Genomic DNA, 144179 nt, shown 5'->3' with positions numbered 1-144179 from the left:
AAGAATGAATTCTTTGACACTGTGGTTTTTCAGCTGGCAGTGACTCCCGGCTCTCTCTCGGTCTCGGTTGCATAACGTGCACAGATGCTGCGCGTCAACTGTGTTTCTGTCCATTTATCCAGACTCGCCAGGAACGTCGTAATCAATTTCTGTCCGTCGCACCTGAGTGGCCGCGTGCGATTCTCCCCGCTGCAACAGTTGCTTTGCATGGAGCTGCTCGGCGTGAATAAATAGATCCCCTCCTCCGGTTAATGTGACATTTGTGTCGGTGCCGGAATGAAAGGACGAGCCGAAAACAACACCGAGTTTATTACAGTCTTTTTTTTTTGTTACGCAAGTGATATTTCTTATCAAAAATCTGTTCATAACTGTAAACACATTATTGTATTGTTTTGAACAGTTGGTTTAGACTTGTTTTCCCCCAGCTGCTTTGACTGAAGTGTCTCTTACCTGCTTTGAAATATGGGGAAAAGTTACAAAATGTCAAAAATCGCTGCTTTTTTAAAATTATTTTTTTTATAATTTTTTAACTACACTGCTCAAAAGAAATAAAGGGAACACTAAAATAACACATCCTTGATCTCAATTAATGAAATGTTGCGGTTGAAAGTCTGTATTCAATATATAGTACAGTGCATTGAGAACAAAACAACATAAAAATGATCAATGGGATTTGGCCATGTTTACACATACCCAGTTTATAAAATAAAAACTATTATTTCGCTCTCTACGTTTAAAATAAACAAAAAAAAAAATTCTTAATTTACATGGACCCACAAATACACATGGTTCAGAGCTGCTATGGCCATGCCAAACCTGTAGGGGGCAGTGTAGCATGAAGCCATGATAGCCAATCAGAGTCCTTGAAAACTAAACAGGACGTCGCAAATTGTGCTCGGTGTTGGGCAACTCACATCTGTTTGTCGACACGCCTCTTTTTTTAAATTGATCATAAACGTGGACGTAAATGTCTTTTTATTTGCCGCTGTGCTGGAATGACAACCTGTCGGCTTTGCCTCCTTTGCGCGTTAATTTGATAAAGTGGCATAAAAGATGGATGAATAAAATAACTCATTAGGTTTCACATTAAATCATTCATTACCTTCATTTTACAAAACAAAAATATCATGTAAATTTCAACCCGCGCCGTTTTGGAAGGGAAAACTTGACATGATCACTTTTTAAGGACGGGACCTGGCCTCAAGTGCAAAATCTATCGGTATTTATTATTCTAAAAAATGTAAATCGGAGACTTAAAAAGTCAGCGAGTCCGTTGTTTGACCCGAACTAATTTCATTACGCTATAGTTTCATAATGTGAATAGAAGTATGCAAATGGTTTGCATTAAAAAGACACAACCCAAAAACTTTTCCCAGATATGAATAACCGCATAACCCTTTTAATGCAGCGTTGATCAAATATGTTTTTGCCGGCAAACCTAGGAAAACTTCACTCCTTTTCACCTTTTACTATAAAGAAAATATGACAACAGTATATCTGAGTTTACATGCATTGAGAGCATTCTACCTTTAACTTTCAACCTGATTGGACTTGTTTAATGGATTGTGTGGATCTCTACATATGAATGGCTAAATACAATTTTAAATGATAGAAAAATAGATTAATAAATGTATTAAAAGCATCTTATTTTTGGGGGGGATTTGTAGGAAGTTTGTGGAAAAATGTTTAATTTTGCATAAATGTTTTATAAATATATTACACCAGGCCACAGAAAGTGATTTATTATAAACACACAACTAGTATACTAGTAAAATATAAAACTCATTCAATTCTGTGCCGTTTTAACACAAACAATCACACAAAATCTCAATTACAAGCAATTTCATGGTCACTATCTTCACTTCACTTCCATGTCTTTGGACCGTGGGAATAAAACCGGATAAAACCCACAGGATGATCACACAACAGGCCTGGATTCGAACCACAGACCCACAGGGCAAACCACTGCTACACTTCAACTCAAATATAAATATAAATATATATATAATATTGTCTCCTTGTCTTTACCGAGTCTGTCCACTAGGGGGCAACACACACTGACCTGTGATGGGAGATAACAGGAGTCAGTTCAAGGACAAAAACCCACACATCCAAGGACAAGACTTACTCAGGGTTGAATACAAGATCAGATTTTGCTTTATTTGTGTCTCACTGTATCACAATACAAATGACTATTTTTATGTCTTCATGACTAATACTTGTTTTTTTTTGAAGGCATCTTTACCAAACAAGGTTGTTTATTAATAACTTCATCAGATGCCATTAAAGTCTTGAAATGCTCCATATCAGACAAACAACTGGTAGACTTCATCTTAAACTGCGAGGCATTCTTAAGGCTTTGATAGTTAAAATGTTCCTTTTCCACCGCTGTCGTCTCACCGCTAGTCGTTTGTCGTCTTTATTTAGACAAAGGGAGAAAAGTGAAGGGAACAGCGGAGAGTCTCTGTCGGGTCCGCGATCCTTGAACCAGCTGGTGAACATGTGGTTCTATTTTTAACACAATATGGAGCACTGATTTTAATATTGCAGATGAGAGAACAAACGGGTACAGTTCTCAAGCTGTGGCCTGGTACTATTTATACCAAACATTGTGCAAAATCAACCTGCAACATCTGCTTCTGTACACCTGCTATTTCTTTCTCTTTTTTTTTTTCTTCTCCCTTTTGTGGAAAATCTCTGCCTTCAGCATCAGAGCGGGTCTGACTTCCTACAAGTTGTACACTTAATTTATGAGTCAACGTTCACATTTCTGAACACCGTCCTCCCAAAAAAAGAAAAAGAAAAAGAAAATACCAGCAGAATTCCTCGAGCCGCAGATTAGATTGAAGCAATATTGGATGCTTCTGAGCTGTGTGTCCGCCGAGACAAATAACAGTTGCAATACTTTCAGGAAACCTCAATCTTATATGGCTGCAACCTCTTTATTTCAAGGAGAACATGCTGCACAACTAATAGGCTTTAAACAAAAAAAAAGCATGCACGCTCGAAACACTGTCGCTGGATTGACGTGGTTAAACTCGCATGCAAACACTCCTGAAAACATACATGCCATGAAGCAACATTATCAATATTCAATAACTTTTATCCGTCCCCGAGGGCAAGTCTGATGCAACTCGCTGTCATATAAAGAGGGAGGGGAAAAAAGAAAAGAAAAGGAAGAAAAACGACTGCAATCTGACAAACAATCGGGTCCATGCAATGACGAAAGTACATGTATTCTTTACGTGAGTAGAAATGCTGGTACTTCAGTAAAGAGGATGTCGACCTCCTCCTTACATTTACAAGTTCGGAATTGTAGTGATGATAAAAACAATATTAATAGATTTTATGTATTTATTTATTTATTTATGTATGTATTTTATTTATATATCTATCAAAAGGGATAAACTCTTGAGATGTAATGTCTCGTTTGCGAGGAGGTCCTACAAGGAGCATCTCGGGGGAGGTTTAAGCAATGTCGGTGCTACAGAAGCAAAAAAACTAAAACAAAAACAAAATTGGTTATGTTTGAAAAGTAGTCGAGTACAGCAGTTAAAATTAATTTACAGTTTTACGCTTCAAGAGATGACGTTCGGAAAAACATCAGAAACCCAGAAAGCCGTGTAGTTTTCATGTAGGGCCAATAGAGGGTGCTGCTGTTCGTTTTTGTCAATGAAACACTCGAGTTCACAGACATTTGCATGGACAGACGACGAAGTTGGATTATTATTACAGGGACTGTTAAAATAAAACAAAAAAAAAAGTTCCAGGAGACTAAAGACTGGGAGTTCATTGTTATTGACGGCGTTTGAGAAAACTTGCGTCCCCCTTAAATACTTTGTAAATAAAAAAAGTGTGACTGGACTTTGTATAAAACCCCTTTATATATGAATTCCTTTTAAAATGTTGGAAAGGCGTATAAACAAGACGACTTAACATTTTTGAGGGGCCAGTTTGCAGAATGTACGGAAGAGAAAGTACCGATATTTCGAGAAAAAGAAAAAAAAAACTACTTAATTTCTTGTTTACAATACCAAAGGACAAATACAATGTTATTTGCTGGACAAATCGATTTCAGGAACCAGAGCATCAAAGTGAAAGGCTGAAGGAATTTGTATTTGTTTTTCTCTGGAGGCCAAAGTAAAACCTTTCAGGGCATCAAGAGAAATACTCAGACTTTCACTGAATCAATGATAAAAGTTGCATTTAATATTATTTTAAGCAAATTACAAGAATTCAATTTGTGGGGAATTTTAATCACGTGTTTCCCATCGGACTGTTGTCGCTGTGTAGACAGATGGATGTAGATCATGGGGATCATGTAGACACATGGATGTAGATCGTCTAGGCAGATGGATAGAGATCGTGGGGATCAATGTAGACAGATGGATGTAGATCATGAAAACGGATAGATCTACATCATATAGACAGATGGATGTATGCGTACAGGCAGATGGATAGAGATCATGGGGATCAATGTAGACAGATGGATGTAGATCATGAAAACGGATAGACATAGATCATAACAGATGAATGTAGATTATGGACGTAGACAGATGGAGTTTCATCTTGGAGGTCATGTAGGGAGATGGATGTAGATCATGTAAACCGAGGGATGTAGATCATATAGATAGGTGGATGTAGATTATGTAGATAGAGGAATATAGAAAATGTAGACAGGTGGATGTAGAAAATGTAGACAGGTGGATGTAGATTATGTCAACAGGTGGCTGTAGGTATGTGGATAGATGGGTGTAGATTATGGAGATAGATGTATATAGAAAATATTGAGGGTGGATGTAGAAAATGTAGACAGGTGGATGTAGATTATGTCAACAGGTGGTTGTAGGTATGTGGATAGATGGATGTAGAATATGTAGATAGATGGATGTAGATTATGGAGATAGATGTATATAGAAAATATTGAGGCTGGATGTAGAAACTAGACAGGTGGATGTAGATTATGTGGACAGGTTGCTGTAGGTATGTGGATAGATGGATGCAGAATATGTAGATAGATGTATGTAGATCATGTAAACAGATGGATCAAGATCAGGTAGACAGATGGATGTAGATCATAGCGAGACAGACGTAATCAATATGAATGTACATCACAGATGTATACGATTGGAGATCATGTAGATATGTGGATCTAGATCCTGGTGGAAGATCGTGGATCGCAACATTGTGGGCGAAGTATTTCTTGTGGAGAAATGTGAGAAAAGGACTTGTTCTCAAACACTGGAGGTCGCCACCACTGACACACAAATGAAGTCTAACCATCATATAATATTAATTTTCACCTGTGATAAAGACCAAAATGTCTCGTGTATTATACTTTTAATTGGAAACGTTTGTCCCTTTCGCCACTAATTGTTATTGTTATTGTTGTTGACTGTATCCATGTGCAGCGCAAGCAGGATCAAGTGAACAGTTGAAGTTGGTTTTAAAGTTGAAAATCACTGTGAAGCTGCACAGAGCGCATCGCTGTCGTTTGTTTTCTTTTCCCTTTCGATGATTTTGCTCATTGCTTTCTCAATCAGATCGTTTTGTCTCGTGGTTTCAGGTGTTGGACTCTGAAACCACCTCGTCTTGACCGGTGCAGAAATGTTAAAGAATAAAGAATATCCTAACTTATGCAACAGTATGCATGATAAAGGACAGATTGTCAGTACCATATGACCTATGCATTATTGAACCCCTGCTTGTTGGTAGGAGACTGATCTGAATTGAGTTCAAACCTGTGAGGAAGAAGGCCAGTCGCTCTGTATTATGATATGAACAACATCAATCCTCTCATTTCTGCTCAAATGATCAACTCTTCATTTTCAATGAGGTCAAAAATCCCATTTGTGGAAATATTGTAAAAATGTAAACACCAGAATAAGTTAAAATTTTGAGGCAGGAAACGAAATAGACCAGTTTATTTTTGTTTTGGATTCACTTTCTCACCTCGTAGAGACGAAAGCTTTCGTTTTGTTTTTTTTTTTTTTAAATGGGCCCCAATGTGCTTGTTTTAAAATAACCCGTCCTCTGAGGTTTCTGAACACTGAGGTATGGATCGTCAACTCCTTGATTAGTTTCAGCTCTAATAAGAAGTGAGGACCCCGTTTACACGACGACGTTTCAAGTCAACCGTTTTGCATTTACGCGACAGCATTTTCAAAAAGTTGCGCCCCCCCCCCTTTTCAATGGAGACTAAGTCGGAGCGTTTTCCAAAAGTTACGTTTTCTGCCGTTATCATGCAGTCGGAGCATTTTGGAAGCTGTTTTCAAAAAGTTAGCATTTTCAGTGGCTCCGGGCACCGTTGTCGTGGAAACACAGACTTAAACATTTCCGTGGGCCTCAATATCTGATTGACTCGGGTCACTGTGGATATGGAAAGTGAGAACGTAAAGCAAAAGTGAAAAAGCGAAAGATGTGCACCGAACTCAAAGACCGAGTTCTGAAGGATTGCGTAATCCGAGAGGAGGCGGAGCTTAAAGCAGCTTTGTCAAGCCATTGAACAGGGCAATGTGCGAATTTGGTCTTTTTGATGATACAATGATCTGAATCACACTTTCTCATGAATGCAAACAAATATTAGACATTAAAGGGGGATATATTTTCAAGACTGCACTTCCCCCGATTTACACGCAGAGGTAAAACACAGAAAACGCCACAATCCCAGAATCATCCCGGATGTCTTCTGCATGACTGTCCAACACTTCCCTGAACGAATCAGAACGCCCCATCGGGCCAATTTTATTTTCAGCATTTCCCACATATAGAATATTCTTCCATACAAAGTTGGTGAATATGGAACACAAACGCCACACGCAGCATTTCGGCGTATTTACCATATTGGATTCCTTGATGCTCTTAATCTGAGTTCAGCTGTGCTTTTTCCTGCTCGTCCTCCTCCTCCCGTTGCCGACTAAACCCAACTCGGTGTTCTCTCTCTCTCTCTCTCAACTTGCCGACGGGGACTCGGGAGGAAGGAGGACATCAGGCGGAGGATTACAGCCGCGATCTGTCGGTGTGCACGGGGGCCTCCCTCGCCGTCCCGCTCCTCCAGTCGCTCGTGAGCCTCTTTAATGTTTCTGTGTGTTATCACCTGTTCACACTTCTGTTGTGACTTAACGGGGATGTTGGTGTCCCACTTATAGCTCCTTCTTATTAAGTTTTTCTTTTTCTTCTTCTTTCCCTCCCCTGTTAAAGTCGTCGTTTTGACTGTGTGGATCTTCACCGGAGTACAACTTTTATTCGCCTCATTATTTGTAATACAGCTTGGTGATATTAAAGAAGTGTGCATAACAATATTTTAATTTGTCCTAATAAAAAAAAAAAAGAAGAAGAAAAAGTCTCCAACTTTGGGTGTCCTTCAGACAGTCTTTGGTATTTGATTTAAGGGCTCATTAACCAGATATTCATAGCAAAAGGAGCCCTGTGTATTTCAGAAAAGCTGCATTGGATTGATCAGTGCAGCGGGACTTCTTTTTTTTTATTTTTTTTTTTTTTAACATTTCTTCCCACCTTTTAATTTCTGAGGAGAAATTATGATGCAACTCTACTTATTTCATCAAAATTCCCATTTTTCAAATGGAATTAATCGGGAACACAAAGGTACTACTATGATAATAATACGACGTTATCAAACTGTGACTGCTGCGGCAACAGAAAGACATGCATGTGATGAAACCTCTGGTTTTAAACTCCCGATTCAGTTTAATTCTGTTCTCAACTGCAGATCATATGGGCAGCTTTCAGCGCTTGAATAAATAACATGCTAAGTGACATACCATGGAGCTGGCGGATGTGAGTAATTTAGTAGTTACAGAATGCTTAACGTGTACGATAATGTCATGCTCTCCTTGGTGGGTTTTTGTTTTTTGTGATCTGCCATGTGGGTGGATGCAGAAACTGCACGACAGACGACCTCGGCATGATAGCAAAATTTGAACATGTTAATAAAGGATGCACCGTGTAATTCAGTGTGCTGACGTTCTAACATGTATGTGCAAGTATAATTTATTATTTATTTTTTTTTGCCACGCTTTGGATGTCAGGATTGCGATCTAATTCAACCACATCAACATGATGTGTATGCCTCAATCGAAAATAAGGATTATTATTTACTGGTGTAACTTTCACCATCGTCTTAAACTAATGGCTCCAGAATTTTTTTATTTTTTTAAAGAATCAAATACAGTATATTTGATTAAAAAAAGTCTAATTAAAATGACCTGATTCAGAACTTGCACCACATTCTGTTAGATTATGCGGTAGAAACGGCACAATCTGTACAAGTTGGCCTGTTTCACCAGAGGTGCCCGACATCATTAAAAGTTTAATAAATCCTTTTTGTAAAAAAAATAAATAAAAGATTAAAGCCTTTCATTTAGGGAGGTTTTGATGCGTCGCAACTGGGTAGTGCAGTTTACTTATTCTGAAGAAAGTCTGTCATCTGCTTCACTTTCTTGCGATCGTGTGCTCATACAGGCCAATCGAGAGATTTGGTCCCTTCATGACATCATGTGGGGAAACGACCACGTCGTCCAGTAGTGGACACTCCCTTCCACCCTCCCGCAGGCAGACGAACTGAATTTCAGGACCGAGGTTTGGGGCGGTCCACCTTCAATACAAGTTTGTTGGACGTCTGACACCGACGGTGAAATTGTTGAAAAACTGTACAATACGAGACCTTTAAGACCGAATGCTGTAATTGATATAAAAAAGCAGCTGAATAAGCCGCTGTAACTAAAGAAAGTGTAACTAAAGGGGGCGGGGCTTAGCCACCAAGGTAATCAAGGCCACTGTTCGCGCGCATGTCTGCATTTCCACTCTTTTTTTATCCGTACATGTTAATCTGATCAAACATACACATTTTTGAAAAATATGATTACTGATGTGTACATGATTGTATTTATGTAGCACTTTTATTCAGATTTTATCCGCGTAAAGCAGATTCCAATAACTTTTCCCATCACTCTTGCGTCTCTCGCAATGTATTCTGCCGACGTATTCTGCCACCGACGCCCTAAAACTACGCTAAAAATAATCCGTTTCGCGAGTCTTTAGTGTTCCTTTAATCAGACCGCGGTCTTTTGCGTCATGCACTTTAGAGTCTCTCGCTGCATTTTTGCAAACTCCAGGCTGCTGCCTCCTGCCATCTGGCCACTCTCCCACACAGTCCACATTTGTGAAGCGCGGCTCTGACTGTTGTCTCTCCAGAAAAAGAAAAAAAAACGACAAACAAAAAAAAAAAATCGCTCGTCGCCACAGAGGAACGCTGTAGTTCAGTAAGACAGGTCCTCGGATCCGTGTCACTCCCGTCGACCGCCGCTTGATTTGTGTTCTGAACGCTTTGTCACACTTTTCCGTGTCCTCCTGAACACTCAGCAATTTTTTTTTTTCCCAGGTATTAACTTTTCGACTTTGGAAAAGTAAGATACAGACGCGTGTGTCTTTCGCGGCACATAGAGAATTCCGAAGTGGCGACACAGTTCTGCTGCCACTCCTTCGCGCGGCGTCTCTGAATACGGCGCTGAGTTAAGCAGTACGTTATTCCTGAGGAGCTCCTTGTCATGCTTTGTGTTTAACTGATGGAACGTGTCACAGAGTGTGCGGTGACGGACAGCAGTGATCCGTCCGGGAGCTGTGGGGGAGCTTAGTCCACATGCTTTTCTGATTTCCTGAGCTTTCTGACAGCGTCATGAATATATTTGCCCAAACCGACACCCTTCGCTATTGAAATCTTCTTCTTCTTCCATTTTTGAATGTTTCCCCGACTCTCATTAAATTTTGAAAGCCCACAGGGTGTGTAGCTTTAAAGGGAGGCAATTTTTTTATTATTTTTTTTTTAACCAACAGTGGGAATGCAATTAATAATTTCCCAACAGCCCTCACGGTCTCACTTTGTTCATCAAATCATCTGTTGTATGAACGTACTTGGGGTTGAGGACAATAGTTTATTCAAGGCAACTCAATGACGGAGGATTTGTTAAAAGGTGAAGGCGAGCAATTTCTGGATTTGCACCATTTAAAACATTTTGTTGTCAATGTGGGACACAGGTGTGTATTGGGTCGCGCTCGTTCCTCACAGCGAGAATCGTTTTTGGTTTCTATGCTTTTCTCTGTGGAAATTTGCATATTCAGAATTGCAGAATATTACAGCTCATGGAGGCTTTAATCAGTATCGTCTGGTTTGTGTGTCATCTGCATAAGGATAGAAGTTAATGGAGTGTTTCCTGAAAATTTGCGAGTCGCCCTGTGTTTGAATAAATAAAACAAATCTTTCCTACAGGAAGCATGTATAATGTGAAAAGTGTGAGTCCTAATACAGAACCCTGTGGAACTCCAGGTTTAACTTTAGTTTGCGCTGAAGACTCATTAATAACGTGGAATCTGGCTCCTAATGTCAATTACAATGTTTAAAATGTGGCTGTGTAAACTCTCCATTCTCTATTCTTCAACTGTGTAAATGCAGTGTGGCTCCAGTTCCTAATATCTGCTGAAAGTTGTGCATATAATGTCAAATTGTCTGTAATTTCTACTTAGCCTTATCCTGACTATATAGTTTGGGGTGATTATTGTTTATATATATATATTTTTTTCCCTAAAGTTATAAATTGCATTCGTGACTGTCACATATAACGTTAATGTTTTGCTGGTTTAAAAACAAGCATTTAATAAGCTTTTTTTTCTTTTTTTTTTAAAGGTAAAATAAGATATGTGATTTAGCCACGTTACTGTTGTTGAAGTGGGACATTAAAAATGTCCAAAAGCAGGAATATTTACAAATTGTCTCTACCTGTCATATTTGTAGGAACGATCCTTTACATATAAAAAAAAACACCCAATAATTTCTCAACACTCGTTTTTTTTTTCTTGTTTTACTCTTCCGGGCTCGAGCAGGCTCCCAACTCTGTTCGTTCTCGTCGGTTCATAATCGACGGCTCCAGTTCCGCCGCTCTCTGGCCGCGTTCTCGTCGTCGGTGGCGGCGATACAGGGCGTGATGGCACGGCAGACCTGGTCACAGATGGCACACTTAGGCGTCCCAGAGGCTGCCTGCTGGCAGGACACACACGTTACACAAGAAAACACTGTCATCCTCTGCTTCCGCCTCAGACGCGCCGACCGAAACCGTCTCCGTCTGTCGAAACATCGCTGATCTGCTCGTTGGGGTGTCTGGCACAACTCGCCCTTCGACTCGTGGATGAAGCGAGTTACGAGGAGTGTGACTGCCGTAAACCAGGATTGTATTAAATGAGGTGTTGTCAGATCTCCAGAGCGGCGGACAGAACAAAGCATGTGTGGGGGGAAAAGAGAAAAAAGAAGAAGAAAGAAATCAAAACACGAGCAGCATCTTAAACGGCGGCGGAGGATTAGTATTCCGTCACATCCTGAAATTCCTCACCTCGATTCCTGAGCCGTCTTTCTAAGGAACCGGCGTACGTTACCGATTCAGGTTGGAAATCCCAAAGATGTCGATAACCTTTTCGCGCGACGGGTGATTGCACTCTCTAGCGTTGGTTCCGAGTTCCTGCTCCCCCGGGGTCTGTGGGGAGACTCCGAACAGGCTCACTCTCTCGTTCTTCCCAAACTGACCTTATTGACTCCGTCTCAATCTCTCTCTTGTGATAAAGTGCTTTTGGCAGATCTCATTAAAGCCAGACGTTACGTCTAAGAAGGGCTTATAGCCGATCTCCCCGAGGCCTGGCGTCTCTTTCGTAACATCGAAAAAGTTCTTGAATCAATCAGAAATTTGAAAGCCATCAGCAGCCCCTTGTCCTGACAGTCCTAAAACATCTTCGGTCTTGATATTTGGAGAGTATAATGAAGATACGAGCGCCAAGGAGCCAAATATAAAACTAAAGAAAAGAAGACGTAAATGAAAGGGAATGCCGAAAACGAACTCATTAGCAGAGGAAAATGATGGCCTGTTTAAATTTTTTTTTTGTTGTGATTTTTAATTGGCTCTGTGAATTATAATGTTTGTCAGTCAATTTGCATGGAAAAAGAAAATCCCAACAACCATCAGGAGGATTCATGATTCATGATTCCCCCCCCCCCCCCCCCGAGGTTAAAGCCAAATAATTTTCCTGATCCTCTTAACTTCCCACCGCTGACATTTTTAGCTGACATTTTTAGTCTTTGGTAAAATGTCTGGAGAACTATTGTCATAAAATACGATGCACATATTAATGTCCCTGTCAGGGTGAGTGATGGTAACTTTGTCCAGCGTCTAATGTGCCAATCTCGATGCCAGTCAGGTCTTTCTCCACTTTGGATAAAGACTTTGAAAACTTGCAAACTCCTGTTCTCGTGTTTGAGGGGAGCGCCTCCCTTTTCCGGATCAGTATACAGTAAATACGCGACTGAAGCCTTCATCTGAACGTTTAGACGCGTGACAGTTGCTGACACGGTGCTCTGCGATCCATGAAGAGACTGGAGGACCGACTGTGAGGCGAGTGTTTTGAGGGGAAGCGTACAAGAGCAGAGACCGGAGAAGGAGGAAAAATAGAAATGCACATCCTCACAGGGTGAAAGGAAACTTGAAACGACCACAAAAAAAAAAACAGTTCGGGAGGAAGACTGCAGTGTTATGAAAACCGATGGATAAATATCTCCTGGTGCATTCATGAGTAACTGGAAGTGGGGCGGCTCCAATTTCACTGTAAAAAAAAAAAAAAAAAAAAAAAAAATCTGAAATTTGACTCGATGTGAGAGCAGCTAAAAATATTACTTAATATTTAAAATCGGTAATAAACCAATCTCTTTCTAGATACGGGCCCGGATTACCCAAGAGCATTTCAAGTGAAAACAAAACACATTTGGCACTTTTCCATTACGCAGTTGTAGCGCGACTCGGCTCTACTCCAGTCGCCTCGATTCAACTTCGGTCGTTCTCCATTAAAGTACGACCTCGGTATGGGTGGCCATCAGTTTGGAGACGTCCCCAATGTACTTTCTCATAATGGGACGCTTCGTCTGTCTTCCGCCGAATCCTTTCCTCGGCCACCCGACAAAGAAACGTCCCCCCAAGGGGCTGATTTCTGTGCATCAATCTCTGTTCGTGATACTACTTGTTGTAATTGAGTTTTTTAAATTAAAATAAAAAGTACTTTTCCGAACGAGCCGCTCTCCGTACTCGTCTGCCGACGTCACGGTCCAATAGGAACTAGAACGGTATCTGGTATCGGGTCCTAACGCGTAACGAGCCTTCACGTTCCCCTGTTGGGTTCAGACCAGAGTCTCTTCGTGGGAAAAACTGTAACCGATCTCTGGTCCACTTGGAAACCTCGGGTTCTCGGTCTCGATCTTTACAGTAGGCGGGCTGAGCGGCTGTGACATAGTGCGCGATGCATTCTGGGTAGTAAACAAACAACGCTAACCAGCGTGAATCGGAAGAATTAGGCGCAGACAGAAAAACGTTTGAAAATATCTCGTGGTCTTGAGGAAGACTCTCATTGATGTCTGGTCTGAAGGCTTCATATCACGGTTGTTTGCGGCTACCCCATTAGCCACAAGCTAACTAGCCTAGCCGCCACGGTACCATGGTAGTTTCGGTCCGGACCAATCGAGTCGCAGCTCCATTCCCTCCTTGGTGAACGGGGTCCTGGACTATCCCAATGTGAAGGGATCCTCAAAGTTGAGTCGATTCTTGTGGTAAAGCTCCAATTGTTTCTGTGTATTCATGTCAGAAAAGTCTCTCGTTTACATGACAATGTTTTGAAGACGATCTCTGTTTGCACGGAAACGGCAGCAGTGCTGAAAATGACCTTGTTTTGCTGCAGGGCCACCAGTAGGTGCTACCGTTTGTTTTTGCCAGTTCGTGGCAACGTTCCCTCCTCCCCCGTATCCACGGAGACGGTCGCAACATTTTTGAAAAGTTCCACTTTGGAACCATTTTCAAAAAGTTGCGCTGTCAGTGGCTCCCAACACGGTTGTCAAATAAACGGACACCAAAAACACGACGAAAGTTTGAGTTTTCACTTAAAAGGGTCGAATAAATGGGGCCTAAGTTGGATAAAGTCACGTAAAAAAAAGATGGATAGAGGTTAATTTAGGTGAAGTGAAGCAGTGAAAAGTTCACCGCCGAGATGCAAAATGTAGTAATTTATACGAAAGTTGGAGGAGCAAACAAATAATGCATGACGGTAAATATTGTGACACGGCTCAATGCTTGTCAAATGTTCACATTGTTTTTCATTTCCTCTGCTCTTTTCCCAGAAAAGAAGTCTGCTCTTCAGGTTTCCACTGTCAGTTGCTTTTTCAAAAGGATTCCAAGACGGAGCCGCGTCATTTTTCTAAAGCGAAGCTCTCAGTCTTCCAGTGACTTAAACTTACAGGTATGTCACTGCCAGAAATGGTGTTTACTCTTCAGAGCCATGCATTTCTGAAATGTCAGTTCCTCTTTGTTTTGGGAACCAAACTCCGTTCCCGTGTGTCACCCAGCTGCCAAGTTTGATTTTGTGTTTAAACTTGTTTTGTGTTTTTTTTGCCTTTTCTTACAGCTCCAATTCGTCTTGCTTGACCTCCACATCGCTGAGTCGTCTTTTCCCACTCAGATCTCCGTTTTATTTTTTAAAAATCGACACACTTGGACAGGCTGGAATCAGAGAAGGGAGGTTTTCGTGAATTCCCTCCTGCCGCTCGACATGAATGACTGGCTGCGTTCACCCCCGCAGCCTGACGCGAGGTCCAGTGCAGAACTGGGCAACGCGCCGGTTCAAAATCCACAATACGCGTCGAGTGTTGTTTTATTTTTCCTCGATTAAAATTGTCATCCTTGCTTTTTTAACGTGCCGTCTTTTTGTGACGCTGTCAATTTAAGTTTTCGGAGAAAGCCATCTGGAGGAACATGAGGATCATAGCCTCTGCCGTTTTTATTTATTTATTAAACGACGGTGAGGGATGACGGTCGGGTCCCTGCTGTCCTGAATGACTAAAGTTCTTCATCTGAATAAAAGTGTCCAAACTGCGGATGGCGACACTCTGCACCTGTAGGTTTTGTCATGTTATTGTCAACAAACAGATGTCATCGACTATAAAATGCGCAACTGTTCAAAGACGAAAAGCTCCCTTGAGAGATTGCTTTTTAAATTATCTTTTGTTTTGGTCAATATAAGATGAAATATTGTATTTTTTTCTCTAGGGTTTTAAGGCCTTTCAGTGAAAAGCAGAACAATTTAAAATCGATCTGTACTTAAATTCTAATGACATCAATACCTTAATATGCAGCGATAGAACTGATTATTGACGATTTTCAGTTTAAATAAGGTTTAAATGTGTTTAAAACCATCATGCTGCTTCTTAATTTCCTAATTGTTTGACATTGTTAATCAAATTGAAGCAGTTCAAGTCCAAACCTTAAATCAACGACCCACTTTAAGATGTAATAAGATTATTACACTAATAGATAATATTTTTGCCTGTCTCATACTATGATATTAAAAGTTTTAAAGTTTTGCACTCGGGGTCTTGTTACATTATTGACGACTACATTTTGGGTTTTATTACTTTTTTTTTTTTTTTTTAAATAGTTTTGGGCTCAATAGTTTTGTTATATTATCGATCAGTTATTACATTTTGGGTTATATAACATTATATTTTATAACAATTCGGGTCGTTGTTACATATCGACTATGAGCTCTGTCTGCAGGCCTCTGGTTGGTAATTTCTGTTTAAATTATACATGTATATAAGATTAAATAGGCTCAAATTTCTTTATAGGCTTATAGAAAAATTATGACTGTAGTTTTTTGATATATTTTAGTTAGAAACTGCATTTCTGACCATGTTTTTTCATACACTCACATCCACACCTAAACTGTTTTCAATGCTCTTGGGCTTCACCAGCCACTTGTTAGACGGAGGTGAAGAGTTCAGTGTCTGTGCCCCTCGAGGCTAATGAAGAGGGGCTTTTTCCAATATCCTGCGAGTCTGAACCGGCAGCCGTGGAAGTCCCTCTGGCGTGATGCCGTTGCGATGATCAATAACGAGCGTCGGGCCCGTAATGATATAACACAACCACTTGTGACCGAGAGTAAAAAAAAAACAAAACGCTCCATCCATCAATGCGATTCAGATGCAGATTAACGCGTTGTGGTGTCCCGGAGTCACCTCTCGTCTCGGAGGCTGCGCCGATCGTTCAAAGTCGCACTGAAAAAAAAAATAAAATGTTAAATTTAACATGATTTTTAAATATTTAGAGTGATTTGGAGCTGCGGAAGTGGGTCAGTACACGTACGACAGGCACACACCGACATGCGAGACGTCAGATTCAACTCATTGGTTCCAAAAAAACATATCATTGCAACAAGAACACATCTGCAGAGATGCTACACTGTTTTTGTCATTTTCCTGAGTAAAACAGATTTACATTGGCAGGAAGCTAACTCAAAAGTTAATTGTATTCTGACTGAGTTACTTCTTAAAACAAATAATCGGTAAGTTACTTTTTAAAGGAGTAACTAGTAATCGGTAATCTGACGACTTTTTCAAGGTAACTGGAAACATGAGCCGGGTTATAATAAATGTGACTGGTGATAATGACACACACACCCACCCCTGCAGGATCTCTGGCGGCGGAAGTGGAACTTCATGTTCTTGCGCTTTGCTCCCCCAAGCAAATCTTGCGGATTGACTTGCTTTCCGATGTCGACCAGTGCCGCTATTCCCAAACCCCCGACCGGTGCAAGCAGAGCGCTGCAGCCGAACGATGTTTTTCCACGTCTCCGGTGCTCGTTCGTGTGGAATTGTTGGGCTTTTCTCTATAATTCATTTGAATGTGAAGCGTCGCGCCATGGCTCTGATGTAAGTCTTGCAATATGAATAAAACGGATAGTGATTTAAGGCTTTTAATGTGTTGTTGAAATGCCACAACAGATAACTTTTCTTTCATAAAGAAAAACATTTATATATATATTTAGTTCTAAAAGTTAAATTTAACATTATCAGTAGGACACTGAGTTATTTGTGATTAAAATAATTGACAAAAAATTCCTTCCCTTAAAAGTCCAATACAGTGAAGCACCATTGTAAGATGGAAGCAGTTTGTAATAATGAAACAAAACACCAACATGAACCAGTTTAAAAAGCCTTTTATATTATATAGCATTAATAAGTATAAGAAAGAAGAGCAACAATTTTACCCAGGACACCAACAATAGGTTTATAATGCTATAAAATACATTATTACTTAATAAACATAATAAAAGGTATATATTGTGACACTATTTTGTATTTAAACATTATCTACAGTGCCTTGTTTTGTTTATTTGTTTTGGGATAGATGTGAGTACGCGGCACACTTTCAGCTTATTCGTTGTATAATTGAGTGTTTGCTCCGTTTTAATTTTTCTGAAGACTGTCGAAATAAAGTGAATAACTTAATTAATTAATAATCTGTGTCTCTGGGTTTGAGGCACTTTGAGGTAAAAGAAACAAGATTTACATGATTGAACGTTTCACAGTTTTGTCATTCCAAATACATGTCATGTTCAACATGCACATTTTACAAAAAAAAAAAATGAAATAAAAAAAAGAGGATGTACTAGTGTTTTTCTTGAGGGGGTTGTTTGCTTTTATGGCTCTTTATATCGAGATAACCTGTTGAAATCTGCTGCAAATATAAAAGTCGAATTTTAAACCGGATATGGAGAAAAAAAAGCGTGGGGGGGCGGATTCTTAATTCTGATTGGTCCGGAGGTTGTCTGTCAAATGTAATCCGCCAATCAGAAGAGGAGGAGTTCAAGTCGCGGCTGCAAACAATTACCGTCAATTAACTGTCAGTGGGGTGAAGAAACGCGGATACTACTGCTGATCACAGCTTAATTTCTGTTTACATGTGACGTATATCGGCTGTTTGTATGAAAGAACATGTTTACAACAAACAATGGGTGGTTTTGTTCCACACGGACCAGGATAACGTCTTCTTCACCAAAGATAGACACACACTTCCAGAAAAAAAGGTGAGTAAAATACATTACTTGTGTTTTGTTTGCTCGTTTTGTGCTTTCATAGTTGGTGCGATATTGTTAATTTGATTCATTGTCTAAAGTTATAAAGTGCTGGGAGCAATAATAGTGTTTGTTTTTATTTTGTTATTTCAAATACATTACACTTGTATACAAGCCTTCTTCATTTAAAACCAGTAGATTATCATTCAGAAGTCATTGGTTGTTTATTTTGCCCTCATGAAACAAATATTAAATCATAAAACTAAAACATTTCACGCAATTAATGGTTAACTCTGGTAAGTATGGCCTCCAGTTCAACATATCTAAACAGGGAAAACTTTCGACGCCAATATGTTTAAATATTGTGATCTTATAAACTTTATTTTTTAAATGAAAACAAACTTAAACAAATATGGCTTGAAATGCTTCAGTTTGCTATCTCGTATAGTATCAACACTTTTCCCTTATGTTCTAATTTTATTCATGTACTGTTTACTGCCATTATGAATGATTGTTTGCACAATATTGTGTTCATAGTAGAAACTATGTGTGTAATCGGAGCCCTGATGCTTTGGACTTGTGAATAGTTTGACCTTTCAATGCTTCTTCAATGCTTCTTCTGCCTCTTTATCACTAAGTTTTCTAGGCTCCACGTGGAAACCTATGGAATTGGTTCTTTTTTTTTAAATTATATATTGCTATTAAGAAAAACTTAATTGTTGTAAACATTGACCTTTGTCATCAGTTTTACCTCATTGAACAGGTCATTATTATCACAATTCTACGGAAAAACCAAGCAAACTGTTAAACTGTCTCACTCAAACATGATCATACTTTATTTTGATGACATTAGCAGCTCTTGAATCTTGAAAAGTTTAATGTATTTCTGACTCAGTTGTGCTTTTGGCATTCATAATATTCACACTGGGCCAATGGTGGTGTAGCTTCCCCGAGGTGTGTGGAGGAAACTCTGCAGTGTTCGTCTCCAGTGTTTAAATAAAGTCGTAGATTCTGAATCGCATGTCCCCCGTAACCGTGGCAATGTTTTGATTTTTTTCCCCCGATCATAAATGTCACCTTATGATGTTTTCGGTAGGAACAAGACGAGTTTTGTGTCCGTGCCTCGCGTTTTCCTCGCTCGTCTCCCCACTAATGTGCGTTCACAGTTTGACACTAATCTACAGGTCTGTTCCGTGTGTGTCTGAAACTTCGCGTTAGATGAAAATTTGAAGAGGCCAGCCGTTCCCAGGCGCGTCTTGCCAAATGACTGTGAAAGAATGAGCCACCATAAAACTCAGTCAGGATCTCAAAAGAAAAAAAAAAAGCAGCATTTTCCAATAGAGATCAGGGATATTGTCTTCATGTCGACTCTTTAGAGCCGGAGCTGCCCGGCCGGTTGAAGGGTCTTTAGACGGCGGTATGGAGGCATTACTCCAAAAACAAACTTGATTTGCCACATGAAAGCATTTTGACAAATAACGCGGTCAAAGACGTCGTCCTCAAGCAGGTCCCTCCTTTTAAAAAATTCAAAGAAATTCTGTCTGAGACGCTGAGTGCATCGCAGAAGGCGCCGCTAAAATCAATGCAGATGTGTTCTCACAACAAATGTTGTGCTCATTATTCGAAGTGGCGTTTACGGGCTCCGCCGACATCCCGGACTTGCATCTCCCTGCAGGTGTGTGTGTGTGTATATATTATAGATGTGTGTGTGCAGAAGCAGCTCAAAGGGCAGACGTCCCAGCCCGAAGTTTTACAACTGGCATTTGGAGCTGTGATGTCGGGCGCCCCGGCGCCGCACTGAGCCTGACAGCTTGGTTGAATTGACAAAGATCTCCCGTTCTTCCCGCCTGAAGCGCCGGCATCTTGACGGCTGCATCCGGCACAGCGGCAGACGATTTTTCAGACGAACGCCAACGTGTTTTGAAATACTGCACGCCGGTACACCGCGAGTGCGCGTCGATCTGCGAGGGACGGTGCGTGAAACGAAGGCGACGGAGTCTTCTAGCCGTCTACTTTTTTAACCCTAAAAAAGTAGAAGACTAGAAGACTGAGGCACCGTTTACACGACGACATTTCCACTTAAAATACATTTTTTGCCTTCTTGTTTCACAGAAGTTTTGCGTTTACGTCAAAAACTATGTCTGTTTACATGGAAATGGGGTATAAACGATGCAGTTTCCCTGCCAGGCCACTAGTGGGCACTGTTTTAGTAATGAATCCACACATGTGCATTAAATGACCTGGCAAATGGTCATAATTATACGCGATTTAACATTCAGTGAAATGTGTGTCATGTCAGCGTAAGCATTGCCCCCCCCCCCCCCCCCCCCCCTCTCAGTTTATTGACAAATTATTCACTTTTATTTTTTGGACCTTTTGTATTTGTTCTATTTGCGTTCTAACCCAGAGGATGAAGTGTTTCAGCATTGGAATTTACATTGAATGACGCCGATTAAACCTTTATCAGGGTGCCTGTTCGTATCTTCCCGTCGCTCAAATGTGGTTCTTGTATGCAAGTGGAAGCATGCGGTGATATATTCTTTTATTATGTATATGTGTGTGTGTGGGTGAACATAACCACATACAATTCAGCAGAATAAACACACTTCAAAAAATTATAGAATGCCATTTTAGGAGGATCTTATTGTGGAAAATTAATTTAAAACTTTTTCACTGTAATAAACGGCCTCTTCTGTTCGGGATTCAACCACAACGCCCGAATGTTCAGATAATCGGGTCCCCGCTCCTCGTATCATGGCCCGTTTCGTGTCTCTCAGACATTAAACGTCCGAATGACGCAGAGGTTAATGCCACGAAAGCTGATGTGTGGATGAAGTTTCCACGACGACGCCAGATGGAGAATGTTCATCCAAATTCTCAAATTTGAATATGGCTTCTGGCCCCATTTCGCCACCAGTGACTCCATGGTGGGTCAGAAAGACGGATAGATGAATGTTGAACAGGCTCCGAGGTGCCGTTGTAGCTCAAGCAGCTCCGGGACGAGTCCCGAGGACGAGGACCTGAACCCAAGACGGGCGTCGGGCTACAAACAAATTCCTGACTTTTTGATCCGATTGCCTTTTACGACCCTCTGCTTCGTCGCCTCGCGGGGCTTTTGTTCGGGAGTCATTTTCCAAGAGATTAGAATCGGTACGCCGCCGTCCTCGCTGCTCTCTCTGTCTGCGTCTGTCACTTTGACCTGCTTTTCCTCTGGTTTTATTTGTCGTTCAGCCACGGTGAGGCTGTGATTTTTTTTCATACTGTTGTCTCTCCAGTGAGATTGCTGTGCGAAAGCAATCCCACGACATGCCGCTGTAAAAATTTTTTTTTTTTTATGACTAATAAAACTAGATCCCGAGAATCCATATACGACGGCGAGATGATTTCTCTTCACCTGGAGTTATTATCATTCAGTAATACCCACACCTATGGATTTAAACGGTCCCTTTGGGGAGGTGTAGTCCAGAGCTCTGGTTTTATTTTTTCATTTTTTTTTTTTTTAACGCCTCAGAGTGTCTGTACGGATTTCTGTTTTCGCTCCGCCTCGGGCAAGGCGCCTCAGGTACACGCCTCATCAACATGAGTGACGGGAACTTGACCAGAGGACAGTGGGAGCGGCGAGACGCCACTCTGCCGACAGAACGCTTGTATATTTAAACTTCACAATATTTGAATTTCACTTTGTAAATAGCATTAGTGACGGTGAAAAGCCTTGAGAGCGCGCTCTGTTTGTTTGTTTGTTTTTTTGGGGGGGTTTTTGTGCCCGTGTGTGCAGAGCCCTCGGTGAGGAGGTGTGATGGAATGTGTGCAGAGTGCACCAGTCGGTGGGATACCTTTTAAAGTTACATCCACAATACAAGGTGATGGCCCGGAGACACATGCATCATTTACCCATTTTAATGCTGTTTTATTCAGCAATTCTTTTTTTTTTTTCTTTCACCAGTTCAACGTGCCTTCTGTACCCCTGTGGAGATTTTCAGACTTACCATTACTGCAGTTATGAACTCGTTACAAGCTTCCGCTTTATTCCACGTGTTTATCATTTTAAAGCCTAATCTGTTCTGGTAAGAGAGCAATACATCTGAAATAATTTTTTGGGGGTTTTCATTTTAGAAAGGTGTTTTAGCGTCGGGCCACTAGTGGGTGCTGTTGTGTGTTTTTGTAATGAAACCATTCACACATGCGCAGACGACAATACGCTATACAACTGCGAATACGTGGACATTCGTATGGACTGAGGATTAGACTACCTTTTTTTGTTTTAGATTTAGGAGAGAAAAGTTTCCCATCCTTTCCGGTTCCCAAAGTAAAAATCAGCCCCATACCAGCAGAGGAGCAGTTTGTGGATAACGAGCTGAATGGTCCCGTTCATCATCAGTCCACAGCAGTACGTGTCCACATTGATTTCAAGTATTTGTGAATTTCACAGTGAACCTGGCTTCTGCAGTGGACTCCAGTACAGATGTGTTTTTTTAAGGCAATGCTGCCGGAGGGTCTACAGCTTCAGGACAGCTGATGTTGACCTTGCCTCTGGTGCGTAGGATATTTTCCAAACTTTTTTTTTTTTCTTCAATACTGAGATGCTCCGTCTCTTTAAATGCTCTTCTTTTTTTTTTTTTTAAATACTCATATTGGACACCTGTTGCCAGGGACCTTAAACGTTTGCTTCTCCAGCTGTTTTCTATTATCATCTCCTGTTCTATTTTCTTTTTGTAGCCCCTTTATGAACATCTGATATGTTCTGTGGGAAATGAAGTTTTAGCGTCATGTTTTGATTGACTAAATGTCCCCATCTTTTTAAAATTGGATTACAAACAAACAAAACTGTCCAAATGCATATTCAACTTTTAAAAAGTGATGACATTGTCATTTGGAATTGCACATCTTTCTTTTGTCTTTACTACTTATTTTCAAAAAGGCTTTGATATTAAACTGCAGGTTTGTGTTTCTAGATGAAATGTACAAATACTTGTCATTCAGTTATTCTGCTTATTCAGGCTTTTTTGTGTGTTAAAAAAAAAAAATCCTTCAGCTTTGAGGAATCCTATTTAAGACGTAATTTAAATATTGACACTATTTGTGCGTGTGACATTAACTGAATGTTTGGGCCTGCATTATGCGTGGGTGTGCTGAGGTTTTCTGCAAAAGCTTCTTTTAGTGTGCAAATGTGCCCCGAAAATCATCCCCGACCCGTCGGCGAGGACGCGTTGTGTTCCCGGCAGTGATGTCGGCTCCAGAAAGGAGGCGTGAACTAGTGCAAGGCAGGAGGGACGGCGTCGTTGTGTTTTGCGTCTCAGGGGCGGGGAGTTGGAGGAGGTAATTGGAGAGCGGCTGTCAACATAAGAGCAAACACTTCTGTTTGTAATTTCTACCGCGTCATGAAAGTTTGAGCGCCGTGAAGACTTGACGAGTCTTCGGAAGGTTTCCAGTTGACAAAATAGACTGTTCACTCCCGAGTGTGCGGCGTTGCAGTCAGTCGTCCCATTCTGAGGTCAGTGGGTCAAGTATCTGTGTTCAGTCAGTTACTGAAATCGCACAATCGGGTATAACCATTTGACAACAGTATGGACAGACAGTGGAGCTGTCTTCTTAAAAACGTGAAGCACAAGACACAGAGGTCTCTGACAGGACTCCACTATTGCTTTTCAATCCGTCTTCCGTCCTGCTTTATCCTGCCGCTGCCGCCAATATTCAACATATCAAACGGTCTAATTCTATTTGACAGGACTTTCTCTGTCGGGTATCAGGCTCTATATTGAGAGAGCAAATGTTGGACCCGCATTGCACGTTTGTGGGTCCGGCCGGCGGCAGAGTCGCCTGATCGGAGGTCTCGATAGGAATCGGGTTCGGAGCTCGTGGGCCGAGTGGGACTCAAAAGAGTCGGTGCTTCACCCTCCCTGAAACATGAGGGGAGGCTCTGTCAGGCTCCTTTCCACTGGGAGGCTGCCCGGCACAGGTCTGCTGTACAGCTCACCCTACAATGTCTTTGCAAAAAAACAAAAAAAACAATGATGAAACGGGAGAGGAGCTCCAGCCCAAAACCCCAGAGAAACGTCCACACAACCCTGGATGAGAAATCAGGTCATGTACAGGAGTGAGTGGGCTGGCAGGGATCCCTGGGCTCGAGGAGGAGGAGGAGGAGGAGGAGGCAGCCGGCATTTGTACCTTTTGGAAAAAACAAAGGGAGTTTTGGGGGGGGAGTCGGGACGCGAAATCCGAGCGCCGGAAATAATCCCAAGCAGGAGGCCGAGGTGCAGCTGGGAAAACAGTGCAGAGATGACATGGACAAATAGAGACGCGTCTCACCAAACTCTGAGTCACATTCAGGAAACTGCAGGAGCACAAAGACAAACTTGAGTCGCTGTTCTCCGACGTCTCTCATCTCAAACACACAGACACACACACACACACACACCAGGCGAGGCTGATGGGATGATGGCTGTGACAGCATGTACTTACGTCTGTATCAGTGGTGCTTTGTCCGGCTCACCATCGCTTTATGATGATGTATATCGACTGTTTCCATGAGTCTGACAACCGAAACGCATCGACGCGCGTCTTTATGAAAAATAAACAACGATTCTAAATTGACCCGGTGATTTAGCATCGCTTTTAAATGCTTTCTTTCATTTTTTTCCTTTTTTTTTTTTTTTAAGTTTTTTTTTATTATTTTTGAAGCTCAGAGGTGAAATAAAGAACAGATCATTAGAGTTTGCTCTCATTCATTTTTTATATATCTCCGGGTTCATCCTTGAGCATGAAAATGCAATGCTGCTCCATAATTTAATTTAATTGGGTAGGACAATATGAATATTCATTAACGACGACAATGAACCCTCATGATGAACTGCTCACCGTTTTGCCCCGAAAGTAGGTAGCATTAAGGACTTTCACTTTAATTTGTCACCTTCTCTTAGAAAAGAATTCTGGATTTTATGCATTTTATAGTAAGATATATTTAATATCTCAGATTATCAGTGTATGAAATGCAATAGTCATTAAGAGTGTGTGTTTAGGTGTAAGATGGATTATAATGTAGTGTCACTCGACTTAACATTTTTTTCTAAGTATTTAAAATGTAAAAACTACTGCAACTCGGCAAATAACTTCAAAATACGGATATTTGCTGCATCAAGCTATACAACACAGAAGATGGCACATGAAATGTATTCAAATGGGGGAGATCGGTGTCTGGAGGACATTAAAAACGGACTAAAACATGCGTTTTGGGAAAAAATATCGGGTCAAGAATGCAAATCCACATCATGAAAATGAAACCTAGAGTTAAAGAAGTGGTGACATCTTAGCTTTTCCCTTTTTTTTTCTCTGCACAGACAAATTTCCATTGTACCAGTTGCCATTAATCCTGGAAATGACTATATATAATTGTGTTCATGCCAGGTGTAAATCCTCATTGCAACAGGAGGAGCTTTCAGTGTGTCGACCCCGGTGAAAACAAAGCGACACACTGGTTTTTATTTGTTTTCTGTGCCTTAAGGAAACATTAAACTTTAGTGATGATTATGATGCATTCTTTGTTGTTCCACCATGTTGTACTTTTCAAGGAAACATGGTGCGTTCACTGGTGAGCTTCTGGCGTAAACGGTATCTTAGATATGCTGTAATATAGTTCAACATTTGATTTTGATTATTGGATTAATTGACCATCTAATGAGGCAATTGATCGCATAAGAGGGTGATTAATGTTGTCATCAAACTAACTACGTTGTTTTCAGCGTCTCTGACGTTTCCATGTAAACGGACAATGTTTCTAAAACGTTGCCGTGTAAATGCAAAACTTTTCTGGAACACGCGAAAACGGTGTGATTTCACTGTCAAAGCTTCGTTCACACTGCAGGGGAAAGTGACCTAATTCAGATTTTTTTTTTTTTCTACTCATGAGTTGCTCATATTCCAAATGTTTTGGCCTCGTTCAGATGTGCTGCCAATTCTGATATTTTTCTGCATGCGACTGCTTCGTTATTGATGTTTGACTGACGTCGCCACTTGATGACGAATCTCCACGGGCTGACCAGCGTTGCCAGATATGTCGGTGTCCCCCAATTGGAGAGCCAAACTCTCTTTACCTTTTAACTTTATTTTGTGCGCTTATGAGGTGTTCTTTATTAGACGTGTAGTAATTTCAGTTTTAACCTGATTTGCGCTGGTTTTTTATTGACGTGTGTCCGTTTTTTTATGCCGTTCGGGCTGAAAACAGTGAGTCAAATCTGGCAACCCTGGTTGCCATGTGTGAATGTCGTGCTCAGCGGGACTTTGATCACGTTCGCACGACAAGTCGCGTTTGAAATGATTCGGAATTGAAGCGTCAAGACCTGCGACGTGGGCGGGGGCTCGGGGGACTGTGCGACGGGGAAACCTTTGTTAAAATCGACACGAACGCACAAACTCCTCCGAGAAATGCCCTCGAGCCGAGCCGGTGATAACTTTCTATAACGAGGTAAAAAAAAAAAAAAAACTGTGAACCACAGCGCAGCTTCATGCGATTCTCATATTTCTGAATTGCACCCAGTCGTGGCCTATATCGAGCGTTCTTTTTAAAATTCGAGGAATAGATCCTGAGTTCATCCTCCAACTTTCCCTTCGCTCCGCTTGTTCACAACCCCCCGCCGCCGCGTGGAAACATCACATCACTTGTCAAGCCGTTACGGCGTTGTCCTCGGGCTATAAGCATTACCTGCTCTTTGATCCACAATGAGGAACGTTCCTTTGCATCATCTCTCGACGTTCGTAAACTTCCCGGCCTCCGTTCTTGACGCCGTTCAGGCTCAGAGGGGATGAGCCCTTCACACAGAATAGCTAATACCGCTACCGCCGGAGAACGCCGTAATACCCGACCCCCCCCCCCCCCCTCGTCTTGTCATTTCTCACAGGCTTAGTTGTGCTTTTATCTTCCGACGTACATTGTATCCCGATGTAATGCCGCATTCATGTCTTTCTATCCACCGTGTACCCCCGGCTGACTCAGCAGTACAACATTTGTCAGTGAAATTAGGCTGGAGGGGGGGAATAAACCTTGAAGGTCGTTTTTTGTTGTTGTTTTTGAACACAAAAAGTGTAGAACAGCCTTTGTAAGGAGTGAAAAGATGAGAAGATCCGGTCTGGAGGTCGGTCGCACCGACTCTCAAGGGGGGGGGGGGTCGTCACAAAGGGCTCGGTATCATTGTTTGTACTTTTAATTAGCACTGTTTGTGCTTCAGCTGCAAGTGACATTTAGAAGACGCATAAAAGCTCTCTGGAACTTTTATTAGGAATAAAAAAAAAAAAAAAAATTATTTCTATTCCCTGGAGAGAGGAGCAGCTCTTTGTCAGCCTGTCAGACAAGCTGGTGGATTCTCAACTGGAATAATCCCTTTGTAATGATCAGCATTGAGCACCGTGTCCAACGTGATCAAATGAGCGACTCTGTTGTGAAAACTTGCTGAAATGAAGAAGATTAACACTGATTATGGACACTTGATTGAAGTGGGGAAGAAAAAGAACAAACCCAAAACAGCAAAAAAGTACAAGCAAGAAGGCAAATAACAGTCATATTTACTGCAAGGTTTACACTCGGTGTAATAAAATGCTCATTTGGAATAGTTGTAAATGTCATTTTTTATAATTTATTGTAACTCCAAACAAAAATAATTTCTACAAAAAATATTCAAATAATGTCATATAGTATTGATACGTGGTTCATATCTTTTCTCTCTCTTTTAGACTTCTGATTAAATTCTGTTAAATTCTGCTTCCTGAATACTGTGTGAAGATTAAATCTCGCTAAGTGTGGCAACAATCACTCATTCCTATAACAACCATAGTAGTGACTAATTATTATAATTTTTTTTAAATATAATTCATAACCCCCTGGATATTATATAATACGTATAATCTCAGCGACTGCTAGTGGGCACATTAGATACACTGACTGAAGATATAATTTCTTTTTTTTTTCCTTTAAAAAAACAAAACAAAAAAAATGCAGCAGAAATAGAATAAATGTAAAATATTTTTTCTTGTCTTTTTTTTTTTTTTTTTTTTTTCTTTTGAGAAGAAATGAAACCTGGTTAATATACTATGTAGGCCTCAGCAGCAGAATCAAAACAAGCGCCTCTCGACTCGCCGTCGCGTCTCGTCCTCGCACCGAGTCCGACTGTCAGTCTGACGGAAGGCGAGATCCTGAACCCGACAAAGGAATAAAAAAAAAAAAAAAAAAGAAAGAAAAGAAAGTAAAAGGTCCTTGTGGTTACAACAGCCATTCCCTTTGAAGTGAAACAGTGGTGATTTAAGTGTTTTTGCGTATTCTTTTTGGTTTGATGCACATTGCTCCAGCTCAGGAATAAAGGGAACAGTGGTTGGTATGATTTTCTTTTCTTTTTTTGACTGCATCTCTTTTCCTGTTTTTTTCTTCTTCTTTTTTTCTGTCCCTCTTCTTCGTCCTTCTCACACCTGAGCACACACTCTATATATCATAACAGTCCTGTGAGGTGTGTGTGTGTGTGTGTGTCTGTCTGTGTGTGTGTGTGTGTGTGTGTGTTTGAATACAGATTGGGTTTTAGGTAGTGTTCGTGTCAAGAGTGCAATGTGTGTGTGTCTGTAAGGGTCCGTGACCTGGTGCGGGCCGGTTTGGCCCCCCTGCACACACACACATATACACACAATCGAAAAGGGGGGTGGTAGTAGTAGTGGTGGTGGGATCAGGGCGAGGGCAGCGGGGGGGGGGGGTTGGTGGCTCAGTGTGGCGTCAACGTGGCCGGCAGGTAGGCCAGCAGAGTGCAGAGCAGCAGGGTGGCGGTGGAGGGTGCCGGCGCGGCGGCGCCGTTGCAGTCCTTGCCCGCCTCGCAGCGGGACTGTTGGCACAGGACCCCCTTGAACTCCGGAGGGCAGATGCACTTCTGGCTCTGGTAGCACGTCCCCCCGTTCTGGCACAGGAGCATCTCCTCGTCGCAGACGTTGGCTGAGAGAGCAGAGGGAGTCGGTGGAGGATGGAGAGAGAGAGAGAGAGAGGGGGCAAATTGCAGAGGTAAGGCGAACGGGAGCGGAGGAGTTGGGGAATAAAGAGCGCGCGGCGAAGTGACAGAATGACAGGCGGTGAAAAGGATAGTGGGGGAGTAAAGAGCACAAAGACGAGGTGAAGATGTATGGCAAAAGGAAAGACAGGTGGGGAGGACGGGTAAAGGAAGCGGGGGGGTGGGGGGGGGGTGTTGGAAAAAAAAAAAACATGATGGAAACAGAGATGCAGAGGGAGGAGAAGAATTCAGGGCAGGAGGAACAAAGTGGAAAAGGAAGCAAAGAGGCAAGATAAATTCACCAGTCTTTGCCTCAGGGACTACAACAGGTAACACCTGCCCCCCTTTCTTTCTTTCTTTCTTTTTTTTTTTTTGCTTTGTTTTTGCAGCCGCTTTTTTTCTATTTATCATGATCCTGCAGTTTTTCAGGGTCAAGTCAAAACAACTCCACGTTGGACATTTAAGTAATGATCGAAGGTGCGAGCGGCCTCATTAAGACGCCATTGAAAACGTGACGAAACGCACGGCGGGAGCGACGCTGCGCGAGACACTCGAGCCGAAAAATGTTTCCGAGAGGAGAACGGAGGATCGTCCTGCCCCGACGAGAAAAGATTAACGCACGTCGACATTTTTCATCGCGCCAAAGATAATTGGCTTTGTTGCGTTTGGAGCAAAAACGTCAACCCTAAAACAAACTGTACTTCTATTTATTACACTCTGTCTCGGATTGTAATAAATAAAACCCCTCCCACACACTAAGTGTGTGTGTGTGTGTGGTGGTAGGTGAGGGAGGATCTATTTGAAACTAGATGTTAGATGGCAGAAGGGAGGCGATTCCCTGTAATGGGGTTAAGGTGTGACAGGGTCATCAATTAAAAGAGCGGCTGATGCTGCTAATGAGCTACATGATCTATTCCCCCCCGTGGGTGAGGAAAACACCGGGGGGGGGTTGCCGGCGTGGACTTAAAGGTCCCGGAAAGGCTGCGGACTCTGGGACGGGAACTTACGGTAACAGCCTTGTTTCCAGAAGTATCCCGGCACGCAGTCGTCGCATTTGGCCCCCGTGGCGCCGTCTTTACACTCGCAGAATCCCGTGCCGTTGCACCGGTCGTGAACGGAGCCCATCTGATTGCAGTTGCACTCTGAAAGAAAAGAAAGAAAAAAAAAAACACAATTAAAAACCTCTCTTTTTTTTTTTTTTTTTTTATTCAATCGAGAGCTGAATCAAAATTGACCAAAAAAAAAAAAAAAGAATGTGGACATTTATATTCCGAGCACAGGACCGTGTTTGATATTTCACTGCCTCGGAGTTGCAGCGCCGTGCGTCTCCTTCAAAGCGCAGAGGTCCCAACATGTCGCCGGCCTGGATTCTAAGAGCTTTTCCCAGTCGGTTTCTGGGACAAAAAAAAAAAAAAAAAAAAGACGTACGGCCCACTTGTAACGCATCAAGCGACGCCTCCTTTGTGCATCAGGTTTAAAGTGGTGAATCGCCGCGGTGCAAATGGATGTTTTTAAGGTGGCGATTATTAAGAACGCCAACCTCTGCTGTGTGTTTCTATTCCGTGTGCCGCCGATGAGGACGGACGGGATCGGGCGTGACGGAATACTTCAAGCGATGTGCAAAAGTGTTTTGGGTCGAGCGGATCCCTCTCGGAACGTTTGTCCGTCTTAAACCACCTTAAGTCCACCTTAAGTCCACCTTAAACTCGCTTCATGACGGCGCGTGACAATTAATGGTGGAACAGTGGATCGAGCAAAAATGAGCGATCGGAAAACCTCGACGCAATCCTAAATATGGCGGCGCTGGGGTTTTCCAGATCCACTGGTTACCGTGGTAACTGTTGATAGTCTTCCTATTGCCAATCAGGACGACTTCTACGAGAACAAGGACCATTTAATTGTTTTTTTTTAATTCAGAGTGCAGGTGAGGAGATTATTAAGACGTTGATGGTTTCTGGAGTTTCTATTAAATAAATGGCTAGATTTAATTTTTAACCAGGTTTTATTACAATTAATTCACCCCTCATCGAGATGCTGCATTTGCAAAGCTTGTAAATAATTCTGATGAGCGTCGGGCCTACTTTTGTCACATTTCGCTGTATTTTATTTACTTGTAATTATCATTGATACAAAAACTTCAGTGATTATCTGACGGAAGTTCATTCGATTGCATGCCATCAGAATTCAAATTTGTAAACAACGTTGGCAACGTTTTCAAGAGAAAAGGGAAAACTTTTGCCGTGTGACGACTGAAAACGGAACTTTTTGAACCAAGGCACAACTTTTTGAAACTGTTTAGCAGCATGTTGTTGTTTGCAGCATGTTTGTGAAACAAACAGCACCCACTAGTGGTCCTACATGGAAAAACGCCATTGTTTTCAGCGTCCTGTGTCGACGGATGTGGTTTACAGAAATAAATGCAGAAACACTGTGATTTCACTTGGACCGTGGCGTCTCGCTCAATCTGCTGCCGCTTCTTTTCAATGCATAAATCCAACGGGCTTTACTTTAACGTCACTTTTGTTTCCGTCGCTAATTACAATTCCAGATCCATGTATTTATAGTATTCCAATGATATTCACACCGGTGACGGCTGGTAGCAGATCAGAGGCTTGAAACTGCTGCAGGGATGCATATGCTCACTGCACTGGTCAATCATTTAGTGGATAAGGAAAGTCACGAGCTTGTCTTCATCACAAAACTCGTTTATTATAAAATGTGACTTGGAAAAATTAATAAAAGTGAAAACGACCCGAGGGGCTCGTGTTCAGACGACCACAGCCGCGTGGCTGGTTTCTCCTGTACGTTAATACCGGGACTGCTAACCTCTTACCAGGGCGTGACCTTAATGAGGCTGACTTTAAAATATAGTAAATACTTCCTGAAAACCAACAACCAGCAGGACATTAATGCAGTTAAAAAAAACAAAACAACAAAAAACATACATATTACATGAAAATAGTACAGTCAAATTGGATTTCCCCAGTTCGTCTTTCTTTATTGTTTTTTTTTTTTCCCCTAAAGGCAAGTTCTGTCCATGTTTAGCGCCTTTACTTTTAAAAAATGTTTCTCAAGAATGACGGCTCTGCTCTCGTTTGCTTTAATCGGTCACTTCCTGGAGGTATCGGTGCCATACCTGCACAGAACGCAGGATAATGACGTGATTCTTGTGGCTGCACAGTGCAGCCTGGATTGAAATTGAATTAAATGCACTGCTAATGGCTATAAAGTGCATGAAGCAAGTTCACTTTTAGGCGTCTGCCGCCACAAGTTTACTGTTAAAAATGTTCAAGAAACTTTGTGCAAATAGTTTGCTTTAAAATGGTTGCACTTTGCCATCTTTAAAAAAAAAAAAATTTAAGAAAAGGAAAAGAGGGAACAAAGTGGGGGAAAAAAGAGAGAAAATTGAGAATAAAAATAAAAAACTAAGTTTGTACATATGTAATAGAAAAGTGATAGAAAAACTGATAGAATCAGATTTGTAGCCTGAAGCTGCACGGATGAAACGGCAGAAAAAGAAAGAAGAGACTCCCTGACGTTCGTCAACTCTGCTGCGACTTCACGTTTCCGTCTTTGTGAGTAATGTTGCACCAGCAAGGATCACTAATAAAGCCAAAAAAAAAAAAGTCTCTTAAGTCTCTTTATTGGCTCCCCGTTCCATTTAGGATCCGATTTAAAAGTCTCACTCTTCCTTTTCTGTTTATATTGCTTAACTTATGCTTCCTTGATCTCCGTCTGCTTGAACTCTCGGGTCCAATAATGCACTTCGGTTATTAAAGTTTTCTGTGTCGCCTTATGAACCGTGGTGATCGAGCCTTTGAGATCGTAGCGCCTACGCTTTTGACGCATGCGAGTTCACGGTCAGCTGATTGTGTGGTATTACATCAGGAGGATTTTGTCATTCCGACTGCGCTTGGCTGGAAAAGGAAAAAGAGACGTTCTTTGTAATTTTCATTCAAACGGCGTCTGTGAAAAATCAGTCTTAATTTTTTTCCAAGTTGAATTTTGTTTGTTTTTTATGAGTATGGATGGATGGGATTTTGGCTTTTTTTTTTTTTTTTTTTCCCCTCTGCTAATTCACTTCTCAATTAGCATAAAGTGATAAAAATAAACTAACACACTGCAGACGTTTCAGGCTGCTGTGGAGGAGTGAATAAACAAAGCTGAAAGAGTGTTTGAAAACAAAGCGCTTTATATTGTCTTTTTAATTGCTTTGTTTTAATTTTAACTTGGGTAGATGACTCTCCTTACATTTAGTTTTATACGTTTAAATCACTGTTGTCTGAGAAGCGCTGAATCGGCACATTTTCTTTCTTTCTTTAGCGATTATGTTGATTCGCATTTTTTGATGTAGTTTTTGGGTGCAAGTTTTTTTTAAAGTCTCGGTACATTCATTTTAAAAGCCAATGGTTGAAAACGGTACAAATGTATGTCACAATCGATAGAAGATGTAAAGCTATCGGATTTCCAGCCAGAATAAATGTTGAAAATCCAAATGCTGCAACTTCATAAACGTGACGGTATCAAAGCCGCTGCCACAAAATTGGACATTTATCCATATTTCACTAAAAGACAGTTTGGACCATGCAATTTTCTGGAATTATTTAATAAAATAGCTAAATTTAGATAACTATTAGATAAAATAGCTTGAAAATAGCTTGAACAAAAAAAAAAAAGAAAAAGAAAAAAGGAAAAAGTTATGATTAAATCCCAAAAAACAGTCTAGAAAATTATTTTATTGATAATATAGCTAAAACTGCTCTAACCATCAGGAAATGCTCGGCGGGTATAAATAGTTAAAATAGTCAAGATTGGAAAATACATTTTAAAAAAGATGAAAAGAAATGTAAACTATATCAAAATTGTAGCTATCGTATTGTAGCACACACGTATATGTTTATTTCAGATCATTAACATGTTTTGTGGCGACAAACTACATTTTATTTGGAAAATTGCAAAAACAGCTCTTTTGGTCATAAAGGTTTTCAGACCGCTCGTCTATATGAAACTCGACTTAATCAGGAAATATCTGAGGAAGGTCTGTTAAATTTCACTGTTCATGTGCTCATCTGCACCTTATGTCCTCTTACCATAATAATAATAATAATAATAAAAAAAACCCATCAGTTTGATTCCATGTGTTTTATGTCTTCACAAAATCAGGGGCTGTCTTATATTTGCATTACTATGCTATACACGGTGAAACCATGGTAACTGCTCTTTGCCGATTCAGGTTCTGGGGAGTTTAAAGATGCATATTAAAGAATAGATCCAGGTGCACTTCTATATGGGAGCGTTGCCATTACGTGGGCAGACGAGGAGAAGCAGGGAAGCTTTTCTGCAGCGTGAAAACTTGACCACCTTGTGCATTACTAGAATTGACCATTCAGAGTGGAAATGGGAAAATTGACCCATGCTTCAGTCTGCACAGTATAAAGATCGTTCTGCATTGTGCCGGGCACAACTTCAGGCCTTGATGTGCTTGATGTGATGTAAAATGCACGAACAGCAAAGCAGGTGTGTCTTTACACCAAGCAGTTTGATGCAGGAACAGGTTGAAGTATGTGTTGTTTTCTATACATTAAAAAAATAAAATAAAAATGGCAGCTCAACATGAGGCTTCGGGGCATGTAGTACACATGCCAGGCCTTTAGGGGCGCTGTGACTCACTAAATACACCGAAAACGCAGAAAACATGGAGCACATAGAAATTTAGAAGTAGACTCCTTCTCCACAGACTTCGATATAACTCTGAGTTATATAGATCTATGCTTCTGCTCCTCCCTGCAGCGCCACCTGGTGGCATGGAGTCCGCAATTGTGGTTATTAATTAAATGACATCGTGGATTGTGTTTTCGGGCTTCTAAAAACGTCGCCTCGCATGCATTATCAGCGATTATCGTGAACCGGCGTTGTCGCGTGGACGGCGCCTAAAAAATCACAGGGTTCTGTTCGAATCCTGCGAGAGGCGGCGTGACAAAAATATCGTGCTTCTTCACCGTTTCTGCCCCGCCGGACTACCTATAGGTCACCATTTGAATATTGAAAGCGGCGTCTCGTCGGCTGCTTCCGTCAATCTCTCTCCCACACACACACACACACACACACACACACACACACACACACTGACCGATGCAGACGCTCTCGTCGTCCAGTTCGGCGGAGGCGTTGCGGAAGTAGCCCAGCCTGCAGTGCTGGCAGTTCTGGCCCCGGGTGTTGTGCTTGCAGCTGACGCACGTGACGATGTTCAGGTAGTCGATGTAGCTGCAGCGGTTGGAGTGGCCGTAGCACTCACAGTCTGACAAAAACAAGAGGAGGGGAGACACATTTAAATGAAGTGATCCGGGGCGAAGGTAATCATAAATTTCCTGTTAAACTCCAGATTTAGGTGCTGGGAGGAGGGAGGGGGGGGGGACAGGCGTAGGGGTATATTGCATTCTTGCAGGATTACTGGATGATAAATGGGCCGCTTTAACAGATGCGTCTGGAAGTTTTCGTTTTGGACGTCGGTGAACAAATGAATGGCCCTGCGTGTGTTTTATGACTCGCCTTTCTCACTCTATATTGGTTCAATAAAGACAGACCACTCCCTCTCCATTACTACACTCACAGGTTTGCTGAGTCTGCTTCGCTGTGCCGCACTGATTGCTGATGGGAATTCCACCATCCCGCGCTCGTGTGTCTGTGTGTGTGTGTGTGTGTGTGCGTGTGAGAGAGAGTACAGGCATGTTAATTGTATCTGGGACTTTAATTGTGTTACTGAATGAGTGGATTATAAGCTACACGATCATCACTAAGGGAATTTGAGGCGGGCAATACAGCAGGTGTTTCCGTGTGATCCCGTAGAATCGGCCTGACCGTGGCTCACCTGAAGGGAAAACTGCCTTTCGAGGACAAATATACTATTGAAGTGAGCTAAATATTAAATTCTGGACTATCGGTTTGTTCTAAAATGACTTTACATGAATGATGTATGATTCTGTTAAGAGCTGTTTACTTAACATCTATGGTGCATCAAATACTCTATAATGTTTATTGTTGGTAAAAGTCAAATTCCCTTGTATTTTTCATTCCTCTGTGAAAGTAGATCATATTACATTTAACATTATGTCATTATGTAAATTCTTAGTTTTATAGAATGTTTCAAGTGAAATTGTTTTGTTGACAATAATCAATAATGTGACACTCGGGCTCTGTTTAAATTTTACACAACATCATTAAGTGTCGACGGGAGAATTTTGTTTTGTTTTGGGCGTCTGTTTCTATGGCAACGGTGCTCGGAGCCACTGAAAACGCAACTTTTTGAGAACTACTTCTTGGGTAGAATTAAATTTATTTTTATTTTTTTTAAATGCACGGTCTCGTGGCTTCACATGAAAACGACACCGTTTTTAGGGTTTCTGCCATTTTCCTGGAAACGGGAATGGTTTTTCCAAAGCGTTGCCGTGGAAACGTAATACTTTTTCTCAAACGAAAACGCAAAAACAACATTGTCGTGGAAACGGGTCTTAAGATACTGGTAGCTGCTGTATTAAGTGTGGACTCGTGATGAATTGTAGTTATTGGCCCATTTATTAAAAAAAAAAATTGGGGGTGATGGAAAATTGTTGGACGATTAAACTAGTATTTTTTTTTTTTTTTTTTTTAAAGGATCGTGTCTTTGACAAGATTTTAAAGTTGTCACTTCTAAAAGTCAGAAAATACACGAGAATGTTGGAGAAATTTGGCTCCAAAAAAACAAATATCATGTTAAAATAAATACACAAGAGCTTGGAGAGGCTGGTGAGACGCCACATGGCTGGATCTTTCACGATAACAAATCCCGCTTCAAATAAACTCTAACATTTCAGACGCAGTCCAGCCCAAAAATAAAACCCCTCGAGGTTTTCATCTGTTCTTGTTCATTTGGACAGTTTTTTTTCCACTTCCCCTATTATAACGTGCTGCCGCACAATTGGGGCTCTTAATTAAATTTTCCCTTTGTAATTCATGAATTATCTGAGGTCCCACTGCAGGTTTTACTCTACATGCTTTTTATGCCTGATGAATTCAGACTTCACACCCTCAAACCAAAATCTGAAAGAAAATTTTTTTTTATTAAAAAGACGACGAGCAGTATGGTGCAAGACATTTCTTTTTTTTTTAAATACCTTTTGGCGGAGGGACAAATGGGAACCCGATATCACCTCGGTGTTGTGCAGGTGGAGGTTTAGGGTGGTGTTGCTCCCCTCTTTCTCCACCATTATCTTGGCTGGAGCCGGCACCTAATTAAGGTTTTATTAAAGCTTCAGAAGTTGGCTGCAGTAGTGCGCTGCAAGGCATCACTGTCCTCTAAAGAGGCGTTTACCAGGCATGTTTATGCAAATACACATTTAAATGCGCATTAAAAAGTCGGGAGTTTAGCTGTTTAATCAGCCGTCACATTATTATTTTATTATTGTTTGGTTGATGATGCCGGCTGAAATATTAATGAGCTGGTTTAAAAGGAAGCCGGCGAGGGGAGCGCCATAAAGTGCCTCTCTCAGCACTGAGGGAAGCACGCTAGCAGTGGGGGGAAGAGCTGCCTAATTAAATATAAATGGCCAATTACACCGCGGACCAGCGAGGCAATGGGACATTGTTCCGCAAATTAACGTTACGAGTCAAGACGCCGCCTTATTGGTATTTATCCGTTTTGAATTGTTCACGGCAGAAGACTGTAAAATAACCACCTGCATCAAGAGGTTGAAGAAATAAGGACATATTGTTGGTTGTTTTTTTTTTTTTTTTTCAAAAACACACAAACATCAGCAATGAAAAGTGTTTGACGGTTTCTGTGGAGGAAATTCACAGTCCGGGTTCTTACCTTAATCATGCACACAGAACAAACAGAACCAGGAGGGAGCCACAGATGTGAAAGGAGAAGAAATGAGCAGAATGAAAAATGAAAACGGAGAACATACACAAAGAAGGAATTTTTCCACAGGTTTTCTTCTTGAAATAAATAAATAAAAAAACAAAAAAAAACCCCACCATTTGGAAATGACATCTTCACAAACCACTTTAATCAAGCTCAAATCTGCAGTCTGGCGGGTTCTTTTCATCATGTGCCGCTCCTGTCGGGTCTCTTACCTTTGAAATCATCGTATATGATCCCAAACAACTGTTTGGCCTGAGGCTCTCCTGAGATCAAGAGTTGCAGGAGCCCTTGAGGGATGAAGGGATCTTTATTTAGGTTCGGTGTCCACATCGACACACTGCGCTACAGCCATCCCCGGCACTGTGCCTTCACACATCTGGGGCGGGAATAGCCTGGAGTTTAGTTTCTACAGAAGGGGTCTGTTGCATGAGGTGGCAGGGATTCCCACTGATGCTACATAAAAGAAAGGAGTTTCTATATTCTATAAAGCAGGAGTGGTAAAAAAACAAAAATAAAAAATTCACCCAGTGCAGCATTTCTAAACTGGTTAGACTCGAATGTTATTTTGCATCTGAAGGATCTGCTGTTGGCCTGCACCCACGATAAATAACCAACTGTTGGTAACATCGAGGAGAGATGAGAGAATTGGCGCGGCTTGCTTTAAAAAGCCCGTCTTAAGCCTTTTTAAAGATTAATGCATTAAATCTTCTCAAACACTCCCAAAACAAAACAAAAAAAAGATTACAATGAAAGATTTATTTTCTTCTTCACCCTACTCAGTTTTTGGAAACAGCAGTTGGCCAAACAGTCGATCACACCCAACAGATTTCCTGGAAGATGCTCCGCTATGATTATTACGCTGGGAGCCGGAGCGGGAGCCAATAATCTCCACACAGTGAAATCATTGGTGAGAGTTTCTGCTGCTTTTTTTTTTTTTTTGTTTGTTTGTTGCCAATAGCAGTTTACACTGGCGCCAGCTTCACCTCCACATCGAGGGGTCAGAATACTCTCTTGTACCGTCTCTCCACTATTTTTCTCGGGGCGCCGTGACACCGTCTGCATCGTCGGATTTCTCACCGATTCTTTTTCGCAACCAACATTTGCCCTGCAAATGCCAACATATAAACAGGATGCAAATAGTAGTCGAGGTAGGAACACTCAATATTGGTATTTACTGTAAATACAACAATGAGCGAGTCACGATGCTCTCGGTAACCGAGGTATCGTCTTCAGGTTTTTGCACACAGCCTGATATATATATATATATATATATATATAAGTCCTGCGACAACATTCCGACGGTGTCACAAATTTGTGGCCATCGTGACTGCTGCAACCTACGTCAGTTCATGAATATAAACGCAGTGACGCACTGATCAACACGACACTCGTGCGAAACCGAAATCGATGCAAAAAGCACGTAAAAACAAAAGTGCCGTAATTTTCCGGGACTATAAGCTTATAAGGCGACTTTTCCGCGCACTTTAAACAATGACACGGCCGATATGTGGATTATTGTATTGGCGATGCGTTCAGGTGCATCACGTAACTCTGAACTTTTTTATTTCTTTTATTTGGTGGGTGTGGCTTATATTCAGCTGCGCTCAATAATTAGAATTTAATTTTTTTTTATTTTGAGAGATTTCTCTCGCTCAATGTGTTCAGTTTCAGGGGCACTATGCCACCCTCATACGTGTTTGTAAGTTTTAACACCTCGCATCCGGGAACTCTTGAATAAACCCTTAAAATCTCGATTTTGAGGATGAATGGGGGACAAATCTGTTTTACACGTGAGGTGAAATTTAAAGCTTCTGTCCAGCTACTCAACTTCTTTGTGTTTGAGGTGATCGGCTCATTACAGAGCAAGAAAATATATAAATTACAAAACTGGATTTTTCTCGCATGACTCACTTTGAAGGTTTACCGAAAGGAAATGACTCAACTTGAGGGTTCAAATGATTCAAATCACAACAGCAGCTCTGCAGAGCTGTATTTTTCGTTCCAGATACTGTTTCACCTAATAACCTCATCATTATAAATTTGTGCAACCAGTTATGAAACGCTGCGCCGTTAGATCATTAAAAGTCTACCTTTCCTTTTCAGTCTTTCTCTCTGCTCTCGTTCTTCGTCCTCCTTCCCAAAAGCGAACGTCGTTTTCTTGTGACCGCCTCCTTCCACCTCCGGATTTTCAAAGAAATGGTGTGCTACAAACGAGCAACACCCCACCCCCACCATCGCCCCGGAAAAAAAAAAAAAAAATCAATCTATATTGACACAACACAAATTATCCCAGGTTGTTTTACTGAACAAGATACCATAAGGACAATCGACGAGCCGGAAATACCCCCAGATATTGTGAGAAAGCTTTGCTGGTATAGATCCTGCTAAAACAACCAGACTCAGACTTCGACGGCCAAGCTATAGGTTCTACTTAATTCTGCCGAACAATAAATCACTTTATACAAAGTGGCTTTGATTGGCAGTAGCACGAGTTCCCCTCTTCCTTGTTTTGTCTGTTAATTATGATTTGACTTCCCTAATTTCCTTTTAACAAACCTACGATTTTCACTTTTTTTTTTTTAGGGATAAGACGAGTCGTCAAGAAAGGTAAAATGGCATAAATGTCCTATAATGTGGTGTAGCAGTTGTTATTTAATTCATGAGCCCTATGTTCTAATCTGTTAAACAGATGAGACACGGGAGTATTCAAAATGTGTGAAAATGAAATAATGCTCACATAATTCTGAACACAGAGACAACACTACTTATTTGCAGAGCATCTTCACTGTCAAATTCATCTTCTTTTTCCCTCGTTCTTTTTTTTTTTTTTTCTCTGCTTCATCTTTTATACTGCCTGTTTTTTTTTTTTTTTTTTTTTTATATCTTTCTTCTGTGCCCTTCAGCATCACTCATTGTCTCGGATGAAAAAATACGGCACTGCTGTTGGTACCAGATTAAGATTTAGCCTTTCTGGCAGCCTATCATGCAGGTTGAATACATTTAGACATGTTTTTTTTCTTTTTTCTCTCTCTCTCTCCCCAATTTCTGTTTTTCATTGACAACTTGCAGCTGAAGACGAGGTAAAATCGAAAGCGGCTGAAGGAAGCGGTTGCCCTTTCACCTTTCCTTTGTGCGCGGTCGTCCTCGTCGTCCTCGCCGTGCCCGTGAGACGAGGTTTTTCTATGGCGGCCGTGAGTCTCGTGTGTTTGACCCTCCAAGTGGTGGGAGACTGAAACGCCACAGTCATGAGGGACATATTTGTGGAAGCATAATGTATACAAAAAAAACCCCAACACTTTTTGTCCTTTTTAAACTCGTATTCAAATGAGACGCGGTACGTGGCGCTCACTCCCATAAATGTATTATTCAGACTTGCGGAGGGCTCGCACATAAAAACGCGATATTCCCTTCTCGCGAACTATTTAAATCATGATTAGATTGGATCCATCTGTATTTCGTCTCCCGACTCTGCCGTGTTTCTATTCTCACACTCAAGCCACAGTCAGTATTTTGGGTAATGTGCTCCAATCCAGGCCAAATCAACTTTTTTTTTTTTTTTTTTTTTCACTCTATAGTGTAACTTTATTTTAAGTCGCTGTATACACACAGCCCCATTTGGATGCATTCCTGCTGTTTATAGTGGCCCGTTTTTCCCAGAAGAAAGTTTGTGTTGCATATTTCTGTCTGTAAATAATATAAAGAGAGAAAAAAAAAAGGTGGTTGATACGCTTGATACCTTTCCTTTCTTCCCCGTGGTGAGAGGAGGAGGTTGTTTTGTGGCCATGAGTCTCGTGCACATGTCCGCCTGCCCCGTGGCGATCTGAAACAACCACTGCCGTTAGAATTACAAGCACACTATTTAGATAAATGTATGCCGTTTGTACTTTTTTTTTGGTTTCCGGGGGACTATTTGTCTCACTACAGTCGGCTTAAAAGGTGGCGAACGCTTCATCTACTGCATATTTTAGGCGCTACAAGTTGCGGGAATACTTCTACCGCTACGTCTAAAGCAGTGTTCAGTACCTTTCCCTTCTGCATGGTCCTCTCTGTGCTCCGGTGAAGTCGTGGCTTTGTGGCCGTGTGCGTGTCCGTCAGACTTGCGGGAGACTAAAATAATAGCAAGCGTCAACTGTGGTTTTCAGTGGCCGCAGGGGACAATTAAGATTTTTTTTTTTGAACAGACTGTTGAGGATGTTTCCTATCACCTGTGCTTCCTGTGTGTTGTTCCTCCTCCTGCCTTTCATGGCCATGCTGAGAAGACGCTCTGTGACCATGGGTCTCTTGTCCATGGGTCTCTTGTCCATGGTTCTCGTGTCCATGGGTCTCTTGTCCATGGGTCTCTTGTCCATGGTTCTCGTGTCCATGGTTCTCGTGTCCATGGGCCTCGTGTCCATGGGCCTCGTGTCCATGGGCCTCGTGTCCATGGGCCTCGTGTCCATGGTTCTCGTGTCCATGAGTCTCGTGTCCCTGGGCCTCGTGTCCCTGGGCCTCATGTCCGTGGTTCTCGTGTCCGTGGGTCTCGTGTCCGTGGGTCTCGTGTCCGTGGGTCTCGTGTCCGTGGGTCTCGTGTCCGTAGGTCTCGTGTCCGTGGTTCTCGTGTCCGTGGTTCTCGTGTCCATGGTTCTCGTGCCCATGGGTCTCGTGTCCATGGTTCTCGTGACCATGGGCCTCACGTCCATGGGCCTCACGACCATGGGCCTCGTGTCCATGGGCCTCGTGTCCATGGGTTTCGTGTCCATCGGTTTCGTGTCCATCGGTTTCGTGTCCATCGGTTTCGTGTCCATGGGTCTCGTGTCCATGGGTCTCGTGTCCATGGGTCTCACGTCCATGGTTCTCGTGACCATGGGTCTCATGTCCATGGGTTTCATGTCCATGGGTCTCACGTCCATGGGTCTCATGTCCATGCTCCTCAGACTTGTGGGAGACTGAAACACGAGCATGGACGCGTGCATTAGCGAGCGCATCTTGCTGCAAGTCTACCAACTCCCCTCCTACCCAACTTCCCCCTACACAGATCCGAAAAGCCTTCAGTCCGATACCTCTCGTTTCTGCGGCTCCCCCGTGCTCTGTGGACGTCCTGTGGCCGCGGGCGTCGTGAACATGTCCGTCAGACTTGTGGGAGACTGTAACGGCACAATTATCGTGGACGTAACACTGCCGGGTGGGTTGAGGCGAACTAAACTAATATATTGAAGCCCATTGCTGGAATACCTTCACTCTCAGCTGTCCTCTCCGCTCCATGCTGAGATACTCTGTGGCCATGAGCTTCATGTGTGTGTTCCACTGATAAACCACAATTATGAAAAGAGAAAACAAAGTTCAGAAATGTATTTACACTATGCATATTGCACTACAGTCAGGCTGTGACTTGCCTGCAATGCTGCAGTATTACCATCGTTATCTATTTCAATAAATAGTTCCCCTTCTCTCAGGGAATAGAGGTCAAAACACATCAAATAATTGCAAGTTTGGATTTCCAACTAAAGCAGGGCTGCAAACTCTCACACGCTCTAAAGTCACACTTTGTTTCGCACTCGGAGGCAAATTAAACTGTATTCATACAATACATTGTTTTTAATGGCTGCTCAGCAGCGTAAACAATAAAAGGATCATGATACTTTAAGAAAGTCACTTTAAAAGGCATGGGGACACCTTATCTATATTGTCTCTGACAGAGGAACTCGTCACAATTAAGCTTTTTTAACAGACTTCGTTTATACTTGTTTTCGTCACACTTGACTACATCACTCCAGTTGCTAGAAAGCATTGCCACAGCTGCCTGTGGAATCGATACCTGTCCCTTTTGTATGTCCCCCGTCCTGAGATGGACTTCGGTGGCCATGAGTCTCCAGTATATGTCCCTCAGATTTGTGATGACCTTAATAATAATAATCATTAAAAAAAAAACGGCAGCACTTTGCTTATTTGCCGCATATTTCATCACCGAAATGAGTCGTAGCAATATTTACCTGCGCTTTCAGTTGTGTGTCCTGAATGTGGATGTCCACCATGCTCAGATGAGCTCCTGTGGACATGAGTCTCATGTTCTTCAGATGTGTGGTGTCCTAACAAACCAGGTAAACTTGTTCAAGAGCGGTTTTCACCAGCACTAGTATATTAATTTAAATAATAATATAGTGTAATGATTTCAAAATAAAGCAATGCTACAGTTCCCTACAAACTATATACCTGTGGTTTCAGTTGTGTGTCCCGAATGTGAATGTCCATCATGCTCAGATGAGCTTCCGTGGCCATGAGTCTCATGTTCCTCATACGCGTGATGTCCTAACAAACCAGATATACACATTGTACACTGACGAATGTGTTTAAATCTGCTCAAGAGCAATTTTCATCAGCACTAGTACAATAATTAATTCAAAAAAGTATGTAATAATTAATAATAATAATAAAATGGTATAATATTTCAAAATATAGCAATGCCACAGTTCCCTACAGAATATATACCTGTGGTTTCAGTTGTGTGTTCTGAATGTGAATGTCCATCATGCTCAGATGAGCTTCCGTGGCCATGAGTCTCATGTTCCTCATACGCGTGATGTCCTAACAAACCAGATATACACATTGTACACTGACGAATGTGTTTAAATCTGCTCAAGAGCTTTTTTTTGTTTAGAATCAGCAATCGTACAATAACATGGATAGCAATACAACGGTACAATAATTTCAAAATATAGCAACGCTACAGTTCCCTACAGAATATATACCTGTTGTTTGTCCTGAATGTGAATGTCCATCATGCTCTGATGAGCTTCCGTGGCCATGAGTCTCCTGTTCCTCAGATGTGTGGTGTCCTTGCAAACCAAAGATGTCATTAAAACTAAAAATGTAGATACTGCACACAGTCTGCACACTTGGTTTAGAGGCTAATTTCATTATTTCTAAAAAAAAAAAATAATTATTTCAATATAAAGCATTGTTACATTTCTCTACAGAATATGTACCTGTGGTGTCAGTTGTGTGTCCTGAATGTAAATGTCCACCGTGTTCGGTCGAGCGGTGACCATGAATCACATGTTCCTCAGACGCGTGATGTCCTAACAAACCAAACACGTAGATAGTGTCTTACATGTGAATGCTCGGTGTCGAGTTCCAGTAAGAGTGGAAATGGACTGTGAAGAAAAAGTGCAAACACTATTTCACCATTTCATATAGATATACCTGTGCTTTCAGTTGTTCGTCCTGCATGTGAATGTCCGCCGTGCTCTGAGCTGTGACCGCGAGTCTCCTGTTCCTCAGACGTGTGACGTCCTAACAAGCCACAGATGTTGTTCAACCCAAAATTTAGATACGGTACACACTTTTTAGTTTTCTTGGCAGATGAACGTGTCCTAAAACTACATTTACATTACGGGGACGAAGGTTTATATACAAGCATTGCTACAATTGGACTTGTACCTGTGCTTCCTGTATGTGAATGTCCACCGTGCTCAGATGAGCCTCTGTGGCCATGAGTCTCATGTGGCTCAGGTTTGTGATGTCCTAATAAGTGATAAACGGTATGACAACAAAAGATATGAGGACACAATTTTCCATTTCTTTCCATCGTATCTCACGTTAGTTAATCCAGGATGAAAATCCGCCAATAGCATCACCTGTAAACAGTAATAATATACACAGCACTGCTACATATACCTGTGTTTTCAGGTGTTTGTGCTGAATGTGGATGTCCACCGTGCTCAGACGAGCTGTGGCCATGAGTCTCATGCTCCTCGGATGTGTGATGTCCTAACGGACCACAGATCATTAAATCGGAAATCTAGTGCAATAATCTAAATATGGAGCATTCCTCCATTTCCCGACAGAATATATACCTGTGCTTTCAGGTGTCGGTCCTGCGTGTGAACGTCCACCGTGCTCTGATGAGCTTCTGTGGCCGTGAGTCTCGTGCTCCTCAGATGACGTGCGATGCCCTTACAAACCAGAAAATGTCATCAAAGCCCCTTTTTTCACGATGCTAAATGCTAAATGTCCACCATCACTAGTATGCTACATTAACTATAATTCAAAGACACATTTGCACGTAGAATATATACCCGGTTCTGTATGTGCCTCCCCACCGTGCTCAGACGAGCTCTTGTGGCCACGACGCTCGTGTTCCTCAGATCCGTCGTGTCCTGACCAACCGCCATGAAGAACAAAGCCATAAATAAGTCCGTATGCTTTTCTTTTATTTAACAACCCCATTCTATCCAGTGAAACCGCTACAGTAAACCTAAAGAATGGCCGCCTTTGTTTTTTTTTTTTTTTTCCAAACCGATACCTGTTCCTCCGTGCTCTGAATGCTCCGTCGTCTCGTGCTCCGACGAGCTTCTGTGGCCGTGCGTTTCGCGTCCCTCGGATTTGCGGGAGACTAAGAGCAAAACACTCATCGTGAATTTGACGCCGTGCTAGAAACGCGACGATGGCGCCAAACCGCAGCTGCGTTCGTCGCCGAGATACCTTCGGCTATCCTCTCCGACCCGTGCGCGGAGGCCTTGTGGCCGCGAGTCTCGTGGACCTCCGAGCCGCCATGGCCTGGAAGACCACAGCTGTCATTAGAACACAATAAAGTACTATTCTACCGATTCTTACTGAAACGGTTGCACTACAGTAATTAAAAAGCAATGCTACCGCAACAGATACCTCTGCTTTCAGCTATTCTCTCCAGCTCGTGCAGGAATGCACCGTGGCCACGATTCTGCCCAGAGCTGTGACGGCCTGTCAAACCAGTCATCACAAGGGGACATTTTTTACTCACTTATTTCTACTACTACATTCGTACTACCCTGATTTTGCAGCGAGGCCACCACTGCAGACATGATGGTTACCCGTCCCGTGCTCCTCTTGCCCGTGTGCAGGTGGGACTTCGTGGCCACGCCCTTCATGCTTGTGCAGGACTGAAACACCACAGTTGCACTAATGCAGTTTCAGCTGGTTGCAATATGTTTGGCAAACTGCAGCACACTTCTATTGAGAAGCTACTAGAAATACCTTTTTCATGTCTTTCCTCTCCGTGCCCAGAGGACGTTTGGCCACGATTCTCATGTTCTCCGTGTTGATGATGTCCTGATGAGCGACATGTGATATTGTTGTTTTTTTGGGTCACTGCAATTTCCAAGACTTTAGTTGCACTAAAGATAGATAATGTAACTAAATATTTGCTCCCAATACTTTACCGGGCTCGGATGAGCTTTTGTGGCCATGAATCTCATGGACGTGAAGGACTGATGTGCCATGATGGTCTTGAACAAAACCAGAAAAAGCACCTTGTTATATCTAATATCAGGGTTTCCGACATGATTATTGTGTCTATTTTGGATTTCCGCTCCCCCAAATAATCATGGTCACTCTGACATAATTGCTTAAGCAATGGGGGAGTGGGGATAAATACCTCTGCTTCCTGAATGCTCCTCCTCTCCATGCCCTGATGGTGTTTTGTGGCTGTGAGTTCCATGTACATGCTGCACAGACTCATGGTGAACTAACACACCCAAAACAAAAAAATCGTTATGTGTGCAGGTTGCAGTATATTTGCATTTATCTCTCTCTCTTTTTAATTTCTAACACTATGGTCACAAAGAGCTTCATACAAGCTGACGTCAGACAGAAAGCTGCAGACTCTGGATCAGTCAGAAGTCCACATCCACAGCCAGCAGAGAGAGATAGCCTATCGCATATCTTTGCATTCGCAACTTAAAGCCACTAAGTAATCTTATATTCGCTGCAACACACTGTAGAAAGCTGGAGAAGCCCGTGCCCTACCATCACGCCCTTAAGTAACTAAAAGCTGGTGTTATAATGCTGTAAAGCACTGCCATCGATACACGTAAACAAGATACCTGCAGCATGGATTTCAGCCTCGCTTCCTGTGTGCTCCTCCTCATGCTTCCACGCCACGGTGCGGCCGTGAGTCTCATGACCGTGTTCCTCAGACTTGTGGGAGACTTAAAACACGGTGAACACAATCGTGAACCTTCGAGCAGCAACGCCTAAAAGTGGAGCTTTCAATTTTTTTTTGGTACACTTTCTCCTGCATGCGTTGGCTGTATGTTTACCAACGCTATACTGAACATGTACCTCTTATTTCATTCCCCGCCTCGCCTTCCTCTCCGTGCTCAGATGAGGCTGTTTTGTGGCCATGACTCCCACCGGCGTGTCCCTCAGACACGTGGGAAACTGCACGGCACAGTCATTATTGTCACAAGCAGAGCCGGCGCGAAAGCAGAAATTGAGACGCATTCCTGCAATTCTCCGTCCTATTTTCTGCAGCGAGCTGCCTTCTTTACACCGCCGTGAAAAGTTTTATTCGCCACTACTACTACGGCTTATCTACAGTGAGCTACAGAGCTGCGACTACGATACATTACAAATAATAATGCAAAAATTAAAAACGATACCTTTCCTTTCAGAGTGTCTCTCTTGTTCCCCCTCTTGACTTCTGTCGTCGTGGCCAGCGGAGAGAGTTTTGTGGCCGTGAGTCTCGAGCATGTGAGAACCTGTCATACCACAGTTGTCACTGACGTCGGAAGGAAAAAAAAACAAAACAACAACCCTCCAACTGGGTAAATTTAGTCTCGGCACACCCCAGTTGTAGTGTGTCTACCACACGTCAAGCTAACCTCTACCTCTACAAGACCACTGCTACCACTACGTGGAGACGAGGGGAGGGGTACCCTTACTTCCTGCTGTCCTCTCTGTACGCCCCTCTGGCTGTGATGAGCTTGAAGCGTGGCCATGAGCCTCGTGCACATGCCCCTCAGGCTTGTGGGAAACTGAGACACAACAGTCGTCATCAACTCAACATGGACAAATGTGTGTCTCTGACAGTTAAATCGTGGCCACAGAAGTCAATGTGTGCTTGCAGATCTTTCCTGCATGCAAATCAAAACCAGCACATTGCACCAAGAAAAAATAAAATAGAGAAAAGAAATGTTTGCTTATAAGTATGCAAGGGCTGTAGTCTTTCACGCTTTGGGAGTAAAAGTCACACAATTGATTAACTAAAGTTGCATCAATTATTGAATTTTGGTTGAAAGCTGGATATATAACGTTTAAGATAAATGGCTGACGCAGTAATAAGACTCAACAAATTGTGTTGTATATATACTTTTAGAACTATTTGACACTAAATATTGATCTGCTTGTATTTATATATATATATATATATATATATATATATATATATATATATATATATATAGTGCTCTAATATCCATTATTATCAACATTACTTTAGATTTTTTTTTTTATTATTCTACTCTTATTAAAATTGTTTCCATGTCATCATATTGTGCATACTTGTTTTTGACATATAGGACATATTTGCATACACTTTGAATTGCATTTATTTAAGGGTGATGGCTAAAGTTTTTAATATCCTATCAGAAATCTTTGCAACTGGTGCTCACAACTTATTTTGTCTAAATCATGAAATTTTCCGATTTATTTGATAAACATCAATAGCAATTTTTTTTTTTTTTACTTCCAGCCTCCCTGTGGAAAACACTCCTCACTTTTGCTTTCATCCAATATCACAACCTGCACTGCTGCATTGGGAAAAACTAAAATGTCTGCGTACTTGAGAAAAAAAAAAAAAAAGAGCTCTGCTTATATTCTGCTCACCACAGATGTACAGAAATCCACTCCTCTACATTTATTAAGCGATACCTCCCATGTCGGCGCCGTGCTCCGCCTCCTCCCTCCTCCCTCCGTGCTCAGACGCCGGCGTGGTTTTATGGCCGTGAGTCTCGTGTCCCTCCGATATGTGTGGGTCTGACGCGGCACAGTCGTCAACGTTAACAAGCAAAACAAAAAACAAACAAACCACAAAAAATCTCGCTTCCAAGGGAACGCTGCCTCCCCCGCGCAGAGACGAGATACCTTTCTTCTCAGCGTGTCTTTCTCGGTGCTCGTCCTCCTCCTGCCTTTTCTCGTGAAAGTCTGAAACGTCACAGTTTCAAATGAGGTTCGGAGCGAACGCCGAAGCGTTTTCGGACAACGCCGCGAGTTGCAAGGCCCCGATTGAGGTGTGAAGCGGACACGCGACTACCAAACTTCAAGTGTGTAAACCTACGACGTTCGTGAACTGACACACACACACACACACTCGAATCCAGGACAGGGTTGAGGAGGTACCTGTCTCTTTAGGGCTTCGCTCCTCGCCACGCTCGGCCGTCGTGCTGTGGCCATGAGCCTTGTGGACGCGTTCGCCCGGCGCGCGGGGAACTGGTCCGCCACAGTCGTCGGTTAACGAAAGAGACACAAATTAGCCGAAGCTCCACTGTTTTCCAAGGAGTGTATTTTTGGGACGAAGTTGCCAAGCCGAGCTCATTAATGCTGCTTTTCCTATTTACTATGCGTACGCTACAGTCGGCTCCCCGAAGAGCCACGGGAGTGGATATCACGGCGGTACCTTTCATTTCTTCTTCTCCTCCTCTGTGATCTTCCTCCTCTCTTTTCTCATGTTCAGATGACGACGTGGATTTGTGGCCCTGAGTTTCATGAATTGGCTGCTCAGATTTGTGAGGATCTGACGTGCCGCAGTGGCCATTTATAAAAAAAAAAAAAAAAAAAAAAGAAAAGACATCAGCGAGTTAGCTGGGTTTTTTTTTTCTTTCCTCGTTCTCATTTGTTGCTGCTCATTTTTAAAACTTTTTTTTTTTTAACTCATCAACCTCGATCATTGTCGGAAATGACTGCATGGTATCAGTTTTGTTGCCCAAAAAAATTGTGATTTGTCACCGAAGCCCTGAAGTTGATTGACAGATGATTGTGTCAGCGAAGAGATAAATTTAGATGATTATCCGCTTCGGGTTTTTAGATCTCACCGTGAGCTGTCGAGTCGCTGCAACTTTTTACCGCAGAAACACATAAACTCAAGCAGATAGTCTGAACCAGGGCTGTCAAACAAAAGTCCGCAGGAGGCTTTAGTCTGGTCATTTATTATATCTTGTTTGGAAAGAGACATTTATTTAAAAAAAACAATTTATATGGCATGAAACCTCATTGCAATCAAACTTTCCTTAAAGCCGTGCTGTCAGATTGCAAAAACATGCATAATGCAACAGCTGGATGAAGTGTTTTGGGGGGACATATCACTATAGTTTGCACCAGAAATTTTTTCAAATCAAAAATACCTATATGTTGAGATTGTAGTAATTTTTAAAACTAATTGTTTGGTTATGCCAGAATACAGACAGTTTCATCACAAATACTCTGTGACACAAGAAACACCTTCAAAGTCTCAAATTAAAGGTTATGAACTAACTAATAGAACAATAGCTGCGCTTGTTTAGATAATAGATGCACTGAAACTGACCAGTTAAGCTATTTACAAAAAAACAAAACAAAGGTCACTGACGTGTTTCATATGTTTCACACTGACTTGCAACAACGCTTGAAATCACCAGAGGCTCTGCATCGTATCGGTTCAGCACTATTTTTTGCTGATTTTAAAACAAAGTGTGTTTCTTCGGATCACTTTTGCGCACCGATTGTGACGTTACGACAAGATTAAATGCACGCGTTCCGTTGGAGCAGAGTCCAACCTGCGAAGAATCCTTCTGACCGCTGCTCCCCCTGCTGATAAACCATATTCACACTAACACCGAACCCACCAAGGGGGGGGGGGGGGGTTGTTGTCAGGTCAGTGTGAAAACAATAGAGGTCATCGCGGGAATCGTTGGCTTGTGTTTATGCTGCACGGTATTCCTGCTGCTGCACTCAAGGTCAGCGCTCGATCCCCGCTTACGCGACGGCTTTTGAGGGGTAAAACTCGTGTTTTTTTGTATTTTTGTTTCATTCAAAGCTCAATGTCTCCACGGCAACGTTTTGAGGAGGACGTAGTTGGCATGCCACGCCACGGGCTGGCGCCGTTGGTCATTTCGAGACCACGCACACGTGCCCGCAAGAAAAAATACACTATAAACATCAACGGTTGAAAAGACACAGACGTCCATATGGACAGAAAGCAAAGTCGGGTTGCTCTTGTAAAACGAGTCCCAGGAGAACGACGACTTGGAGGTCGATATTGCTATCGTCCATCTCGCTGCACAAATGCAGAAGAACTGTTTTTACTACGGTAGCAGCGGCGTTCCAGGAACGCTTCCACGGAGAGGGAGCGTTTTCAAAAAGTTCCACTTTGGCGCCCGTTTCGGGAAAGAATTGCATTGTCGTGTAAACTGCACGTCCAAAATGCGAAGTGTTGCGTAAATGAGGCGTTAAACCAAAAGATAAACAAGGTGTAATGAATGACCGTCGCCATTTTGAACAAGTGCCTGTCGTTTTCAGAAGTTCTCTCTCTCTTCCCCCCTCCTCCTGGCCGAGCTCGGACAGCGTTGTCCCTCCGCGAGTCTCGTGATGGACAGACTCGTGGGAGACTGACGCAAAACGAACGTCGTTAACAAAAACGCATGCCGACATCTTGTGGGGGTGTTTCACTGGCTCTTTCCCTCAGCATCCCGGACAATAGGAACTTTTATAATTAGGCTCGATCCTGCAGCGCGTAAAGATTACTGATATTGTCTGCCTTACTCCTCCTCTTCCTCCGAGACCTTGTTTTCCTTTACTCTTCCTCTCTCTATCTGTCAGATAGTGGATTGCCCCTTCAGGGGCCTCAGCCCTGGGCTTGGAGAAACAAAACAAAAAAAAAGAAAGTGTGAGAGTCAGAAAGGCTTGAGAAACTCCTTCATCACTACATTTTCACTTTGGGTGTGAAAGAAAAGAAATGACGTGCACTTCCTTTTCATCTCAGCGCCAAAGATTGTGTTTTTTTGTGTGCTTCCTTTCCTCTCCAATATTGGAAGAAAAACCATCCCTACTCTTGTCTTTGTTATTGTATTTACCCCGAATTATGAATATTCATCGGGCACTATGGGCTGGTTTATATTATCGTAATGCCTCCTCATGGGTGTGCTTCCCCATGTAGAGATTTAATGTTCTCTCTGGTGCCACAGTCACGAAAAACACCAAAAAAACCCAAAAACATTTCGAATCAATATAGCTTCTAGAGACAACTTGGCACGCGCTTTCCATTTTTACTGCATCTTTAATTGTCTTTTGCTCAAGACTCCTTCACATCCTTTCTCCCTTTTTTTTTTTTACTTTGCGAACTCCACTTTTCCCAGAGGGCATTATGCCATTCCCAGGATCCTTTGCTTCAGGTTTTCGGGGCTATGATACAACCAACACACAGGCGAGATGTGAAACTGGTTCACTTTATGGATCAAGCCTCCCTCTTCCTTGCAACTCTCTTATTTACCGCAGCACAGACGCAATTCGAATCAAATCAAACGGCAACTGGAAACGCCGATGACCAATCGCACGGGGCGACCACGCCGTGGACGTCAGTGAGGGACTAATGAGCAACCGGCCCACCGGAGAATTCGCCGCCTCACGCTTCCATCTGGGTTTCCCCTCGAGGTGTTTTCTGTGCAGGTATCCCATGTCTCCAGTTGTTCTTCTTCAGAGAGGGGCATCCTGCAGTATCCCGCCCCCCTGCCGTGCATACCCCCCCCTCCAGGCTATTTCCCGCCCACTCACTATCCCCTTCATGATGCCCCCTCCCCTCCCTTCCTCCATCCCCCGGGGGGACTCCGGTGAGACAGGACGCCGGCAGCTGTTCTCACAGCGCCCGGGACGATTCCACACAACTGGCACCGCGCCATCATTGCATCTCATCAAAGTAACCCCCGCCTACCTCTACTCGTGTCCGACTCTGGCCCCACTAGACCCGCTCTCTCACACATCTGTCACAGCTGTGCATACTCGTGTGTGTGTGTGTGCACGCGCACACACACTGGAAAAACTCTCTAGTGAGCAGAGGCTGCTGCAGCGCAGGAGTGAGCATAAACACATTTATTGTGAGAAACCCATGCTGCCTTGTGGGGGTGGAAGCGGTCTGAACCGTTCTTGGCATCAATCTCAATCGGTTCGGCCCGAACTCTCTGACATCACACTTTGGCAGCTGGATCATTCGGGGTTCCCGCTTTGCTCCGCGGACGACGGAGAGGGTTCGCTTGGCTCAAAAACTACGACAGTGATTGAGCTCTTCATCTGCTCTCTCTCTCTCTCTCTCTCTCTCTCTGGCAGCTTGACGTCGAGCCAAAGCCAGAAATAAATGACCTCAAACAATGCACCGCTGTTTGATAAAGCCCTCGACCCTTCATACGTTAACACGGCCGAGAACATATTTTCTTATCTGCGCCAGTAATTTGACGTTGAGGCCGATCGTGTCTGAAACGTCCCGGCTGACGCTCCTCAATCCTCTCGCCGTCCCGGAATGATTGCCGGGACAATGTCGACTCAACTCCTCCATCACAGCCCTGCTAAGTAATGATCATTTGATGTTTCTCTCTCCACCCTAAATCCGACTCACCCATGTTTAAGCAGATTCTCCCTGTCACTATATAAATTGAATACAACATGCAACTGACACGTGATGTGACACGGAGCACCATCATAACGGTGATGGCTTGTGTAGCGGAGCACGTCGGTGACGCTCACCCCGCCGAAAATGGCCCGTTTTGGACGAGTTCCACCCGCGGGCCTCTACTCGACGAGCCGAGAGACGTCCAGAACGGTGGGTGTGTCCTCGCCCTCCCGTCTCACTATGCCTCGGCCGCGAGCGCTTCCCTTCACTTTCGGCGTGACGGCGAAGTTGAGCCGCCGGGCGCGGGGCGGACTCGTCTGCAACTGCACGGCGATGCCGATTATCGGCAGGCGGATGACGTGCGGGACTCATCCGGGACGAGAGCGTCGGGGGAATTTTTTCTTTTTTCTTTTTTCCGAAGGCGTGGAGTCCTGTGGCGTCGGGGGAACTGCATGGCGAAGGAGGGAGAACCTCCGCCGTAGCATGAAGTGTGTCAGATTCTCCCGTGGGTATTGGCGGCGGCTCAGACAAAGAGCTGGTGGGGAAATTCGCCGTGTTTTCGCGCAGTTTCGGGTTTGCGCCGGTGGAGCTTGGCTGTCTGTTGCATCAGTTGCGTTGAGGACAGAGAATGTAAATACGATGAGGAATGGGCAGGCTAACACATTAGCATAAGAGATGCTGCCTCAGATGATTTATCCAAAGAAAGCCTAGCTTTCCCTTTTTTTTTTTGTTTTTTTTTTTGTTTCTCTCCCTTAATGTGCACACACACACACACACACACACACACACACACACACACACACACACACACACACACACACACACACACACACACACACACCCCCAAGTGTGCACGCTCATACGCACCGAAGTGAGAACACACAATGAAAGTGTGAATTCACACTGCTGAGATAGGCTAAACTCAAAAAAGCTGTTCCACAACCCTTTCGGTGCTGAAACTGTGTTCTGCCTGCAAAAAAAAAAAAAAAAAGCATTGTGACTGTTAAAGGTGTGACTATTGTTAATATGGTCGTAAGATGAAATCACACAGCGTTTGTCAAAGTGTATTACTCCGTTTTACACTTGCGATGTTGTGTACGGCCACGTGCATATGTGTCTGCACACACACACACACACACACACACACACACACACACACACACACACACACACACACACACACACACACACACACACACACACACCGTTTCGTCATCGGATGATTAGTGACAAATAATGGCAACGCTATCCTCTCACCTTCACCACAGCAATGAATTCATTACCCATCTATAAATAAACCATTGTGCAGCAGCAGTGAGCTACATTAATAAATAAATGACTGCTTGTGAGAGTTTCCCTTTTGAAACTGGTGTCCTTTTAGATCCTATGATTTCACACTCCAGTCCTCATTGAACGGATAACGCGAGGAATCAGTCGTAATAGGATCCGTGACGTTCCGACCTTTAAAATGCAGCACTGAAGTTTCTGCCCTGTTGCACACTGCGGTAAACTCCGCCATTATTTAGACGTAAAGTTGACTTTGGCGCTTTTAATACCTGATAACAAAGATTTATTGCCGATTACGCCCGACTGTAGATCACCGCTTTTAGGTCCCCGGTCGGCAATCGTTGCGTTAAACATACTGTACGATGCGACGAAGATCAAGTGCATCAAAGCCGCGTCGTAATGCAGCGTTGTTACGACACTCTTGGCAGAAAGTGCATCGTAAAACTCATTTCACATCTGTTCGGCGAGGGGAGGGGGAGAAAAAAAAATTGTTCCAGTCATTCTGGTCCTGGAAGGACAGTGTGTTGTCCACATCCGGAGATGTGTGTACATCTTTTATTAAACTAGACAGTTGGAAAACAGAGCGCCGGAAAGTGTAAACCGTGGGGAAGAGCGATCTGGCAGGTTTTAATCTTGCACTAGCAGGGGATTTGGGGTCTTGAATACAAGCCGGCGTTTACATAATTTCCAGCCCTCGCGCTCGCGGAGCCTTCCCATCGCGTTGTCGCGTCTAAATTACATCAAGTCCGGTACGACTGTGCCTCTACCTTCACGAGTATCAAAGTGCCCGAGGGGTTGAGAGGGCCGACAAGTCGGAGGACTCCGTGTGTTTTAAAGGATGGAGGAGGTCATGGTGTCATTTTCAGCCGCCGCAACAGCGCCATCACTCTCTCATGAAATGCATCAACAGCCTTAAGCTGATTCGTTCCATAATCCTCTAATATGTGCCTGTCTGTCCGCACAGATGGACGCACTAACTGTCTCTCGACACACACACACACACACACACACACACACACACACACACACACACACACACACACACACACACACACACACACACACACACACACACACACACACACACACACACACACACACACACTCTCTACTGTACACAAAGGAGAGTGTAGGTGAATTTTTCTTTTTAAGACTAAAGTCCGAATCGATGCTTTTGCATGTAATGAGATCATTTATCCACTCGCATTAGCGAAGCCTAAGAAAATATGACAATAATATTTAATGCCCCCCGTCTGTCTTGGCATGTTCATCCTTTATTACTGGAGACGTTGATTTAACTCCACACTAATGAAGACGTTGCGATTCGGGACCAGGTATCATTTGCCGGAACATCTAATGGCGTCGGACAAAGTGGGAGCGTGCACGTTATTAATACGTCACACGATTTTCCAGACATGAGCCAATCTCCCCCCAGAGCAAGGCCAAGTTCAAGCTTGATAAAACTGAACGTCGTGTGTGTGTGTGTGTGTGTGTCAGAGAGAGAGAGATTTTTTTTATTTTTTTGTACATATGCTGCTGGAATCCATTTTTCTTTTTTTAAACATTCCTGGGATATTAATTTGGCCAAAAGAGATAAAGCAGGTTCATGTAGGGCCACGTTGGCTCGAGTCGCTGCAGAGGTAGATGTATGACAGGGTTTTGGGATTTGCTTTTTTTTTTTTTTTTTTTTTTTGCTTTTAAACCTCCCCTCCCCCTCGCCGCCGAACACCCATCTGTCCCGCCGACCAATGGGGCCGCAGCCTCCGTGGATCAGGCTCTCTTGCCAATAGATTGCTAATCCTCATCTGAGCATTCTCACTCACACTTAACTGGGGCAGCGACGCAACAACAGAGCGTGCAACTACTATGACATGCTGTCCAGCCTATAAGCCTGCTCAAATAGTTTTAGAGATGGATCTGCTTTGTCAGCAGAAGCCACGGCGGGGGGAAAAAAAAAAAACTTGAGCACTGACCGACTTGTAAAGTCGTGCAATAACGTACGGATTTGTATTTAGATTCCTTTAAATTATCATGAGAGCATGATTTGAATAACCAACTTGAAATGGATATAAACAGATTCTGTACACCTGTTGCTTTCCCTCAGATCTTGGAAAAAAAAAAGAAAAAAAAAATCCGACAGGTTTTCAATGCATCTTCAGATACCACAGAGATTCATGGTGACACTGCAGGTTATGTTATTGCAAATAACCAACGTCATAATGCGATCTACTTAATAAAGTCGCAGGACCTTCAGGCGCACGGTGTGATAAAACGTGGATGTGTGTCGGCGTGTGCAAACGGTAGTGGCGGCGGCTCTGTGAGTGTGGAACCTAAGACCTCGGATCCCCGGGAGGAAGAGGAGGGGATGACGATGATTTATGGGTTCCACTGAACGGCACCATATGCCCACGATAAATCTACACACACACACCCACACACACACACAGGCACACACACGAACACGAGTGCGTTCACATCAGGGTCATATTCAAGCCAAATACATTCCATTAAACTTGAGATTTAAAAGAAAAAATAGAAAAAGGGAGGGATATAAGTGCGTGATCATTGAGTTTTGAGATGTGTAACTGAGCAGTTTGCATCCCCCCCCCTTTAAATTGTTCAAGTTAAATATCGCCAGTTCAAGTGAATTAATTGGAAAAGGGTTTTCACATAACTCTGCAGCAGTTTTACACCTAATTAACGCAATAAGCATGACATGTTGGTGACAAACAGTGAACAATCACTTAGTGAGTTGCGGTTATTAAACATTCTGTCTAAATTATGCCTGATTTGTCCCCATTTCCCTGAATGATTATTGTACTTTTTGGACAATTTATCAAATTGTCACTTTCCAACAAGCTAAGTTGGGGAAAAAAAAAAAGGAAAACAAGTCAGCTTGTTTAGGAGGTGGCTTATAGCACATATTGGCACAATATGTCTGAGCGTGAGCGGAAAAAAAAAAAAAAATTGCATACAAGGTGCTCTGTGAAGTTGGTGTCCTCTGCAGTGGACTTTTAAAAAGCTCACAAAGGACTGCCGCTGCGTTCGTTAAGGCTTCTGTCGGTCCGTCCCCCCCCCGTTCGCGGCTAATCAGCGCATACCTTGAGTTCCTTTACTGATGTCAGCCAAACAAGAAAAGTGCTGCGCCGTTCAGAAAAATGCGACTAATGGATTTCCTCAAGACGGAAAAAAAAGTCTGACGACTCCGCAGCGAGCGGTGCCGAGATCGCGGCTCCTCCCACGTTCTAAGTGCTTTTTTTTTTTTTTTTTTTTCCCGGTGTAACGCCAGAGGTCCGCTGCCGAACCGAGACGGCGGGGCTTTAAATTTAGCATGACGGCGAGCGGGCTGGGCTTTAAGGACCACTTCACTGTACATCGAAACGGCTGACAGAAACCGTTCACATCCGTCCTGCGTTGCTTGAAGCCAGCCAGTCAGAACAAATAAAAGTCTGAATGCCTGTATAGTTCAGCGCGTCCGCGCACGACAACGGGGGCAACCCACATTCAGCCGTTGACGCTGGGGGCCGACACGCGGCGCGGGGCAACAGTCAATGTAAGACTTGAGACCCCCAGTAAGCTGCGGGATGAATTATGGATGCTGTGTACACACACACACACACACACACAAACACTCTACTTGTCAGCGTCTTTAAGCAAGTCCACAGGGACACACTTTGGATTTGTCACAAGCAAGTCAATGGTCGACTGCCACGGTCCCCCAGCGACCGACGAAGTCGGCGTGTTTATTCATGTATTGGTTTCTATGAGTGTAGTTTACCAGCTTTGTCGCAAAAAACAACTGACCCGACTTGAATAAAATCTGCAGGCATGACTTGTCAAGGACCAATTGACTAGGATTGAGGACGTTAACGCCGTTTCTGAATGAATCCCCAAAGAATGTCTCGTACAAAGCGGACGAGAGAGGCCCCTCGTGGAGAGCAAAGGAGATCAGCATCCGTTGCCATGGAGACGCTCCCTGCTCAGTGTTTCACACAGTGACGTTGCTCGCTGACGTGCTAGCTTGCGTAGATGTGTGCCAACGGCTAACATGCTGGCGATGCTAAGTCGATTCTGCAAACAAACGCGGCATTGGCGAAGGTCTGCGCTCTACCGAGTCTCGCTCTCATCACCCATGTAAAAGTTGTAACTCGTAGCGCTAGTAGGAGTCACGACGCATATGCAGAGTGGCACATTTTTAATTTCTAATCTCTATCTGAACGCGGTATTTTTATTTAGTAGGTCACAAAAACAGTTGGGTTTTGTGTGTGTGTGATTTTAACAAATTTCCATTCGAATTGAATTTCTTCCGTTGTGTACCTGTGTTACACATGACGACACAGACTAAATGTGATTGGCCAAGAAAAAACCCCCTCCAAAACTTTCACAAGTCATTGTTTGTTTACATTAAACAGGTAAGACAGAGCAAGTTAATGATCTAGAATTCCCAGGCGCTGATTTATTGGTTCTCCTTTCTGATTGCACAGGGGCCAGAATGGTCCCGTTCAGTCTGAATGGAACAATGTTAATTAAAGTGGCAGTCATCGGCGCGTATTCCCAAAATGTCCAAGAGTTGTCAAAGAATAACAATCGAATGAAGAAAATCTTTTAAAACAGCGTTTTGAGAAAAGAGACTTCAAAATTCTGATCTGGAAAATTGGTATTTCTGCAGAAATGTACAAAAAGAAAAGAACCATTTTTCGAATATTTTTTGCAGAATCACTTCTACTCTACGTCTCGCTATGACTAAGCTACTTTTCCGCACCTCCTTCGGGGGCCCCGGGGGGCTCACGGGTAACGGCCGGGGGCTGCTCAGACTCGGTGACGCCTGTGTCTTTCTCTGCTTCGCCCTGGGGCCCGCCCTCGCCTCCGGCTCCGCCGTCTCCTCCACCTTCACGCCCGCCTCCGGTCCCACCCCCGTACTCTACTTCAGCTCCGATCTCCGTCTCGGGCGGAGTCGCGGTGGCGACTATCCAGCAACACAAGCAGAAATCTCCATCAACAAACGCACTCGCTTCCGCGAGCGCCCGACCCAACACATTGAGCCCAAGGATCATCATTCACGCCGACAAATCGCACTCGCTGCTCGTCCGCGGAGCCGCACGGTGGCGTCTTAATTGCCGGAGGAAGGCCTTCCACGAGTGGGCTCGGGCGGCGCAGTCCAATTGCTCAGTCTATCCATGCATCAGCCTTTTACTGTTGGGCCATGTGGAGAAAAGCCCAGTGCTGTCAGGGTTGATGTTGCCACTTTGCCGATCGTTTCTGTCTAACAGCTCGGAGGCTGAGAGCCTCTCCACAGAGAGAATCCCTAATCAAATTCCCTTTTATTCCTGCCTCCCTGAGCTCCTCACCCGGAATCACACTGCATTACAACACACTACATATGCCCGCATCCTCTCTCCTTTTTTTTTTTTTTCTTCCCCCCCTTCCTCTTTTTGTCTCTTTTTCTGTCTCCGTCTCTCTCAGCTTCCTTTTTGCTACTCCACCCGCCACCCATCTCCACACAGCCCTCTCTCATCCCGTCTTCCTTCAATCCATCAACAGCACTGCCTTTAGTCTGAAGAAGGGGGGGGGGGGAATGAAATAAAATAAAAGCAGAACTGTGGAAGAATTCCTCCTGTGCAGGTTAGTGTGATGTGCTGTGATGAAAGGACATGGCGACAGAGAGACCTATTAATAATGAAGCACGCCGGGCCCAAGCTGCAGCTCCGAGAGAGGAGACACAGGGAACGACGGACGAGAGAGAGAGAGAGAGAGTGTGAGAGAGAGAGCCCAACATCACAGGAGAGAGGGGGAGTTTAGTAGACATACAGATGGAGAGGTATAGGGGTTAAAACTTGCATTTAAAAAAAAACAATGCAACAAAAGAAGAGGGGGGGGGGGAGAGACACACCACAATTCCTGCTTTCCTTTTGCATTATTACTTACTAGAACCGGAGGGGGAACCAGCAATTGTACCTGAAAGAGAATAAGAAGGGGGGGAAAAAAAAGAAAAGGAAGAGACAATAAGAACTTGTTGTTATTTATGCATTCAATTTGCCTAAAGACTTGACTCTGCCTCGTTCATCAGACTCAGGTGGCAGAGAGAGTTTAAGAGGCGCTCCGCAGAATAAGGGCTCATTATAGACCACCTCTTAGTGTCTTGGGGTAATTACTGGATCTGCACCGCTTCCCTGTACCCTGCCCAATTTAACTCGTTACTCCTCAGACTCACTGGCCCTCATCATATATGCATGTTTTCAGCGAGCGCTACCCCGCCGCTACCCTCAAATCAAAACTTTTTGCTTTTCCAGCCCCCCCCCCCCCAAGATTGTATTTATAGTTAGCCCAGCTTGGCATGCATTATGCAATCTGTAGAGACCGAAGCCTTTCCTGAGCCGTGGCCATTTTTTTTGTGTCGAATTTCAAGCGATGAAGTTGCAAACATTTTAATTTTTAAATTCCACTAATGGGATTCAAGAGTGTGTTTTTAAAAACATTCTATTTAAAGGATAGTGTTGGCTTCTGAAGGTGTGTGTCGGTGCTATAAGAGATAAATGGGTTTGAAACAGAGTAATAATAATTATTAAAAAAATAAATAAACCTTGGACAATGGAGCCATTCTCTGCAGTGTGTGCACAGGTACAGGTGTGTGTGTGTGTGCTGGCGTTTCACTGTGCATGCGAGAGTGCCTGAGTTCGTTTGAAAGGAGGAGAAACTAGGGAGGGGCTGCCCTAGATTATTATTTTATCATAGCGAGCGACGGTAGCTGGCTACACTCTCCGAGAGGCTTTCCTCCACCTCGTGCCCCCCCCCGTTGTGTTGCAGTTCCATTGAACTGCATTGAATTTGTTTAAAAAAAAAAAAAAAAAAAAGGTTCCATGTTTTCAGTTTTGGGAAAATAGTGGGACTATTATCAGGTCATGATCCGTGTTTTCTGGTTAAAAATACCCAACCAGCATTTTATTGAAGCATTAATATTCCATGTGAGGATTAATAATCAGTCTGTGGCATTGAGGGTGTGTTCACACTCGTCATGTTTGGCGCTGTTCTGTTAGTGTACTCTACCGCGTGTTTACTTTTTTCGCTTTTTAATTGAAAAATGTCCACACTGCAGACATATTAGCCAATGTGTTGCCGCGCGGGTGTTACATGGCTGTTTAGGTGATTGTTTAGCTGATTGAGCCTATTAATAAAAAAAAAAAACTGTCATGAGTCCCCGTCCATGTTCTACTGGGACTCGGTGATTTTATTTTGACAGTCTCTGTCATAACAATCCAACTTTGTTGACTGTACATAACGATTGTCCGTGTTCTCGCCATTGTTAATGTTCATAGCGCGTCGCGCCACATTATATAATAACGGTGCAATGTGTAATAATGTAATACTTTCTCAACTCGCTATGTAATAATGCTGCTTTTCACGATAATATGCACACAACTAGTTACATATTGCAACCGTTATTACAAAATGTGGGTGTTCCACCCTTTTCTTAAAAGAAAATGTAATAATTTGGTGCATTATGTAATAAGTTTTTACCTTCCTCGGTCTCCGTGGTTCCATGTTTAATCATGAGAAACAAATTTAGATTCAGTTGGACTAGAATTATATGTCACTCTTTGTTTTTGCTCATGTCCTGCCAACATAACGATGGCAGAATGCAGGATTTAAATCAACTTTTTGGATCCGCTGCCGTTGTGGCCGCAAGGTTTTTAAAGTTCCAAGCCAGTCAGTATTTCCACCAGACATTTCTATTTACTTGAAGAAATTAAAGCAGACGAGTGTCATTCGGTGCATTTAATCATTTATCCCACATTTAGTAAAAAACTGTTGCAATATACGAGTTATTACAGAAGGCAGGTGTTATTGCATAATGTATTGCATAATTAAATATTGCACCATTATTACAAACAGGCGTATTATCTGTGCGCGCGTGTGTGGTTTCATTACAAAATCAAGCAGCGGCACCCCCTAGTGGCATCGCATGCTAACTGCTTGCTTCGTTGCTGTGTAAACGTGAATCTTTTCGGAAATGAAAATGCTAAAAAAGAAAAAAAAAAAAAAAAAACGATAATTTTTCACTTGAATCGTTGTCGTGTTGCAACGCAAGTGCTGATTTGGCCAAAACTACAAAGACGGAACAATTGCACGTGTTTACTGACTCTCAAATAAGAACCACGGAAAAAGTGGATATTTGTTTATTATCACAAGTGTGAAACTTGGAATTTAGAAATTTTAGATCAAAAGTCAAATCGAAGGTTTGAAATGTGTTTGACAATTCAAAGTTCAAGGGTCCGTGGCTTCGTTTCCACTGTCACATTGTCAGTCTGGCACGCGTTTTATTTTTAACTTACGCCATACTTTTCCTTCTTTCTTTGTTTTATTTCTCTCGAAGCTTTCAGGGAACCTCACCACAAGTGTGAACGGTGCCTGCAAGTCTGACTGTGTCAGATTAATGAGGCGTACGGGGGGTGGGGGGGTGTACGTACAGGTGTTGGGGGTTCCGTTGGGCGGCGGCAGGTAGGAACCCGCTTTCCAGGACTTGGCTTTGAAGCCCTTCTTGCATCGCTGGCAGTCCTGGCCCGTGGTGTTGTGTTCACACTGGCACTGGAGGTTCCCTTCGATCAGCAGGCACTGGGAGGCATGGAGGTTACACTTGCACCTGAAAGAAAGAGAGAGAGAGAGAGAGAGAGAGAGAGAGAGAGAGAGAGAGAGAGAGAGAGAGAGAGAGAGAGAGAGAGAGAGACGGGCCAAGTCAGTTGACGAGTGTGAAATGTAAAGGTTGACGTGTGACGCGAGTCCCCGCGTCCCACTGCGGGAGGAAGATAATAATACCGAATATGAAAGCACCACCTTTTGTACGGGGATATAAATACTGCAATGGGTGTTTCCTCGCCTCAGTTGAGAAGATTTTTTTTTTTGTCGTTACCATCATGGGTTGTCTAATTATTTAGGCCGACATAAGACGAATTTTCAGGTGAAATATTAACTGAAATGGAAAACTTGTAATTCTTCATCCTCATGCGTGTGCGCTTTCAAGTCCCATCGGTGTCGCCGCTCACCCAGCACGAGATGTAAAATACAAACGCGTAAAAATATCCTATATGACGCTCTGGAGGCCGGCTTCCATGTTTGGGTTCACGGCATTTGCTCTTACTCTTTTGGGGGCTGGAATGTATTTGCCTCTTTCTGGGCGATTTCCCATCCTGATGCTTCCCCGTACAGTTTGTACCTTTGCCAGTCAGTCTGATTCGGTGTCATTTGATTTAACTTCGCAGCAGTTGCGCTTTACGCGCGGACTCCGGAGGCGACACGAATATGAATCAAAGAAAATATGGCGGCGTCGATGAACAACGCACACTCTTGACACATGGACTGTGGAGCTGAAATGTTTTGTCAATTCATTGATTTGTTAAAAAAAATTTTTTGGGAGATCTTTTCATCTCGTTTGAAAATCCGTCTCCTAATGAGTCTCCAGTTGTTGTTTTTTTTTCGCGTGTATTACGCGGTGAGTTTAGGAGTAAATGGAGAAAATACACTGAAGGCAGATTAAGTTGACGGCTCTCAACACAATAACTGTGGCGTCTGAGGCTCATGAGGGGATGTTTGCCATTTAATCAATTTTCTCGGCTTTTCTCACTCCCAAATCCAAATAATTGATCATACGAAAAAATTGAATTACGACAAGTAATTTTTCACTTTCCATTCAATTTTAATTCCAATAATGAAAATTATTTTTTTTTTTCCCACAAGCGGAGTCCAAAATGATGTGCCTTGGTAATTTATTCATCCTCTCTCTGTCCACAAGTGCAAAGCCAGAGCGAAATGATTACATGCAATTACTGCCGGCGGAATTCAAGTGTCTGGATTTCTGCATGGGAGCGGGGCCGCATGTGGATGGACGTGGACGGGACGCGTGCACACTTGACCTCGGCAGAGGGCCGGGTCCCAGGTGGGCTGATCCCGGGGTTGAGGTTTTGCCAGGAAGGAAATGAGGATCTTAAGGACACTCCGCAGCCACGACTTCAAATTACAGCCTTTTCCAGATGAGCGACTGGACTCCAATCCAGTTTGTTCCACTGGAGTGAGCAGCCATCCGTCTGCATCAAATATTCAAAGAATGGCCTCTGTATTGTGGCGAGATGACGGCTTCAATCTTCTTCTTCCCCTCCCACACTAATCTACGGCGCTTTCTTATTATTTTTTTGTGACAATCGACTTCATATATATATATATATAAGCTCAGATTCTGAGAAAATGGCGACTGAAAGTAAGAAATCCTGAATGGGAAAAAAAACTACAAATTTGACAAGTTGATCACCAACTTGTAAATCCCCCCCCCCCCGTTTCTCTGTGATCACCGAGCTCGCTGACAGGATCCATCCACCGACAAGGCCTTGTTTCCCCGCACGCCTTCTGAAGGACACGATCTGTCCACTTAGCCAAGACGGAAATTGAACATCTCTTTTTCATGGAGGGGAAAAAAAAAAAGAAAAGTGAAGCGCTTGAGAGTGTCAAGTAAGACAGGTGTGTGTGTGTGTGTGTGTGTGTGTGATTGTGATGCATGTGTCTGAGAGCGCTGATGACAGACAACAGATCAGAGAAGCACGGGAGCGGGTGACGAATGCCCGCGCCGAGTGACTGACAGCGCCGAACGTATCGCCGCTTCTCATCTCCGGCGTCCTCGCCGACGAATCTCATCCGTCTCGTCGCGAAAGTGGGGAAAACGCCGCCGACCGCGAGGTTCTGGGGAGTTGCACTTTTTTTTTTTTTTTTTGCTGCCCAGTCATGCAGCCATTTGTGCCTTGCGGGCCTAATGGCGCCCGCCGTTGAGGAAACGGCCCCCTCTTTTGTCGACGCCGACTTCGTCAAAAGCGCGAGGACGAAACGCGACTTAACCTTGACGCCGTCTTCAGCGGCGTCCCACTCCTGCTGAGGCCTCCTACATTTAACTGTATCGAGAGCGCAGGTTAAAACTTTCTGGAGACTCCCGTCTCCTTGACCTGCTTTCCTGACTCGGGGCGACGCACAACGCAGGAAAACCAGGAGTCCTTCTTCGCCTCGCGCTCCTTCCGCATGAGTGATGTGACACTCTGACTTTTCAAGTGCAATGTCTCTCTTGCTCTCTCTCTTTCGGATGACAGCCTGCACTGGGATGTTTCCTCCCCTCCCTCCCTCCCCCAACTCCATCCCTCTTTTCCAAGTCCCTCCGCACACAAATAATACATGGGCACAATCATATGTTAATGTGCAAGATGTCTGCCTTCAGTGCACAGTCATCAAAGTGGGAGTAGCAGCTCTGAGCTGAAGGAAGTTAAGACGGGACAGCTGGATCCATCATGAGCATGTCTATTTACTTGCAGAGGGAGGGAGAGAGAGAGAGAGAGAGAGAGAGGGAAGGGGGGGAAAAGAAATAAGAGAAGGTGAGTGGAGGAGGAGACAGAAGGGCAGAATACAGCAGAACACTCGGAGGCTGAGGAAATAATGGATGCTAATTTGTTTCGGCCGACACACACACACGCACACACACACACACACACACACACACACACACACACACACACACACACACACACACACACACACACACACACACACACACACACACACACACACACACACACACACACACACACACACACACACACACACACACACACACACACACACACTCCTGTAATTAGGGGGTCGGTGTCCAAAGTGTGCTTGTTATACGGCCTGAGAACAATTGCAGAAACGACAAAATAGTTTCATTCCAGGAAAAACAAAGCAACAACAAAAAAAAATCACACATATTTATGAACTCATTCTGAAAGTGATCGCCGATGTTCCCTGGTTTCCCCCTCGCCCACGTGGAGGAAACTTTCTTTCTGGGGGGACCCTAAACTATTATGATTGTAAAAACCACAGCGACGCCCGTCAACAAAATCCACCAGCGTCGGAGGAACCGGCAAAAAACGCTGCCTCTTGGCGCCGCGCCGGCGGCGTCCAGAGATGTTTTCTGTTTTCTGCAGTCCGGTTGGAAAACACGAGCAACACAGGACACAATTGTAACTGGAGCCTCCGGTTAAATAAAGATCCTGATCCTCCTGTAATTCACTCTCTGGTTCTGCCTCATCGAAGTGTCTTTTCGATAATGATGGATGTTTTCGTCCAACAGGCTCGTCATCTTTTAACATCGCATGATAAAATTATTCAAACAGAGCCCCTCCACCCCACCACCCGCCACTCCCTGTACAATTACAAAAAATATATAAATACAGTTTATTGGTCATATTTTCAAACTTTCATTTGCCAGTTTTTTGCCACAAAAAACCTTTTGTCTTATTACGAAACCATATAGAACTCTTGGTACTTGGTATTTTCAGTTAAATTATACACTATTAATGTATGAATTAAATGTAATGACTTGGAAAAACTTCAAATCTCTCTTAATACACACAATATGTTATTGGAACAGTGTTTAAAATACTTTTCACCATTTAAATTTTTATTAAAACTTTTCGTTTACTCCGCAGAGAAACTAGTTACCAGGAACATCCAACCAAGTAAAACCGTGTTTCTAACGTCATGAAATGCTTTTAAACTTAATTTGGTTTCGTTGCTACATTAGATGAATTGAATAAAATATCCTAATTTGTTGAATTATGGTAACATTGCAGGAAATGAAATGCTAATTTTTCATTTTTTTTCCCTGTCTCTTTTAAACTCCAGTCTTTAGTTTGCAAAAACTATCTATCCACCTCAACATACCTCAGACTAATTAAATGCTTGATCTTATTTTCCTCCATAGCACATCATGTCGTTCACTATTGTTACACTGGCGTTTCGGTCACACGGGTCGTTATGCGGAGACAAAAATTGCTCTGAGGCACTTTTCTTTTTTCTTTTTTTTATTTGCTTTGTCTTTTGCATGCATGTGGTGCATGCGGGTGACTCGATACACGCCCGTGCCAATAATGACATAATGCCAATGACCTTACAGGAGACGACAGCCTGCAAAAAGCAGGGGAGACGAACGCATGCCGAGCATGTAAACAATTCAGGTTTTTTTGCATACGTTATGCATATGCGGGTGCGTTTGTTATACACCTCCCAGATACAGGAGCTGTTTAAGAAACACTGAACATGAACATAATCTTTGTTTACAAGCGAAGTCCCCAAGGGCACAACGGGAAGCGTGAGGCTGAATGCTGCAGGCAGCAGAAAATTCGCACGAACGCCAGCCTCACGCGGGTTGTGTGTCAGTCTTTCGGCGACGGACGCTAAATGGAAAATGCCTGAACAATTAGCCGGAAACGACGCTTGTAATTTCAGCTGGACATATTGTTTGCCGGTCAATTCCGTGTCTGACGTTTCGAGTGTTTGTGGTTTAACAGCGCAACGCCTTCATGGGATGTGAATCCAAATATTCCCGCGTTTTGGAGCCACTGAGAATTCACTAAAAACAAAGCCGTGTGTGTGTGTACTGTGTGCAGTACAGGACATAAATACTAATTTAGACCGACTAAAAACACGGGTCAAATTGAAGCCTGGAGTTTGCATACTATCCTCGAGGCGGAGTTGGATTTTTCTTTCCTTTCCGTCAGCGTTTCCATTCACCATCTCCAATTCGGAAAAAAGTCCGTTGTGACCATTCACTTACACGACAACAGAACTTCGAGTTCCTGAAAACTGCTTCCAGGCCGGAGTAATTGCAAATCACTTGAGCCTCGGCTCCATCTGTGCGGGGACGACTTGAGCTTTCTCGAATGTGAGGAAATGCGCCGTTCGCTCTACAGTTGGAGTCGATAACTAGCTTGGGTTTTTGTTTTTGTTTTGTTTTTTTCCTACAGGTGCAAGTAGATCAACCTCCTAAAAAGTAGAGTTTGTCGCTGCTCATCCTTTTGAATTTAACGACACTTCCTCAAGTGAACATATACTACCGGCCATGTCATAAGGATCCAAAAACACACTGCCAACTAGTGGCCTGGCATGGAAACTACAGCATTTTTATGGTTCTGTTTATATGGCAGCCCTTAGAATGTGTCACTCATCTGTGTTATTTTAGTATTTCAAGCAGATTATTGCGACGTGAACATGGGGGTGACTGTTCACACGTGCTTGTTGAGTAAATTGCAAGGTTTTTTTTTTTCCTGCAGGTGTGCGCTCTCTCTCTCTCTCTCTCTCTCTCTCACACTCTCTCTCGCTCTCTCACTCTCTCTCTAACCTAGATACAGTGGGCATAGAGGATGGATAGTCACTCCTTATTGTCGTTCCTGTTCATTTTTCTGATAAGCCGTGATTCGATTAGTTATACATTGAGTCTAAAGACGGGGCCTAATGTTATTATTGACGACTGTTTTGAGTTGGAAAAAGTCGCTCGGGATTGGATTAGGCAGACGTAAGCGTGATTAGTTGATGCCCCGACTGCACGGCTCTGCGACTGCTTCACAGAACGCAATTGCAAATGACAAACAATTCAGAATTCAAGCTGTTTTGAATTCACCTTTTGACATGGCGGTCGGAAACGGAAGCTGGATGTCAGTTCTTTGGCCAGGCGCCGCAGTCGGGTTATATAAACTCCTGTAACACAATCGACGTTTCTGCATGCTTGCACTGATCGTTGATCAGTAGTAATTATCCTCGCGCCGCAAATGATCGCATCTGTCCCGTTTGTGTTTCCCCCTGTCCATCCTCGCTGCCGTCTGCCTCTCGAAAGTCACATTGGGCCCCCGTGTTATATGCAACGACGCGAGGGGGCTGCCTGTTTTGGACAGCAGAGAGCGCGGCAATTAGAGGAATAAATAAGAAGAGAGATAAACAAACATCAAGGGGGAAGTCGTGTGGCGGCGGAGCCCGCGAAAGCAGCTGGAAGCAGCAGTTAATGGGGCTTTATCTGTCTCTTCACTGTAGCTGACGTGTATTCCTGCGTGCCTCTCCGGGGACTCGGCTATGACTGCCCCCCCCTTTCTTACTTTTCCCGTGTCGCACTCTCCCCTCACTGTATTTTGCTTTTTCACTCGCCATCATCCATTCTGTCTTTTGTTCCGTTTCCCTCTGTCAGCCTGTGCAGCTTTACCCCTTTCAGCGCTGCCGCCACTATCCATTGCACCAGTGTTCACTGAGGAGTGCATTGGTTAAATTGGGTTGCGGACATCCGTTTGAGACGAGTCGGGTGGGAGGGAAAAGGGAGAAAATAGAGGGGATTTAGATGATGCGGGGGGGCCGAGCAGTCGGCGCGGCGGCCGTGTCAAAGCCCTGACAAGCCGCCTGCCTCTCTGACAACAACGGGGAGACTCGGGAGGCGGAGCGGGAGGAGGGTCTGCCTCCACGTGCTCTTAACCTGGGATGACAGACTGCAGCGATGCGGCTCTGGCCCAGCAGGAGGTCTCCCCGTCTTCCTCCCCTCTGCTGCTCCCGTGTTCCATCAACCCTCTCGGAAAAAGGCCCGCTCGGCGCCCGCGGCAACTTCCGCCCCTCAGAGCCGCGGAGCACACGGCTGGCTAAACAACCCGTCTGCTGAGAAACAACGAGTTCCACGGCTTCATCGGAGGAAAGACGAGGCGCCCAAACCAAAGCTGATTGGCGATCAAGAGATTTAGTTGCGGCCTCTGGATTTTTACAGTTGCATTGCGTAGCGCAACGTAGCTGATGTGTCGCATTTATGTGCCACTTTAACCTTGTCTGACGGTGTTAACGGAGGGTTTCCTGATAATATTACCTTCAGGAAGCATGTATACAGCGGTCCCTCGTTTATCGCGGGGGTTATGTTCTTAAAATGACCTGCAATAAGCGAAATCCGCAAAGTAGTTATATGTTATATATTAATATATATAAGTACTATACATGTTTTAAAGCTGCAAAACCCCGTCACCACACACTTTATACACTTTTCGCAGACGGGAATGAACATTTTCTCACATTTCTCTGTTGTTTAAACTCTCCCAAAGTTGAAACCTTTGCAGATTTTAAAACATAAACATACCTCTGCCTTTTGGCTGCGACTGCAGGTGCCTTTGTCGGTGCAGAACGTTATGTTGTGGGGTTTGTAAGGGACAAAACTTGCAAACATACAGCACTTCAGAGTCCCAGTGCTGTCGATCAGACAATGATGTATATGCAAGTCGAATGCACTCGCTTACACGAAACGCGGCACGGCGATTGATTGACAAGGCTCTACAGTCCATCAGCCAATCAGCATGCAGAACACTATGCACGTTCATACGCCTTCAAAAAAAAAAAAAAAAAGCATGCAAAATTGCACACAAAAAAATCAGCGAGACCGCAAAAGGTGAACCGCGTTATAGTGAGGGACCACTGTAATGTGAAACTTACAAGTGCCAAGACGGAACCCTGTGGAACTCCATGTTTAACAGTCGTATGAGCTGAAGAGTCGTCATTAACGTGACTAAAGTGGAATCTCTGATTAATATGATGGAAACTGCACAGTCCCCTTAAAGTGTGAATGAGTGATTCCCGAATCTGGAATAATGTCATGACGGAAACAATCTCATCAAATTCGTTAAGGCACGCTCGGATACTTTCGTCGGAACAAATAAACACATCATTAGTTGACTTTGCAACTCGCCAGATTTCCTCATTACGTTGATTAAAAACTGTAATCTCTGTGACATGAACATGGTTTCAATGACGAGGCTGATTAAAATGGGCATTAATTCCCAGTTTTTTGTCACAGCAAATGCAACAGCTTTTACAGTTGGTGGATAATATCTGGCTTGTTTTAAAGGCGTGTTGAACTGGGAAGTGTGGAATTATAAGGCTGCTGAAAGTGGAAAAAGGGACGTGATGAGGTGGGAACTTGGTATACAGGTGTAAGCACACATCTGGTATTAAACCTCAGCTCCGACACTGAATTCCAACGCACCTTCAGTCTAATTAAGCTGTAAAAATGAGAAGTATTTACAAATTCATAGATCCTGGAGCTTCCAAGGAGGATGTAATTAAAAAAAAAAAGTTAACTGCTGTACTGTTTTTCAGCAAGAACCACATCCCACAAATTATTAATCAGAGCTGAGTATTTTAATACTTCCTAAAACTTGTCTGGAGGTGATTTTTTTAACTGTGTTCATAAATTAAAATGTGACTGGTAGAGGGCAGAAAAGTGGAGCGCTCCAAACGCGGTGTATCCCGAGCGCCGGGGTGGGTGGGGGGGGTGGTGGGGTTGAAGCGGGAGTTTCACGAAGCTGAGCTCATTGATCAGCAGCACGCCTTATTGGCTTCCGCTGAAGTCTTTATCACCGCGTCCCCTCCCACTTCCTCTCCGCCTCGCCTCGTAAATTCAGAGTGGCTAATTGGACATGACTGCGTTTATGTACCGGCTTCATAAATTTCTTTTCTCTGAAGGGAGAGGATCGATTTTCCTCGAGAGCAGCCTTCCGTAGCGGCACGAGCCTCTCCAAACACCCCCAATCATTTTCCTTCCTCACTCTCTGCTATCCATCCCCCACACACGTGTGCCCCCACTCCCTCTCTGTATCCACACTAAACAGGTAATCCATAGCTGGCTTTCCCTGGAATCATGGGGCAAGGAGGAGTTATAGCGTGGCTGTTTTCCTGCCCACACTAGGTTATTTCATGTTTTTCTATCGGCTCCTCCCACACGTTCACATTAACGGCGCCACTGATGGCATTTCTTTAACAAATCGTCCCTCCCAAGCTCATTATCTGTCATTAGCTAATGCAAACTGTTGACAGCGAAACGCCACAGATGCTCGAGCTCCACTTTCGGAATCCAGCCTCCCCCTCCAGTCTTCCCCATCCGTGTCTTTGTAGTTCCTCGGAATTTTGGGACATAACCCCCCCCCCAAAAATAACTATCTGAAGGAGGGAAATCTTTATAGTGGAGCGTCGGAGAGGATGAAGGACACTCCCGAGGAATCCTGAGCATGGGGGTCTCCTTTATTATTAATCTCGCACATATTCGGCAAGCATGTTCACTATTGAGACGGAAAGGTAAAATATCTTTGGCTCCCGAGTAAAAGTCTTAAGCAACACCGACCCCCATTTCTGACTTTAACCATATTTTAAGTCTGAAAATTAATATGAATATGCATAATATTATAGGGGGTGTCGCTCCTGGGCCTCGCCAATGTAGGTCAAAGTCACAAAGGCACTTCCAGGTTACAGAATCCAGGAAAAGGTGGAAAACGGGGAAAACACATGCACTCGTGTAACTTAATACACCTGACATGTTGATCCTACTCGTTGATGCAATGCATTTCCCAGCCACTTCCGTTGGCACTGCTCCTTATAATGAAATGTGGTGAGCATCCGGGTTGCAGACCCCCACAAAGGGTGGAAAACAACAAGACACACACACACACACACACACACACACACACACACACACACACACACACACACACACACACACACACACACACACACACACACACACACACACACACACACACACACACACACACACACACACACACACACACACACACACACACACACACACACACACACACACACACACACACACGTGCAATTGTCGGCACACTCATTGACGCAGTGCATTTCAGAGCCAATTACTTTAAGCTTTATCCCTATAATTGGGCGTCGTGAGCTTACAGGTTGCAGACCACACAAAAGGAAGGGGAAACAAGTTCACATCAACATCATGGTGTTTAATTCTTATGTAAACAATGACCACAACCCCAATCTGACCCTAAATCTATGTGATTCAATGTTCTGATTGATCACATTGTGAGAAAAACAAGAATGCATGCACACGTTTGTATGGTATAACCGTTATGACCCACTCATCAATACGTCGCCCATTCTGCTGAGCTAAATGGACTTTACTCACTTGTAGCCCACCCTTTAACCTTAACTAACCTTAAACTTCAGTAAACCACTAAAACTTAACCTAAACTAAGCTTACAATTCACTAAAGCCCTTAAAATTGAACCTCAACCAACCTTACGTCAGTAAGCTTAACCTAAACTAAGCCTGCACTTCACTAAACCACTAAAACTTAACATTAACTAACCTTAAACTTTAATAAACCACTAAAACTTAACATTAACTAACCTTAAACTTCAGTAAACCACTAAAACGTAACCGAAACCAAACTTACACTTCAGTAAACTTAACCTTGGCTAACCTTAAACGTCAGTAAACCACTAAAACCTAACCTTAACCAACCTTAAAATATACTAAACCACTAAAACTGAACCTTCACTAACCTTAAACTAGATGAAACTACTAAAACAGCCTTCAATATCCTTAAACCTCTCTAAACCTCTAAAACTTAACCTTAACCAACCTTAAACTTCACTAAACCATTGAAACTTAACCATAACTACCCTAAGTTCAGTAAACCACTAGAGCTCAACCTTAACTTACCTTAAACCGACTGCCTGAAACTAAACTGACCATTGAACATCTCTGTCCCGACAAGGACACACAAACAAACACACACACACACACACACACACACACACACACACACACACACACACACACACACACACACACACACACACACACACACACACACACACACACACACACACTGGCCATTTTGGGTGCTGGAATGAAAGTGGAGTGAAACGTCCAACAAAAAGACATCTTAAATTATTCAAAGCACAGGAATGACCTTGACTTGCCTTTGCAATCCACACCCTGTGTGTCTTTGTGGCGAGTGTGTGTTTTGTGTTTGTGTGTGTGTGTGTGTGGGGGGGTTTCTGTGTTTGTGTGTGTGCCTACTACCCAGTGTACGGAGATGTGTGACCTCCCTGGTGTGTTTGCGGGATGATTCATTATTTTAGCGCAGTTTGCTCTGAGTTAAAAAGCATGCCTTTTAGTTTGTGATCTTGCACCAGATTGTGGGATAAATGGAGAGAGAGAGAGGGAGAGAGAGAGAGAGGGAGAGAGAGACTGTGTGGGACTAAGCCTACGAGTAAATTATTCACAAAGGATACAGTAAATGGCTATTGCGTGCCTGCCGAGCTGGCGCTCGGGCCCGCGAGCCGCCCTCTGATTGGCCGGGTTGAGTCATGTAAAGAGCGACTGGCAGACTCGGGCCCCACTTTGAGGTACCTGCTCTCTGAAGGACTGTGTGCTCAGGACTAAATAGCTAAATAATGGAGCCCGGGCACATCCTGTTCTCTGGTCCGGGCCTCGGAGGACGCCTCCCATGGGCGAAGCAGAGACTGCTGAGCGCGAGAGAGCAATATATTGGAGCGGCTCAGGTGTGGGTTTACATGCCAGCTGTGTAATATGTCCCGTTTCTGCTGGCCTTTCAAACTGCAGGTGTAATTAATGCACACCTCTCACAGGCTTCTGACACCCTGGCTGTTTTCTGTGATTCATCCATGTATACGAGTCGTGGATGCATTTTCCAAATGGCTTCTTTTTTTGTTGTTGTTGTTGTTGTTATTTGCTCACTTATACACCAGATGTACGCCTTGTTTTAAGATCGGGCTTAATGATAATATTCTTGGTTCCTATTAAGAAGGCATCATCTAGCTCATTAAAATTCGGGGTTCCTTTTAATTATTATCAGTAAACAAACCAACTTTGCCGCAATTAACTGGTGCGCCGTTGACGGTCTACTTTTTCCTACATGACATTGGAAGGCGAATTAATTGTTCCTCTAATTGTCTGTGGCGGCGAAGCAACACATGCAGACTGCATGCAACTATGTTCACTTCATTTTTAATGAAACGGACACGGAGCTTCTCTCTAGTTATGACGACTGGAATCAGTTGTTTCTACAAAGAGAAAGCTTGTACTCGTGGGAGTACAGTATTAACTGATACATGTTTCACTGTTGAGGCTAAAAACTACCAATACTTGAAGTAACGCACTCATTGTATTTGTTTTTGTTTTTTTTAGGCGCTTTGCTCCTTGTGGTTGTGGCCATGTTGCATCCAGTCTTTCTGCTACTAACAAGGTAAGTTTCCTGATTGTCCCAATCAAACATTTCTTTTGTTTTGTGCGGAATTTAAGTGTTTCAAGGCCCAAGTCGCCAAACTTATAGAAGGGTATAAATAAAGGCTGATCCAGGCTACAAGTTTGGGATTTTGATGGCTTTTATAAGCTCTTTGCCAGATTTTCACGGTGGACATTCTCTGATATTGTTCCCGTCTTTACTTTCTTTGCATCAATGCTGTGAATTTAAAACAACACCCTGTCCCACAATGATAGTAGTTTTGTTTGCAAATCAAAAGTTGACACCTGATCCGATGTGCTACTGGAAATAAGTTTTCGACAACGTAAACTTGGCAACAAATTTAGCATCATTTGAAATGTTGGAAACGGGGGGGGACGAAAGTACCGAAAAGACACATTTACAAACTTGTATTTGAACGACTTTATTGCAGATGACTAAAGGAAAGTGTCTCGGCGGTGTGGAAGTGATGGATTATTGTCTCATTCTTCACGAGAAGTGATTAGATTACGCAATTTTATAGTATTTATTTTGTTTGCCCCCCCGTGTCAAAAACGATAACGAGTAATATCTTTTAAACGAGAGCCTTCAGTTTCAACCAAACTCTCGGTGATCAAGTAAATGTTTTGTGTCGGGACGCCCAGCAGAAGGCCCGCGTCAGCAGTTTCGCCTTGCTCTTTTCTTACCCTCTCGTCTCGACAGGATGCCAATAAAAAAAAAAAAAAAAAAAGAAGAAGATATTGTGCCTTAAATAACATATGCCGAATGTTTTCACCCGTGAATAGATGCACCCTCAAAAGTCACTGACCACTGTGATGGGTGACCCTTATTAATTCATCTGCACAAGGCGCATTTTACTGGCATTTGGCACTTGGCGGGTGGTAATTTGGGAGCCGGCGTGGCAGCATTGTAATATTCATGCCGCATGATGCGGCATGAATGATGCAGAGTGGCTGACACCGTCTTCCCGGAGCAGACATGTCACTGCATCTTAACGGAGAGAGGCCGCCCTCCCTCCGCCTCCCGCTTTCCCCCCCGTTCCTCGATTGTCCCGAGATCGCCGTGTAACTGTGCGGGATATTAGAGAGTCGCCTCCCTGCAGAGCCCTTACCGCTGCTGAATGTGTTTTAATGAACACTACAGCGCAGCGCAACACCTGGGGAGAGAGGAGATTGGGTGTGAGTTGGACTGGAGGGGGGGGGGGGGGGGTGGAGGTGCGTGGGTGGGTGGGTTGCCGGCTCGTGGTTATTATACATCCTCTTATTTAAGATGTGCAACAAGGAAGAAGAAATGAGGGGAGTAAGGGAAGGCAATGGGAGGAATGAAAAAGTGATGAGGAAACAGAAACGCTGGGATGACTTGAGGTTTTTGGTGGGAGGCTCTTCCTGTTGTGCGGTCCCCTACGGAGTCCTCAACACCCCCCCCCCCCACGGGCGATATGGATCTTTATGTCTGTTATTGTGCATATTAGAATTACAAAAATTAAAAAATAAAACTTGGTACAAAGTACAGTTGGGGAAAGCTGGGTTTTTCTCTGTGATGCCATATGCCCACCACATGAACTTCGAAAAAGCACTTTTGAACCTCTGAAGTCACACAGCGAAGTTGTTCCAACTCAATATTTCAACCGATTTTTTTTTTTTTTTTAACAATTATGTGATTTTGAGAAAAAAAAAAAAAAGTTCCCAAAAGTCACCAAAACTTTCTCGTGCATCGCCACTGACACAAACGCACAGCACGCGTCAGCGTGCAACCGCACTTTTGTATATATATATATATATATATATATCTGTGTTTTGTTTAAGTTTAATTCCGGTGAGACCGGGGGGGAAGAGGAGGATGCCCGGGGAGGAGCGGAGCTGAGCTGGGATCATCCAGAGGACAAGGGTTAATATAATTATCCTGCTAAAACCTTGAGACGGAAAGAACATCATTAGTCATAGCAAGAGGAGAGCTACCCGAGCCGCGGGCCAGAGGAGAGGCGAGGAGAGAGGAACACAGGAGGAGACGCAGTGGGGGGGTGGGAGGAGGAGGAGGAGGAGGAGGAGACGAGAGCTTCAAAACCCACCAGTGTGCAGTTAGCAAGACAATTAGTACAAGGACTAAAACTTAAGGGTCTTTGTTGAGAGGGTGAGGGAAAAAAAAAAAAAAACTCTCCAAAAGGACAGCGCCTAATAGCAGAAACTTGTTTCGCTTATTCCATAGTTATGATATTTTGCTTAATAATCTCCCGATAAATGAGTTTCTTGTGGTGAAATGGTTCCGAAATTAGATTCATATCTGGACTAAACAACGTAATGATGCTCGGCGAATGCCCGGCATAATTTAGCAATTAATTAAGTGACCTCTGGTTTCTTATTGAATGAAAATGGGAGCCGGAGTTACTGAAGGACTGCGCATTTTCCGTTAATAAAGAGAATAAAGCGCAGGCCTTCGGACGCGTACTGTCGAACGGCAGGTGTAAAAACTCACCGATCAAAATACACCGAACAACTTCAGCGAACGGTGTTTACCCATCAACGTGGAATTTGCAGATGCCGTTTGTCCGGCTCGCGGAACGAGACTTTGCTGCTATAGCGGGAATCCGACCAGACGGATTGAAGCGTGTTGCCTGGTAACAAAGTGGTCAATCTTCTCGTTCCAACATATGAGTGCACGGGCCGCCTGATCGACGGGCAGATCAAGTGTCGTCCGCCAAAGTGTCTCTCGTCTGGTGGACATGGAGACTTGGAAATCGGTCCTCGCTGCGCGATGACGTGAACGGCTGGAAATCGAGGTCACGTCTTTGATTGTGACTGAAAATCGTACGGTTTTTTTTTTTGTTTGTTTGTCATCCATTCAGAAGGGTTTGCAGGTTGTGCGATTACACACAGTCATATTCGTGACTTTAGCTTTAGGACTTGTGTGCAGAAATACTGTATGTCGTCGTGGCAACCGTCGCCCGACATCGCGTGGACGAACGGCGTCATGCAGAGTGGCAGCTGGTGAACTTATAAGGCTGTTAGAAATCATTCGGTCTTCGGCTTTACATTGTAGGAACATTTCTTAATGGGGTTTGTTTTGCGACGGGATTATTGATGGACCAGCTGGGTGCAAGCAGAGCTTTTTCGGATTTACTGGTTTCCATGGTAACTGGACAACGAGTCTGTGTTTGCTTCTCGTTAAACGTTACAAGAGAAGTGAAGAAATGTGTGAAAACACAAATAGATCCTTTGCAAGAGTTTGTCAAGTTTTATAAACGGACCTTTAATTTATTTATTTTTTTATATATCCCCAGGCTAAAAGCTTTTTAGCTCTTGGTCTGTTAACAAAATATCTTGGTTTACTAAATTTCACTTTTAACTTTTGACTATGTTTGGTTCATTTTATTTGATCTAATAATTGGTGATCTTTGAGTTCCATGTGTCTTATTTCAAACATATCTAAATCTTATCTACATCTCAAACAAACATTACTTGGAGATACTTTGTCACTGTTGTTATACTCTGACTATTTTTTCTTGATAAATTCTTTAAATGAAGGATCGTTTAATAAACTGGTCTTGAGTTTACATGTTGATTTATATTTATTTTGCTTTCCGTGTCTACATGTAGGTTTATGTACACGTGTGCGTAATGTGATAAAACTTTTACCCCAATTTCACACTTTATCAAGAGGTTGTTGGTTGATAGTTTGTGAAGTTCTGTCACAAGTTTATTGAGAAGTTCAGCCAAATGTGTGAAGTATAAAAAAAAACGGAACTTTAAGGAACATGTTGTAAATTATTGTCTTTTTACAGGTGAATATTTTTAGATAAAATGTAAATCTTCTAGAAGTAACTGAATTTTTTTTTTAAATGACCTTTTGATTGAAGAAATGTATTTCATCCAGCTTCCTGCATTAAATATGGGTGACGGAGTTAAAACTTTGAATTGCCGATGTGGTGAACATAACAAGAAATATCACGAATTGCCAAGTCCCATTCTTTCAAAGAGTCTGCATTCCCGGCGCATCCAATTATTTAACTTGAAGCCCAACATAAACATCATCTTCACGTTACTTATTGGGCTGAGGCCGCGGCTCCACATCCGACAATATGGTCGTTTTACCAGCCCACCTATTAAGACACAGCAGAATACACTTGGACAAATACCTCCAGGTCAAGTGCAGCCGCATGGAACAAATCGTACACAGATGCAAAAACCATACATTAGGATGCGGTTTAGTAGCTTATAGCACGGTGAGGCAGAGCACACACATTAGAGCATATAGTGAACATAATGCAGCTGCCCTGGCTGCCAGCAGCCCAGCCACAATGTCTGATATTATTAATTTAAGAGGCTGTAGTGCATTTAGGAAGCAGCGGCAGACTCCATGTGTGCAGTGGGGGGATGGTGGGGGGGGGGGGGGGGGTTAAATCAGTGACCTTCTGGGAAAAAGTTAAACTGTAATCAACATTTGCTGCAGATTGTTAGCGGAGTGGGTATGAGCTGATAAACAGACATGAGGGAAAAGGTAGTTGTAAGTGGATTCAAGTTTGGTTTTATTCCAAAAGCATGTTGTTGCACAAGTTTGTTTTCCTTTGGCAGTGAAGACGCAGTTAAAAGAAACTCTGCATTTCTTTCCCGGCACAATACGTTTTTTATTTTTTGTCCTAGTTTGTTGTTTTAATAGCTGGCAAATAACTTTTCACTGGAGCTTTTATTGGTATGTTGGGAAGTTAAATAGATGCTTTTCCAGCCTTGTTCCAAGTACCCAAGTCCAACAGATTCGTAATGAAATGCACATTATTGGGCTTTCTGCAGTCAAATTCTTTATATTCCCAGTGGCTTGTGGCTCTCCATGACCAGAATGCTCACCTCTTTGACTTGGAAGATCGTCACACCATGGCAGTGTTTTGAACCAACAACCCATCACGTTGCTGCATGGCTGTTGGAATTGTGTCAGAATTGACTGAAGGCACCTGCAGGTATCGACGTTGTAGTGGATGTTGCTCTGCTCTGCGGCCTTTTCAGTGTGGAATTTGCATGTCAAGTTTAATAAAGCAGCATAGAAGATGGGTGGACATCACCCATGCTCAGCTGTCGTTTAATTGTAACAGAAAAAATGTAATAGTGAATTTCTCTCTACAGTACAGTTTGAAATAATCTTAGTTTATGTTGGAAATCTGATAAAAACACTGCTCATCTGATGAAGAGACACTGACACAACAGAGCGATTAGTTGACCTGATTAGTTTTAAACGACAATAGCCTATAAAATAGTCTGCTATCCCCATACCTTTTAAAATATTCCTATTTTTCTGCAAAGGTTTCTCCCTGTTGGGGGGAGTTTTTCCTTTCCACAGTCGCAAACAAACCTGCTTGCTCATGTGGATATGTTGGGCTTTTCTATTTTCGCTATAAAAGCACATTGGAATGACTGTAATGTATTTAAAAATCTCTTTTTTTGATAAAAAAGTATTCCTATTTATGAGAAATCACTGCAGCTTGAAATAAGCGGTTGATCTCCTCCTCCTTCACTCTAAAGTGAGACGTTGTCACCGCTTTCGTCGTCGGTGTCGCCGGTTTGCACGCTCGGTTTCGGGACCACAATTAAAAATAGTCGCAAAGTGTGCGTGACGAGAGAGAGACAGAGAGAGAGAGAGAAAAGGTTCCAGCTGCTCCTTTTTTTTTTTATCGGCGTCACGTGACCCGCATGTTTGATCAGCGCAAGTTCTACGCCCGATTAACTTCCCGACACAACCTGTCAGCGGTGGGACTCGAACCTGCCACCTTGCGGTTGCCTCACTAACCTCAGAGGGGCAATCGCCGCCCCTCTGAGGAGGAAAGAAGAACCCGGTGACGAGCGCTGGGCGCGAGCGACTAACGAGCCGGCTGTCTGCAGTTTAGCGGCGTGAGCTTGCAGTTTCTTCTTGACCTTGAGCACGGCGGCTGACCAGACGGCGTCCCCTTACAGCCTTTGACTCCGCTGGTCAACATCAGCAGATATAAAGTTGAATATTAAGCAGACGTGTTGAAGCTGACGGCGGCGGCGGATCAGACCTCGAGTCGAAATGTCAAACCCCTTGAAATAATCAGCAGTAACGCGGCTAATTTTGTGGGAGTTGTACTTGCTGATCATTAATTAGGACTCTGTAATTTGTGATTACAACTCATCAACTTCCTGGCAAAACTCCAGGCGCCTCGTCTCAGCCCGATTGAAAACTCGGGAGCGTCTGATCCGTCCCCGTCCACGACGGGACGGTGCGGCGGACGACCGCGGCTTGTTTTCGACCTGTCGGGAGTCCAGTTGACGAGCTGTTGATCGACGCCCGTCGAGTCATGATGGAGACGGTCCCGCAGCGAAGGCACCGGTGGGGTGTTTTTTTTTGTTTTTTTTGTTTTTTTTGAAACTCCCCACGACTGTAATAATGCAATGCTAATTAATGTGGCTGACTGAGAACAAACCATCCTTCCAAGGACACCCTCCCTCCGCCTCATGTTCTCCCACTTACAATTCCCAGCATGCCTTTCAGCTTTAAAGCACGCTTGCGGTATCAAGAGATTCCCCTCTCGCCAGATGCCGGGCGACGCACGGCGCAGCCGCTGCTAGGGAGAATTCTTTATTGTATTTGTGAATTTAAAAGGATATTTATGGAATGAATAAGAGGCGGGGGTGTAGGGGGGGGGGGGGGAGGAAAAGAGAAGGAAAATCTATGGAAGAGGGCGGGGATGGGGAAAAAAATATTCATCTGTGAAACAAAAGACGAGGATTGAAAGGAAAAAACGGGCAAAATCGCTGACTCTAACTTCCTTCCCTTCTGAGGGGAAATAAACTGCGATTATCAAATCGGTTACAACCACCGTGTCATAAATCATCGCATATGAGAAGGACAGTGACACATTCCTCATCGCGGTCCCTCGGCTTTCTGCATGCCTTTCTTTCCGGGGAGGGGGGGGGGGGGGGGAGTGCTCATGAATGATTTAAAAAGTGATCCGTTTCCGCGAGGCTTGCCTGCCTGGAAGGAAGATAACGCCGAGGGGAGGAGCCTGGAGGCTCGATGTGGGCGGCGCCAAGGTTTCCAGTCTTTGGCGAAAACACACCAGAACACTGCCTCCGTGTTCCCTTTATCACACATCAAGCATGAATCTTATATTTCATTCATTGGGGGGGGTTAGCAGTGTTTAAGTGCAAAGTGGTTTTCCCCATCAAAGAGAATAGACGTGGAAGTTTTGATCGGGGGTTGGGTGGGGGGGGGGGGGCTATGATATTGTGCTCTGCGGTGGCCGTGTAAACTGTAGAATTATATTTACAGAGCATCGCAACTCACATCATTCATCACAAAATCACACACCCCGGCTAGTCCCATGAAACTAGGAGTTAATCCATCATCTGCTGCCCTTTTTTTGTTTTTTGTTTCTCCCCCCCCCCCCCCCCCCCCCCCGATCCAGGCTTATACCTTCCATCCCCTCACCTTCATCCCGCAAGAGGACACAAAGGAAAACTTAGGTATAATTCAAAAATGCTTTGACAAGTCTCCAAAGTCAAAGTCACCCGACGCAGATAATTGAGACACAAAAAGCCAAGGAGGAGGAGGAGAAGCATCTGTTCCTCCTCCGTTCTCCCCCGGAGAAGATGGACAAGGCCTCGGGCCACAGAGTTCCTCGCGATCTGTCCCGTCGTCCTCGTTCAGGTTTCCGCCACGACAATAAACCTCTGTAACTGTTGGATTAACAACTGAGAGCCCCTCAGGGTCTAATTAGCCCTTCCCTCGTGATGCCGTGCGACTGCAAAATCACAGATCAGGGTTACTTCAGGTTCGTCGCTTCCGAGTCTGAATGACAATCTTGCACTTGCAGATCCGATTATGTATTTATAGATCGTTTTCTATAATTAAACTGTTTTGTCCACCTTTCTCTTTTAAAAGTATGGTACTTTCCTTCTTTTGACGTTTTTTTTCTTCCAATGAACTATTCCAGTTCTGTCATTAAGAGAGTCCATGTGGGCATTTCGTTTTTGTTGTATATTTAGAGTGTCTTAATTGCATGCCATTAAATATTAAAGGAGTGGCACTCGCCCAAAACACAAGTCTGTAAAGGATTTCTAACCAGAAACGGCATTAATTCGACCAAAGGAAGTGGTGGTGGGAGGGTTTTTACTCAAGGCACCAGAGAAAATGAAACATTTTCCATGAAGTGCGGCTGGAGCAGCAGATGAATGCTTCGGAAGGCTTATCAGACGCTGCACAATGACTTTTTTTTTTAATGATTTCAGAACCCCTCAGATTCATCAAACAATCCCCAGGTGGGAAATCACTGGCAGGGTTCAGTCACAATGACAGGGATTCGTCATGTTCTGTTTTACTTTAGAGGATAAGGAGCTTTGCTTTGCACTTCAATTACTGAAATATATCCTCCCCCCCCCCCACATTAGCATTTTTTGGGAAGATATCGCTCTTAGCGATTGTTGTTGATTAATGGTAACTAAGTAATAACATTAAATCTACAGTTTAAACTTTATCGTGATGAGTTTGTAAAAATATTTTCGGATAGTTCATGTTATCCAACTTTCACATGATCTCATAGGTCCAAAATCTTTGTATTCAAAGTTTCCAGCTTTTCCTTGATTTTCCTCAATTTCAATATCGGATCATAGGAGCTGCATTCAGAATCTGCTGTGTCTGTGTGAGCCGGACTGGCTCCGCCCACAAATGCCCATGTTGGGAAGATGGAGGAAGTACTTCCTCTCATGGTGCCATGTGCCAGAGTGGAGCTGCCTGATTGTGGGAGGAGTCAAAGGGGAGGCGCCTACCTTGATTGTGATTGGCTAAACCCCCCGATGACACTATATAGGGTTTGATTTCTAATTGGCTGGTTGGAGCAACACACTTTTTAAAACGTGGAACAAGCCGGGGAGAGAGAGACGACACACTTTCTTCACTTCTCGGGCGTCGTTCCAGGTATGGAGATGATTATTACTGTTGGAACCATCAGACAGTGAATTTTTGATAATATGACCCCTTTTTAAAATTGGCTTTATATTTAGATTGTAGTCATTTATAGCACAGATTGTTTGGTTGATCTCACATATCAAGTGAATTAAATTTGATGCAGATCGTATTAAGCAATTGTCATGAGTGTGAGGGACCAGGAAAGATGCGAGGAGACGAGCCAAGTCTACAGTGCAAGTTTGCAATGGCTTGTTGTGTAGACCACTATGAAAGGGAGGGGCTATAAAGACACTCCTGTGATGAAACACATCAGATATGGCAAGAAGCCCACAATTCATCTCTCTTAACACAGTATCCTGACTGAGTGCAGGTCTTATCTGCGCTGGTGTTTTGTGTACAAGCTGGATCGGCCAGCTGCCAGTTAAGTTAGCTTCAGGCCAACTTAAAGAGACACGGACACAATTTGGTGTCACCCACAAGTGAGGCAGAGCATGAGGAGCATGGGGGCTAATCTCTGCTTTAACTAGCTGCACCTGTATAATTCGCATACTGAGATGTGATCACAGTGGAAGACGAACTGAACTCACGATTCTGTATATAAATGGATCGTTTTATCATCATCAAATTACAGCTCATATGTTAATACCAGGTGATTGAAATATATGCTGAAAAGTTTGTGCTTAACAAGATCTTTGGAGGAAAAAAAACAAACATTTTTAAACCAGAGACACGTTTTGTTTTAGATATTAATGACGAAAGTTGCCGTCTGCCGAGCAAATATATTGCCATTTGATGGAGAATTACAAACGACTTCTGCTGTCTTCACATCACCACAAACAGCTTTGGCTTTAGCTCGGCTCTCTGCAACATGTTAATGAAGACCAGGAAAGTTTCTTTTTGTGTGTGTGCGTGTGTGTGTGTGTTTCTTTCTGCGCCAGGCTGTTGCAGTCTGTGTGGAGACGAGGAGCTTAAAGCTCACAGCACATTAGCTCTGTCAGCAGGGGGCCAGGATGGCACCGAGATAAACACACACATACATACAAGGGATAAATGAGTCAAGCAGGCATGAAGCAACATGACCATGTATTAACACTCCGAATATCATTAGCATTCATGTGGCCTCCACGCTTGCCAGTTCAGCTCTTAACTAATTTTCACCACTGGAAAATAATGAATTGCTGGTCAGAGACGAGGCTTTTAGACAAGACTGGGCTTCACCAGCTGCAATCGGGAGTCTGAGCTCAGAGAATTGATCCACTACATTGTTTTAGACTGTGGGATGCAGTCGTTTGAGTGGTGATATTGATACTCTTCTTGCATTTTCAAGATGGGATGTTTGTTAGTCCAAAACGTCCTCGATGCAAATCTCACCATCTGTCGCCGTCATTAATTTTCACCGCGCTAAATGCAAACATCACAGTTTCCCTGATGTACAACCGTAACGATTCGTGACTTTTCAAACAATTAATTTTTTTTTTTTTTATTTGAATGTGGGTGAGAGTGGGCCTGTCCGCCGATGTTTGGCGTGATGTTTTGACAAATCAGAGATTTGGAGATTCTTCATTATGAATGAGAATGACAAACGCGAGGCAGACTGTAAAAACAATGTGCCGCCGAAATACGAAGAGGAGGTTAAAGATGGTTCGTACATCAGGGAATTACAGGTCAGTGATATTTATACCAGCAGTGTTTGTCCAGTGTTGCTCATTAGTTTACTCTAAAGTGGTGCTACATGCTAAAGACGAATAAAGTATGGCATGTTGTTTAAAAAAAGTTCAATTTAATTAAATGTTTAGATATTTCTGTTAACAGTTACACAGTTTCTTTTGATGCCATTTTAGTATTCGTTGTTCTTGTCTGCTGTCTAAGATGTTTGTCATTCTATAAAAATAAATAGCGAGTTCATATTTATCTGACTGCATGGGAAAACGAATGGGGAAACGCTAGCCATGAACATTTATAAAGAAAATTGCGGGTGTAACACATCGTTACGCATTTGATTTGATTTGGTTCGACGACACGTCGTGGCGCATTGTGGAATGGAATGGAATCAAATCGAAACCAGTGAAAATGCATGATTCAAGTAGGCCGAAAAAGTCATGCATTTTCCCTTTCCAACACATCTAACTTGCAGTGGGGAATTAAGAAAAAAATGAAATAAGTCCATGACTTTAATAATAGAAGTAATAAATATGATAATCACAAAAGATATGACATCGGTGAGGTTTTTTTTTTTTAATACACATCTTTATGCTACTTGAAATTCCAAGTACATTTCATGAAAATGTCACTTTTGCCTCAAACTGCATATTGGGATGGTTAACTTTCACCCCTATTGAAAGATGATCAGTGTTGTAAAGTTGTACATGTGCTGAATTCTTGCCTTTTCACTCCTCTGACTGACATAAAGGAGTGGTAGACTTCCAGACTACTTGGCTTCACTTAAATGTCATCTCTCCCCATCAGCCAATCAAATCAAATTGAGGAGTCAAACAGGCAGAAGAGAACCTGATGCTGCAGCGATTATGAGCGAGAGAGAGAAAAAAACCAAAACGATGCAGACTCCGTCTATCTCCCGCTCGACCGTCCTGCTCCATCTCCTTCCCTCCGTCTTGGCCCTAATCCACTTAGTTGGCTCTTCCTGAGCTTATAGCCTTTCCTTTATTCCATTATAAAGACCCACTGTACGACCTGCTGCTTATTTCATTAAAAAGGCCCAATCCATGACCCCGCATCTAATCCATAATGCAGACTACAGGCCGGGCCGTGGCCCGCTATGGTCCACGCCACGGTCCAGCAGCGCGGCTGACAGATGGGACGGAGGGAGCAGGGATTGAAAGATGGAGATCCAATGAATGGGGGGGAATTTGAGAGCTGCGCTTATGAGGGAAGCTTCCCGGTGAATACGATTCCACTGATGTAAATGATGATAGAGTTGGGGCTCTGCTGCTCCATCTTTGATGGTCGGCGATGGCTCTCACATGGCCCATCAGTGATATGGAAATAGGCACATCTAAGGGTTGGCTATAGCCGGTAAAATGAACATAAAGCCCAGGGCTTTCAGAACCCCCAAACACCTTGGCTTCGAGTTTATATAGTCGTCGGCACTTCGGCTCATTATAGTTAACCTTGGCAGAACTTTGCAACGCAAAATGAGCAATGCCGATAACGTCCTATCGGCTGTATCCACTTTGACTTTGCCCCGCACTCCTCCCGTTTGACCTCCTCTCCCCTCCACGCACACTTCAGAAAACACCTGCCCTACCTCTGCTTCGGATGCCCTCTACCCGAGGTGCCCTCCCACAGCTTGCACCAAGATTCGGTTTGCTGAGTGTTTTTCAACACGTCCACAAATCTAAATTTGCAGCCTCCCTCGCATCAAACGCAAGGCTTGCCTGCGTTTGCACTTAATGCCCTATCGGGTTACGCGTTTATTGATAAAGCAGCACTATTTAGCTCCGAGTACCTGACTTCCCGCATACCTGCGCCAGCTTTTTCCAGCCCGGCCAGTCACTCTGACAGTGCAGCGTCAGATAAAAGAGACGCGTCCCACAGAGGTAACGTCTTCCAACGCCGGAGCTTGTTTTGCCGCCCGGGCCATTAAAGCAGTTAACTAATAATAATTACTTTCAGCTGGGCTCGGTCGGAGAGCAACGGCTCGAGGCCCAGGGACACACAATACGGCCAGGAAGTGACTACAAGCCTCTCTCCATCGATAACACCAGCATATCTCATTACTGTGGCGACCCGCGGTACACTGCCACTCGGTCTTGATCATATAAAACCCATTTCGGTGCGCCGTTCCTGCCAGGGCACCAGCGGAGAGGAATATTCATTATTCAAATTTTAAGCATTGGAAATCCCAATGTGTTACTAAGGCCAGATGAGATGAGATGAAATAGCTTAGCCTTTTGTCCAGGGAACATTGACTAATCGTCTCGCTCCCCAAAATCAATTTCCCAGCCGTAAGCATCAGACACTCCTGATTGTACTGTACTGTTGAGGACCCCCCACCACTATCACCTAATACTCCTCCTGGCTGCCCAGAATAACTTATTGATTAGTGATTATGTTACGGGAGGTGTGGGTGGCCGGGACGGAAGACGGACCGGCCTCGGTCATCTCCACGGGGCTAAATTTGGGTCCTCTGTTACCAGATCCATCAACATGCTGACACTTTCACCAGCTGCCACCAGGCCACCTCTCTGGATGGGGAGACAAATTAGCCGAGATTTCTGCAAAGTGCACTGGTACAAATGAAGAGAAATCGAGTTTACATGGTCGGGGGTTGATTCAAGCAAAGCGGCACAGCAGGGACTTCGAGCTCGGCCATACATTTTAAAAGCCGTCGTGCACTTGTGGGTTATTTATTATTATTTCTCTTTTTTAAAAAGGCCGCGTTTTCTGAAACGAGCACGGTTGAATATTGCATTACTTTCCGGGTTCGGCGGAGGGTCTGGCGCGATGATGGACCGTCTCACCTCCGGGGTATTGGGCTGATCTTTCCCTCACTCTGATTCTGTGCTGAGCCTGAAAAGTGGCTGTGATCAATACCTGCAGGCCCTTTCCACAATGCCGGAGGGCTGTTTGTGTGTTTGTGTTTCCGTGTGTGTGTGTACGTGTGTGTTTGCTGTGTCAGCATACACTCAGGACTTCATCAAACACCACCACCACCACCACCACCACCGCCGCCATACCTTGACTCCACATCGGTCAACGCCCCGCTCAAACCGTCGCTCATTTTCACTTTCCCCTTCTCAGCCGCCGCACACCCACAAATTCATGCCTCCTTCCCCGCGTTCCGTGCCATCCCACCAAGGATGTTAAATACCATTCAAATGTCAGCCGGCGGTATTGATTGGAATAATAATTCTGAGAGGTAGGAAAGATGGCTTGTTGATGCTAAGCAGGTGCGTGACGGCCGGCGCATCCTTCACTGTCACAAAGTTGCCACGTAAGGGTTCCCGGCTCCCGCGGGCAGGAGTGCGGGTGGTGGTTTACGTTGGACCGCCGAGGCCGCGCGTTTCTGCCATTAATCATTGTCCTCGCGGGCCGGTGACGGGAAGATCAGAATTCAATGCTGAGTGGGGGGGAGAGGAGGTCATTTTGAGATGCCCTCAGATCACAGTGGCGGCGCTGGATCGTGAGCGCACGAGTGTCAAAGCAGAGGGTGCGTGCATCTCAAGTGGCGATCTGGAATAATAGTAATATGTAATGAGGTTTGGGTTCCTTTTCCCTGCAAAGAGTCTCTCGGAAGCAGATCTCGTGCTAAAACCTCGATCTGTACAAACTTTTTCTTTTAGTTTTTTTTTGTGTTTCTCTGGTTAAATGACCGATGTCACTGGCAGTCCAAACGGTGACAAAAAAAAATCATCACTCCACAAACAGAAACTAAACTGTTTTACTGTAGTTTGACGGAATGGCGACTCGCCTCCGGAGGAGACGATCAAACTGCAGCTCAAGAAACTCGGAAAGTCCAAATGAATTGTTTCACGCTTCAAGACGCTATCCAGAGCTCATTAACCTCACAGTTTTGGATCACGACCTCCATCAGTTGTGTGGATTCTGGGGGGATTTTTTTTTTTTTTTTTTTTCTGCTTGTGCCATTTGTCGGAATAATATTAAACCGTAATCAACATTTCATTAATCTGTTGCTTGTAGCATTGACTATCTTAATTACATTCATTTTCTCAGCAGCTTAGACGATCGCACATCTATTACGAGTCATAGTTTTTTTTTGTTTTTTTTAAGGCAGGACTATTAATTGAAATGGATTTATGAGATGGTTTTTATTCACGTGGTTGAGCTCCAACCACAAACATTGAAGACCTGAAAATAATGTGATAACTTTGCTGCGGCGCCAATTTTGTCTTTTTCACAAACTTTATATTTTCTTTAATTAGTTCACATCAATGCAAATGTTTTTGATTCATCAGATGATTGTCGAGCCGCATGATTTCTGTTTCAGCACACATTAATGGTAAATCTTTTTGATCTACGATGCATTAAATATGTGTAATGGTTGCTTTTAAAGAAGCTTAAGAATTTAAAAACCTATCCAAGTAGAGATGTGCCACTTTGATTGTTGTGAGGGCCACAAAAATGCCATCTTCATTACCAAAGGGGCCACATTTTCCTCTACCAGAATGATATATGAGAATTATGGCGACCAATTTTAATAAACGAACTCTAAGTTTGGATAATTTAATCATTACGCATGCGTCAGATATGTTTTTTTTTTTACTCCAGCATCATTTCCACATCACAAAGATCTGCCTGGCTATATTAACTTGTGTTGACCTTGACTCTCAGGCCCCATTATCACAACATAATATTCAAGTGAACGACGGCAGTTGGAGCAACAAACAGCACCCACTAGTGGCCCAACATGAAAAACTGCATCGCTTTCATCGTTTCTGTTATTTTTCCAGTAAACCAACATTATTTTCAAAATGCTGCCACGTAAATGCGAATACACATGAAAAACATGAGTTTTCACTTCCAACGTTGTGTAAACGAGGCCTAAATTGGAACGAGATGTTTATTTGGTGGGGTCGTGCCTCCTGCCACACACCTCGTCTGGATTAAATGAGATGAAGAAGATTAAGGACTCTTCTTGGATGTGCAGATACTGTATATCTTTTTGTACATGTGATTTTTCCACTTGCAATACATGTTAAGGACGCGAGTGTGTGTCAGGACAACACAACGGTGTGTGTGTGTGTGTGTGTCCTTCGTGAGATCGGCACGAAACCTCACCTGGCAGGTACCTCGATGTTGGAGATGGCATAGAAGTACTTGAGCAGGTTGTCCCTCTGGACGTAGGTGCCTCCGAGGGCGGGCCTGAGCAGCCTCAACCTAAGGTTGGTGAAGGTGAAGAAGTCCCTCAGCCCCTTCATACTTTCCATGCGGGTGTACAGGCTGTCCATGTTCTGCAGCCGGAGCCCGGCGAACACGGCGAAGCGCGCGCGGACCTCGAACTTCACATTCTTGTCGTTCTTGGAGCCGACCCAGCGCGAGTACTGCTCGGTGCAGATGACCCGCGTGATGTTGGCGGGCGAGAGGTCGCGCACTCGCTTGGGCGGCATGTTGAAGGCGTCCAGGCAGTCGTCGGCGAAAAACTGGTACGGCTGCCAGGAGCGCCCGTGGTCCATGGACTTGTCCACCACCATGATGGTGGGGCGGCCGTACTCGAACGTGACCTGGATGTCGTCCGTGAGCTCAAGACTCTTGTTCCACGACAGGGTGATGTTGGCCAGCAGGGGCTCCGGGTGCCGTCTCCAGGTCACGGTCTGCCAGTAGGTGATGAGGCCGTGACGCTCTCGGTCCTGCATCAGCTGCGGAGGGTGGGCCAGGTCGGGGTTGGAGGCATCGCACTCGTCGCTGCACAGGTATGGGTTTTCCTGCAAGGGACACGGAGAACGGAATCTAATGTTAGTGACGGCACAGAATTTAAAAACCACGTTTCACCAAACCTGCAGTTCATCAAATTACCACAAAGGAACTGATACTGAACGAGGGGTTGCTGCAATTTGTTTATAGCTTTTCAGAGCAAACTCCATCGGCGAACAAAACGGCTTGCAGCAGGGGTCGTTAGCTGAGATGGTCTAAAAATATTGTTATAATGGAGCTGCAGCCATCAGACTGACGGATATTAGGATGAGAAATTAAAACATCTGGTCAGTCTTTTATATAGCATATGTGCTCATGTAAATCATATATATATATATATATAATATGCACCTCCACTGTCCTCCAGATTGGACTTTGAAAAAAGGCCTATATGTGTCTAAGTGAAGTGAGCCACACCAGGGGATCAAAGGGACAGTGAGCTTAAAAGTAAACTTGCCGAACAACACAACAGGAAGTGTGAAGGTCAAGAGGATCGTGCATCATCACTGTCTTTGCATAGACGGCAGAGTGCTGCTGCACTTTTAACTCCGGAGAATTGATCCTCCTCTTCTGGTGATGCCAAGACTTTCAAGCCGCTGCCCCCTTTCACACAACTAAAAGTCAACAGGATTATGCACACTGCTCACAGAGGGGCTACGAGCCTCGTTCCACCTGCGCTGCGCAATGCCTCTCAGCCCCTCAGATCTCCTGCTTCTCATCTTCATTTCCTACCAGGACAGATTTGTCTCGCGTTTAACTCGAAAGTGGAGTTTCAGAAGAAAAGTCGAGGGATTGATGGTTCTCCCAGTGGCGTTGTAAGGACATCTGGTTGGAATTTGTTCAAAGACAAACGTACTGAAGCTTGAGTTGCATGCTTGGACTAACTGGGAGCTGGTCAGGGTGGACGCTGAGCTCAAAAAGCACAAAAACCTCCGGTGTTTTCAAGAACAATTAGAGTCTTTCGCCCCATGTACACCTCAGCGTTTTCAAGTGAAACTGGAAAACCTTCCTGCGACAACGATGGTCTGACCCGCTGGCTTTTTGGAACTGCTCCCAAGGACGTACGTTTGGAAAACTTCACTGAAATGCTGCCACTGTGCATGCTCATCACAGCCTTAACAATAGTTCTTCTGCACATGCTCAGTAGTTTCATGACAAAAACAAACGGCAGCAGCCACTAGTGGCCCGACGTGAAACCTACATCCCTTTCTGGTCAGTGCACCATGAATGCAAATTAGTATTTATTAGGTTAGTTATTAAATTGAAGGGTGATTATTGTTTTTTTTTGTTTGGAAAAGCTAATTACTTCAAGGTTTTATCAGAAAATATGAAAATGAAGTGTGTGTACTGTGTGCAATGCCCCACAAAATTTCATTTTTATTTTACATTTACTCAATTGCAATCCACAACCCGGATCTGTGTTTTCTATTTTTATGAAAATCTGTTTTAAAACGAATATATTATTTTACTTCAATGAATTGTTGTGAAAATCTCTTCAAAAAGACAAAGACGAGAGGGTATTTTTTTTTCTTTTCTTTCCAAGTTAACACGCTTGCCTAATTCAAAACGTGCATACACTATCATACTAAAAAACTAAATATGTGTTTTGGCATTTTCTCTTTCACAGTTAGCGACTAGCTGTTAGCCGGGGTTTTATAATCACTTCCTTTAAGTCATGACGACTCATCGTTTCGAAGTCGAACAGCTTGATTGAAGCTGAATGTGACTTTACTGATTTCCTACAATGCAACTTAAAACTCAGCAGTTTTACTTCACGTGACATATTTATGCCATACAACTCTGTACATTTGAGCTTGTTTATCTACTTTCATCAGCTGTCAGTATATTTTATGTTTTTAAATTTGCAGATGTATTGAAAAGACTGGATTTTCTTAGATTTTTTTGATGGGGGGGGGGGAGGGGCTGTAAAATGAATAAAATATGCTTGCTGGAAACATCTCATTACTTTGTGCCGTAAAAGAAACTTTCTCACCCATCAAGTTAGTACGAACTCGTACCGAAACCTTTCACAACCACATAAGTCGACCCGTCTTCCAGGAAAACCCGACTTCACACAGTTTCTTCCTCCTCACATTGAGACATTCGCCGACATTTCAGTAAAGCTGATCCAGCTGACTGTTGTAAGCCAGTTGTCTGACATCCCTGTCACCACAGAAGGTAAAATATTTACACAAAGAAATCCCTCAGATCCTCAAGTCTTCTCTCCTGGTGCTTAATTTGCAAATTTCCGCTCTTGTGCTGTTTGGATTGTATCGCACTCAGACGGCTCATCGTGCCCCGAGGATGTACTAATTACACTGATGCAGAAGGTTATTATTTTCTCCGGGATGTAGTCGCAGTCAGTCGCTGAATCAAAGGGGTCACTTTATATCTTAGTTATGTACATATTTACTTTAGCATTAACTTTCTCTCCTCCTCAATGTACAAATCTAGAAGATGCACTTCTCAAAGAAATATAAGATTCACTGTACAGGTTACACATTTCCAGTCTGTGAAGTTCCCGCTCATCTGATAACAACCTCTCCTTGTTTTTTTTTTTTTACATTTATAGTAACTGATTAAATTTTACAGCTGATGTTATCCTCCTCCTTCCTATTTATTGGAAATCCAATAGCGCTCCTGAAGTTTACTGCAATATGCTTAACAAGCTCTTGATGGAACAGATGGTATAAATATCCCTGGTTTTGCTTTCTTTTCGCTCCCGCCTGCACCTCCTCCCGTCCTCTCCCTCTCCTTCGCCTTTCTTCTTTGTTTTTGCGCCTCACTTTTCGCTGTGAGCGCCGCGTCCCTATTGTAGTTTGGAGGAGTGTCACCCTCTCATCTTGAAACGCTGATGAGTTAATGGTAATTATGTTGACAACGACGACAGAACGAAGACACGCAAACATTTAGACAGACGGAACAAAGAGTGAAAGAAGGGGACGGAGTCGGAGGAGACTTGAATTCAAGCTGTATGAATATTTGGCCTCCAGCAAGGCACTGACGCTATTTAACTTGACCTACATGTCGGTTTGAAATAATCACATTTTAATCAACTATCGCGTGATCAGCTTTGCAGTTTGAGCACAGGCATCCAAAAATAAAATATAATTGATAAACTTTCATATTAATTTACTTTACAATTAACTTATTTATACTTTTAACTCATTCATATTTGAAACGGTGAGCTCTCTGCAAACGTTTGATGATTGAGTTGCATGCATGAATAAAACCTGCTTCTAGAATCTTATATGTTGAAGATATCTACATGTGGAGAAAAAAAAGTTAAAATCCGAGTGAATCCATTAAGTAAAACGAATTTGCATTGTTGGGAAATCGTGCTAATTTACATCAGTGCCTTTAATATAGCCCAGAATGGAACTTAAAGAAGTTGTGGTGATATGATAAACCAGGGGATATTGTAGTTCCAGGGCCACACGCAGCCAATATTTAATCTCAACTGGCCCATGCTGGTAAAAATAGCACCATAATACCCTTTGAATTTAAACTTTTAAAAGCTTTGCTTTGTGGCGTTGCAGAGTATACGTGACAAAAATGTCTACATTTTCAGAAAGCCTAACAATCACGATAGAAAATTACTAACATGAGGCTGATTTTAAAGATGCCTTCTGGTACAAAGTACAGTGAAATATCCACAAAACGTCTCCTACAGTTGGTGCGTCAGGCACGTTTTAACAAACTCATCCTCTTTGGAACGAATGCTCGTCTGGCTAACTTTCATTTATCTCATGTCGTGCTTGTAAAATAGTATTTTTTTTTTAGTTAATTTTTTCGCCATGCTGTGCTTCAAGTGAAGAAATCCTCGATACTGGGGTCACACTGAGAACGTGAAGCACACTAATGGAGGGAACACTAATTTGCAGTAATGTAATGCTGAAAGCGCTTCAAGTTTGGTGCAGTAAACTTGATCGGCTTTGACTTTTCACACGAAATCTGGTTTTCTTTCTTTCTCTGCCATCGAACGCGGACACCCCCCCCCCCCCCCGCGGGCGTTAAAGGGCGGGGCCGCACAGGGTTAGTAGCTTCATCCTCGAAGGGAAGATGGCGACTGAAGCCTCTGAGCAAGCCCGGCAGATTTGTGCACGAGATGCAAATTGTCCCGCAGATACATGAGCATTTGTAACACGCTGAGCATACAGATGGAGATCATGTCGCGGGACCGGCTGAAGAAGTTACAGCGGTTGTTTGTTTTCGGGGGTTTTCGTTTTTTTTTCCAGCAACGCCTGAATCCTGGAGCGGCTGATTGATCGATACGCCAAAGATTTTAGGACGGAGTGTCACACAAGAACTGCAGATTCCTTCCTTATGATGTAAGCGCTAACGTGAAAGCAATACCGCGCGGTATCGATGCACTGAGCAAGCTCGGGTCGTGTTCTCTTTGCAGACGTTCACTTTTTTACCCCCCCCCCCCCCCCCCCACATTGCAGCAGGCCGGCTCCGTCTGTTGCATAAAAGTCATTGGACTGTACAGCGGGAGAGTGAGCAGTCACTCAAACCCACTCTGCCGGTCTGACAACAAAAAGCAAAAGTTACAATCCTGCGAGGCCGAGATTATAAATCATCTGATTTATGGTGACAACGCGGAGTGGGGGTTGGGGGGGGGCGGGGCACTCCGAACATAAGCAAACGCTGAGCTGGTGCTGAGGGAAGCTGCGCGGCGGCGGCGGCGCCGGGTCGTAACGCACGGGGAGATGCGGCGGCGATACGACGGTATCTTCGCACTGGGAGCTGCAGATAATCTCTTTCTCCTCTCGCTGGGGCAACATTGTTCTCGATCTGATAACCCAATTATCTCTCGCACACTGACGCAGATAGAGATCAATGTCGAGCCGAGCGCACTTGGGATAATAATCTGCAATGGACACAAGCAACTGCAACCAGAAAAGGTAATTAGGCTCGTGAGGAAGGGTAATGGCGAGCGGCGGAGAGAGGGCAGCTGGCCCCGCCGTGGCCCGGCGGCCCAGACGCACGGGAAGTAAGATTAGTAGGCCTTTGTTGTCGGGGATGACCTTTGCCCTACAAATCCTATTGAAAATGATCTCACTGTCACACTGTCCCAGATATAGCACCGACTCCCATGTAGGTTAGTTCCTGAAGCGCGGCCTGTCACGGCGCCCCGTTTTCTCCGGGAGAGAGACGGAGAGGCGGCGCCTGACTGTGTGGCTTTGTGTGCGAGCGAAATACACAGACTCGACAAGACGTGACACTCAAAACGCCGCTTTGGTCCCTCCGTGTCCCTTTTTACTCATTTATATAAATATGGGGTGTGGATTTCGAGTGTGGCCTGTAGGGACACGTTGCCGTTCAGTGGCCGGCCTTGACCTGGCACGGCCCTTTTAGGATTAGCTACGCTGGAGGTGATATGTACAGTAATACACAGGCCCGGACGATTTTTATCCCCCGCGAGAGACTTAGCGCGAGGTTATGCTTAAGCCCTTTGTGTGCCCTGTCCTCCTTATCCCACGCCGCCTCCTGCTCCGACTCCCTCCCTCCCCTGCCCCGGCTACGCCTATGCCAGGACACACACATCCACAAACGCCCGCAAACACACTCCCTCTCGCAAACATACACACACAGATCCTGTCCAAATGCTGCGGCAGGTGGCCCGCACTGCTAAGCCCCTCCAGCAATTATCCTTGCTGGGATCCTGTCTCCACAACACCAGCCGCCATGATGCCCCCTTGCGAATGAGCGACTTCCTTGTTTTCACTTGCGGGGGGATAACGATCGGATCCCGAACTGTCATGAGCAAGCTTCCTCAAGTGCGCGCGCCAAAAGCGCGTCGCGCTTCGTGGAGCTACATCCTCGCGGCGGCCCAGATTGAGAGAGTATGACTAAAAAAAAAAAAAAAAAAGAAATAATGAAAAAGAAAAAGAACCGGCTCCTTGACCTCCTGAATCATCGTCTTGCGCAAACATCGGCTCGGGAAGTGAGTTACTGCAGAACACAGCGGGGCTAACGGAACATTACCGAGATGCATGGACACGGCAGTAAAGCATGAAGGAGGGGCTGCTCTGCACGCCCCCCCCCCTGCTCCCCGCCTTGGCTTCAGGACCATCTCTGTCCACCCTCCAAATATTTCCTATCATCTCTTCGCCCCTCCTCTCCCTCTTCTTTATTCCGACCTCCGCTTATAGAAGTTTCTGTTATATTGCCAGCAAGGGGAATAACAGTAGGGACACACACACACACACACACACACGGAACACAATTTATTTTGTTTTGGAGAAACATCAAATGAAATGACCCTCCCATTAAAAAGGCCACAGAGGGGGAAGAGAAAGAGATATTGCTTTTTCACTTATAACGTTAATCTTTTATTTCGTTGGAGGTTTTTCCATCATACCGGAGGTTCTCGTTACCTTGAGTGAAGATGGTGCATGTCTGAGCGTGCACGCGCCCGCAAAAGGTGTGTGTGTGTGTGTGTGTGTGTGTGTGTGTGTGACTTAGCCACATGTATAGAAGTACCAGACATAAACTGGCCTTTAGTTTTTTTTTCTTTAATCACCTGAAAAAGTGATTATAATACTTGCTGTAAAATGGCTTGCTGGGTATCAAACAGCAGTTGGCAAGTGTAAATGTGTCTTAGGTGTGTGTTTGCGTGGGCGGGTGTTGTTTATGTGTGTGTGTGTGTGTGTGTGTTCACGCGCAAGGAAAAAAGTAAATGTTTACTGTAGGCATGTGTGATTGTGCTGGAGGAGGAGAGAAGAAGGACAGAGGAGAGGCGCCATGCTGCTCCGAAAGCAGCGGCAACTCTTGTCCTGCTCAAATCACCACAGTCGGACGAGGACGAGTTATATTAGGAAGTCGAGCAAGAATCCGGGCGACGCTGACGGGCGGATAAGCAATACTGAAAGGAGGAAAGGAAAATCAGCAGGAGTTACTGCAGAGCTGCTGCAAACTGTTCTGCATATAAATCCTCCCCCACCAAGCCCTTTGACTCCTCCCACAATCAGGCAGCTCTGCTCTGGCACATGGCACCACGAGAGGAGGAAGTACTTCCTCCTCTTCCCATAGATGGGCGTGTGTGGGTGGAGCCAGTCCAGCTCACACAGACACAGCAGATTCTGAATGCAGCTCCTATGATCTAATATTCAAAGGGAGGAAAATCAAGCAAGAAACTTGGAATACAACGTTTTTGCAGTTGAAAACGCTGCATAATATGATCCTTTAAACAGTGCTGACCATGGCGAGACTGTGTTTTTATGACATTTATTATATTACGTTCACTTGAAACACTCAGTTAGATTATTGAGAATAAATAATACCCTGCACTTGAAACATATTTGCCATGATGTGCGATTCAGCAGTCTGTGTCTCCAGGAGTAGCCCGTGAGTCGAATTGACGGAAATCCTAAAAGGTTTTTTTTTTAATTATAGACGTCTGATATGAAATCTTACCCGATCACGAGGTGAGACGTGGGTAGAGACGAAAAATGCCTCAGCGCTTTAAGACTCCAAAAGGAAACGTGGATAAATGAAGCTGGCGGTGGCGAGTGCATCAGCCTCACCGCGGCGCGGCGTCCCGGTGAGACTCGTAGGGAGACATTCTCAATGGCTGACTGGCAGCCACATTGATTCCGCGGAACTCGTCGCATTTTGAATTTGTGCATTCTTCATCCGTCAACACGGCCACATCCCCCAGAATGACCACTAACAGCCGCGTCGGCTCATCAGCTATTACTACTGGTGTCTCATGTAGCCCGGAGCCCTTCGCCTCAAGCAGACATGAAACGCAGACTTTCATAGGTCTATCGAATGGACTCCCCTTTTCAACTCAAATCTCTCTCCCGCAGATTTGTTTAATTTTTCAGATTTACGGTCTTCGGGCCCCTGCAGACACGGACCCCAGCGACATCACTTGAGGCAGTTTATCAGATTTCTGCTCTCATCCCTCTTAAGCTACAGGAGGCTTTATGTAATATTTTTAACAAGATCTGTAAACAGACTTTCAAGCCTAAAATCGGTGCACACACACACACACACACACCCCACTCCCTTCCCCCGAGGGGCTGTGTTTTGAGATGTTGATGGAAAGTTCTGGCATTTGTCAGCACGCACGTTATCATTCTTTTGACCTTTTAGCCGCCACTCCTACTGTACAGATTTATAAAGATTTGGCTGAATGTGCTCCTCCTTGCCAACAGAAGACACTGTTGTTGTGGTTGTAATGGAGTATTTGAGAGGATTGCTGCTGATTTTAAATGTTTTTGGAGGGATGATATCACGGAGAAATTGGTCAATGTTTTCACTCACTGGCCCAATTTGAAGCGAAATAAATTCACATTTAAAATCAGCAAAACTCTTCCTGGATTCTTGTCAGTGGGTATTTTTTATTGGATAAGTTGTCTCGGCTTTCTATAGTTTGGATGCTGATATGTTGGGTTTGTTTTTCCATGATCTATACAGTCCTTATATTATGTAATACTGATTTAATCAAAGTTCCCAGTTCCTGATCATAAATGTCATAAATATTCGACTTGCAATCACATTACAGCTACTTATCAAAAAAAACGACTTTACTTGACTTGCAGTGAGGAGTGATGATGACCAATGCGTTCTATTAATAGTTAATCCTGTAAATAAATCCAACATTTAAAGGGCGAGAATTAGAAGCCTCGCTTCAGAAAATATTTTCATCATGAAAACCAACCGCCGATTTTCCCGCTGCAACGTTTAGTGGGTCTGGTTTTCGCCGGCTTTGCCGGAGGCCTTGTCGTATCCTGTTACTGTATTTTGGAGTATCAAAAATTTGCGGGCATACCGAGGGTTTAATGTTTTACTGTTAACGGGCAATTATAAGGTAATAGATCTCAGGTGAAAGTGATGCTCACGTCATTAAGCATATTGAGTAGCGACTTTCCAGCGAGGAGAAAGATTTTGGAGATGCCATATCGTCTCTTTGAGGAGGTTTTGGGTTCGCGGTGAACACGCGGGGACTGTTAAGAGTTTACAGCTTGGCCCCTCGTTATTTCCGAACGGCGACGTCGGTCCCGAGATCCTGACGGGGTGAGACGCGGCGGTTCGCTCGGTTCACCTCGGGCTTGTCTAAGCCCCCCGCGGCCAATCCCTCTTAGCATCGCCTCAGTCGGGGATAAATCTCACTTATAACCATCCTCCCGTTCTGCCAACACATCTAAACACTCTCTGATCACTTCGAACCGAGGAAGCAAGCCACGCTGTTACATCACTGCACACACTCCCCCCACCACCACCACCTCCCTTGTTTGTACGGTGGCTCTCTCTCTGGCTCTCCCTTCGGCTTCCCGTTCCCTTCGTTAATTATGCCCCCGCACTGTCAAACCCTCTCACGCCCAAATTCACCTCCGAGGGTGTATTATTAGGACACCGGCCACCTGGGCTGACTTTAACCCCTAACCGGGGAACGACACGCTGCTGGATGTGAGTGGCCCTGATGTCCCCCCCCCCACTCCCCTGCTGGGCAGGGCAGGTCATGCGGGTGGGGAGGGGGGTCCCGTTGAGCAGGGAGAGCATGAAGCAATGGCCGCAGGCCCAGTCTGGGATGCACTGTTCCACGCTACCAGCTGCCATCTTCCTCCCCTTCCTGCAATGCTCTCCTTCCGCTGCTGCGCAGCTTCTCTCTCTTCTCATGTCTATTTTTAGAGCTGGCAGATTTCTACCTTCTAAAATGGGCAAATGTGTTATGGAACAGGAAGGTGTGTTGTTTTTTTTGTTTTTTTTTGTTGTCATTATTATAATTTTTTTTTTTTTTTAGACATACTACCGTGCACTGTCGGCCCCAACTCGTGTAACATGTTCCAACACACCCCTGCTCGTCCCGGTAACGTCATCGCACACCATAATAATATCCCGTACTCATGCATGCTTCTCCATTTGCATTCGGCTGCTCTCTGTTCTCGGCCCCCGAGAGACATGCTTGATTGAAGGTTTTGGTTCAACCCCCCCCCCCCCCAAAAAAAAAAAAATAGAAACCAAAATAACAAACAGCACAGCGAGACCTCTTTCAATGCAGCTTCTTCTTTTTTTTTTTCACGAAATATCGACACTGTGTGTACTACTGTGGAGCTGTGGTATGATTTCATCTTTCTGCTTAGCTAAGCTGGGATCTTCCTCACCTCTCCCTCATCATTAGCTCTGCAACACACCTCCTCAAGCCTCCTCACTCCCCATCTCCTGCAACTGCATGTCGCTCCTCTATAGTAGCTATCATACAGGAAAGAGACTACAAAGGGACTACTGACGCTCCGAACGCAGCGCTAGTGACAGTAGCATCTTTGTCAAAGTGCCGAAAGGCCGTCATGTTGAAAGAAGCCAACATGCTGGCCTGTTTGGCTGAGGAGAAAAGATGCTGCATTCCCAGGGAACGGGAGAGATAAATAGAGTCGGGGAAGAAAAAAAAAGAAAAAGCCATCCCTGTGGAGATGGAGTGAGCGAAAACTACTGTAAACCAATGCAAGCAGGGAAAGCTACAGTATGCCTCCACATCAAAAAGCCCCTCCCCCCCCCCCCCCCCCCCAAAAAAAAAAAAGTGCATTTCCCCCATAATTTTCAGGAACGGCACTGGAGCAGTCATAGGGTGAGCGAAAGAGGGGGTAAAAAAATTATTTTGCATCTTCCGCAGTACGTCTCATGTCTTAATATGAATGAGCTGCTTTGCGCATTGGGTGATGCAGTCTTCTTCTTCTTCGTCTTCGTCTTCTTCTTCTTTTTTTTTTTCCCCCCAAAGTGCCCCGACTTTCTCTTGACTTGTGGGGTTGCTGAATGAGTGAATGTAAACGTACACCAATTAGATAAGAAACTGGATTTTCTGTAAAGCTGCCAAATCCCAGGGCAAGGCGGAAGAGAGGGCAAAAAAAAAAAAAAAAAAAAAAGTTGTATACAAGTATCCTTCAAAACGATGCCAAATCAGAAAGACGGTAAGAAAGACACAGAAGACATCCAATGACCTTGATTCTCGGAAGCTGGATGGATATGAAGATGCCCTGTGATTCTTAAACTAACGTGTAAAGATAAAAGAACATTGAATCCCCCCCCCCCCCCCAAAAAAAAAACTGTTATCTTGTTGGAGAATTAAACCTGCTGGGCTTTCTCATTATGAAGGAATTTGAATCTGACATCCCTCATTTCTTGAGTAAACTTTCATCTCGGTGTCTCCGCTCCCTAAATCCCGCTGCCAGTTCACTAGGGGGTGGGGGGGTGGGGGGCTAGTTAAATCCCCACTGCCACCCGTGACCTGAGAGGAACCAGAACTTTCCACTATAAAGACCCCGTCCGACGTGAAAGTGCTGACTAAGACCAGACTCCTTCCTGTCCCGCCCTGCATCCCTCTCTCTCTCGCTCTCTCTCTCTCTCTCTCTCCATCTCCCTCTCTCTCTCTCTCTCTCTCTCCATCTCCCTCTCTCTCTCTCTCTCTCTCTCGGTCTCACCAGCCCCAGCAGCACACTCCGGGTTCTTGGGATGGAAGCGACGCTGGCCAACCCTTGTAAGGAAGCCCATTAAGGAGCCCATCAATATTTCATCATCGCTCACTCAGAAACATAGTTATAGAAGTTTCCAGGCCGGGGCCATTAGGGGGCAGACGTCAATACGTTATGGCAGCGAGCATCTCTCTTCACCTCTCTCCCCCTTTCTTCTCCTCGCTGCTGTCCATCACCCCCCCACCCACCCACCCACCCACCCACCCCCCCCTCAAACAAAGTCATCGGAGAAGCTTCTCTAAAGGCAGCAGTGGTTTCCGCCACTAAACAAATCATTAACCATTAGGTATCCGAGGACCACAATATCCTTTCCTGCTCCTGCTAAATGACCCCCCCCCCCCCCCCCCCCACACACACACACACACACACACACACTAGCTATTAGTGAGGGAGGCACGGGTGAAGGGTTGTTTGCAAAATCTGTCCTAACATTGAGAAGAAAAAACCCCCCTCAAATCTCCAGTCAGTCAGAATATAAACACCTAATTAACAGCATGACATGATTTTATAATGTGATGTAGACAGACCAGCAGTCTGTGGAGAGGCTTTTTTCTTTTTCTTTTTCTTTTTTTTGGTGAAAAATCTTGACTCATTGCTGTTGGAGAGTCTGGCACCTTCAGTTCTGGCCGTCTCACGTGGTGAGTGGACACTCGGGTGACAGTGGGCCGATGATCATCAAGAGGACGAACTTGTCACACACACACACACACACACACACACACACACACACACACTGACTCAAACCTCGCACATCAAAACTTTTTTCCCACTCAAGAGGCAAGGTCTGGGAAGGCTTAATTGCCATCTTATAATTCTGATTTTATAACCCTTATTTCAAATTATTACATCCACATTAGCTTGGAATAGCCTGCAGGCTAAAATGTGTTAAATAATGCTGTGGCGGACACTTTAACGACTTTCTCCGCCGCTCACCCTTTAGTGTCCTTGGAAGTAAAAGGTCCCTGCTATATGCATTTTATCAGAGGAGGCGTGAGGTCCCATAGAAACCCCAATCAAACCGGATACCAGGCTGCCAAGTCCTCGCTAATGTAAACAACACCTCCAGATGTCTCTGAGAGAGGTCGAGCCTGCATGCCAAGTCATTGCACTTATGTCATCCCTGTCAGGTCCCTATAGCCTTTATGGTGTGACGCCTTCACTGACCTTAAGTGAAAATGCGTGCCATTACTTTTTATTCTCCTCTGTATAGCCCATTTATTTCAGTGATGCTATAAATAACTGTTTGAAACTCCTTTTTTTGTTGTTACTCCTTCAGTTATGTTCCCAAAAAAAAAAGAAAACAGTTTTTTGGGGGTCAAAGTGTTGCATATGTTCAAACTCACTTCTCACGTTTCAAATATTGATACCTCAGCACATTTAAGAATGCGTTAGCGGTGCAGTGCGAGTCCTGGCGTGAACTCACCAGCGTGCAGAACCTCTCCGGTGGGTTCCCGCACGTGATCCCGGGCGGGTCCACCTTGATGCGCATGTAGTCCTTCATGGACGCGGCTTTGGGTTGGCACGCGTAATGCTCCCACACCGAGCCCTCGTCCGTGCTCACCAGGGACTTGCACAGCTCGTACTGTCCCAGGGTGGAGGCCAGGCAGCGCAGCAGCAGCAGCAACACGGCCTGGAGGAGCATGGCCGGCTGTGGGGGGGTGTGTGTGTGTGTGGAGTGGGGTCCGGCGCGGGGTGAGAGGGAGGGGGCACGGAGCTCAGAGCAGGGGTGACGCGCATGGAGCGGTGATCATGAGGAAAGAGTTGACATCCCTATACCATACGGCAACTCATAGTAGAGGTGCGGGTGATTTACACAAATCCCCCCCGCCTCCCTCTTCCAAATAAAAAAAAAAAGAAAAGGGGAACACAAGTATCAGCAGCTTGCGCTCAGTGCCGTCCGACAATTATAGGCGCCCCCCAGAGATCCGAGAGCGGGACACTTTCTTGTTTTGACGGCTGATTTCCTGAGGAAGACGGGCGGTGGGCGGAGAGGCGGATGATGTTACAGAGCTTAATCTCGGCGTAGAATTTAACCATAGTGTAGCAGGGGGAGGGTTTGGGTGGGAGATGTTCACGCGGATCGATGAAATGCGCACTTTGTTGGAGAGGTTCAAGAAGTTGTTGCGTCCCCAGGTATATCCATAGTACTGCTTGGGTCGCCCGGGCTCATCCGATTGTCCTGCAGCGAGATGGGAACACAAGGGTCAGGGTTACTGAGTTTACATTTATGACACTTTTTTTTTTTTCATCATAAACGGCTCCAGAATGAAAGGAAACATTAAAACGCCGTCCTCAGACAACAGGGAAAGTTTTCAGTGATTGCATGACACGTGGTATTTGAGATCCAGGTGAAATAAGTCCTCGGTGACATAATGTGTAAAGCTGCATATCTGTATCCGGTAAAAGGAAGAGATTTAAAAAAAAAAAAAAGAAGCCCCACATTGTGTCGTTAACACTGTGCGTAAAAACACGTGCTTCTGCCGGGCGCCGCCTGCGCGTGCAGGAGTTGTAATTGCTCCCATCTCTCGCGAGTGCTGGAGGTGGAAAGTGGGATTATAACGTTATATTAATAATTGCGCTGCAAGAAATATCCATCGAAAGAGTTAACGGCACGTACCATGTGTTTTATCCAAATTGCACGAAGAAGAAGAAGAAGAAAAAGATTAGACTTCTCGGTATCGACGTACTTTGGAAGTCTTCTTGTCAATTAAGTCATTTTCTGAAAGTTTCAAAACGCACGAGAAGCTTTTAAAGAGTCACCGACTGCACTGGAAGTTCTTGCCAAATGCATTCGCTCGATTTCTCATTTTTAAATTGAATACATGAATAGATGAATAGATAGGCGTGAATGTTTTCCTCGCAGGATGAATCCCCGGATTTATAATCCGACGGTCGGAAGCCTCAGGTCCTCCCACAGCCCCGTCCCATCCGACCCGGTGGACTTAGTTCACTTGTCAAGTGAAGTCGCCGGATCTATTTCCCGGCACTGACAGCCTCGTAGGGGTGTGTCGAGACCTTTTACAGTAGTGCGTCCCCACACCCCAGGCGGCATCGCTCGCGCTCCGTGTTGCGATTGCCCGCGTTGTGCCGTGCGCAATTTAACGCGTCGGTTACGTTTTGTTTAAAATACGATACGAGAGTCCCGTTATTCCCGAAGCGGGTCCCGGATATCGTGCAAATGAACTCACGGTGCAGCGAGCGCAAAAAACAACAACAAAAAAAACAAAAACGCACTCGATTGCGGGATGTTTTTTGATCCGATAAATCACTTACTTCTAACATGCATCTGCCAGGCTGGTCGGCACTTTGCGTGGAGTATAGGTGCTCGCACCCCACCCACCCCCCCGTCCGGCCCCCAAAAATAAAAAAAAATAAAAAAGAGACCCCCCCCTCCCTCCCTCCCTGAAGAATCCACTGTATGTGCTGGATCCCGGCCGCGGTCCTCACTGTACTCCCGTTACCAGCCTGCCCCGGATCGCTGTTTGCTTTTTTTTTGCCGTCTGCCGGATACTTTTTCTTTTTTTTTTTTTTGGTTTTCCTGGTGCTGCGCACCGCGGATCGGTGTCCTAGATCTGGGAAGCGGCTGAGAAAAGAGGGTTGAAATCCCGCGTCAGGAGAGTATCAAAAGTATAAAATATTGAGTTTGAGGAAAAGGCTTGTGCCCGCCCTCCGCTCCTCCTCCTCTTCCTCTTCTTCTTCTTCTTCCCACTTTACAAGCTCGGGTTTACCCGGGATGCTCAAGGGCAGAAAGAAAGAGAGAGAGGAGGAGGGGTGTGTGTGTGTGTGTGAAAAAAAGGCTTTATGGAAAAAAATATCAGTCTCTCTCTCTCTCTCTCTCTCTCGCTCTCTCTCTCGCTCTCTCTCTCTCTCTCTCCTCCCTCTGTTAATGCCTCGGCTAAATCCTTTTACCATCACTTTCAATCACTATCTGAGCTTTTATCCGCTCTGCTGCCTGAACCGGGGCGGTGCAACTTCCCCTCTCTGCGCTGCGCTGCGCTGCTGCTGCGCTCCGGCTCCAAACTGTTCGATCCCCCCACCAGGTCCACTGTGCCGGGCTTAAAGGAACCCCACACACACACACACCCCACTCCTTCACCCCCCCCCCCCCCCCCCCCCCCCCCCCACCCCCCCCTGCCCCCCCAACTTCATCCACCAAGATGTGGAAAAGAAAAAAGAAAAAAAAAAGGTGTGTATTATCCACCACGTTTGACGCGCTCACTGCATCCGAGCATCCTGCGACGCTCCGGACGGGACTCGGTGCGGCTGCTGAATGGAGTGACCTTATCCCCACTTTGTTGAATTATTTATGACCCTCTCCCACAATATCGCTGTGATTTTCCTTTTACGGGATTAAATAAACAGTTGGGTTTTTTTTGTAGCGTGGCGTAAATGTGCCGTTGAGTTATGGATATGGTAAAGGAGAATCAGATAAGGCGACTGATCGTTTAAATGATGGATTTTTTATGGGGGGAATTTATCAATCCTGCGGGATGCGCGTGCCCTGCAGCAGTGGTTGCGCTGGCCATGGCAGAGCAGCCGAACACTTGTTTTTTTTTTTTTTTAATGCGTCTAGGCTCTTTAATCAACCATGTGTTTTGAGTGGGAATGTTCTTTATGACAACCAGATATGACTTCTGAAGTAATTGTAGTCATAAATGACTATGTTGTGGCCACATTTTAGTATTTTGTGGCCACAACTTACAAGTTTGTGGCCTCAAATTACTTTGTGGCCAAAATTACAGTTCCATGCCCTCGGGTTACTATGTTGTGGCCACAAAGTACTTTCTGTAGTAAATTTTGGCCACAAATATACTATTCTTTGGCCACAAAATGATATTTCATGGCCTGAAGTCACTAATTCGTGGTCACATTATAGTAATTTTTGGCTTAAAATTACAAATTCGTGGCAACGTAATAGTATTTCCATAAATGAATTAATATTTAGCACATTCATGCACTCCCCGGTGCTTCTCTTCACACTATTTTACTTGCAGGGCTCATCATTGTTCCAAAGGGTTAGCACTCTTGAATCATTCTTGAATCATTCCTTGAATCGTCAATAATTCCCATGATTCAAGTTTGAACCTTTTGTGGAGTTTACACATTCCCTCTGTGCGCACGTGGGACACGCCAGACTCCTTTTACTGACTCCACGTTGTTGTTGATTGTCTTTGTTTTTGCCCTCTGATGACCTGGCCCTCTCCAGAGGCGTATCTTCTATTGGCTGGAATAGGTTTCAGTCTAAGTTGGATAGAAGATTAATGTTACGGGGTGTGATGATATTTACAACAAGCCAGGACATGTAGTAATCATTCCAAACCACAGCCTTTCAGGACCGGAGGTGTTTCCCTTTGCAGCTATAGAACAACTTTTGATGACACAAAAAACTCATAAATATCATATTCCGAAGTTTCTTTCTCACACATTGCTTATGTACACATATGCACGTTCAGCTGTCTTTAACTCGAGGATGAGTTTCTTTTTAACTTGTGAGTATAATCTTACTTTCAAAGGCCAAATGACCCGTTGGAGTGCAATTTGACCTCTTTGTGACGACAAAAAAACCCCCAAAACATTTGCACAGATTAATAAGAAATCAGAGACCGAGAGAAAAAGATGAGAATTTCTTTATTCATCAGTTCTTAAAGATTGTTTTGCACGATGCAACACGTCCTCTCTAACTCAGAATAGAAAACAATGACGCAAGAGGCAGCGCGGCTAATGTTGAACTGAAACTTGATACAAAGCAGCCCATTCGTCTATGGAGGCAGTGTGAGTAAACACTTGTGCATTATGAGATTGTTTACTTGTTGCAATTTGATGCACCATCGGGTTTCTGTCTCGGGAGATTTACTCGAACAGACAAACCTTGAGTAAAAAAAATCATCTGATTGCCTATTTACTCTTTTCTCTGGATTCCTGAATCATGGGACAGGAAGTCACTTTGGGATCTTTGGGGGGGAAAAAAACAAAAACGCACAGTGCTCTCATTATGTTGCATTCTTCTTCGGGGTGCGTGTGCCTGAAGGCTGCCAACTTCAGACAGAAACTCTCAAAATCAACTCTAAACTTGTTCTCTCCCGCTGCACTCGGGTCCACGAATTTTTGTGTTGGATCCCGTTTTCTCGTGGAAAAAAAACAAACATGAGAACGCAAAGCATTTTTACGATGAGTGGTACAGGCTTGCTGTGTGGAGTTTGCATGTTCTGCCTGTGCATGCACAGGTTTTCTCTCACAATTATATATATATAAATAAAATAAAAAAAGATCTATTGAAGGTCAATTAGTGTCTGAAGAGAATTGATGCAAATATATGCGACATGTATGCTACATTATGGACTTTCACTGCAGCTTATATTTTTTTCACCATTTACATTGCGTTTAGTTCTAAATCCAGCGTTTTATTGAAGTTATTAGCTTCACCTTCCATTTTTTCCACCCCCACATCCCCTCCGGCTTCCTCACAAGTCAGGCGCTGGAAAGCTGTGGTGCCACTTTCAGTCTGAACTGCGTTTTCAAATATTAATATAACGCGCGGCGCGTTTTTTGTTTTTGTTTTTTGACGGCGAGCCTTGGCACTCGCGTCACAATGCCGGTGTATATGTGACTGCCTTTTTGTGATCCTACTCTCATTGTCGCTCATCGCCGCTGCTGGCGCTTCTCTGCTGTGGCTGACTGGCGACGCTCACGCGTTTCAGGCGTCTCCAAGGAAACGCCAACGGCTACATTAGTGTTGGGACTCCAGAGAACTATTAACCAGCGCCGTTATTGCTTCACAGGAGAGGAAGCACACGTCTCATAATGGTGCCAATTGAGCGAGTTGATAGATCACTCAGCCTTAAGTGTACAATTAACCTACAGTGCAGGACTTTTACGTGTGAATGGGTGTTTGTTGCACCCGAGCGCTTGACAAACAAAATTCTCACAATGCCGATTAAAGTCGCCACGTCGACGCAAATCCCCCCAGTGTTGCCGAGATGGTAAATCTGCTGTCAGAGTTTTTCTCGAAACCGATTAACTCCTTCACTTTATTGCGAAAGTGCAGCAAGTTTGGTAAAACAAACAAACGCACACAAAAAAGCGCACGGGGGATTCCAGACGCTCAAAACAAAATGAGAGAATAAGTCAATGTTTGGTGTCGGCTGAGAAGATTTGGTGATAATTTTCATGCGCGCCACCAACAATCTCTGCTCTGATGCTCATCCCACAAATGCGTAGTTCTTACAAATGTGGGAGAAAGTGAAATAAACAGACTTTTTAACAAGTGCACAATGTAATGCCAAAATTCATAGTGACAATAAAGTAGTAATGTAGCAAAAACAAATGTCTTTACTCTTTGTTTGCAGTTGAATAAGAATAAAAGTACTAGATTTCTTCCACATAAACAAGCTTTCTTAAATATAACCACAGGTGGGAAATAGTCTCTGACACAACAACGAGGTTTTTTCTTTTGAAACGTGAACTAAAGTTCTTAATGAGTTGATGGCATCTATATGGGAAACGATGGACAGAATCTTATTCCTAATCTTACAATTTACAACCAGAATAGTTTTTATTGTTTTTACCTTCAAAACTCCAGAAAAATCCTTATCAATTACCTGCAGTGAGTCATTGGACTCGTCCAGGTGAGTCGTGTTGATGTATTAAATGTTGGGTTAAAGTTGCAGACGGTGGAAGTTTATACATTTCCATTTGTTTTTGGAATAACTCCAGTAAAGTCTCTCGGCCATCGGTCCTGTGCAGGAGCGGCAAAACCCCTTTGACATATGCGCATGTCATCAGTGGTTTTTCTAATTACCGTCAGCGACGCAGGAAGAGGGACGAAAGTTCCGCACTGCAGGTTGGAGTCGTTCCGCGGGGGGACCCGCCGGAGCCATCTCCAGAACCCCGGAGGTCCCACACGCTCCTAATTTTGGAAACCATTTGTAACCGACGCCGTTGTGCTGCCAACACAGGAGCAGATGTGTAATCAGTTCATACCGAGCCAGAACACTAATTCACACTTCAGAGGTGAGTGACAAGCGTTTGGGATTACATAATTCACACCTCCGGCCACATTTTAGGGGCAACAGAAGAAGAAAGAGGCCAATAGACACAGGGGGGGGGGTGGGGGGGGGAGAAAGAGACACACAGTTCAGAGGAAATTATGAACCTCTCTATGAAATACTGGCGGTACACCCAGGAGAGGATCAATAGTTTGTCCTTGCAGGGCCTTCCTCCTGTTTTTAGCGTCTCTGAGATGAGCTTTAACCCTTTTTGCACCGCCGAGGCGTTTGAAGAGAAGGATCCCCGGTTCCCTCAGCACAGACTGGAGGAAAACAACCCCCCCCCCCCCCCCCTCCCTGGGGGGGATCATAGGAGCATTGTGAATGTGGCTCCTGCTACTATAACAGGTTATTGATACAGAGCGACACAGGCCTTTAAATCAACACTGCAGCGGGACAGAAGAAAAATAAAATAAAAGCAGAGTCCAGCTCAATTTGTCAACCCGACTCACCGAGTCAAAGATGAAACAAACTTGTACAGCATTTATCACAGCCTGAGGGAGAAAAAAAAACTAAACTAAACTAAAAAAAAAAAAAAAAACTTGGTGTGGACCGTCTTGTTCTGCCTTCTCCCCCGACTTGCTTTGGTGCTGAGTGATTCCGGCGACGGTCAGAGTGTCAGCCGAGCCTGAAATGTGACTTAGTGTGATTAAGCTGCGATATTTATTTAACAAATGGCGAAGGATTACATGTGTAGGCAGTGAGGACCATTGCATGTTGCTCAGCTTCTATAATTCAATTTCTTTTTTTTAAAATTCTAACCGACCAGCTTGGCCAACGACACACTTTTCACACACACACACACACACATATATATATATATGCATGATTTTTACAGTTTACTTAATTCACGGGACTGCACATCAATAACTTGATAGAAATGTCAGCCCTCGGCGTGATGAATGAGTGATATTGTGTTTTGGAATTCAATTATGTCAGCCTAAATAAGAGCATCAATAACAATACAACAGCCTGTCCTGGCTAATAGACTTGTGCATACTACAGTGTGGAGCCAAAAACGGGGGGGGGGGGGCGACTGCATTCATTTCCTGCAGCAGTGTTTTGTGCCCTCGCCGTGCAGAGACGGGTGTCAGATTAGATGCAATTCCCGCAAGAAACGTCTCATTTCTATCTGGCGTTATAGCCGTTAATAGAGAAATCTTCGACTTCCTGTGAATGTTCTCACTGGGTATGAAAAGCTGTGTAAAGTGCATTGGAGCACACGTGGAGAAAAATCAAATGACAAAACCCAGCGACCTTTTTTTTTTTTTTTTTTTTTTTTTAACTTATTTTTGCCACTGTCCAACTTTTTTTTTTTTTCCAACGTGTCCCTCTCTTTCACTCGCTCGCTCTCCGTGTTTGTGTTTTGGCAGAGGAATAGGACTGTCAGTGTAGCCTAGCTGGCAGACCTTGATAAAAAAAAAAAAAGAATGTACCCTTCATCGTGGCAGCCTGCAGAGTTTGGACAAGGTTCAGGACGAGCCTCATCTCTCTCTCTCTCTCTCTCTCTCTCTCTCTCTCTCTCTCTCTCTCTCTCTCTCTCTCTCCCCCCTTTGCTGAAAGGATGACACGGAGTCCACTTGTCACGCTCTCGCATAAATCAGTGCGAAACTTTGGGAAGGCCCCAACGTGCGTTGTGCGCGATCACAAATCATTCACCTGTCCGTCGTGTCCGTCGTGACGTGATCCGAGCCAGATGGTCCCGGCTGTAAACACTCTCACACCTGCACGCTTCACACGTACACACACGTAGTGACACACACACACTCGCATTAACACTCAAACGCCTGCACGCTTGCACCTGCAAAAATCGCACAAATGCATGCACACTTAGACACGTGTACACACAAATATGCACGCACTGTGTATTCCTGGGGACTTGCATTGACTTATGTTCATCCGGCCCATTCACTTTAACTTCAGCCTTAACTATACTTGTATATCCTATCATTTGAATTTCTTAATGTGCACTATTTTTGTTTCCTCACGCAGAATAAATATTCTTACAATGCACTTAGTTTAGGGGCCAGATACAGACCAATTTCATCTCGAGTTGGCCAGGACGGTAAAATAATGCCATAATAACCTCAGTTTTTCTTTGTTTTGCTGAGTATATTGGACGAAAATGTCTATATTTTCACAAAGCCAGACAATTACTGCTGAGAATGACGACAATCTCAATCTAAAGTCCACTTTAATGCGACTTTCTTGTGGTGAATGTCACCATAAATAAGTGTTCTGTCCACTGCTTTTACCAAATTTGTTTAAGAAAGTACATAATAAACATAAATAGATGGTCAATAGGTGATAAATGTTCATTCATACACATTGAGGTTTTTTTTTTTGGGGGGGGGGGGGTATATATATATACAGTATATATGTGTGTATTTTATTCTTTTATAAAGCTATTGTCTGTATCAATCAGTATGAATAAAATATATTCAAAAAATGAATTTAGAATGGCATTTAGAGTTCCTGACACTATTTAGTCGTTGCTATTGCCCCAAGTGCTTTCGAGTTTGAATATTATACAGAACTTGGAATGGCATATCGGCGTCTATTCTATTTTTTTTATTGCAAGTCGTCAGTGAAAGTTGTACTTTCAGATGAAGAATACAGACTTTTCATTCCAACAGTCGTATCCCTGTTGCCTCAGAGTCACTGACACATTGTCGCTCCTCCTTCCTTTCACCTTCAGTGAATATCTCCACGCGACACACCTGATCTCTCGCTCTGCTTCACACCGGCTGACCAGTTTTCAACACAAAAGAATAAGCGGACAACTACAAGGCTGGTAAAATGTAATATCAGAAAAATGATGCGGCATTCAGTACAACCGAATCTCTGCGTCGATATGTCTGGACTCCCTTTTTGATATTTTATTATTATTAAAGTGTTGTTCTCCTTTTAAGTTTATTTGTTGAATTATTTAGTTATTGGGGGAGGGGGAGGGGGTGGGGGGGGGTTGACTTTTCGTTTGTGAGCCCCATATGTGCCCTCAGACGACAGAATACCAGAATACCTCGCTATGAACACATGATGTTCTTTAAGCAACCAGATGGGTCCTGCAGACAAGGAATAGACACACACACACACACATGCGTGCGCACACACACACGCACACCAGCCGCGGGTCTCCTAGCAACCCCTAGTTAGTGGCCCTACCTTGGGAGTGATGCTCTTTTCACTTACATCAGGTGTTTGTCCACAAGGGAAACCAGAAATAACCTTGGAGTGACCCTGAGAGGCAGCCACATTTCACCTTCATCCCGCAGACCACATCTCACCCTTTTACCGTGTCACTTCAGAAATGTATGAACACCACAAGCACTTTTTCTTTTCCCTACATAGACATTCATGGAGCTGTATCTATGGTGGTTTTGTTTGGGGTTTTTTGTTGTTGTTATTTTTCCCAGGAAGTCTGATCAAGTGTGCCGGTGCAAAATAAAAGAAAAAAATCCCAAACAAATGAAACTCCAGCGAGCAGAAATCATCCTTTTTTTTTTTTTTCCCCCACTCTGTATCAGTCACTGCGTAATGAGGCACGACAAGACGCCCGACTCCGAGATTAACAGCGTTTGCAGAGGGCCCAGTGGGTGTCCCGTCCCACACTGGGCCGGCAGCAGAAGATACTCCTCTGCTGAGAGAGAGAGAGAGAGAGAGAGAGAGAGCTGGGGCGTATTGTTTTTTTGTTCGTCTTGCGAGCACCCGTGGCATTGCAAGGGTGCCGAAGGTGAATCCGCGAGCCAGATGCATTTCGTTCGCCCAGATTGTGCACCCGAACGTGGCCGCCTCTCTGCTCGCCGTGCCGCCGCGAGGCCGAGCCTCCTCGGTGTCCCCATGTGATCCAGTGATCGATGAGAACCGCTGGAGGTGCCTTTCACACACACACACGCACACACACACACACACACACACACACACACACACACACACACACACTCCACCCGTCAACACCGCGAGTGTCTGCCGCCGCTGAAGGTGACGGTCACAGAGCCCACCTCTGGATCAATCACCGAGTCGTTCACGTCCCGACTCGTCCTCGCCCGTCCCTTTAAGCTCGCCCGTGACTCGGCCAAAACGTTAAATCACGATCCGCCGTCGCTGGCGACCGTCTCGGCTGCGACGACGAGACCCGGCGGATCGAGGATCCATTCATACACTGGGTGAATGAGTGAGCTCATTGTTCACTGACTCACTCATTCACAGGAGAGCTTGTTCCGTCACTGTGGGCTCTATCTATCTATCTATCTATCTATCTCTCTATCTCTCTATCTCTCTATCTCTCTCTGTATCTCTCTATCTCTCACTCTATCTCTCACTCTATGCATCTATCTATCTATCTATCTATCTATCTCTATCTCTATCTCTATCTCTATCTCTATCTCTCTATCCCTCTATCCCTCTATCTATCTCTATCTATCTATCTATCTCTATCTCTCTATCTATCTATGACTGTAAACACTGTTACACTTAGACTGCTATTTTGTTTAAATGTAAATGAGTGATTATTAACACAACATGGAGTATTAGATAAATATTAGGATTTCCCCTGTTGTGAACGTTTAATCTTGATTTATATTGGAAGATTACAAAGAGACTTGCATACTGGGAAACAAAAAAAAATCAGGCGTGGAAAATGAATAGATGTAATCAGTACAGAATAAACATAATTTTTATTTTCCTAACAGAAATACTCACATTTTCCATCATACATTCTTTTTTGTCCACGCAAATGAAGCGTTGATAGTTTTTTTGGGGTTTTTTTGTTCATTGTTTTTGTTTTAAAGCCCTTTCAGTCTTTTGACTTTGAACATGTAAAAGTGGCTGGCTTGTCGGTTTGGTGGCAACATTTCCGTTATAAATTGTTCTCGTCTTCCGCCGTGTTTGTCCCAATGGACTGATCACCTGTCCTCAGTGGACTCTACCTTCACCCTTTCTGGGAAAGACTATGGACCGATATATTTAAGCGCTATAGCTGTTATAGCTATAACACTAATCCCAATTCATCACTTTAAAATTTTGATTTCTCCTTTCCTCTCAATATGGGCTTTTATTGATCCACATTAACAGTCATCAGAATGTAATTCAGTGGTTTTGTTCGTTTTGTTTTTATCATTTCAATGTGGCCGGAAGGGAAATATTGGCTCTTAAAACATAATGTAACCAAAGGTGGACGTTATTGGCAGCGTGGGAGCGCAGCCACTTACGCGTCATTTCAGATTTACAACTCGGGATTAGCGGGGAATTAAGAGTCGGGTCTCGAGGAGGACGCGAGATTTACAGTCTATTCTCCAGAATGGTGCGCTAACAGTCGTTCAGCCTCCTCGCGCCATTATATCCTTCATTAAGTGAGCTGTAGAGGGGAGAATGAGATTTATCCCGGTGCTCTCGGGGGGGGGGGGCGAACGGGGCACAGTCTCTTCTGCAGACTGACGCTCCGTGTTGACATTGGCAGGGATAAATCCAGCAGGATCAATACCAGCTTTTCTTTTCATCGATCGGCTCGCACAACCTCGGCCTCGTCCCGCCCAGAGGTTCTTCCGCTGCGCTGACCCCTCCTGTCACCTGTGGATGTTGTTCATTCATCTATCTACATATGGTGCCTGTCCGTTTCCCAGACGGGAGAAAGTGAGATCGTGTCGAGGTGTCACGACATCGAGATTTAATGAACATCAAGAAGGCTGGGCAATTATATCTATTGTATATTGGTTGTATGTGCCATTGTATTCCCAAAGATTAATTTAAAAAAAAAGGGAAAAAATCGGAAAAACATACTATATATATATAAAGTAATAATAAGAATATATAAAAATATAATAAAAAAAAAATACTATTTTTAATAGGAAAAAAATCGGAAAAAATTTATAAATATATAAATATTGTAAAATTTTATATAAAAAAAATCCTTAACATTTTTAAAAGTATTTTTTCTATATATATAAAAAAAATAAAGAAAAAAGTAATGTAAAGTGTTTAATGCAAGCTTTGGATGTCTTTTCCTGTCCAATCCTGTTTTTTCTAGTAATTTCCTATATGCTATTCATAATTATATACTCTATAATATTACAAAAGACATATTTTTAAATCTCTTTCATTTTACAAGGGCCGGGGATAGAACAGTTTGTGCTTTTCAGATACTGAATGGAAAATAGATTTGAGTTTATTCTTTTGTTTTGGTTCGTCAACTGTCCCAGTTCTAATTTTGTCAACTGAAAAAAAAACTGTTTAAAACGAAGTGTTTGTTTGCAGTGGCACAAAAAAAAAAAGATTCAATGAACATGTTATTTTATCTGACTTCTTTGTTTTACATGAGGCAGTGCAGTTATTGTTTTAAAGGGGGAATTCATACAACAACTTCAGAGATCAAGAGGAGGGAAAAAACAAAAGACAACCCAAAGGTCTGGGTGGATTTAAGGAATAACTCCGGTTTGCTCCAATCGGCTTTATTTCTCCATTAAAAATGTGTTCCTGGGGGTTTATAGATCGTTCTAACTTTGGCCTCTTCACCTCCGTCGGAGGGATTTGGAGGAATGCAGAGCCACACGACAACACAGAGCATTTTTCAAACAAAGCTCATTTTGTCGGTGATTCATTACAAACATTTGTTTTGTGTCCGACTGAACGTAAACACACGCGCACAGACAGAAAGTGAACTAACTGACGCAAGAAATCGCCGCCCATCTTCCTCCCGCCACTTCACTTATTGTCACATGGCCACGGTTTGTAACCGTCGTCACGGGCGACCGCCACCCGATGGAAACGAAGGCGGATTACCAATCAAAAGCAAAGACGATCGTCTCGACTGACGACGCACCTGGTGAAGTTTGCACCCGATTTAAAAAAAATTAAAAAATTAAAAATCTGCAATTAACGTGGATAAACACTGCTGATTGTGGAGATTAAGTTTCATCTGCTCAAAATCAGCCGGAACAGACGGAAACCCACAAAAAAAAAAATACAGTTTATTCATTTCATTTCACAGCCTTGTATAAACAGACATGGTGTTTAGGAGCGCTTTAATAATATTATATATTGAAGATCTCTGTTTCCAAGGATATAAATGGCTTGATGCACAAATGGACTATTAAAAAAAAAAAAAAAAAAAAAAAAAAAAAGTAAGCTAAAGGGAGAGCTGTGCTTATGGTCTGAACAACTGTACATGCAAGGTTCAGCTTAAAGGCACGTCCAGGAAAAAGGCAAATTAAAACCAGACAAGGATGCAGGCAGAACTTACAGTATAGTACGCACATGGAATCACAATGGAGTTGGGGAACAACGCGACGGGTAGAGAGCGGAGAAATGAGCTCTCGCTCTCCCAGAAAGAACAAGAAAAGAGAGTTTTTGTCTCACAAGAGTGAAAATAACAAACCCTTGTTTGCAGTTCTTGCAGCTTGTTAATTATTAGAGATTGGTTTTTGACCACTGTGCGATTGTTGAAATATGTAATGCTTGGCGGTGGATGTGGTTAATCCATAAAAGCAAGCGTGTCATCAATATTCAGGGTTTTTTTTTTTTCCTCATCTGTACCGACGGGTTCTGTACTTGACTTCCTCGTGAAGTACGAACAAACTTTCTTCTTATTTTTTGCAATCCTGAGAATCTGGGGGGAAAAAAAGTCTGTGTTCATGCATGTATACACGTTGTATTAGTGAAGAGAAGACACATTAGAGACTTTACTGGCTCCCTGAGATTAAAAGACACCGATAAGGACCGACCCAATGAGTGAAACAGGACCGACGGACTGGACAAAACATGAATCCGGCACCTGTTGAATACTTTAACGGCTCTACGGACGAGACCAGCAAGACAAGAGTCGACAGTTGAAGCCAGAATATAATAACAGCAGGCAGGACTCCATGTAACCCGAACACATAACAAGTTGTGAATTGGAAAGCTTATAAATGATCCCATGGCCTCTGGACTTCGCACTAATTTACACTCGGCCCACCTTTCCGTCTTGACGAGGAACTTTGGCACTCCTGTGACGACCGGAGGTGTTTGTAATCAATGCACAGACCTGTTATAAACCCATATAAATTCTGATTTATTGCTCGTTCATGGTCACTGTCAATGACGCGTCTCTCCACGGGACGTCGGTAATTCACACGGAACACTGTGAGCACACGGAAAGGTTGTTTTCGTGAATTTAATAATCATTATTATTATTATTATTATTATTGAACGCCAACCAAGATGACTGTCACTGTAACCTTTCACTACAGCAGGGTTTTGTTTCCCATCACTCAATCGGCAGTGGTCTTTGTTTATTTCTGTCCTTCCTCGGGGGTGAATAAGACCCTGCGCTGCCAGAGAGGAGTCTGGGTAATGAGGCTTGTGTCTTTGGAAGCTCTACATCTAACAGGTCATGGGTCGGCCTGGGAGATACAGGGGAAATGGATATGAGGCTGACGAATCTATTTATACTATATTATATTATATTTCTGTGTGTGTGTGTGTGTCTGTGTTTTGTTTCTCGGTGCCCATTATATCCTGTAATATTATCTATGCTTGTCATTATCATCTTGTGTAGGACATTTCTTTAAAAAAAAAAAAAAAAGGAACCAGCCTAATATTTCAGTTAGATTGAGAGGTGTGTGTGTGTGTGTGTGTGTGTGTGTGTGTGTGTGTGTGTGTGTGTGTGTGTGTGTGTGTGTGTGTGTGTGTGTGTGTGTGTGTGTGTGTGTGTGTGTGTGTGTGTGTGTGTGTGTGTGTGTGTGTGTGTGTGTGTGTGTGTGTGTGTGTGTGTGTGTGTGTCTTGCTGCTGATCCGTTTTGTAGAAACGCCTTCTTACTTGATATATATGGGTGTATATGTATATATATGTATATATATGTCTTGTTGCTGATCCGTTTTGTAGCAACAACGCCTTCTAACCTGATTCTAAATTAACCAATTGGTTTCAGAAAAGGCTGACATGGAAGCTGAAACCATCCCCAATGATATTCAATGAACTGAAATAAATTTGTTTCATTGGAGAAAAAAACAAAACATTCATCATTTAATGAAAACGGGTCAAATTATGATGGATTGGATGCATCATATGACGGCGCTCGTGTCTCTGCAAACACTCACTCAACGAGCTTCACCAAGCTGTGAACATTAGAATAGTTATGAAGTGTTTTCTTTTCCTTTTTCTTTTTTTTTGCACCGAAACATTATCCCAGAAGCTGAAATGAAACATTTCTTCTAAAAAAAATGTATTGATTCTAATTATATTTGAAGGTTTGTTTATGTACTGCCCATCAACGTGGCAGTATCATTTTGCTTAACATTTAAATAAAATGTGATAAGAAAGAGGGGGATACTAGCGAACGAACAAGAGATACTGTGGCTACTCAGGCTGCAGACGTGATTATTGACGAGGGCAACAGATCACAGAACTTCCACATAGAAATCCTGCAGGTTTGGTCCAAATGTTTCCAGTTTTACACACTTTATACGGCAGAAGTCTTCCTCTCGGAAATCCCATGGGATATATTGATCCAAATCTGGCAACGGAAACTTCCCGGTGCCGTGCGTAGCAAATATCTTGGTCCTTTAAAAGACGAGAACGAGAAAGAGAGTGTGGAAACAAACAAAAAAAAAGTAAACAAAACTTGCTGGGTGCCTTTATTCTTCGAGAAATTCTTCTTATCATTACTGCAAAAACGTTCACAACTTTGACAACTTTAAGTGCCTCTGTTGTTGATTTTGTAACTTATCTTGTTGTTTTCTTATCCACTCATCCCGGCATTGTCGTATTACTTTCCAGCCATCCTAATGTAAAGTAATAGGACAAAGTACTTTTTTTTTTTTTTTTATTAAAATTGACGTATTTGGTATTGATCAATAGCTTTATGGATTAATGGTTGATTTTTTGAACATGCGATCGAAGCCTCATGAAAGTACAGTAATTATACATATTTATTATGTCTAAAGCCGTCAACAAGATGCATCACGTTACTTTTTTCTACTAATCTTTTAACCCTGGTATCGATGTCGTACCTGTATATGATCGCATCTTTCTATAGGTGCCAGTTTTCGTAATGCGCACACAGTTATCTCGTCTTTACAGAGCTTTATAGCGTCTTCCAGCTCAGCGCCTTCAGTCAAAAACATACACCAAAAAAACCTATTTAAAAAAAATATATTTTCACTTTCCACATTAAAAAAAACACACCCACAACCCTCGTTAACCGGGTAATCGTAATACATGTAATTTTCGTTCCATGTTTCATTTGAAGCCGCGCTTCGCGCCGTCTGGTCGCCGCACATCCTTCGCCTCTTTTTTTTTTTTTTTTTTTCTTTCCCCCTTCTCTTTTCCCCTCTTGCATCAAAAGCCTTAAAACATCCCTGTGAACCGACATCAGCGGCGGCTCATCAGGACCCAGCGCCACCAGTGACAGTCCGCCATGGCAACTCTGTTAATTACCATCACATCCGGCGCCCTGCAAGCAGCTGCCCACTGCGGGGGTTCAATGTAGGAGTTCAGTGCGGAGACCGACGGCTCGCCGGATTTAAAAAGCCCAGGCTCACCCACTCCCTGATATCTCCCTTATTAGACCCAGACAAAGAACATTGATTCTCATGCAATTATTTTTTCTGCTCCACCACAACCGGGTGATTTCCTCCACGCTTTTAAGTCTGTCTGCCGGGGTCACGGCTCGTCAGAACGTGCGCTTCCTTCTCCACGGTGCGTGGATGAGCGCGTGCGTGTGTGTGTGCGTGTGTCCAAGTGCTCTTTGTTCCATAAACCATTCTCACTTCCCTGTATTCACTTTCACAGTGTAAGTACAGTACGTGCTTGTGTGCATCGCGTGGATAACATTTAGTCCTTTGGGGATTTTTGCCGTTCACTGTGCACGGGATTTCTTTCTTTAATTTATATTTTCCCACAGCGTGTGGATGCAGGGGTGACGGTGTGGCCGCGTGTTGGCGGAGGTGTTTTGCCTCTCCTGTCCACCCTGGACGGTGAAGGAGACGTTCAGTGGGTGGAGGTCTGGCCTGAGATTAGCCCGCCTCTGTTTGAGTGATTCCAGGACTGCAGTGAAGGCAGGGCCGGCCGCTCCTCTGCAGCTCCCCACGTACCCATTAATGTAAACACGATCAATATGTTTGTTGTGAGACCTGCGCAACTAAAAAAAAAGAAAAAAAAAAAAAAAAAGGAGAAAGTGAAACCACAGAACCGTGAGCCTCACTGTCCTCCGGTAAACCCGTCTCAACTCCTTCACCTCTTAGCGTATTTTACTATATCGTGTACTTGGAATTTTCCGCTGTGCTTTCTGCCTGCGTGTTGGGCGGCAGCTACAACATCTGAATTTTGAAGAGCTGGATGCCGGTTTGAAGAAAACTCAGCAATGTATTTATTGTAGGGGGAGTTTGAGATGTCCTCTGAAATGACCAAGGGCCAATCCCAATTCTATTTTTACCCCTCCGCCTACCCCTTAGCCCCCCCGCCTCCAAAACGAGGGCAAAGGCAGTTTCAGCCCTTAGATTTGGGACACCCCTCCCCCTCTCGCTTCGTCTCACAGTTATGACGTCATAATACGGCGCCGTTATATCAGCAGAGCTGAGCCACGGATGTTTGTTGATTTTCCAGCAGGAGCGTCGTCACACCGTTCCAAATTCAACGTGTTGCAGTAGCTTGGCTGCTTTGTTTCGTTTTCCGCCTTTCCCACATCAAGACGAAGAAATAGACGGAGTTTTTGCTCCGTATTAGGACTTCAGAAATATTTCCTCATTCGCCATGTGAAAGCGGAGGAGCTTCCTTGTTTGCTCGGGGTCCCCGTTTTCAAAACACCCATATTAGAAGACTTTGGAACTATACAGTGTAATAATGAAATGTTATAAACACGGTCTCTACCAAACAAACATACATGGAAGCTACATACGGCAGACGGCAGCGCTACTGCCGTTCTTACTAGTATAAAACACAACAGGTTTATAGAACTTTAGAAGCGTATGTATGTGAAATTCGAGTCCTTCGGCACCATGTCCTCCTACCCCTCTGTTTAAAGTGTGCACCTGTAAACGCTTCGTTTCGAGGGGTGAATAGCCCTTCCCCTCACCCCTCCGCCTCTGCACAGTAGTGAAATGGGACACCCCTCAGACTCTCGTGAACGCGCATTTCAAAGAGGGAAACGTGAGATTAAGGGCTAAGGGGCAGAATTGGGACGCAGCCCAAATCTAACAAAAACGTGTCTCGGAATATTTATTACAACCTCATCAAACACTGATGAAGAATTCTTAAAATACATTTTGGAATCACGGACACGGACTCGGATCACTTCTGTCGCCACGAAATTTGAGAGCCGACCGCCTGCTACGTGCCCCCCCCCCCCCCGTGACATCCGCCCTCCTGCACCGAGAGCTTCAAGTGGCTGGAAGGTGGAAGAACAGCGGCTGGAAGTCGCGTGACCTCACGCCAGCCAGGTGAACCTCCAGCAGAGTTTCTGGCACCGTCTTTAACACGAGAATCCCAAACTCATCGCAGAGGCAAAGTGAATTTTTGCCGGTCTTTTTCTTTGACCTGCATTTGAGCATCCGGGTGTTAGAAAGGAGCTTCAGAAACAAACAGTAGTTTGAGGATACAAATCAAAATACATAGGCAGTTCACAGGGGAAGTGAACATTGATTGTAACTCTACTGTCAGCGGAAGAGATCTATTAGGCCTTATATTCTCAAATTGGACATTTTAGGAGAAGGAAAGGGAAGTTGGGAAAGTAAAATGGGCAAAAAGTAGGCGACCGGATCAGAGCAGCTCCATATTTGGTCAAAATTCACCGAAAATGATCCAAAGAAGGAAAAGCAAGAATGGATGAAGCTTATTGATTCACACCTTCAGAGATCACTGGAATCCATGCTTCCTTGTATCACGACTGTATCAGGGCACCAAAAATATGTCAGACAAGTGGTTATAATGTAATGGCTTATTGATTAGTTCGCATTCATGAACGTTGCCAATCTTGGGGATTTTTCAAACTTTTACCCGCCACATGTTATGGATCCTTTTTCAACGACAAGTTAAAAAAGTTTTTTGTTTTTTTACCCTTGCTGACATGTTCAAAACTTTTCCCGCATTCACCTGTCGTTAAATAAAAAAAGAATCCATGACGTGTATTTAGAACGACAAAACTATTGCAAGTTTAACCTCTTGATTTTATAAGTTGCAGCAGGGTACGACAACTAAAGCAGAAGTTGCCCTGGGAAGTACAGTACTGAGGAAATACTCCTTATTTTCTGGCAAAATGTTGATAAAAGTGAGGGAAAATGTGGCGTAGGATCATGAAAGGTGCGTCTTTTTATTCCTACAGATCCCCAGATAAGTGTCTCGTCGTCTCAGAATGGGGCTAAATGAAGGTTTGAGTGAAGCCGTTCTTTTAAATCCTGCAGACCGTTGTTATGTTTTTCCAAAAAAGAAGTTAATTATGTAAAACTAAAGAAGAAATCTGAAGCGATTTCAGCTATTTTTGTACCCTGCTGTATGCTTAAGCGATTACATAACTCATTTTTTTTCACCCATAGTTGATTTTTAAATTGCAATGGTTTCTAACAATTTACAGCAAAAAAAAACAACCCTTTTTTTTAAAACTACAAAACAAACAAGCCGAGATGCTGCAGGAAGAAACCTGCCCAGTCCGGTTTATTCTATGGTTTGCAGACGAGCCGAGATGTAAATGTTTGGGTCATTTGATCTTGTTCTGTCACACCATTAGTGTGAAGTCTGTGATCTGCTGGAAGCAGCGGGAAAGTCGTCTCGCTGTCTCGTCGCGTCGTTTACAACGTCTCCACTGTTTGGTGGAAGCTTCAAAAAGGGAGAAGGCCGGTCAGAATGCGGAATGGCGCTTTTCTTTTATTATTATTTTGACAAACCTTCATGTGGAACCTCACCGTGGAGTAAACCTGTCAAAACTGTGAGCATGCATGCACGCCCACGTGTTTTTTTTCTTTTTCTTTTTTTCCTTTCTTGCCTTACGGCTTGTGAAAGTGAGACCAGAGCTGCGAGCACAGACGGGAGAAAATCAATCCTGGAAGCACAGAGCTGAATGTGCAAGATTGCATCACAGATTCAAATCAAGAAGATCGTGCATATAAATACTATCCAGGTAGAATAAAGGAGTATTAGTATTAGAATGTTGTTAAAAAGCAATTTAAGTCGTTCTGTGTTATTCTGGTTTGGTTTTCTGGTTGTAGGTTATTAAAATACACAGCCCCGGATGGTTTTTAGACAGCAGCGGTGTCCTCGAGGTTAAAAAAGCAAGCAAATAACCGGAAGTTCGTGCAAATTGAGGCATTTGTCATAATCGTTTGACCAAGAATCGGCAGGTTAGCGGCGTTACAATTGAAGGAAAATGGGATTACAGGGTGTGTCAAGTCTATTTGTCGATGTTTTCTATGCAGGCAGAACAAGTGAAGGCGTCCTTAAAGTCCTAGTGAAATGAAAATTCGACCTCCAAAACACTCTGGCTGTCGCTTCTAGGGACATTTTTATGCTAACTGGCCCTGGATAAACGGCGCTGTTTTCGCCGCTGGGCGGAGCTTCTGACAATAATAGTGTGACGTCACGAGTTGTGCACACGCCCAAGTTGTGTCTACATTATGGAGGATCAGAGTTTTGACGACGAAGAGGCTGAATTTAACGATATTTCATCACCATCATCATCATTTCAAATCCAGTGATTGATGAAGAAAACACAGAAGGGTCGTTCTGCCATCGGTGACCCCGTCTGGAACATGTTTGAGGAAGCAGAAGACGCTTCGTCCTCGTCTCCTCGTCTCCTCGCCTCAGCAGCCGCCAGTGTGTCGAAGTGTCCTTGGGCAAGACACTGAACCCTAAATTGCTCCCAGTGGTTCATTAGCGCCTTGCATGGCAGCTCTGTCCCATTGGTGTGTGAATGTGAGCGTGAATGGGTGAGTGAGCTGATATGTAAAGCGCTTTGGGACTGCACTCAGTGTGGTTAGAAGGCGCTATATAAATCCAGACCATTTACCATTTATCTTTGAGGTGACCTGACTTTTGGCAGAACGACCCAACTTCGTGGAACACGTCGAAGCGCTTTTCCGACTGCGCGGAATCACCGAAGATGAGTCCAGGTATTACTTGATCGTCTCCTAGCCGCCCGAGCTTGCGGCTCCCGCTAGCCGCCCGAGCTAGCGGCTCCCGCCGCCCGTGCTCCTTTTCTCCTCTCTCGGGTCTCTTCCAGGCTCAATCTTTCGTCAAGGGTCATAAAACGCAGACTATAACTTCAAAACACTGTAAAAACGTCGATATTTAAGAGGGAAACAATGCAAGCCAATATAAACACAACAGATCGAGATCAACTCTTGACGTCACGCCCACGAAGAAGGATTCCCCCGACTTCCTCGGCTGGAGATTCAAAATTCAAATAACTTTGTTATGCGACAACAGTGGTGGGGCAGAGTCGGAGAAACCTTAGAAGTAGTAGCCCAGCTATCGTTTTTTGAAAAGTAGTGTTTTCCATTTCACTAGGCCTTTAATTGGAGTCTGTTACCTTGAAAAAGGTCTCTGAGGCGAGGGAACGGCCTGGTTCTGGCGCCCCTCGCCACCTGTTGCAGGTCCTTCCTGATCTCAGTTTCACAGCCGAAGCTATTTACGAGTCTCAAAGTGCTTCAATCTCCTGCAGCTAAAGGATCCATTTCCTGCCCGTTGTGTTTGCTAATATCAAGGCTGCTGTTGGGAAAAAAAACAACCCTCTTGACGTTTCTTCTGTGTTGAGGCTGTATTGTGGTGGCGTCATCAGCGAACCTGGCGATGGCGTTGCAAGGGAGGATGGGTAAAGGGATTCCAGATGGAGGGAAGGCGAAACTACACTGTGACGGGTATTCAGAGGGTCACTGGCAAAATTAAAGTGAGTAAATAACTAAAAGAGCCACTAAAAATGCCAATATTAAAAAAAAAAAACAACTGTTAAAATGTGATAAAAATGGCACAAAAAAAATTTAAAAACCAGGTCAGACTTCCATTAATAAGAAGCTAAAACCCAAAAGTAAAGCATACTTTACGTTTAAAAGTGAAATAGCATCAGGGTCAAAGCTGTTCCTATAGCGTGCATCTTTTTTTTGTTTATAGCGTCGCTATACAAATATCTCCAAACATGTTTCTATCGCTGTTGAAATCTGACCTGATATGGCAACACCTGCACAAGGGAATAAACTAATAGACGTTTGTTTAAGTTACTGTATTTTCCAGACTTTAAGGCACATCTCTCATAAAGAGAGGAAAAAAACATACAATTTGCACAGGTGTGTACGTTTTTTGTTTTTTCCCCGATATCAAGACGCAACTGTGCAGTCGATGACGAGCGTTTCAGAATTTGTGCTTTTAGCCCACAATAAACCTTCTTTATCCATTTCATAACAGACAAATAGTTTCTCCCGCATGTTTTATCCTTTTTTTATTTTTTTTTTAGAGTAATGGAGGCGCGGCGGCAGGAATTCTCTCGTCTTCAAGTGTTATTTAGTGGCCCTCGGGTGAACACAGGGTCGTATTTCCATATATAAGTCACTTGTGACCTTTACTCTGGAAAATACGGTGCCGTTTCATCCGTTGACGGTCGCCGAACGCTTCCCCACAAAACGAGCCGTCGCTCTTTGCCGTTTCACCGGGGAACTTGTGCTGCTGCTTCTCGTCTGTAGTTGCATTCAGCTCTCACCTGAAAGACTTATTTTGCATTTTGATGGGACATTTTTTTCTTTTTTTCTTTTTCTTTTTGTCAGTAGAGACTGTGATTGGTATTTGACAAACATTGCAGAGCGCCGGGTCACCTCTGCGGCTCTTTGCTCAAGTTCACAGGCTTTTTTTTTTTTTTTTGTCCAGAAGAAAAAAAAAAAAACCTGCTTCCGAAGGTTTAGTGCAAATTTGAGGCTTTAATTCACCACAAGGTTGGATTTAGTGTTATGTAATGGACCGGCGTCTGGATGGGAATATTATGTCACTTGTTAAGTTTTCTCTGAAAACTCTTTCACTTTTATTTTTTTAAGTGATTTTTTTCTTCTTCTTGGGAATAGTAAAGACAAATGAATAATACAATTACTTGATGTGTAGTAGCGTATTAATAATAAGCAGCTATGCTTTATCTACTTTTCACAATCTTTCAATGTAGTTTTACAATCTAGTACATTTTATAGCTTGCATTGTATGAGCACTATATTTATTATGTTTTAATTTAGATCGTCACACCGGACACTGTTTTATGAATAATACAAAATAGATTTACTTTTTTCTTCGATGCTCGAAACTCATGATTATATGATAACTTATATGGTTATCAATGCACAGATTCTCACTTTAAGTTAAATGAATAATTATAATAGTAAAAGTTTTAACTTACAGTTCATTTAAGTAAAGAACATTAGTCTATTTTCATAAATGAATACTTTTGTGTTTTTGTATTTTTGCAATGTAGGTCCAATATACAAATGTTCTGTATTGGCTAAACTACTATGATTTATTTATGAAAAACTATATATTACCTACATCTCTGCCATTTAATGTAAAACCGAAAGAAAACCACAAAATTGAGTAGCGATGAAACTTTTTGTATGACTCTGCTTCAACTCATTTAGGAATATTGTTATTGTATCGCAACCTAGACTGACCTGCCATTTACAGTCATTTAAAGTCTAATAAATGACGCCCAACAACATGTTTTGTTTGAATAAACCTTTGCTCACCGCACACATTTTGTCTTGCCGTTGCATCACAGATAGGTCGGTTATTCCCATTAATCACAGCCCCCCCACCGCCCCCCTCCCCCACCGCCCCCCTCATCGTCATACACGAGTAATAACATGGCGTCAAAACTAAATATCAAAATGAAATCCAACTGCTTTCCACGTTACTCCCAACAGTAACCCGTCGATGAACTTTGGAGTCGGCAAGTAAAAAGTCGAGACAAGACGATGAGAAAACATGGATCATGTTGCAAACATTCCAGTCTCCGGAGAGTATTTGAAAGCGTGCGCGGGGAGATTTATTTTAAAGGACTGTGTGGGTGTGTGAACTGTACTCATCGACCAGTCCTTTGCAGAGACGGTGCTTTATTGACATATCAGTGACTCTTGTGTTTTGTTTTTGTTTTTGTTTTTTCACTGCCTTTCAAGGTAGAACCACTTCCATCTTTGCAATTTTAATCAAAATGCGCTTTAGTGACCTCGTATTGTTCTCAACGTGAATTAGTGTCTAATCAGCCATGTGAAGTGAAGACAGCTGTGTAAGTGTGCTAATGACTTCAACACGGCACACAGTGCGGCCAATTATGACTAATAACCCATTTTATAATTGATTTTGCACCAATATTGGAAAAAAAAATAACCAAAACAGTCCTTGTCTGGTATTAACCTTAATAAGACTCATAGTTTTGAAACACTACAGCATCAAATGTTTCCTCAACACAAGGGGAGGGAAGCTTCTGTTCTTCTGCTTCCTTGGAGTCGAAACACGCAACAGTTTGTCTCGTTTTTTTGTTTTTTTGGTCCTTTTTGCATAAGAAGCAATGCCGCGAAGGAGGGAGCTCTCACGGCTTCCTGTAATACAGCCGCGCGTATTTGCATAATTGTGTGTGCCTTTTTGAGGTCAGAGAGACCCGTAAAGAAAATCCTGCACCTGCGCCCATCATTACTACAAAAAAAAGACGGAGTTTTGTCATGTCGAGATAATAGAATTGACAAATACAGCCTGGTGCTGAAGGAAAACCAGTAGGGCTTTGCTTCCACACATTCTGGCGTCCGACAGCAGAGGATAAGTGTGATCACCGGGCCTTTCGACGATTGCGTCTCGTTTTTTTTTTTTTTCTTGACTTTTGTATTGCTAAAGTCCGGGAACGTGTGAAACGACAAAAAGGGACTTTGTGTTGACGTCCACGACACGTTGAGAATGACGGACGCTTGATTCGTAGTTAGTCTGAGAGGAGGTGGTGAGTTATATATATATATATATATATATATATATACGTCGTCTTTTTTTCTTTCATGTGAAGCAAACATCTGAGTCGGGTTTTAAAACGTTGTTTTAACAGCCGTCCGTCCGTCCGTCCTTCCATGCTTATGTCCCATCTGTCCATCATCCATCCACCAACGACTCCTTCCTCCCGCCCATGTTCATCCACCCTCTCATTCATCCCGAGATCTCGTCTTCCGTGTCTCCTCCCTTCGCTCCATCACCCATTCAAACCATTCTTCTTTCTCTCTGTCAAGCTGTCATACCACCTACTCATTTATCCATTCATCAGTGCTTCCCTCCCTCCTTACACACGTCCATTCATCCGCAATCAATCCTTCCATCCTCCATGCTTGCTACTTTCCCTCCATTCTTTCTCCCCTCCTTCCATCGATCTTTCGCTTCTTTTCTTCTTTCCTTATTCTGTACCTGCCAAGGCCAACGCATATTATCTAAAACCCTGTTTATCGTTTTTGTCTTCTTGTGCCAGAACATTTTTTCTTTTTGAAAAGGAAGTCCGTCTACACGGCAACGGCAGAAATGCCGAAGACGACGTTTTCACGTCTGGCCACTAGAGGGTGCTGTTGTCTGTTTTTTTTGTAACGAAACCACACACACACGTGCACGAAGAGACCGATACACTATAAATAATAATGTTGGCGAGTACGTTGTTGTCATAGTTCATCTTCTCACGCCGTCGACGTGGAAATGGAGCCCGAGAATTTTCAGAAAGATACGTTTAGCCTTGGAAGCCATTTTCAAAAAGGTACATTTTGACTACGTCATGACTACAGAAACCCTAAAACGCAATGGAAATGATACATTTTCACTTGAAAATGTCTTATAAGTGGGACCTGAGTTTCCACACGCATAAACTTATAAATTTACCAAATAACCTAACATATGCACGTCTTTTAATTGTGAGAGGGAGCCGAAATACCTGAGCTGAAGACGTACAATCACAGGGAGAACATGCATCCCTTTGATTCCTATGGAAGTAAAACTGTGCCATCAGATTCTGAATTCGAATTTGTAACTCTGAATTTTTTTTAACCATCAAAATGAGACTTTGAATTTTAAAAACTGTCGAATTTCAAGTACGTATCTTTTTAACGTACTTGCAACAAATGCAGCTGCAAAACAGCCAGAATAATTTTTCGCAGCTGAATTTGTTTGTGCAGCTAAATCTTTTTTGCGGTTGAATTTTTTTGCAGCTGAATTTTTAGACGCATTGAATTTTTACACACTGAATATTTTTAGATGTTGGAAAAAAAAATCAGAAGCAAAAAAAGATACGTACTTGAAATTCGACCGCTTTTAAAATTCAAAGTCTGATTTCGATGGTTAAAAAAAATTCAGAGTTACAAATTCGAATTCAGAATCTGATGGCACAGTTTTACTTCCATAGATTCCCTCCCCCCCCCCCCCCCCCCCCCCCCCCCCCCCCCACCTGTTCAACCCTCTCCTGCGGCGGGAAAGCCTGTGAATCCCCGCCTCTGGACTCCCGTCAACCCTCGGCCTCGGTGCGTCCTGGCATCCCGCCGCGACCTCTTCGAGAGAGGAGACTATGTTTTTTTTTTGTTTTTTTTTAAAAGGTTGAGCTGCTTATTCATGCTCGTTCTCGTGGCGTCTTGTGGGAATCGGGCTCTAACAATAGAAGCTCGGAGGAACGCGATGGAGCCGTGGCACGGTCCGATCTTTGTTATGTGACATGTGGGCCCTGGAACATTTGTTCTCCTTCATCCCTCGATATGTGTGGGATGAACAGATCCTTCCCAGGAGAGTCCAAACTGCTTGCTTGCCTCAACTCTCTCCGCATAGCTGCTTCATCCTCCTTGCCATATTTTTCTCTCTCTTATGCCAACCTTGTTATTTTCCTGCGTCTGGTTTATCGGTGTAATTTCTTTTATATACATGTCTTCCTGTTTTGTTTGATTTTGCCGTTTCCCTCAATTCTTGACTCTCCAGCCACCTCTTGTTATTGCAGTATTGTTTCCCTATAATATGAACTGAATTGAAGTAGAAACACACGCCTGCAAGCATACACCATCAAAAGAGATTTCCTCTTGTATCACCGCTTTATGAGGGAAATATGCTTCGATGAAAAAAAAAACACTTGATATGGAATAATTTTGTATAACTCAACTTTAATGCACATAACATTATAATGTCAGTAAATTGCTTTGTTGTTCCCTTCTGAAGGGAAATATTTCACTTTTTTTCAGCTTTTATGGATTCTAATTAATATGAAACTTTCTACACATGTTCATATTGCACACAAGAAGACCACGATCTGATATTAATCGCTCATATTCGCCCGTTTCCACCAGTGTAGATGTACGTTCTCATAGGATTTATACATACAGTATGTAAGTCATCTCCGTGGGTCAATAGCAGGTCACATTTATCATTTATGGACATGCCAGCCTCGAATAAAGCTTTTTTTAAACCGTTATCCAGGAGATGGATTCACAGTGGATATATTCATGTATAAAATATGACTCCATTTGGTTTAATTGTGCACGTACATGTATTATTTGCCATAATCTGGTAAAAAAAACAACAACAACAACAAAACAATGACTGGTCACAATGTTCAATGCTGTGCTTTGTTACCGAAGGTGAAATCGACCAACCCGTGACTTGCTTGACTGACCACGTTTCCATTGTGTGTCCAGAGAATGAGTATAAATGGAGGACACAGGGTCACGGCGACCTTGACTTCCTGTCACCAAAAGGTTTCCAGCTCCTCTTTGACTGAACATGTTTGTGAGCTTTGAATCAATTACAGAGTTGTGATGATGATAGCAACGTGACAAGCGTATGCCGAATTGGACAGAACGTTAGATTCGGCTTCCAGCTGCGGCCAGATGAAAGTTTCTAACTTCCAGGTTTGCGTCGGCGTTGTGCGGCCCAATGGCCATTCACTGACCATCCTACTGGACCCACAGACTTTAAAATATCCTGAAAATATAGACAGTCTTGAGCTAATGGGGCTCTCAATAATAAAAAAACAACAACTTTGATTTGATCACTTCAATCATGCGGCACATTTGAAACAGTGTTGTCTAAAACCAAGAGAACCACACGAGGCCAGACACAAATACACGGCGAGCGAAACCGAGAGCCGCCTGCATGGCTGCACAGTAAATGTTTGTTTATGAACTTCTATTTCTTTTCTTGTTAATTCATCGGAATCAATACATGTCTGCTTGTAACCTTTCCATTACACAGCACAACACGGGCTGCAATACAAAGTCATCCAAAAAAAAAAATAAAAAATGAAAGCAAGCGAGAAAGAAAGAGACAGGCAGGCATCGAGTTGGTTCTTGCTTTGGGTTGGTTCACCTGAAGTCAACCGGTAAAAGCCTAAATTGTGTCCACAGTTGCAGGTTAAGACATGCACACACACACACACACACACACACACACACACACACACACACACACACACACACACACACACACACACACTCGAACACGAACACATTCTCCTTCGGTAAGCCGGCGACATTCCTCTGTGTAAGGGGTTTCTCTCCTGAGTCACTAGATCACTGTCGGATTAGCCCCCGATTTCCCTGCAGGCAATTGGGGTGCCCCCCCCCCCCCGCCCCGTGTGTGTGTGTGTGTGTGTGTGTGTGTGTGTGTGTGTGTGTGTGTGTGTGTGTGTGTGTGTGTGTGTGTGTGTGTGTGTGTGTGTGTGTGTGTGTGTGTGTGTGTGTGTGTGTGTGTGTGTGTGTGTGTGTGTGTGAAATGGCAGGGAACATGGTGATTAACAGTGGATGTGTGGTTGCTCCCGGTGCTGGCACAGTCGTGGGGGGGGGGGGGGGTTGGCTGCTGAGCCGTGTAAGCACCTGCTTTATCTCCCACCCTCCCTCTTCCTCCCCCAGTCACATGACACAATAAAGACTTCAACTGCACCTACACCCCCCCCCCCCCACCCCACCCCACCTTCACTTCTCTGTGACTCAGCAACACACCACATATACAAGCAAAAACACACTCAGGCTGATACATGCAGGCATCAATGGCAGACTGAGGATACTGAGACGCCGTTGCCAACGAGGAAAAACCACATTGGACTGGTTTCTGCAACCGGCTTTCAAAAACATGCCCGCAACGCTTGGCCGCGGCCCGGGTTTTGGCAACGGAAATGTTCCACCTCCTTAATTAAATGCACCGTCACTCCTTCCCCGTGTTTCCGGCTCCCGTCTCCCCGCCGGTCGGGTCCAAGGACCGAGACTCCGGAGCACAGTGCCGGAATCTTTGGCTTGTCCTGTTTGTGTCTGGCAGAGTCTTTTAAGGCACTGGAGAGTTAGAATCAAGTAAACACAGAAATCCTGCAGGGGAGGCCTGGTACATGTGCTGGTAGAGGTGGAGTAAGAAGAAGAAGGGACGGAATGGGGGGGGGAGGGGAGGAGGAGGAGGAGGAGGAGGGGTTGATGCAAACCAACAGCTTGTCTTCCTCCCTACAATATGTACGTTTTTGTTTTTGTTTTGTTTTTTACTTATATTTTTAGACCGTTCGGTGTCATGTTTGTTTATTCCTGTTGTGCATACGGTCATTTTAGCTGCAAGCATAACCGATGCCTTCTGGGTCCCTGTCTCGTTGGTACAACACGGTGGTTTTTTTTGTTTTTTTTGCCTCTAATCAGAATCAGAAATTTCGCTGCCGCAGGAGGAAACCGAGGCCAAACTGATGACTCCAGGTCCAGGTGTGGCTTACCTCAGGTGATCCAATAAAAAATATAAAACTAAGTGATGAATGAGGAACAGTAGCTGAGCCAGGACACTTTGCAAACTGCCCTCCTAAATAAGTAGACATATTTTTTACCCCCCCCCCCTCACTCCCTTAAGCTGCAGAGGAGATGACGAAGTGCATCATAGGACCTTAAACACCTGGTCAGCGGTCACAGCTGTTGTACTCTTGGCTTGGTTTGCATCTCAGTTTTCTCCTGTACATTTTTATCACTTTTCCAGACCCGCTAATCATAAATTCAAGGAAATATATGTCCAAATAACATCAACATCCCGAAGGGAAATGCATATGGATACGTATCAACACAGAAACAGATATTAAGTCCAGCCCAACACAAACAGTGGTGTTCTATACTGGCTTATAGTGACAGATTATTGATTTTTGTGATGTCTAACAGGGATTGTAAGGCAACACATCAGGAAAAAAAAAAGAGTTTTGAGCTAAAAAGGTCAAGGAGTGGTCACTGAAGTGATACTCGTGTGTTTTCCATTGGATCCTGTGATCTTTGTCAGAAAGTCGTTTGGATTACAGCCTCATTGCAGTTTTCCCGTTTCAGCTGCATTGCCTCACAACGGCGCATAAAGAGGGTGTGATTCAGCTTTACTGCAGGACTTTCCCACTTTTTTAAATATTTTTAAATCTGTTTTGAAAATGGTTACTTCACATGTTTGGACTTTATAAGAAAACAACTCTACAGTTTTTGTTTTTTTTACATTTTGGGTGATTGGAGGTCAATTAAAGTTATTACTATCTTAATGGCCATTGGGAACTTTCAGTCGCTCGTCGTCAAAAGGTGTATAGCCGCACTCTGAACAATTTTCAGAGTTTGACCAGATTGCGAGCAGTGCAGACATGTGGAGGGGTTCGGCAGGCTGAGGCGACACGGCACAACTCCCATCCATCAAGCATTATTCTTGTTTTCAGTTCCATTATAAAGGATGCAGCACAGCGAGTAAACATCTGGTGGGAGCTCATATGTCATTCATGCCGGGTACATGCAGTTTTTCATCCCGGGGCAATCTCAGCACTCATTATTAAATAACTTGTTTGACATCATTCTGATGCACATGTCACAATATGGAATTTTATATGTTGGGTCCCCCCCCCCCCCCATCCTCCTCCTCACAGTGTTAATATTTCTTTTCTTTCTTTCTTTGTATCTTTGTAACCGAGTGGCATCATGACGACTTGTATATGAAGTCTTCCAGTCACTTGTAAATGTCGTCCTTCGCCCTTTTCAGTCACTTTGAATTTTTGGCCTTGTCATGTAAGGCCAGCGACGCCGCGGTCGCACCTTGGAGTCTGGGCTTCAAACACACAGACGGATTGTTAAAGCTTGTACCTGCAGACAGCCATCCGTCTATCAACCCCACCCCCCACCCCCCCACTCCACCTTTCTCTGTCGCTCCGTCTTTCAATCTGCGCGAGGCTGCACAAAACAGAATTGGCGAACTGCAGGTTATGTGACATGCTGAGCGGCGCCGAGCGCAGAAGCGCTGACGGTGACGGGGTCTGGCGCTGATACCGGGGCACCGCAGGTCTCTCAAGTGTCGCCGAGCGCTACGGCCACATAATTTGATATAGCTGCAGTGGCGGTTTTGACCGAGGGGGGGGGGGGGGGGAAACACCAACTGCAACCTTTAATTACGCTTCCCAGGCCACTTCTCAAAAAAAAAAAAAGTCCTGAGCTCGTTGGAATCTCGTCGTTTTCTGTACTCGAAAGTTCATTTATCAGGTGGATCCATACGGGGAGCAGAGAGCTTCGGTTTTGAACGAACCGTCTCCTGTGAGTCTCCCTCTCCTCTCCCTCTCCTCTCCCTCTCCCCCCCGTCGCTTTAATCAGACGTAAGATCTTTCTTCACCTCAGATCTTCCTTCCGTGACATCTCTGCAAGGGTTAATTTGCCAACGGCCATCTCCAGACTTGTCAGTCTGTAGTCAAATGATCTCCCTCGCACAGGAGCCGCGCTTAAAATTCTCCCCGTTTCCCCCCGTCAATCACCGGTGGCTGCATCAGATCAGAGTTTTGTCTGAGCCGAGACTGAACTTGGTGGAGATCAGTGGTGTCAGAGAATTCCCCTGGCCTCCCTCCATCCCCAGAAGGTCACTTTGCCGCAGGCTCTCTTTCCCTTTCTTTGGCTCGCAGGGTAGCGGGAAAGCAAATGTGGCTGACTAATGAGAGAAAGAGAGGCCGACGGGAAGAGGGCAAGCGAGGGGGGGCAGTAGGAAAAACAAAAAAGAAAACAAGCGGATTAGCTTCAGTTTTTAATTTGTTAAATCTGTTGTCTAAAGTTGAACTCTGTGCAGTTTTTTTTTTGGGGGGGGGGGGGTGAACGATCAGTCTGAGCAGCTGAACATGCGCCGCCGCCACTGCCAACAGTTTGTCAGACTTTTTTTTTTTTTTTTTTTGCTTTTTTCATTTTTTTGTGAACTTGCTTTCTCCTGATCAAAAGCTGTTTATACTCTCTCTCTTTCTCTCTCTGTGTGTGTTGCAGCATCACTCTGCAGATTTCATTGCCCACTTGTATGTTTGTGAGCAACACACATGTTTCTCTGTCACCACTGGCTTTAATCATCATGTGGAGCGAGGCCATGGCCAGAAGTCAGTGGTGACCCACCCACGCTTGTGTGTTTGTGTGTGTGTGTGTGTGTGTTTGTGCGTCGTTCCCCCTCGTGCTGCAGTCCTGCTCAACCGCTAATGACCGAGCAAAGCACCTTAATGACAAGGAACACGAACTCCCCGCTGTTCTGTGTGCCTCAACTAATAAGTTGGTCAGTCAAAAACACTGTGGGGAAAAAAATAAATAAATTATTGTGACCCCGCCAACAAGAGAAGAAAAAAAAAAGAAAAAAAGAAAAGGGGAATAAAGAAGAACACAGGAAAGCATGAGCGGATTCCTCGGCAAACGAAAGCTCCCATCACTCAGATCTGCGGGGGTCTTTGATGGGGTACGGTGGAGCACTGTAAGACGCGAGCGAATAGTAAAATCAGAATTTGTTTATTTTTATTTTTCTCTCTCTCTCTCTCTCTTACGGCTAATTCCTCATTAAAACCGGTCTGAAACACCAGGAGATCTTTGATAGGGGGGAAAAACACAGTGTTTGCTTTACTTCTCTAAGCGCTGTCATCTGGGCGGCCCTCTGTGTGCGCTGGCTGCACGCGCCAGGAGATTGTGTTGATTTACCGTATTCAAAAATGGAGCATTTTCATCGCTCCTTTGTTTTGTTGTTTGTTTGGGGTTTGTTTTTTTTTAATGTGTGTGTGTGTGCGTGTGTATGTGGCAAACTGTTTACCAAGTTCTAATCCGGTGAATCAGAGCATTAGTTGCCGCTCCGGCTTTTGTCTCGAGCAAAGATTTTTTTTTTGTTACCAAACGGCACCCGCTTGCGCTTTTCCCCATCTCGCACGTGAAAAAGCACATAATTGCTCCGACGCTCGGGCGAATGTGCACGCGTGTGCGTGGGATTTACGCGCCCCCCCCGCTCCCGTGGCTCTAAGCGCGGCTAACGAAAGGCGGCGCGTTGCGTTTATACGGGTTTCCATGGGTCATTTCAACCTCCGCTCCGCCGGCGAACGCAACCTGGACCCTGTCCGTCCGGAGTCGAGGTCGAGTTCGGCTCATTTTTCAACTCTTGCCTCGTGTGTCCAGGTTTTAATAAAGCCCGGCTGAAGGGTTGGGAGAATTAGGCCGCTGCTGGGTGGGAGGAGGTGGAGGAGGTGGAGGTGGAGGTGGAGGAGAGGGTGTTGAAAGGCACTAATTCCAGCAGTGCCTGGCGCTGGTTTGGGATCTCATTAGCGCTCGTGTTGTACTGTCGCACACACGCGTCCACTTGCTCAATCATAGCAGGCGTCGACGCGTTTAAATCCAAATGAGTTTCTGGCTTCCAAAAGGCCCCGCGTCCACGTATCCAGAGGAGTCTGATTTATGGTGTGACCGAACTACGAAATACCACAAAACTCCATCTCAGCGGCCATACTTTTTTTTTTTTTATGCTTAGCGCTCGGGTTTCTTGTTTGTTGCTTTTGTTTCATTTTCGCCGCCACCGCCGCCTCCTCCTCCTCCTCAATGGCAAACTTCCTCTCCCATTTCTTCCCCCCTTCATTTCTCCTCTTCATCTTCAAGCTCGAGCTGGAGTGCTCCATTTTTTTTACTCCCATTTATTTCACCTCAAGTGAATGAATCTTGTGTCTCACCGGCCAGAGCTGCCATAACCAAGAGCAGTCTAAAGGCTCAGAAAAAGTGATGGAAACATGTTATGTATGTTTGTGTAAATTCAGACATGCTGGAGGCCTTTGGAACATGAGGCAGAGGTGGCTGAGCACAGAGGCGTAGTTCAGGGGTCACCATACGGGCCAATCTCATCCTGAGTGGGCCGGACCAGTGAAAGGCCATAATAATGCCATTATAATTCCATAATGACCTTTAAATTTGAATTTCAAACATTTTCTTTGCTGTTATGCGGAGTATACTTACTGAAATATACTGAAAATGGTCTTTGTTTTTTTTTATGCAAAAACCAAACAACTGGGACCAGACATGACTACAATCTCAACATAAAGCCAATTTAAATAAAACCTTCTCCTATCGCTGTTGCGTTATGTTTGCCGGGCCGGGCTAGAGCCTCTTGCAGGACAGTTTTGGCCGACAGACCTGAGGTTTAATGCAGAGACGGATCAATGAAGTATTGCATGTGCATGTTGGTTGGTAGAGACGTTCCCGTCCCAAAATCGGAGGTTCGGTTCCCCCCTTTTTCCATTTTCACTCCTCATTTATTTGTGCATGTATTAATTTATTTGTAATGGCGAACAGACACCCGGTGCTGTAAATAGTCCAGATTTAGCTCAGAGCTAATTTCCATGCACAGTCCCATGGGGTAAAACCGTACCACCAAACATACATAGGTATTATAATACATGTAAAACACACCACATCAAAATACAGATGACGTAACACGCGAGGAAACTACATTGCCAAACGGACAGTACAGCATTTTAAATGATGCCTTGCAGTCGAGTTCCAGAGCAGCTCCCGCCGTCGGTGAATGGGTGAATCTGACTGAAGCATTAACTCGCTATTCAATCTGTTCACATACGTGAGTTTTACTGTTTTGCTGTTACCTGTTGTGTGATCATGGGGGAAACGTTTCCTCACGTTTCTATTTTTCCATCCACAGTTCCTGCTGAGAAACACTGAGGTGTGTCTCTTCTGAACTTGATGAATACTTTACTTTTTTCCTTTTACTGACAGATCTGGCGCTCCACTGTAGTAGTAGTAGTAGTATTTTCTCCCTTTCTTTCACCCACTGTTTTCTTGCATCTGATCATGCCATTTTGAATATCTAGGAATCCCTCCCAGAAACCTTTAATCCTGAAAATGCCTTTGCATTTCATGCGGCGCCTTAAAAAACAAAAAAAAACAGAGCGGCTGTGAAATGCTGCGGATGTTCCACTCCAAGGTTGTCAAATTTATATTAATAAGATGAGTTGGGTTATTCCTCTCTCGCTGCGAACATGATCTGCAGTTCAAAACCATGAAAGAGCCTCTCATTTGGCCCTCTCTACTGTAACAGTGTGTACCTACAGTATCTCATTTCCCTATACGCCAGTATCCTCCACACTCTCATTAAGGGGCCTGACTATCCTCTAAATCCGCCAGGGTTTGATCATTAGGACGTACGGGAGGAATCAATCCGGCGAGCGAATTCACATCACATACACCTCCAGCTCTCATCAAATGACCTTGACTGCCGCCTCCGCCGGCGTCGCTTGTTTTAGATGAGAGGCTAAGTATGAAAGTAAGACGTGTGATGTGCAGATGAAGTGTAGTGTTTGCACATTACCAGGTTAGAGGAGGTAAATCCAAGCGGGCTCCATGAATATGCCACGCCGGCTAATTTAAAAGTTCAGCTTCCACGTAAAGGTAATGAGACCCCCCCACCACCACCACCACCACCAAACCCCCCCCCCCCCCCCCCACCCGCTTTGCTAATGACGGCGTTTCCACTGCGGGGCCCCCGGGGTCGCCGCCTTCACGGTGGAGTGGACCGGAAGGCAGGTGGTCTCGGTGTGGTTTCGTTTATTTTTACATGCTTCCTGACGATTACCTCGCCAGGGCGACGTCGCTCCCTAATCGTCCCCGGGAACGCCGAGGCCACGTCGCCCGGCGACGCGGCGTTTGGACGCAGCATCGGTGCGGGAGCTGCAGGGAAGCGTCTGCCGCTCGAGCTCCTCCGACAGCGTCGCCCGCCTGCGACTGAGACGGTTTTCATTTTTCTTTCTCCCGCTGGCGGAGACGCCATCGCCAGCAGTTCTGAGCGGTACAGGTGGTTTGGAGGTAGAGATGAATGTGCTTCAGACTGGGGCAAATGTCGCTGTTACACAACTGAAGAGTAATAACCGCGGAGAGGGCCAACTTTTTTTTTTTTTTTTTCTCTCCCTCCGTTGCGGCTCTGTGCAGGAGACTGGGCAGAGTTTCAAAGCCTCCTCTTTTCTCACTCTGACTCAGTCGGAAGGAGAGACGAGAGAGTGAAGAGAAAAAAAAAAACTAACTAAAAAACGTCCTTCTCCACATTCACACGGAAAATTCACCATTGTGGTTTCAACATGCAGACTAAAAGATTCCAGGACTGTCTCGTCTGGCCGCTGCAGCGTCGCCTCCTGCACGTCACGGTTGCATCGTGAACTTTAAAAAAAAAAAAAAAGTTTTGCTTTTCCGCATGGCTTGTTTTGCACAACTGTAATTTTCGCATTTGCAGTTCATATATATATATATATATATATATATATATATATTTTCGTACCTCCATATCCGCCCTGTAACGTGTGGATCGCCACGTTTTTTCGAATATTTGACGCACAGTTGTGGATCCAGAACCTGCAAGCTGCAGCAAGATGTCAGGTTTGTTTTAACTAGGCTCATTAGCTGCAGAAGGCGGCACCGGTTAATTAAAATAATTCCCTGTTATCGCGGCTGCTTTGGTCAGCCAAACGATACCGGGGACTGCTATGCAGCACAGGCTGCTCTCGCTCGGTGAACGGCGCTGCTCGACCGCGGCTAGCGCCTAATTAGCGCTGGAGGAGGAATATTTTACAGCGAATTAACATGCCGCGCTTTGGCCCGTGCTCTAATTGACGAGCTTCATCCGAGGGCCGGTGGAAGGCTGCGGCTGCACGGCGGCAACCGGAACACGCGCGGAATGTTTAACCATTTCGTAATTAGCAGGAATCAAAAAAGCCGCTCGTTTGGCGGCAGACTTAAGTTGATTTTCATGGACAATGCATACTCGCTCCCTCGGAGGAGGAGGAGGAGGAGGAGGAGGAAGAGGGCCCCCCCCCCCTGTGTTCTCCCATGACCTCCGCTGCCCTCGTCCCGGCATGAAAGCAGGTGAGAACGGGACGCGGGTCAGAGGGCGCCGGCGGTAAATACCCTATAATCCACATTCAGATCAGAATGCAGAGGTCCCCGCTAATGAAAGCGTTTGGACGGGCTGTAATCCAGTGCAATGAGAAGGAATCCGACAAACACCCCTCATCAAGTCACCCTGTTGAATAACATTAAAACCCAAACAACCTTCAAAATGCATATTTAAAACCCTGGAGTGAGCTTCCGCGCGCGGCTTTGCCGACAGGCAGCATTTTTAAAAGAAAATTTAATCGTGCTGATATTTGATTGGAGTTCCTTGCTGGGCAGCGGGGGAATTTTGGGGATGTTTCCATGTCTGAGGAGCCAAATACTTTTTTTTTATTTTTACCGCCCTTAAATTCTGAGGCAGCATTCGAGTATCTGATGCATCAGTCGCTGGAAAGTTTATCCTTTCCTTTTGGTTCTAAAGACACTATTTCCTCACACAATTCAAGTGTAAGATGTAGAACAAAAATCCTCAAATGTTTTATTTGTGGTAAAATGTGTTTTCTGCAGTCTTGAAGTAGTCAAACCAACTGGGTCCAAAGTTAGTATCTTGATGTGTGGTTGTTAGAATAAATCCTCCAATTATGAAACGATCCCTTCAAGGTAGGTGAAGTAAAACGACATGATTTCAGATTTATAGTGGCTTAGGTTCGGAAATGCTGTGATAAACCCATATAATATATAAGCAATACATCCACGAGTCTGTCAGACGGCGGAATTCCGACTTTGTTTTCTTTTGTTTTCTTACACGCATCACTTTGTCCATCTCGAAAAAGAATAAACAGAACATATGCAAGACAATAATCCATCAAATATAATTTCTGTTAAAAAACACCATATAGTCAGGCATAAAA

General features: G+C 44.0%; 1 protein-coding gene across 2 annotated transcripts; it reads right to left on the bottom strand.

Moving 5' to 3' along the window:
• Positions 1–27124: 27124 nt before the first annotated feature.
• ntng2b (netrin g2b) lies at positions 27125–107522 on the bottom strand. Of its 2 annotated transcripts, none has more exons than XM_080510028.1 (8): positions 107447–107522; positions 105597–106352; positions 92061–92704; positions 63976–64148; positions 61436–61465; positions 35086–35253; positions 29963–30097; positions 27125–28903 (listed from the first exon to the last, which is right to left on the bottom strand). In XM_080510028.1, exons 2-8 carry the CDS (start codon positions 105813–105815, stop codon positions 28680–28682), a joined length of 1593 nt encoding a protein of 530 aa, XP_080366154.1. In that variant the 5' UTR covers positions 105816–106352; positions 107447–107522; the 3' UTR covers positions 27125–28679. The 2 variants fall into 2 exon arrangements, with proteins under 2 accessions (XP_080366154.1, XP_080366155.1); XM_080510029.1 differs by lacking the exon at positions 107447–107522 and adding an exon at positions 106791–106921.
• Positions 107523–144179: the final 36657 nt, after the last annotated feature.

Source organism: Blennius ocellaris, assembly GCF_963422515.1.
Source record: "Blennius ocellaris genome assembly, chromosome: 15".
NCBI lineage: Eukaryota > Metazoa > Chordata > Actinopteri > Blenniiformes > Blenniidae > Blennius > Blennius ocellaris.
The sequence above is the reverse complement of the archived record's forward strand: the minus strand, read 5'-3'. Positions and strand labels throughout refer to the sequence as shown.

Coding starts and splice junctions, on each gene's coding strand:
- ntng2b (XM_080510028.1), bottom strand. CDS start 105,815: ATGCTCCTCCAGGCCGTGTTGCTGCTGCTGCTGCGCTGCCTGGCCTCC. Junction 64,149..92,060: donor AACATCGAGGTACCTGCCAG/GTGAGGTTTCGT, acceptor TCTTTCTTTCAG/GTGCAAGTGTAACCTCCATG. Junction 61,466..63,975: donor CAACGGAACCCCCAACACCT/GTACGTACACCC, acceptor ATTCTCTTTCAG/GTACAATTGCTGGTTCCCCC.